The sequence below is a fragment of the Rana temporaria genome, chromosome 8, assembly GCF_905171775.1.
Source record: "Rana temporaria chromosome 8, aRanTem1.1, whole genome shotgun sequence".
In the NCBI taxonomy this organism is placed as follows: Eukaryota; Metazoa; Chordata; class Amphibia; order Anura; family Ranidae; genus Rana; species Rana temporaria.
The window spans coordinates 153,036,488-153,180,666 of NC_053496.1; the positions used below are offsets into that span (position 1 = coordinate 153,036,488).

The window sequence follows — 144,179 nt, forward strand, 5'->3', positions numbered from 1 at the left end:
GTCAGATTTTCTGCCTAACTTTGGAAAAAGCCTTTTGAGAATCGTTTCCAAAGTTAGGCACAGGGATACGCAGGCTGAACAGCAGTTAAGTCTGCGTATCTCTTTTGAGAATTTGGCCCTTAGTTTTTTACAACCCGAAAAATGATCATGTGTACGCGGCATTAGAATGGGCCAGTCATTTAATTTTATTTATTTCTTATTTTATATATTTTCTTTTTATTATATAATTGTTATTTTCTTTCTGATAGAAATTTTATATAGACTTGAACTACTTTGGTTCTTTGTAATAATATGTTGATTGCATTTATCTGTATACTATTTGTATGCTATATTTCTCTTGTATCTTACCTTGTGGTGGTATTTGAATGTACCTTTTTCTTTCAATAAAAACATATTAAACAAAAAAAAAAGAATGGGCCAGTCAAAAGTCCAGACCTAAATCCAATTGAGAATCTGTGGCATGACTTAAAATTGCTGTTCACAGACACTCTCCATCCAATCTGACAGAGCTTGAGCTCTAAATGTACAAAGCTGGTAAAGACATCCCCAAAAAGATTTGCAACTGTAATTTTTGAAAACCATTTATTATTTTCCTTCCACTTTACAATCATGTGCGGTTTTGTGTTCGTCTATCACATAAAATCCCCAAAAAAATACATTTACGTTTTTGGTTGTAACATGACAAAATGTGGAAAATTTCAAGGGTATATGAATACTTTTTCAAGGCACTGTACAGCAGTGCGTCCATAGAGGGCGCAGGAGCGCCCCCCCTCTCTCTCCTGCACTGCCACTGAAAAACAATACATAAATTCATGCATTGCATAAATCTATGTATTGTCGCCGCTGCCGCCCACTATTCAGATGGCCGTCCCCTGGCGAGCGCCGGCCATCTGAATAACGGTGGCTGGTTGGCTGTGGAAGTGTCTATCAGAGCCAGCGGCTTCCAAATAGTTAACCAGGGGACGCACGGGGTGTGCGTTCCTTGGTTAAAACTGACACGCATCTCAGCCAATCAGGTTCACCGGATTTGGTTACCGGTAACCTGATTGGCTGAAGCGACATCGATGGCGGGACTACATCGAGGGATCGTGGAGGAGGATCCGAGGATGGCTGACCGAGAAAGGTAAGTGCCAGACGGGGGGGGGGGGGGGGCAATCTGGTGTCATTTTAGGGGCAAACTGGTGGCAATTGATGGGCACAGTGTCGACAATGGCATGGCACAGTGGCTGCGTTTGGCATGGCACAGTGGCGACACTTGATGGGCACAGTGGCGACAATGGCATGGCACAGTGGCGACAATTGATGGGCACAGTGGTAACAATTGATGGGCACCATGGCTGCGTTTAATGGCATGGCACAGTGGCGACAATTGATGGGCTGTAATTGATGGGTTTTTTTTTTCGTTTGTTTCCACCCCCCAAAAAACTTTGAGCACCAGCCGCTACTGCTGTACAGTGTATTTGTGGCGGTGGGGTGGGGAACGCCTCAAACGATTATGATTGGCAGCGTGCAGCGGCAGCTTCCTGGTTAGATAGCTCAAATTGGTTCTGGCTAGGATCCAAACACACCCGAGCTCAGCTCTACTCACTAGTTCCAAAGAGGTAAGTATTCAGAGTCCTCTATTGAAGTAATCATTCTTTAGATTTCTATTTTGGGGTGGGGGGACGATCTAATCCAATAGGCAGCAAAGAAAGTGTGATACTGCAATGTACACTAGTGTCATTTTATAGCGAAAGAATCCATCCAAACTTTGACAAAGCAGAAAACAGCCCACTGAAAATGTATTACATTGCAAACTTGATAAGGTCACCATTGTGAAAGCAGTGTAGGAAGTCAGAGAGAAAGGAAAACAGTGGTGGGTGAGGGACAAAAAAAAAAAAAACACCAAATACATTATATAAACATATTTAACGATAGCAGCACTAGAGTTAGGGTCACACCTATGTGTTTTTCAGTGCGTTTGCAAAAACGCACAACAGCCCATTTAAGATTAGTTCCTATTAGTCACATACACATCTTTGCAGTTTCCATTTTTTGGACAGGTGCAGGAACTTTTTTTCACCCAGCACGGTGCATTTTTGGCTTCATAGACTTCAATGAAATCACATCAAAAACATATGCAATTTCTGCATGACAACAGACACCTCCTTTAAGTAACATCAACACTTCCCCAAAAAATCTATATAAAACTTCCAAAAAGAAAAAACCCCTGCAAAACATGCTGGAAAACGAGCCCCAAAAAAAGCATCAACTGCACATTCTTTGTTGGTTGAACTGGATGGACTTGTGTCTTTTTTTTTTAACCAGATTAACTATGTAATATGCACAGCTGTGAACCTAGCCTAATGGCCCGTACACACGATCCAAATATCGTACGACAGATCGCATCACATTACATTTTTCGCTTAATAGTCGCAAGTAGAAATAGAATAGGGTAAAAAAAGTCACAAAAATTCTCGTACGACAGAAAAAAATAAAAATAAAAATCGGAAGTGGTGTAATGTATTTGTATTGTATTTTTGGACGACAACTGTACTGACTAAACGAAAATCGTACGATTTGTTATCGTACGAGGAAAATTTCCATGCTGGTCCGATGGAATAATAATCGGATGAACTGTCATGATCGGCTCTCGAAAGTAGTGTACACACGGTCTTAAAATCATACGATGCTTCCTCGGACGACCATTTACTTCCGATATTCGGATCGTGTGTACGGGCCTGGGCGTTCTGGATCACGGGAGCAGAATCGCTGCAATTTTGCCCACGATTCCAGAATTGTGGCAAAAACGCTGAATGCGTTTGCAATGCCATTTTTTTAAATGGCACCCCAAACGCGGTGCGATTTTGCCACGATTGTCAAACGACAAGTCCCAGTACAGTCACAGCAACACTGTACTTGTGTTATCGGGAGCGCTGGCGTATACACCAGCAGAGCGGCATACAACCATTCATGGTGATAAGGGGCTGTCTGGGTGGAGGAAATAGGGCTCCAGTTATGCCGAAAGAGCTCAGATGGCTCGCGTACAGGACCTTCATTCACCGAATGATCTCCCTCTGGTGCATACTTACAAATGATTTGCATGACTATAGTATAACAGATGTACTTACTTAACCACTTCCATACAGGGCACTTATACACCTTCCCACCCAGACCAATTTTTAGCTTTTAGCACTGTTGCAATTTGAATGACAATTGCGCGGTCATACAACACTGTACCCAAACTAAATTTTTATCATTTTGTACCCACACATAGAGCTTTCTTTTGGTGGTATTCGATCACCTCTGGGATATTTATTTTCTGCAAAAAAATGAAAATGACAGAAAATTTTGAAAAAAATTCTGTTATAAAACATTGTAAATAAGTACGTTTTCTCCTTCACTGATGGGCACTGATAAGGCGGCACTAATGGGCACCGATGAGGTGGCACTGATGTGGTGGCATTGATGGGCACTAATATGCGGCACTGATAGGCGGCATGGATGGGCACGGATAGGTGGCACAGATGAGCACAGATAGGCGGCACGGATAGGCGGCACGGATGGGCGGCACGGATGGGCACGGATAGGCGGCACGGATGGGCACGGATAGGCGGCACGGATGGGCGGCAAGGATGGGCACTGATAGGCGGCATGGATGGGCACTGATAGGCGGCATGGATGGGCACTGATAGGTGGCACGGATGGGCATAGATGGGCACTATCGTATGTGTTGTACTAATGGATGCCAATCAGTGCTAAACAATGCCTGCCAATCAGTGATGCCCATTGTGGGCACTGATTGGCATCCATTGTGGCACCGATTGGCATCCATTTTTTGTGTCCGTCTCATCCCCGGTGGTCTAGGGTGGCATACCTTTTTTTTTTGCATCCCTGGTGGTCTAGTGGGCATCCCTGGTGGTCCAGTGGGCATCCTCGGGGGGGGGGGGCTGTGCTGATAATCGATCAGCACAAACCCCCCCTGTCACAGGAGCAGCCGATCGGCTCTCCTCTACTCGCGTCTGACAGACGCGAGTGAAGAAAAGCCGATTACCGGCTTTTCCTGTTTACATCGTGATCAGCCATGATTGGACACGGCTGATCACGTGGTCAAGAGTCTCCGTGAGAGACTCTTTACCTTGATCGGTGTTGCAGGGTGTCAGACTGACACCCTGCAACAACGATCGCCGCAAAGCGCGCCCCCGGGGGCGCGCAGCAGCTCAAAATCCTGAGGACGTCATATGACGTCCCCTCAGGATTCTACAACCACTTTGCCGATGTCAATATGTCATTGGCGGGCGGCAAGTGGTTAAAATAACCCTTTTCTTAATATTACCCGCACCCCCCAACCTTTACCTCATTAAATGGAGACCACACCAGTTGTTGGGGAAAATATAGGCCGTAGCAGCCTTATTTATTAAACCATAATAAATTAACATTAACATAATAACAAACATCTGTTATAACCTGACACTACCTAAAGTTGGTCTCCGCAGGAAAGGCCTCTATCCATCCACATCCACATCCCATATATATATATATATATATATATAAACATATATATATATCACCATCTATTGCACTGCGGTCTCTCGTATTCCGCTGACAGGATCAAGCCGACCGGCTGGCTCAAAGACAACTCACAACCGCAGTGCTCCATAATCAGTCCCTCCAGCTAACCTCCGTTATCTGGAATCACCATAACCTGACCCCTATCACCGACAGGTCGTTGATTCGGCTTTTCTAAGTATCCTCCTTCACCCGCGGAGACCAACAAACGCTAACACGACAATCCATTGCTGACCCTATTAAAGAAATAAAGCAGAACACGCAACGCAACATCAAGTACAAACAAACACGGACAACATTAAGGGGAGCGTGGGCAGGAACTTTCCTCCGCGCTGTGTTTCCCGGGGGCAGGAACCCTTTCCATTTATGACCTCCCTTCCCCGCCCCCCAGTGCTGGCTAGCCAATCCCCGTGTCTCTATGTCTCCTGTTACGCTAGTCATGCCAGCCCTCCGCACAGTACATTACATTACATTCCCCTGCTCTGAGCTTTTCTTTCCTGAGCCAACATTGCATTCTTACACTAATACATTGTTTTCTTTCACTTACTGGCCAATGCAGAGTTTCCAATTGTTATTTTCTACATTCCTAAAATATCAAATGCCTGTACCAGGAAATAAAAGCATTTTTTTTATTGAATTGACTTTAACCCCTTTCCAATGAGAGTATGTAAGCTCTAATGAGCAGGGCCCTCTAATTCCTCCTGTATTGAATTGTATTGTAACTGTATTGCTTACCGTAAAGTTGTAAAGCACTGTGCAAACTGTTGGCGCTATATAAATCATGTATAATAATAATATCGATAATAATATACCCGGCCATAGAGAAGTTCTTGCAATGGGGCTGCAGATGTGCGCGAATGTGTTTGTGCTGCACTGCTGTTTGTGCTGCACTTCCAACACAGAGACCAAGCTGTCAGTGATATCGCTGTGACTATCAATCAGGAACCAGAAGGACCGTTTCCCAATCACTTGATCTCTGTGGTAGCTTCTAAATGGCTATCACAGTCACCAGTTACCCCTTGTTTTCTCTCCTTGAATGGAGAAAGATAAATTGTATTTTTTTCTCCTTGCTAGCCACTTCTGGACCAAGCCTATTTCTGACACTTGTTGCATACAAGTTAAAATAAGTATTTTCTGGTATAAATGTACTTAGAACCCCCAAACAATATATTATATATATTTAATATAGATTTTTTTTTTTTTTATCAGAGACCTTAGAGCAGTGGTTTTCAACCTGGGGGTCGGGCCCCCCTCTAGGGTCCAATAATAATGAATTCTGGGCTGTTCCTGAAGCCCACACCGCTCTTTCAGCCTTTTTATGGCTGCCCAGCAAGGCTGTCCCTGGAGCCTGTGGCCGCCCTACTGGGCTGTTCCTTGAGCCCATGGCCGCCCACTCAGCCTCTTCGCAGCCGCCCATTCAGTTAACGGCATGGCAGAGACTAGAGGTCAGCTGACTGGTGAGGAATGTGAAGTGGGAGGGGCTGGAGGAGACCCTATCTCCTGATTTCAGCATAAGTGTGACTGCTACGAGACACCACAAAGTTGGAGACACAGTGAGTAACACTACCTGTGAATATAGTTGCCAATAAAAGTCCACACTACAGTTGTCAGATCAGCAGATGACCTTAATCAAGAGCATTCAAAGAGAAAAGGGAAAAAAGGGTTAAACCCTGCGACTTTAACGGTGTCTAATCAAAAATGTAGAAATACAGTAACAGTATTAGAGATTTTCTAATTTTATTTATAAAAGTAGAAAAAAACAGGCATAAATAAAAAAAAACATCCATTTGAAATACATGACAATGAGTCATACGCATATAGGACTGCAGTAAAATCGATCTACAAGTTTCGCTCGGATGAGCTTCTCCAGGAGCTTTTTGATGTTAAAGCAAGTTATGCTGGAGATTATAAAAAAACATACAACAAATGGAACAGCCAGTTAGTTGATTTAAAAAAAATACAACATTCTAGCAAAGAATCAAAGTACTGGTATTATTGATTGTGTAACCAACAGAGAATATCATTAAGTTTTTTTTGATAATAATGAATAAAAATCACATAATTGTCAGAGTGTGAGCTAAGCAAAATCTCACCAAGGTGGCTGATCATGACCAGTATAGAGATGGTTAAGAGTAATCTGCAGGATCCCTTTAAAAAATTCAAAACCGAAACCGCCAGTCCTCTCCACCCATTTCTGTTGGCCACAAAAGATCTCGCTCGCTCCGAGACAATCTTGTTCAGTCATCACATTTCTCTAGTAATTCCCTCAGGGGAACCAAAAGGTACTAGGAGCTTGTCACAAATGTCAATTCTGTAGATACATCTATTCTGCAATAACTGTTGCTCTTCCGAATGGGTGCATCCACATACCACAATTTTCTGTAACTTGCCAATCTGTTGGTATAGTCTCTACATCATGCAATGTGAATGCAAAGCATTCTACATTGGTAAGACAAAGCAACCCTTTTACCACCGTATTAGAGACCATGTACGACTGATCTCCAAAGAAAAGATGGAGACTCCAATCAGTCGCCATATGGGTTTATACCATCAGTTCGATAGTCTCAAAATGCATTTCTCAGCTTTGGAGCATGTCCCTCCAGGGGATAGAGGAGGCAACTATGATAAAATACTCCTTCAAAAAGAAGCCAAATGGATACACAATGTATCCGCCTTAAAACATCCAGGCAAAACAATGCTTTCAGTTTTTTTTAATAGAGACGTGAATTACGTCCATCCCGATTCACGGACGACTTACGCAAAAAAAAATTCAAATTAAACGTGGGAACGACCGCCATACTTAACATGGCAAGTCTAACTATACGCGACGAAATTCCAGCTTTAACTATACGCCGGAAAAAGCCGACTTGAGACGACGTAAAGGAATGCGCCGGCCGCTCGTACGTTCGTGGATCGTCGGAAATAGCTAATTTGCATACCCGACGCGGAAAACGACGTGAACGCCACCCAGCGGACGCCGAAGTATTGCGTCTTAGATCCGAAGGCGTACGAAGACGTACACCTGTCGGATCTAACCCAGAAGCCGTCGTATCTTGTTTTGAGGATTAAAAACAACGTTGCGACGCAGAAAATTTGAAGATACGCCGGCGTACTCGCTCTGTGGATCTGCCCCCATGTATGTTTTTTCCTATGGATTTCTTTATTTGTATTTTGGATCAAAGTGCGAGAAGTGGTACTACCTCAGGGCTTCTCTAGGACCCACGTTCACTTAGTTGATCTGGGTTCCACTACCCAAACTACTAATAAGTGATTGACGAATTGAATAATAAAATTTCATTTAAAGCGGGAGTTCACCCGAAAAACAATTTTTAACATTAGATTGAGGCTAATTTTGTCAAGGGGAATCGGGTGTTTTTTTTTAAAATCGAAACAGTACTCACCGTTTTAGAGATAGATCTTCTCCACCGCTTCCGGGTATGGTCTTCGGGACATTGCGTCACGAGTAGCCGAAAGAAGCCGAACGTCAGTGCGGCTCTATACGGCGCCTGCGCACCGACGTTCGGCTACTTTCGGAAAATCGTGACGCGATGTATGCGACCGTCGGAAGCCTGTCAATCAAATAGGAACGCCCAGTCCCGCAGCCCATACCCGGAAGCGGCGGAGAAGATCTCTCTCTAAAACGGTAAGTACTGCTTTGATTTTAAAAAAAAAACACCCAATTCCCCTTGACAAAATGAGCCTCAATCTAATGTTAAAAATTAAGTTTTTGGGTGAACCTCCACTTTAATCAATGTTTTGATTAACAAAAAACATATGTATTCTTTGCAAGTGTTCCCGATTCGATACTGTTTCTCTGCCCATTCTAGGCCACACGGACGCCCCGGGCACCCTATGGACCCGATGTTTTGTCAATTGTCTGGTCCACAGTGAGCTCTAGGATATTCACATTGGTGCGCATTTACGTTTACCCTACCTTAAATTGACCATGGAAAAAAGAAATGTTCCTGGACTGCCGCACTCTGATAGGCGATTTATTGAAACAAAATGAACAAAGGATAAAATCCAAAGCTGTATAACATCCAAAAATTCATGCAACACTGCAATCAATGGTAGAAAGTGGACATAGGGGACAAAAAAGCTAACATGTTTCACATCATGGATAGATGCTTAGTCATAACTTAGCATCTATCCATGATGTGAAACATGTTAGCTTTTTTGTCCCCTATGTCCACTTTCTACCATTGATTGCAGTGTTGCATGAATTTTTGGATGTTATACAGCTTTGGATTTTACCCTTTGTTCATTTTGTTTCAATAAATCGCCTATCAGAGTGCGGCAGTCCAGGAACATTTCTTTTTTCCACGGATCAGCGCAGAGTCTGCACCTGTCAGTACTACAGGGCGGGAGCACAGCATAGGTCGCAGGGCTTGGAGCGGTACTCTTTTCCTTAAATTGACCATCTTGCCAGAATTTGTATTATTGCGGCATATTCATCAATCCGGCACCTTTTTCCCTCACTTAATCATTCTATCAGAGGGACTTTCCCTTAGTCAACATGGTGCCTTGCACCGCTGCATAACCTCTGTGGCTCCATGTTCATCACTGGGCATGTGCTGCATCCGCAGGTGTCGTAGTGTCGCTACATGCGCAACTCCATTTTATTGTTGTGTGGGTCATGCATGCACACCCTGTGTTTTCACGCTATGTCCGCATCCCGGCGGTGACATCAGACGCCGCCGGGATGGGGGGTATAAAAGTGCGTGGCGAAAAAGGGATTTTTATTAACAGCTTACCTGTAAAATCCTTTTCTTGTAGTACATCACGGGACACAGAGCAGCATAGCCATTACATATGGGTTATATAGTGTACCTTCAGGTGATGGACACTGGCACTCTCCGACAGGAAGTTCCCTCCCTATATAACCCCCACCCATAGTGGGAGTACCTCAGTTTTGTAGCAAGCAATATGCATCCCAAATTCCCCATAAGAGGGGTGGGAGCTCTGTGTCCCGTGATGTACTACAAGAAAAGGATTTTACAGGTAAGCTGTTAATAAAAATCCCTTTTTCTTTATCGTACATCACGGGACACAGAGCAGCATAGCCATTACATATGGGATGTCCCCAAGCAATGCTCCATGAGGGGAGGGAGACAACCAGAAAAAAACAAACAAGAGGTGCCACCGGACAAGAGGAGATTAAACTGCGGCCCGCAGTACCGCCTGCCCAAAGGCTGAATCAGCGTTCCTCCTAACGTCCATTTGATAAAATTTTGCAAATGTGTGGACAGATGACCAGGTTGCTGCCCTGCAGACCTGAGCCATAGGGACCTGGTGATACGCTGCCCAAGAGGCACTTATAGCTCTAGTGGAATGAGCCTTAACCGATAAGGGTGGACTCTTCCCCTTCAGGCCATAGGCCTGAATAATCGTCTGTCTAATCCACTTAGCAATAGTGGCCTTAGACGCTGCCTGGCCCTTCTTGGGCCCTTCCGGCAGAATGAATAAGACGTCCGTCTTACGAATCTGGGCTGTAGCTTCCAAGTAAATCTTTACAGCTCTAACTACATCCAAGGAATGTAGTAACCTCTCTTCCTTAGAAGAAGGCTTTGGAAAAAATGATGGAAGAATCACATCTTGATTAAGATGAAAATTTGATACCACCTTAGGCAGGAAGGACGGAAGCGGCCGCAAAACGACCCTGTCCTTATGCAATAATAAATAAGGTGCCTTACATGACAAGGCTGCCAACTCCGACACCCTTCTGGCGGATGCCATGGCCACCAGAAACACTAGTTTCCTAGTCAAAAGGACCAAAGGAATCACGGACAAGGGCTCAAAGGGCTGCCTTTGCAAGGCCGATAGAACCAAATTTAGATCCCAAGGATACAGGGGAGCTTTAATCGGGGGATTCACCCGAATAACACCTTGTAAAAAGGATTTCATTAAGGAATGGGCAGCCAACGATCTCTGGAAGAAGACCGACAAGGCAGACACCTGCCCCTTGATTGTGCCGACCGCCAAACCTTTTTCCACTCCCAACTGTAAAAACTCCAGGATTCTCCCAATAGTATATTTGCGGGGATCCCATTTCCTGGTTTCACACCAGGTAATATAGGCCTTCCACACCCTATAGTATATTAACCTGGAAACTGGTTTTCTTGCGTTTATAAGGGTAGAAACGACCTGCCCTGAAAGGCCTCTGTTTCTGAGAATCAGGGACTCAGCCGCCAGGCCGTTAAATTTAGGGCCTGTAAGGCAGGGTGGTAGAATGGCCCTTGTGAGAGGAGGTCCGGACGTAGAGGGAGGACCCAAGGCTCCTCTACGGTCATCCTTTTTATCAAGGAGTACCAAGGTCTTCGGGGCCACGCTGGGGCCACTAGAATCGCTGGCTTGCGTTCCCTTTGAATTCTGTGAAGAAGACGGGGTAGCATCCGTATTGGAGGGAAGGCATAGATTAGCGCAAACTGATGCCAAGGACACACCAAGGCATCTGTCCTGCAGGCCAATGGATCCCTCGTTCGAGAGACAAAGTTTGCTACTTTGGCATTGAATCTGGACGCCATAATGTCCACCTCCGGAGTACCCCACTTCCGGCAAATGACCTGGAACACTTCGGGATGGAGGGACCACTCCCCTGGGGACATCTGTTGGCGGCTGAGGAAGTCCGCTTGCCAATTGTCCACCCCGGGGATAAAGATAGCTGAGATGCAGGGGACATGGGCTTCTGCCCATGAAAAGATCCGATCTACCTCCCTTTGGGCTGCCTGACTCCTGGTGCCACCCTGGTGGTTTATATAAGCTACGGCAGTGGCATTGTCGGATTGTACCCTTACTGGGGAGCCCTGCAGAACCTCCGTCCAGCCCAAAAGAGCCAACCGAGCTGCTCGGATCTCTAAGACATTTATGGGTAGGGCTGATTCTGCCCTTGACCATTTCTCCTGAAGGGTTAAATCGTCTAGGACTGCACCCCAACCTGATAGGCTGGCGTCCGTGGTTACTATCCTCCATGAGGGGGGATTGAACGATCTTCCTTTCAGAAGATTTTTTGTGACTAGCCACCAACACAGGCTCTGCCTTACCGCATAGGGAAGGGAAATGGGAAGATCCAAGGCCTGGAGTCTTTTGTCCCAGGCCGCGAGAATTGCTCTCTGTAGTCTCCGAGAATGGATCTGGGCATAGGGCACTGCCTCGAAGGTGGCCACTAGCTTTCCCAACAGGCGCATGCAGAGGCGTATAGATGGCCTTGTGCTGCTTAGGACTATGTGGATTAACTCCCTTATCGAGTCCACTCTGGACTGGGGCAGGAAGATCCGTTGTTGTCTTGTATCTAAAATCAGACCTAGATACTCCAACCTTCTTGTGGGCTGTAAAGCCGATTTGTCCCGGTTTAGAACCCAACCCAGGGACTCTAGGCAGTTTACTGCTAGCAACACTGCCCGATTTAGACCGGCCGCTGAGTGGTCGACTACCAGAAGATCGTCTAGGTAGGCCATGATCAGAATGCCCTGTTCCCTTAGGATGGCTAATACGGGGGCCAGGATCTTCGTAAAAACCCGAGGGGCCGTGGCTAGTCCGAACGGAAGAGCCACGAACTGATAATGCCGATAGTTTAGGGCAAAACGCAGATACCTGTAATGGCCTGGGAAAATCGGAACGTGCAGGTATGCGTCCTTTATATCGATGGAGGCCAAGAACTCCTTTCCTTGGAGGGCGGCCACCACCGAACGAATGGACTCCATTCGAAAAGACCGGACTCTTAAAAAGCGGTTTAATAACTTTAGGTCCAGAATAGGCCTGACGTCGCCGTTTGGCTTCGGGACAACGAAGAGGTTTGAGTAAAACCCTTGTCCTTGCTCCCCTGCTGGTACTTCCATAATCACTCCTTGAGATAGGAGTCGCTCTAGGGCGGACAGAAGCGATGCCTGTCTCTGAGGGTCGCCTGGAAGTCTTGACATTTGAAAGTGAGGAGGGGGGAACTCCCGAAACTCCAGCTTGTACCCCTGAGTTACTGAGGACAGAACCCATTGGTCGGTAACTTGGGCCCCCCACAACTCCGAGAACAACCGGAGTCTTCCCCCCACTCGAGAGAGTGGGGGCGCCCCTTCACAAGGCTGCCTTAGGGGCAGCCTTAACCGGCTTACGGTTCCACGGTCTCTTGTTCCCTGCAGCTTGCCCCTGGGGCCTGTTTGCAGCTGCGCGTCCAGGAGGCCGTCGATACTGCCTAGAGAATGAGGGCCCTGGAACTGGAGAGGTTGGGCGCTTAAAAGAGGGACCTCGGAACCTTTTCTTAACCGGTAAAAGGGTGCTCTTACCACTAGAGATCTTTTGAATATATTTGTCAAGATCTTCTCCAAACAATCTCTCTCCTTGAAAGGAGAATCCTGTAAGGAGTTTTTTGCAGGGGGTTTCTGCAGACCAGTTCTTTAACCAAAGTAATCTTCTCATGTGGACCAAATACAGGGATAGGCGGGACGCCTGTTGGATTGAATCCTTGATAGCGTCTACCGCGAAACATAAGGCTCTAGGTAGATCGGCTAAGTCCTGAGCCTGTTGAGCCGGGAGGTCCTTTAGGGCCTGCTTGGCCTGGTCTTTTAAAGCCTGGCAGACGCCAATGGCAGCTACAGCTGGCTGGACCACTGCCCCCGCTGTGGAAAAGGATGCCTTTAGTAAGGTCTCAAGCCTTTTATCCACAGGATCTTTGAACATGTGAATATTGTCCACTGGACATGTTAAAGCTTTATTGACACATGATATGGCTGCGTCAACAGTGGGGACAGCCCATTTTTTTGAAAACTCCTCCTCTAAAGGGTACATAACTGCGAACCTTTTAGGAGGCAGAAAAATCCTGTCTGGCTTAACCCAGTCCTGAAATATCAGGTCCTTTAACAAAGGATGGACCGGGAACACCAGGTTGGCTTGGGGCGCTTTTAGGGAGCCCAATGAGGACACAGCGGAGGCCAGAGGCTGAGGCAAAGGCATTTTAAAAGCTGACCGCACCATATCCGTTAAGGACTGAACCCACAATTTTTCTGCGTGAGAAGCTGAAAAAGGTTCTTCTATAGTAGAATCTTCAGAACCCAAATGGTCCAGATGATCCTCAGCCTGGTCTCCTGTATCTTCCAATTCCTCAGTGGAAAGGACATCTTCCTCAGGAGATTCAAACCTGGGAGACGGGGACCTAGCCCGCTTCTTCCCGGATAAAGAGGCCGTAATAAGAGCGGCCATCCTCTTTTCAAATCCACCCAAGGTGGAGGCTAACATCTCTTCCGTGACATAGGAAGGAGTTGGTTGAATAGGGCCCGCCATAGCACCTAGCAACCCCGATGGCTCACCCAGGGCAGCAACCTCCGGATCCTCCGGGGAGGTAGGGGCAGGTGGATTCTGGGAAATATCCTCCGAGCCCGATGGGGAACCCTTCGGCTTTTTAACACCTTTAGCATTTTTAGCGTTCCCTGCACCCTTAGGAGCCATAATAACAAATCTGAGATACTCCGCTAATATACAACTAACTGTAATAGCTGGAGAAAAACACACATTTAAATAAATGAGGAAAAAAATTTAGGCTAGGGTAATGTTAGACAGAAACTAAACTTCCCAAAACCTAACAAGAGATAGCAATATTGAGCCCCAAGGGCTTAATCATATCCTAATATTGCTTCCCTTAATGCTGGGCTAAGAGAGTACCAAATACTAAGTACTCTGACTGCTACTTAGTACACCGGCTTTTTAGAGAAAATATGAGCTTAAACAGCTCTTTAGCAAGGTGTGTACAAAAAAACGGCCACTAGGTGTCACTGTGTCAGCATAACATAGGCAAACCTATCCTGCTCAGCTCAGCATCGCTGCTCCGTGTCCCTTCACAGCCTTCAGCAAACTGACAGGCTAAATAGAGTTTTTCCCTCTGATGTACAGAGGGGAGGGAACTCCCTGGGCGTCCCCCGCCCCTCCACGCAGCGTCGGCGCCTATAACAGTGCGCGCGCACGCGCGCGCGCGCTCCCGACGCCGCTTTCAGGAAGCAGGAAGCAGAATCCATGTGGGGAGAGGAGCCCGGGAGCTGCTGGAGATACACAGACATCAGGAAGTAAGTAATTTAAACCTGACATGCTCCCTTTTACATTTCATGGAGCAAAACACCTTGTAGCAGCAGCAGCAGTCTATTAGCCCAGCCAGAGGAACAGTATACCTGGGTGTTTGAGCCATCCAGTCATGCAGACTTTGTGGTTTCTCTTTTAGCCCATGCACAGAGGCATAAAAAAGGCTTTTCCCCAGAGTCCCCTGTGGGGAGCCCACTGACAAACCAAGTTCCGTAGGCCCCCCGCTTACCTTTCCACGCCGCAGGGTATTGCTCATGCAAGAGGCCCAATCTTCCCCCTTCACCGTGGGTATGGTCATAGACCTTCAGGGACCGGGGTCCAAGTCAGGAACACCACACACCTGGACCTATACAGCACTACTGGCAGCAGGTATTCATAGGTTAAAAAACCCAGTCCTGGAACCCAGAGTCCAGCCCTCCAAGGAGAGGCATTATAGGCAAAACCCCATCCACGAATTGGGGCCCGGGTACCGTCCACTTTGGCTATGAAGCACCTTGGACGGATCCGGTCGGCTGGCCCTGGTCCCAAGGACAAACTGCAGGCACAACCTTCAACGTGCACCAACACCTAAGACACTGGCGAAAAAACTGAGGTACTCCCACTATGGGTGGGGGTTATATAGGGAGGGAACTTCCTGTCGGAGAGTGCCAGTGTCCATCACCTGAAGGTACACTATATAACCCATATGTAATGGCTATGCTGCTCTGTGTCCCGTGATGTACGATAAAGAAAGTCTTCTGTTCCTAAACTGAAATCTGATTTATACAGTGTCAACATCATGGCCCCCCTCTTCCCTCCCCTTTTTTTCATTTGATTTTATTTAATCTAATCTTCTCTACAGCATGCCAGTTCATCTTTTCTGATGAGGTCACTGAACTAATTGAGACCTATTGCCTTTGGATCTCAATGTTCCCTGATTAATCCGCTTATGGTCTTTAAAGCGGGAGTTCACCCGAAATTTTTTTTTTAACATTAGATTGATGCTCATTTTGTCAAGGGGAATCGGGTAGTTTTTTTTAAAATCGAAGCAGTACTTACCGTTGTATGCTTCCGACAGTCGCATACATCGTGTCACGAGTAGCCGAAAGAAGCCGAACGTCGGTGCGGCTCTATACGGCGCCTGCGCACCGACGTTCGGCTACTTTCGGAAAATCGTGACGCGATGTATTCGACCGTCGGAAGCCTGTCAATCAAATAGGAACGCCCAGTCCTGCAGCCTATACCCGGAAGCGGCGGAGAAGATCGCTCTCTAAAACGGTAAGTACTTCTTCGATTTAAAAAAACCCACCCGATTCCCCTTGACAAAATGAGCATCAATCTAATGTTAAAAATTTAGTTTTCGGGTGAACCTCCACTTTAAAGGAAGGAAATCCATTTTCCAAACCAGCGGTAAATTACATTGACTCTACTTCTGTCCAAATTCTGCTGAGGTACCTTTTCAGTTAATTATGCCCATTTTATGTACCTTTTTGGTTTCCATCTAGTTCCCTATACATGGTTTTTCAATTTAATTCTATTTACAGTTGTGTTCAAAATTATTCAACCCCCCAATGCTGTAAAGGGTTTTAGAGAATTTAGTGTACATTTGTAATTGTATTCAGAATGAAATCCTACAAGGACTTCTTAAAGAACCATATGCAACTAAAATTACATCAATTGGTTTTGTAATACAGTAGTAAATGTTTATTTTGTGAATTCTTCATTTACACAATTATTCAAGCCCTTAAAGACTACTTCTCTGAAGAACAGAGGTTCATTGAAGTGTTTTCAATCAGGTCTTGAAAACACCTGTGGATGTCAGGGAGCTGCAATAAAGCCTAATAAGCACCAATCAAGCAGCTTTCAAATGACTTTGATACTCGGCTCCTTCTAGACATTTACTAGTGTGGTTACAAACAAGGTGAAGTCAAGGGAATGGTCCGGGAAGACAAGAGAAGAGGTGATTACTCTTTACAGGAAGGGCAATGGCTATAAGAAGATTGCAAAGATGTTAAACATACCAAGAGACACCATAGGAAGCATCATTCGCAAATTAAAGGCAAAGGGCACTGTTGAAACGCTACCTGGTCGTGGCAGAAAGAAGATGCTGACTTCGACTGCTGTGCGCTACCTGAAGCGCAGAGTGGAGAAAAGTCCCCGTGTGACTGCTGAGGAACTGAGAAAAGATTTGTAAGATGTGGGTACTGAAGTTTCTGCTCAGACAATACGGCGCACACTGCGTAATGAAGGCCTCCATGCCAGAACTCCCAGGCGCACCCCCTTGCTGTCTCCAAAGAATAAGAAGAGTCGACTGCAGTATGCAAAAATCATGTGGACAAACCACAGAAGTTTTGGGATTGTGTTCTGTGGACTGATGAAACAAAATTAGAACTATTTGGGCCCATGGATCAACGCTATGTTTGGAGGAGGAAGAACAAGGCCTATGATGAAAAGAACACCTTGCCTACTGTGAAGCATGGTGGGGTGTCAATCATGCTTTGGGGCTGTTTTGCTTCTGCAGGTACAGGGAAGCTTCAGCGTGTGCAAGGTACCATGAATTCTCTTCAGTACCAGGAGATAGTGGATAACAATGTGATGCAGTCCGTCACAAACCTGAGGCTTGGGAGACGTTGGACCTTTCAACAGGACAATGATCCCAAGCATACCTCCAAGTCCACTAGAGCATGGTTGCAGATTAAAGGCTGGAACATTTTGGAGTGGCCATCGCAGTCACCAGACTTAAATCCGATTGAGAACCTCTGGTGGGACTTAAAGAAAACAGTTTCAGTGCGCAAGCCTAAGAATGTAACTGAACTGGAGGCTTTTGCCCATGACGAATGGGCCAAGATACCCGTAGATCGCTGCAAGACACTTGTGTCAAGCTATGCTTCACGTTTAAAAGCTGTTATAACTGTAAAAGGATGTTGTACTAAGTACTAAGATTGAATGTCACTTGGGGGTTGAATAAAACTGATAATGATTGAGCACAGAAAAGACATTTGTGGGTTATTTCATTTAAATGTTATGTTATATTTGTCTGCCTACACGTGCCTCTTTGATTTAATTGTAAGCAGGATGACTGAATGATCAAAATCAATGTCAAACTGGCCAAAACAATCAATTTCAGTGGGGGTTGAATAATTTTTAATACAACTGTATATATTAGAGACTACATATGCTCTCTTCCCCCTGTGGCCAACAGAAATGGGTGGAGAGAACTGACGGTTTCGGTTTTGAATTTTTTAAAGGGATCCTGCAGATTTTGCTCAGCTCACACTCTGACAATTATGTGATTTTTATTCATTATTATCAAAAAATACTTAATGATATTCTCTGTTGGTTACACAATCAACAATACGAGTACTTTGATTCTTTGCTAGAATGTTGTATTTTTTCAAATCAACTAACTGGCTGTTCCATCCGTTGTATGTTTTCTTATAATCTCCAGCATAACCTGCTTCTGAAGAAGCTCATCCAAGCGAAGCTTGTAGGGCGATTTTACTGCAGTCCTATATGCGTATGGCTCATTGTCATGTATTTCAAATGGATGTTTTTTTTATTTATGCCTGTTTTTTCTACTTTTATAAATAAAATTAGAAAAATTTCTAATACTGTTACTGTATTTCTGCATTTTTGATTAGACAAAACCGTTAAAGTCCCAGGGTTTGTAACCCTTTCTCTTGAATGTACATTTAAGGATGTGGTGTCCTAGATTTGAGTGTCTATGCCATGGGTCTTCAAACTATGGCCCTCCAGTTGTTCAGGAACTCCAATTCCCATCATGCCTAGTAGGGTTGTCCCGATACCGATCTAGTATCGGTACCGATACCGAGCATTTGTGCGAGTACTTGTACTCGCACAAATGCTCCCGATGCCCGAGCCGATACCCGGAAGTCGGCGGACCGAGAGGGGGCGGAGCCAGTGGGGTAGCGTGGGAAGCGCCATCGCACCGGGTGCAACATTCAGGGGGGACGCCAGTCAGTGTGTGTCACTGCCGGATCCGTTCCCCTGTTTACTTTCTGTGTCCCTGGCTGGTGCCCTGTCAATGGTCATGTACGGCGGCAGGGCGGGGCTATTACAGCGTTGCTGGCCTATCCGTGATCACGGCGGGGCTGGCCAATCCGTGATCATGGCGGGGCGAGGATGACCTATCCACGATCACGGCGGGGCTGGTCCCGCCTCCGCCAAGCCTCCAGACCAACGTGCTGAGTGCTCTCTTCCCCTACATTTTTAACACAGCACTTGTTACCACGGAAATCGCACAGTGCATTTTATATATTTTAGCTTCATAACAGCTCAGCACTACCTCTTCCCCCCTCCTCCGGATACCCTCTCCACCTCCTCCAGGCTGATGGAAGACATAAGCTGCACTGCAGGTGAGACTAAGTCAGCCAGAGAGAGAGAGAGAGATTAGAGAGTTTAGACAAGTCAGTATTGGTCAGTATAGTCAGTATATAGTATAGTGTAGTGGACAGAGCAGTGGTCAGTTGTGCCATCCATCCGTCAGTGCCATCCATCCGTCAGTGTCCCCCGTCAGTGCCATCCATCCGTCAGTGCCATCCATCCGTCAGTGGTCCCTGTCGGTGCCATCCATCCGTCAGTGGTCCCTGTCGGTGCCAACCATCTGTCAGTGGTCCCTGTCAGTGCCATCCATCCGTCAGTGCCCATTATCCAAATTGTCACATGACATTAAAAAAAAGTATCGGTATTCGGTATCGGCGAGTACTTAAAAAAAAGTATCGGTACTTGTACTCAGTCCTAAAAAAGTGGTATCGGGACAACCCAAATGCCTAGTCATGTCTGTGAATGTCAGAGTTTTACAATGCCTCATGGGATGTGTAGTTCCGCAAAAGCTGGAGGGCCGTAGTTTGAGGATCCCTGGTCTATGCCCTAACTTTACAACTTGATCAAGAGCACCTAAGTTGGCTAAGCAGAACTTCCCCCAGCACTGTCACTGATCCCATCCCTCCCACCAATGAGTAAGAGAAGTAATAAAAATAGAGAATAGACAGAAGGGTGAGGAACAAAGAAAAAGGGGGAGAAAGAATAAGAGAAAGAACAATAAATATGGCTAGAGAGAGAGATGGGGGAGACAAGAAATTAGGATAGAGAGGGATAAAAGGGAAAGAAAGGAGAACATCCTACCATTATGCCTCGTACACGCGGACGGATTTTCAGAGAAAAAAAGTCAGACAGGCTTTTTTTCTAGGAAAGTCCGGCCGTATGTAGCCTCCATCTGACTTTTTTTTTTCTGAATTCCGACTGATCTTAGATAGAGAACCTGTTCTCTTTGGTGTAGAGTTGTTTTTCAGGGGTTGGGCTTGGCCCTTTAGTTTATTTGTGTGTCTATGGGAATGTTTGACCATCTTTCCAGAAGCGCATTTGGGAGATCAGGCACCGATGTTGGACAAGACGACCTGTCTCACAGTCTTCGCTCTAATTTCATCCCAAAGGTTTTTCATTGGTTGAGGTCAAGACTCTGTGCAGGCCAGTCATGTTCCTCCACCCCAAACTCGCTCAGCTCTGTCTTTATGGACCTTGCTTTGTGTACTGGTCCAAAAACATTTGGTGGAGGGTGGATTATGGTGTAGAGTTGTTTTTCAGGGGTTGGGCTTGGCCCTTTAGTTCCAGTGAAGGGAACTCTTAAAGGGGTTATAAAGGCAGAAGATTTTTTTATCTTAATGCATTCTATGCATTAAGATAAAAAGCCTTCTGTGTGCAGCAGCCTCCCCAGCACCCCCCAATTACTTACCTAAACTTCATCTCTCTCCAGCGATGTCAACGAGTGTCTAAACCATCCAGGACACTCCTCCTAATTATGAAATATGGAAAAACTAAAAGGAGTTGGGACTATAAGTGAGGCGCCGGTATCAGCCAAGTACCTCCATCCCCGATAATTTGCACAAAAAGGCAAGGGTGGGACTTTAAATGAAGCATGTATCTGCAGTGAGTACTACTACTCTCTCCGGTTTAGCTGGTCCCCCTGTAATGGACACATCCATGGATTTGTTTGCAACACTTACTTTTATAGCCCTACTTATTTAGGTATCTTTTTGATCTTTGTCACCACCTTATACTGCCACCCTTCTCTCCTCCTTCCTTACTATTGATCACTACTCTTCTTATTGTCTATGGTATATCACCTTAGCTTTGGGGTTCGTTTACTATTTACATTGTTACCACAATGTATCATACTTCACACTACTCTATATACTACACCAGGGATCCTCAAACTACAGCCCTCCAGTTGTTGTGGAACTACACATCCCATGAGGCATTGTAAAACTCTGACATTCACAGACATGACTAGGCATGATGGGAATTGTAGTTCTGCAAGAGCTGGAGGGCCGTAGTTTGAGGATCCCTGTACTACACTGTCCTCACTTTATTGGTCCCTACCAAATTTAGGTATCTTTTTGATCTTTGTTACCACTTTATCCTGCTACCCTTCTCTCCCCCTTCCCTACTACTGATCACTACTCTTCTTATTGTCTATGGTATATCACCTCAGCTTTGGGGCTTGTCTACTATTTACATTGTTACCACAATGTATCATACTTCACACTACTCTATATACCACACTATCTTCACTTTATTGGTCCCTACCATATTTTACCTTTTTCCCTATTAAATTTGTTTTATATATACACCTTTTGGACACGTTTTTTATCATTACACATTTCTGTTCCTCTATAGATGGTTGCACCTATGGAAGACTTACCCACAATCTTTATCCCAACTTTTTACCGGATTTCCAGCCTGCTTGTTGGGGCAAATCCACCTGAGCTCCCGTGGGCTGCTGTTCCTCCGGCTGGGCCTCCCCGGCCTCCTGCCCTCCACGCCTATACCCATAGTCATAGTCATACCTGTAAGTTACCTCAGGAACTGTTATTGCTCTATATTTTCTCCCTCCTTCCCTGGCATCCAGATTCAGTATACCAACCTATCTTAAATCTTACTGCTTTGTTATTTTTAGACTCCTACTTCATACCTGCTCCTGAAGAGTGGCAATAGCCACGAAACGCGTTGAGCCAATAAGATGTCTGCATCACCTATTACTTCATACACTGATTGGAATTTACCAATCACGATTATAACTACTACGGAGATATATTCTAAGGAAACTGATTTTGTTTAATAATTTCTACATAATGTACTAAATATGCCTATTGGGAGCCAATTAGATGCCCCTTTTGTATACTTACTGTAATATCATTACTACCAATCAGTCCCTATACCTAGTGGATTGTGCCAGCATATGAAAGTTCTACTTTTTTACCATGGAGACATGCTTCAATTGAATTGGCTTTCCCCCCTTTTTTCTACCGTTTTTATATATGAACCCAATATGTTATTGTAACAGTCACCACCGTTTACGATTTCCCTTCCATCAGTCACGACAGCTTATCTGACACTCCACAATCTAGCAGACATCAGACATCCAATTTCCCCAGAAATAACGAGACAAGCTCCGTTCTCTGAGTCAAAATGTATGAACACTTTTAATGGTTAGCCTTCAGGTTTATATACAGTTTACAAAGCATGTTTCAGTAATCACAGGAACAATCAAACTCTCCACCCACACATCACACACTGGGGGGCTTCAATACACCTTCAGATGGGCCAATTACTAAACATTCCAGACAGCCCGTCTCCGCATTAGAGGAGGTAATTACCACAGCTTGACAAGTCATATTCCACACACAAAACAGTATTTAGCATACATAATGAGAGATCCAGAAGCCAGGCTGTCTACCAAGCTCAAATCCACCTCACCCCAGTCCAGACTTAAAGCGGGAAGGAAAGTGAATACCCTGCGCTGCCGGTTGTGTGTAAATGGTAGCTGCTAACACGGCTCATTCAAAAAAGCAAAAGACAAAAGGATATATGTGTGGAAATATTGTGCATAAATCATATACGAGTCCCTCTAGTGCAGGGATAAGCAATTAGCGGACCTCCAGCTGTTGCAAAACTACAAGTCCCATCATGCCTCTGCCTCTGGGTTCATGCTTGTGGCTGTCAGAGAGTCTTGCTATGCCTCATGGGAATTGTAGTTCTGCAACATCTGGAGGTCCGCTAATTGCATATCCCTGCTCTAGTGGGAGGAACAAGGAAATGTGCCTGGATGGCACGTGAAGCAAGTGATCTGATACACCTGCTGACTGATAGCAAAACAAAAGTCAACTGTGATGACAAAATGTGTATAAAAGAAAGTTCATCAGCATCAAAAAGTCATTCAAGTGAGTGAGTGAATAGATGAAAATTCCGTGACTTCTTTAGCGTGACTATCCCACCACAGGAAAAAGTGCAGGCTTACCAGAACTAGTTGACCAATGATGACATATGCCAACAGAGGTCAATTAAGGCTTTGTATGACAGATGTTAAAAACGATCATTGGCAGGAATCATACGCCAGACTGGTTGAAGTGTCTTTCAGTAGGATAGGTCCCCAGGAGTGAGCTGGAAGTTGTACTTATAATGGGATCCCCAAACTGATTGGCTCAGTATATGTTAGAGATACATGTAGAAAAGAGAGAAGGGTGGCCACATAGCGTAACTCCGTATGGTAAATAAATACGTTTTTATTCACAGCTAGCAAACTTACATTTAGCTGGAAATTTAAAAGCTCTTGCATGCAAATAGGGCGACAGTGGAGTCCTCCCGACGCGTTTCGTGGTCAAAAGCACATCATCTGGGGTATCTCTCCACTGTAGCCCACTCCAATTTGTATACAATCCATATGTTTACAACCAATCAATGAAGATCTGACTCACCGCAAACAATCAGCAATCACAAACAGTATTGCAGCTCATCCAAGATGGCGCTGTGGCTTGCACTCCAAGCCTCCATGTGAGAAATTAACCTCATATGTGAAAACAGGAAATGGATGGAGCACTTGCCAAGGATAGCCAATAAAGTTTAAAGGAGTCTTTACAAATGAAACATAATTTAAAATAGCTGACTAGGTCCATGAAGCTAGTTACAAACATGCTTCTTAGTACAGAATGCATCTTTTTAAAAATCGCTGTCGAAAAATACAATCGCCGCGCGTGTATAATAGCCAAGCCTCGTTGTGGCAGAAAGCACAACTGAACAAGCTAGCCAAGCCTCATTATAGTATCAAAGATGGCGTTGCCGATGTGTTAACGCGCCTGCGCCTTAGCCAAACCTCACTATGAAATGGTAGAGGCTTCCTTATAGTGTAGTCACGGGTTACTGGATGATCACAGCGCATGCGTGCGCGGACCAGGCCTCGTTCCAAGCAGGGCCACTCACGATTGGTCAGAACGGCACCTAGAGGAGGCGCATGACCAATCGTAATTGGTCAAATCGGTTGCTAGGTAAACAAGCGACGAAAATGTGTTGCGGCTTTCTAAATGGACAAAATAACTATTCGTGTCGCTGCCAACGCACGGAATATGTGGACCAGTCAGAAAAAAATTCTAAAATATTGTATACATATTAAAAGGAAAAAAGGATTGTCACATCTGTTCAGAAAAATACAGTAAAATCTCAGTCAAATAAAAGGCAATCCGCAGAAATGAAAATGTGCGGAATGAAAGTAAGTTTATTACTTTAAAATGAACTCATGATCTGTGACACGCGCCTCCTTGTATGAATAAGTGAGCACATATAAAATAACAAATCTCATCAGCTAAGATACTGACTATATTAAATATGCAATATGTTGCAAATATAAAATTAGATTAAATATAATACCAAAACACTGCCTCCTGTTGGTTGTGAGTCAGATCACCACGTACATTGACAAATAGAACATGTACAATCGTGGAAAGAAGCAAAAATAAGTATTCAGAAACAAGGAAATTGCCGCGTGTGAGATCTTCACACGGTGCAAATTGAATATAAAATTAAATATAAAGTTCCCAAGGACCCAGAATGTGCAAAATGCAAAACAGCAATACACTCATGACATATTAATAAAGGAATTTATATCCCATTCGACGTTCATTCCGAACGGGGTATAAGTCTGAAGTTCGTATATCCAGAAAGTCTCTAAGCGAGAAACCCCCCGGAGTCATGGCTCCGCCCCTCCACGGGGGAGTATATTTATCGATAACGACACATTGTGTCCCCTTAGGGTTTCTTTGGTGATGTTGTTTATAGTGTCGGGGGACAGGATGTTTAGTATCTCCCCCTATTATAAGTGCAATATGTTCGCCCACTCTGATTGAGAAAGTGCGGATGGTGCGACCAACATATTGCATGCCACAGGGACATGTTAATAAATATACAATGTACTTAGTCGCGCACGTACAGAATGTCTTTATGGTGTACTGCTTGTTGGTAACAGTGGAGGAAAATTCCGAAATTTTTCTTGTGGTCAAAGCATTGTGTTGACATACTTTACATTTCCTGCAGGGGTAAAAGCCAACTAAGTTGTGAAAAAAGGAGCTTTTAACAGGAGGGTTAATTATGTTCAGAGCGATTTTACTCTGTAAAGAGGGTACACCTCTGAACACCACTCTAGCCTGTTCAGGCAACAAAGAACCCAAAACCTTGTCCCCTCTAAGAATATTCCAGTGTTTGTTGAAAATGTTCTTGATTTGTTTATGCTGAGAAGAATAAGTAGAGATTTTTAATTTTGGAGGAATAATGGACTTTATAGGCACCAATGGTCAACATAAGATATAAAAAAGTTTTTTATTGATACAAGCCCAGAAATCTGGGTAATTGAATCAACAATTACAGTACAGAAAAACAATATATAAAAAAAAACCATATATTTAGCTACATTAAAAACATTAGTAAGCATAGAGTATCTCTAAATGCTAATAACCTAGGGGGGTTGTACAAAAACCACAAATAATCCACAAGGGACAACAACAACAGTTGGTGAACAAATGTAGACTTCAATTGGTGTATTTTTGATAAATAGGCTCTACATGTTTCGCATGTTACTGCTTCTTCAGGAGCTTAAAAAGAAAACTTTCTGGAAGGAAAAACATAGACTATTATTGGTTTCAGATTTTAATTTATCATTGTATGTTTTGTGAATAGAAATAGATAGTGTTTCTTGTGCGTGAAAGCACCATAAAAAATGACTCAGGCTACCACAGACTGCCAAACCAACGGTGCAAAAAGGAATTCAGGTGAGGGAAGTGTAGGGACATGCCACATACCCATATAGATAGATCAAATGTGTTTAGAGGTGGCCCGTCTTCGCCAATGTAGAGAAATGGCGAGTGGTTACGGGTGTGCCTAAATAGTAAGGCAGGAAAAAGAAAAAAGTATATAAATATCTATATTGCCAGTGATAATAGAGTCAGGAGAAGATAATAGCGAAGCTCCACACGTCACCAGTAAGGAAGTAAAAGTAAACTACTTGGTGTATAGAAAGAGGCAAGATTATATCATAGAGAGTGTAGTAAACCTACCATCCGCAATGATGGGTAAGGAAAAATATATATATGAGAATTCCAAAGGTAATTCTGGATCACTGTGGTAACAAGTTTCAGGTAGCGAAATGGATAAAGGTGTATGTTTTCGGACAGATATGGACTGGAGTGTAAATCTGGTGAAGTAAAGGGTAAAAAGTACTGATAAGGAAATAGGGCTTTTGCAACGCATAAGTGCAGATAGCAACCCCAATCCAAAGATCCATATATACATACCCAGATGTACAGGGTACAGCAAATGTAGGGCTGGTTCAAAATTTAGGAAGGAGTGCAGGATCGTATGTATATACTGCACATTTGTAAATACGCTGGAAATATACCCATAAGGGTTAGGACAGAATCCCAAAATTGTAGGGACCAGACCAGACCGTTAGAACAAAGCTGTGATGGTATGAGATGGTATCTGTATAGAAAGAGATGGATAAACAGAAGAGACAATCTAAGTAAGGGCTGGTATAATACAGAAAGTAATGCCAGTCACCGCTGCCAGAAGAAAAAGTCCTGTAGAGAAGTACTCACCATGTCCGGATACACCTACTGTCTCGCACGCCACTGTGTATGGGAGCAAACGTGTAGCTTCCTGGGGATCCTGCTCCGTTATAAGCGTGCATGTCTCCGATCACGTGTGCGGATGGGACTTCCGCATCACGTGTTCCGGCCAGAGACCACGAGAACCAATCACCTGTCGGCAAAAACTCCATGGGCGTCAGATGACGCCTGCCAGAGCAGTCGCAATTACAGGGCCGTTCTTCGTGGAGGGGGAGGAGTGTAAGAAAACGCTCCGCCAATGGGAACAGGCGGGGCGTGTCGAACCAGCACTGCACGCATTCGATGGCAGAGCCATCAGCACGAGTGCAGGTCAGGCCGAAATTCTTCATCCATCCCCTGACAACCCGCAGCATAGAACACGCTGCGGTTATCTGGCCGTACACATCCCCCCCATAGAACCCCAAAGGGATGCACCAATCCTAGCAACTGTGGCAGCCTGAGTCATAGATAAACTTTTAGTACTAATTCCTAAAAGAGGGGAATAATAAACAAACAAAAATGCATTATACATAGTAGCACGCCACAATCCAATACATGGTAAAAGTGGCCATGAATTATTTCTGCCATATAAAGCAGGACATGTATTAGGTAATACAAGCATCTTCAATATTTTTAAATACAATTATGTCTAAACATTTCTAAATGCCTGTAAGGAGGTGGAGGGACATGAAAAACGACAGAGCAAAAATAGCAGAAAAGCAAGAGGGAAGGGAACAAAGTAAAAAAATATCTAACGGAATATATTGTATATCAACAAATATAGGGTGCACTGCGGAGGGGGGGGGAGCAGAGTCATAGTGTAATATCTATTAAGGAGACCTGGAAAGAATCAATGTCTACCATAAAGATGCCACCATAATAGACTATAAAAATGACTTGTATGTTTGGAGTTCATTGATTCCTGGGGGTTGGGTGGCATTTAATCTTTCAATCCACTTTGTTTCACTTTGTAGGATCTTCTTATCCCAGTCGCCTCCTCTTGGATCCCGTGTAATCACAGCTAGGACCAAGAAAGAGGCGGGGGATGTGTCAAAGCAGTGGTAAAGGTCCAAATGCCGGCTGACAGGTGTTAGAATTTTTCCGCTAGCGGAATAATATACATGGTCTCTTATTCGTTGACGTAGTGGTCGGATAGTTTTCCCGACATAATACACGCCGCATAAACACGACATAAGGTACACTACACCCATGGTGTTACAGTCGGCCTTGAACTTAGGTAAAAATCTTTCACCATTAGGTAGAGTGAATTCTCTGCCTGTCATCACATATTTACAAAATGCACAGTGTCCGCACCTCGACATGCCCCTGCCTGTTGATGATTCTTGTTTGTTGGGGGCATAATGGCTGCATGTAAGCTGATCTCTAAGCGATGCAGATCGTCTAAATACCATTTCTGGGCGTTCACCCACGTATTTGCTGAGGATAGAATCCTCACGTAGGATGTGCCAGTGTTTGGCAAGTGCCTCTCTTAGTTGGGCCTGTTGGTCGGAGTATTTAGTAATGAACTTAACAGAAATGAAAGGGTCCTGTATAGTTCGAGCTTTATGCAAAAGGGTGTTTCTAGGTTGTTGGATTGTTTAATTGAAGGCCTTACGTAAAAGCGTTTTTGAGTATCCCCGTGCCAAGAGGCGGTCCCTAAGTTGGTTGGCATGATATTTGAAATCTGCGTCATGTGTGCAGTTCCGTCTCAACCTGAGATATTGTGCGTAGGGTATACTTCTTTTGAGTGGGGTTGCGTGTGCACTGGCTGAATGTAAAATGGTGTTGCCCGCAGTTTCCTTACGGTATAAAGTGGATGCAAGACAATTATCATTGTCAATGAAGACTTCCACATCCAAAAAAGATATTTTGCGGGGATGACTGTTCACCGTAAACTTCAAGTTGTAATTATTGGAGTTCAGACCATCGATGAAGTCTGTCAGGGATGCAAGGTCGCCCGTCCAAACCAGAAAGACATCGTCGATGTATCTAAGCCATACTGCCGTCTGATTGGTAAAGATAGAGAGCTGTTCATCTGAAAAAATGTCTCGTTCCCACCCCCCCAGGTACAGGTTGGCGTAGGCCGGTGCGCAACAAGTGCCCATGGCCACGCCCTGTACCTGGAGGTAGTGGGAACCATTAAAAGTAAACCAATTGTGGGTCAAAATAAATAAAAGTAATTTCAAGATGAACTCATTAAATGGCCAGGAGTGATGGTCTTGTTCCATGAGGAACGTGCGTGCCATCCTGACGCCCTGCTCGTGAGGGATGCTGGAGTAAAGAGCCTCCACATCCAAAGTCACGAGAAGGGCGTCGGGAGGGACAGGCACGCCCTCAATTTGTTTAAGGAAATCCAATGTGTCTTTGACAAAAGACGGTAGGCGAGTGACATGTGGTGTTAGGAAGAAGTCAATGAACCTGCTAGCATTTTCAGTGATTGATCCAATGCCCGAAACAATGGGTCTACCTGGAGGCACCTTAAGGTTCTTATGTACCTTAGGTAGGGCATAAAAAGTGGGAGCCCGTGGAAATTTGATGTTAAGATAGTCATATGTATCCTGGTCTATCAAGCCCTTCATGAACGCTTCACCTATCAATGTCTTATAGTCGTTGGCATATTGTGCCACTGACATCTCTGCAATTTTTTGGTACCATGACCGATTAGATAAGATGTTCATACACATTTTCACATATTGTATGTTGGTCATTAGTACAATGTTGCCTCCCTTATCCGAGGGCTTAATGGTAAGGTCTGGGTGATTTTTTAATTTCCTAATTGAGAGGGTTTGTTGTTTCTTCAAATTAGACTGTATAGGGTTGACATCAAGTGATTTGATTTCACTCACAGTGGCTACTAGAAATGACCAAACATATGAGTTGGTAGTTAGATCTGGAAATTTGGTGGATTTAGGTTTGAACTTGTGACTAGGTAACACCAGCTTAGGGGGTGTAGGAGCCTCCAAAACACTAGGGTCGGAGGTTATGGATGCAGCTTCACTCTCTTCTAATAATAAAACCAGATCCCTAAAAGCTCGAAACTCGGCCATAGTAAAATCTTTCATCTTTTCCGCTAGATCTTTATCTTTCTTGGATAGCAAACGATCCTGATCGAATAGATATTTATAGGTTAGTTTCCTAGCGAAAAGATATAGATCTTTTATTGTATCATATTTATCGAGCTGTGACGTAGGGCAGAAGCTAAGACCAAAGTGTAGGACTTCCAATTCTGTCTCAGAAAATTCATAGGGAGTCAAATTGATGATGTTACATCCTACGTTAGGGGGGTTAGAAGCGGAGTCAAGGGAAAATTCAGTTGTGAGGGTCCAGGGAGAGCTAGATGGGAATCTAGAGTGCTTTGTTTGGTGCTTGTGTTGCCAGCATTCAGTAAGCTAGGTGACAAAAGTGATCCATTTGAGTTTGCCCGTCCCGGTTGGTGACCTGTGTTAGGTTGAGTGGATCGTGGGGCTTGTGGCATCAATTCTCCAGATCCACTAGGCTGGAGCATCTGAAGTGCCTGAGACGCCTTAGGGCCCAAATAGCTCAACTGTTGTCCGGGAATGACATTGATTCCCATCATGTTCGTGTGTGGTGTTCCTTGTTGTAAGTGCCCAGTACGTACTGTGTGACTCATGTCATTCTCTGGACGTTTTTTTGGGTGTGGGGTGGCATGAGTGCCATTGTAGCCCCTCTTACGGGTACCACCATGAGTGAAGGGACGTGTTCCCTGTGATGGAAGAGTGGTAGAAAGGTGAGAAAGTGAAGAGGGTATTGAAGAGTCAGACTCAGAGTCCTCCTCTCTGGAACTGTAAGTCTGGTTAGAGTTGGATTTGCGGCCTGGTCTGCCCTTCCTGGGATTCGGAGCCGATGAATTCCAGTGATAGGCGAACCCCTCCGCAAAAGCCAACTTGTCCTTGTAAATTTTTATCTGTTTCTTGGAAATAATGTCTCTATTGAGTTTGTTTAGGTACTCCTTAAGTTCTTGCCATTTTTTATCAAATAGTTTGTGATTTTTAACATAGTCATATTGTGTTTGCAAAATGACTAGGTCCTGATCGAGCACCTGAAGGTCAGACTTGTACTGGGTAACCAACAATTTGATCAACTCGATACTACATCTGGTAAGTTCAGATTCCCAATTCCGTCTGAACTCTGGTGTTGAGTCTCCAAAGGATGGAAAAAGTTGAACTCTAAGTCCTACCGGGCACACCCTGTCCTGTATATACTGTTGGAAGAATTACCGCAATACCTTAGGACACCCATAGTCCATCCTATGGTTGGTGTTCCTTCATTTCTTTCATTCGAGAAGAATAAGTAGTCAGCATAGCAAATTTGAAACCATCATCTGCAGGACGTTTAGGTTTGACAGGTATTAGTGACTTCCTATTTAATGAAAGGACTCGCTGTAATTCAAAATCAACATCGCTGGTGGAGTAACCCTTTTCCACGAACCTAGATTTTAAAATCTCAGCCTGTGTAAGATAGGTGTTATCATCCGTCCAGTTCCGCCGAAGTCTAAGGAATTGACTGAATTGATGTATGAAGGAGTCTGTTTCACCAAGGGCTGATCTTAAGATTCTCAACAAGAAGGAAAAATTATATCTAGTTCCCAAGGTACCCAGAATTCCGACAATATACTATTTGCCTAAAATACACAAACACCCTACACAACCACCAGGCCGGCCTATCGTGAGTGGCATCGACTCCGTCACCTCACGTATAGGCCGATATATAGATTTCTATCTTCAGCCCTTGGTGAAACAGACTCCTTCATACATCAAGGACACAGGTGATACCATCCGCCTTTTAGAGGGTTTGGAAGTACGGGAAGGTTGCATCATGGTTACTGCAGATGTGGCCTCCCTGTACACCTGTATTCCTCATCATCTAGGCATAGAAGCGGTAGAGCACTTTTTAAGGGGTGAGGATTCCCTCGCTTCTTTTCAAAGTGACTACTTAATCGAACTTTTAGATTTCGCTACTAAACATAGCTATTTCTGGTTCGACCAACGCTATTTTTTGCAATTAAGGGGTGTAGCCATGGGTGCTAAATTTGCACCGAGCCTCGCAAATCTTTTCATGGCCAAGTGGGAGGAGGATGTCGTCTATGCCCAGACAGTCCCATCCCTGAGCCTATGGGCCAGGTACATAGACGACATCCTCCTCCTATGGAACGGTACACTTATAATAGGGGGAGACACTATAAACAACATCACCAAAGAAACCCTAAGGGGACACAATTTGTCGTTATCAATAAATATACTCCCCCGTGGAGGGGCGGAGCCATGACTCGGGGGGGTTTCTCGCTTAGAGACTTTCTGGATATACGAACTTCAGACTTATACCCTGTTCGGAATGAACGTCGAATGGGATATAAATTCCTTTATTAATATGTCATGAGTGTATTGCTGTTTTGCATTTTGCACATTCTGGGTCCTTGGGAACTTTATATCTAATTTTATATTCAATTTGCACCGTGTGAAGATCTCACACGCGGCAATTTCCTTGTTTCTGAATACTTATTTTTGCTTCTTTCCACGATTGTACATGTTCTATTTGTCAATGTACGTGGTGATCTGACTCACAACCAACAGGAGGCAGTGTTTTGGTATTATATTTTATATTTGCAACATATTGCATATTGAATATAGTCAATATCTTAGCTGATGACATTTGTTATTTTATATGTGCTCACTTATTCATACAAGGAGGCGCATGTCACAGATCATGAGTTCATTTTAAAGTAATAAACTTACTTTCATTCCGCACATTTTCATTTCTGCGGATTGCCTTTTATTTGACTGAGATTTTACTGTATTTTTCTGAACAGATGTGACAATCCTTTTTTCCTTTTAATATGTATACAATATTTTAGAATTTTTTTCTGACTGGTCCACATATTCCGTGCGTTGGCAGCGACACGAATAGTTATTTTGTCCATTTAGAAAGCCGCAACACATTTTCGTCGCTTGTTTACCTAGCAACCGATTTGACCAATTACGATTGGTCATGCGCCTCCTCTGGGTGCCGTTCTGACCAACCGTGAGTGGCCCTGCTTGGAACGAGGCCTGGTCCGCGCGCGCATGCGCTGTGATCATCCAGTAACCCGTGACTACACTATAATGAAGCCTCTACCATTTCATAGTGAGGTTTGGCTAACGCGCAGGCGCGTTAACACATCGGCAACGCCATCTTTGATACTATAACGAGGCTTGGCCAGCTGTGCTTTCTGCCACAACGAGGCTTGGCTATTATACACGCGCGGCGATTGTATTTTTCGACAGCGATGTTTACAAAGATGCATTCTGTACTAAGAAGCATCTTTGTAACTAGCTTCATGGACCTAGTCAGCTATTTTAAATTATGTTTCATTTGTAAAGACTCCTTTAAACTTTATTGGCTATCCTTGGCAAGTGCTCCATCCATTTCCTGTTTTCACATATGAGGTTAATTTCTCACATGGAGGCTTGGAGTGCAAACCACAGTGTCATCTTGGATGAGCTGCAATACTGTTTGTGATTGCTGATTGTTTGCGGTGAGTTAGATCTTCATTGATTGGTTGTAAACATATGGATTGTATACAAATTGGAGTGGGCTACAGTGGAGAGATACCCCAGATGATGTGCTTTTGACCACGAAACGCGTTGGGAGGACTCCACTGTCACCCTATTTGCATGCAAGGGCTTTTAAATTTCCAGCTAAATATAAGTTTGCTAGCTGTGAATAAAAACATATTTGTTTACCATACGGAGTTACGCTATGTGGCCACCCTTCTCTCTTTTCTACATGTATCTCTAACATATACTGAGCCAATCAGTTTGGGGATCCCATTATAAGTACAACTTCCAGCTCACTCCTGGGGACCTATCCTACTGAAAGACACTTCAACCAGTCTGGCGTATGATTCCTCAACTAGTTCTGGTAAGCCTGCACTTTTTCCGGTGGTGGGATAGTCACGCTAAAGAGGTCACGGAATTTTCATCTATTCACTCACTCACTTGAATGACTTTTTGATGCTGATGAACTTTCTTTTAGCCTAGGTTCACACTGCTGCGAATTCAAAATCGCGGTAAAATGCGCGATTTTACTGCGATTTCGCGGCCGCGATTTTGGCCGCAATTTAATGTAAATCGCGGCCCGAAATCGCAAAAAGTAGTACAGGAACTACTTTTTGAAATCGCAGATGCGGCGTCGCACTGATTAGGACAGTGCCATTGCCGACAATTGCCGGCAAATGCCGCCGATTTGAGATGCGATTTGACATGTCAAATCGCATCTCAAATCGTTCCAAATCGTACCCAGTGTGAACCAGGGCTCATACACATTTTGTCATCACAGTTGACTTTTGTTTTGCTATCAGTCAGCAGGTGTATCAGATCACTTGCTTCACGTGCCATCCAGGCACATTTCCTTGTTCCTCCCACTAGAGGGACTCATATATGAATTATGCACAATATTTATTATTGTTATATGTGTTTTAAATTTTTATTTCACAAAGTATGGTATTTTGATTTTCACTTAGTCAAGTTTTAGCACTACACACATATATCCTTCAGACTTAAAGCGGGAGTTCACCCCCAAATCAACTTTCTGACATTAGTTGCAGCATACTGCTAACATCTGCAGTATGCTGGGGTGTTTTTTTTTTTTCCCTTATCGTTTTATGAGCCCTTGTTACCCGGCTCCGAGCGGGGATCGCTTCCGGGTATAGGCGTTCCTAAGCGAAGAGGAGTTGATTGACGGTCGGCTAAAGCGCGTCACGGCTTCCGAAAATACCCAAGAGTGACACTCGGGTGTTCACGGCGCCTGCGCAGTCAGCTCTACACGGCAGGCGCAGGCCCCGTTTAGCGCCGTAAACACCAGAGTGTAATTTTGGGTATTTTCGGAAGCCGTGACGCGCTTTAGCAGCCCGTCAATCAACTCCTCTTCGCTTAGGAACGCCTATACCCGGAAGCGATCCCCGCTCGGAGCCGGGTAACAAGGGCTCATAAAACGATAAGGGAAAAAAAAAAAATGCCTACTCCCCGCAGGATTCCCCGCTCGGAGCCGGATAACAAGGGCTCATAAAACGATAAGTAGCGGAAAAAACCCCCAGCATACTGCAGATGTTAGCATGTCAGAAAGTTGATTTGGGGGTGAACTCCCGCTTTAATTACCATATCAACAGCCTGTGTTACACAGAGGAATGAGTCATTATTGACCGGTTGTGGGTCAGCATGAAATCACTTGAATATCTCAAGATATCCTGCAATATGAATTATCAGTTATGTCCCAGCTCATGTAATTTCTAATTAATATTTCTTAGTCACCCTATGCTCAAAAGGGACACAGGGTGACCTTAGACCCAAGAGTTATTAGTGATGCTGGCACAGGAGTACCCCTCATCCTGCAAAAGTCTCGGTTTGTCACGGGTCATTCCGTTACAGTTATTATACTTTATTACCATGTATTGTTTTAGAATTATGTACTATTCAATTTTTGACTACTACACTACGTATACTATGTTATCATTGTCTCTGTTATATTTTCTATACGATTAAAACATTGGATTGCCAATTGTTGTTATGCAATGCTCTCATGTTAATGTTTTTGGGTCTATTGGACTAGATACCTGCCATATTCATTTGTTTTGTGTTTTCTCTTGGGATACATGCTTCATTTAAAGTCCCACTCTTGCCTTTTTGTGCAAACTCCTCCTAATTAGCTGAGACACAGCAGCGGCATCATTGGCTCCCACGGCTGTCAAAGTCAGTCAGCCAATTAGGTGAGGGGCTCCATGTCTGAATGGATACACGGAGCTCTGACTTGGCTTGGGTGCCCCCATAGAGAGCTGCTGGCTGAGGGGGCACTCGATAGGAGGGAGGGGCCAGGAGCAGAAAAGAGGGACTCGAGAAGAGGAAGATCGGGCTGCTCTGTGCAAATCAAACTACACAGAGGAGGCAAGTATAACATGTTTGTTATTTTTTTATTTATTTAAAAAAACTAGACTCACAAAACACTAGACTTTACAATCACTTCAAAGCAGATTTCCACACGTTTTTTACTTTCTTAAAGTCAGCAGCTACAAAAAGCATAGCTGCTGACTATTAATAAACAGACATTTACCTGCTCCACTGTCCAGCGATGTGGCCGCACAGAGCCCTGCTCCTCTCCCCCTCCTCGGTGCCGTCATATCTACTGTGGGCACCCGTCCATGACAGCTTACGGCCAGACCCGCACTGCGCATTTGTGAGTCGTGCTGCACTCTGCCATTGGCCAGCCAGTGTTGTATCCCAGAAAATTGCTGGCAGGGAGGGGCCACCTAGGGCCGAGAGGAGGAGTTGCCTAGACGGCCGAGGATAGGAAGGAGGAAGTGGGACAGGGAGTCCCACTAAAAAGAGGACACCCCCCCCCAAAAAAAAATTACATGCCAAATGTGGCATGTCAGGGGGCGAGGAGTGCTTAAAGCGGAAGTTCCACTTTCAGGTGTAACTCCACTTTAATGCATCAGCATACCAAGACATTTTGGACAATTTTATGCTCCCAACTTTGTAGGAACACTTTGGGGATAGCCCCTTCCTGACAGGGCCAGGTTAAGAACATCATGGGCCTGGTGCTGAGGATTTTGGTGGGCCTTTTATAAATAATAAATATACAAACAATTTTTTGTTATACAGGGGGGGTTTAAAAAATATATATATTTTATTGTTCACTTTACTTTACTTTATTTTAGTTTGACACGTTTTTCCGCAAAAAATAATGAATAAAAACGGGTATTGCAGAGTATTGCGGGGTGTTGCAGAGTATTGCGGGGTGTTGCAGAGTATTGCGGGGCGTTGCAGAGTATTGCGGGGCGTTGCAGAGTATTGCGGGGCGTTGCAGAGTATTGCGGGGCGTTGCAGAGTATTGCGGGGCGTTGCAGAGTATTGCGGGGCGTTGCAGAGTATTGCGGGGCGTTGCAGAGTATTGCACAGTATGGGGCAGGGATGGCTGAGCAGGGATGGATGGATGGCTGGATATGTGACTGCATTTGTCACAGATCCAACCCACAGCACTGCTGCTGCCTCCACTCTCTCCCCTCTCCTCTCACACTGTACCGTTTGGTACAGAGAGGGGAGGGAGGAACAGGCGTCATCACATGACGCCGGTTTGTTTACAAGTGATCGCTCCATCATTGGACGGAGCGATTATGTAGTAAACTGCCGCTATCAGCGGCAAATTACAGTGATCCGTGATGCGCCGGATCCTCTGGACCGGGCAGTCGCGGACACTCCCACCAGGGGGCGCGCGGGAGCGCGATTCTGGGAGGAAGTCCTCCCAGAGTTAAGGAACCCCCTTGTATACGTATTTTGTCTATGAGGCGGTGATTAACTGGTTAAAGAGAGAGGGAGGATGATAAGGAGAGAGAGAGAGTGTGGATAAGAGAGGGGTGAGGAGTAAGGGAGGGAGGATGAGAGAGAGAGGGGATGCGCATGAGCATGTATGGAAATGACATCAACGCAGCCCAGTCAAGGCAAGTGACTGAAGACACAGAGCCCAGAAGGAAGACCGGGTGAAGATGGAAGCGCCCGGGACCCGCGGGACAGATCACAGATCGAAGCACTGGAGGGCTCAGTTTGACAATTTAAGTGTACCCTAATGTGCTAATATGCTGTGCATATTTGTACACTATGGCATAACCTACCTCAGGGCCTCTAAAAAGTAGTATCGTTAGAAAAGTTTACTACCGCTTTATTATCACAGGATCCCAGGAGCCTCTCATGGGGCCCCCTACTGACCCTGTGGCCCTTGGGCAGTGCCTAAGTGCATAGTTGCCAACATTTCAAAAATATTTTTAAGGGACACTTTTTTTTTTTTTTTACAAGTGCTATATTTAGAGTAGCCAAGATCCCCTATGTTCCTCTATACATCACAGTAGAAATCACAAAATTAAATAAGTACTAATAATGGGCAGAACAAATATGAGGACTGAGAAGATTTCTTTTAGTTGAACTAACAAAAGTGTGCCCATTCTAAAGCAGGAGAGGAGTGTGGAGGGTATGACAGTGGGCAGTATGCACAGCAGAGGAGTGTGAAGGGTATGACAGAGGGTGTTTTGTACCAGAGAGGAGTGTAGATGGTATGAAAGTGGGCAGTATGTACAGGAGAGGAGTGTGGATGGTATGATGGGAGGCAGTATGTACAGGAGAGGAATGTGGATAGAAAGATAGTTGGCAGTATGTAGAGTGTGAAGGGTAAGGTTGGGTTACAGGATGTATAGGAAAGGAGTGTGCAGGGTATGACAGTGAGCAGTATGTACAGCAGAGGAGAGTGGAGGGTATCACAGTGGAGATGAGTGTGGATGGTATGATAGTGGGCAGTATGTACATGAGAGGAGTGTAGAGGGTATGATGGGGGCAGTATCTACAGGAGAGGAGTGTGGAGAGTATGATAGTGGGTAGTATGCACAGGAGAGGAGTGTGGAGGGTATGGTAGTGGGCTGTATACACAGGAGAGGTGTGTGGAGGGTATGACAGTGGGCACTATGTATAGGAGAGGAGTGTGGAGGGTATGACAGTGAGCATTATGTACAGGAGAGGAATGTGGAGAGTGTGATAGCGGGCACTATGTACAGGAGAGAAGTGTATGACAGCAGACACTATGTACAGGAGAGGAGTGTGTAGAGTATGTACAGGTGAGGAGGATGAAGGAATCTGGGAAGGAAAACTTTAAAGGTTTGTAGAAGGATGTTTAGGAAATGCATAGTGGTTAAGCGGTACATACATTGAAATCTATATCTATATTGAAATTACGCCAATTAAGCAGAGACCAGCCATAGTCGATCTATGTATGGGCTAGCTGGTTTTACACAAGTCAATCTATTATCTGACTTCAGCACAACCAGCCTGTCAGGTTTTACCCAAAACAATCAGTGCTGCCAGCTATAGTTAGCAACACTGATCATTGTTTTCACAGGCAGAACACAATAACACTGCAGGAGTGATTCCCCCATCCACAGGTCAGCAGGTGAGAGGGTGTGTGGGGGACAGGCTGGGGAGAGATACTAGTCAGTCCCTGGGAAGGCCCTGGCTAGTATCAGAGCCAGATACACACAGGTTACATACGCCACGATCGTTAGAGCAAGAGCAATAATTCTAGCACTAGACCTTCTCTGTAACTCTAAACATGTAACCTGTAAAAAAAGTTAAAGCATCGCTTAGGACAGTGGTCATCAACCCTGTCCTCAGGGCCCACTAACAGGCCAGGTGATATCATTTGCTGCTCAGTGATTGCAGTATTCTAGTCTGCATCTCCCCAAACTAATAAATAAAACCTGGCCTGTTAGTGGACCCTGAGGACAGGGTTGATGACCGCTGGCTTAGTATACAAAAAAAAATTAAAAATCGTGCTAACTATATATATTAGGGTTGTCCCGATACCACTTTTTTGAGACCGAGTACAAGTACCGATACTTTTTTTCAAGTACTCGCCGATACCGATTACCGATACTTTTTTTAAATGTCATGTGACAGTATTTTATTTTTTTTCACTATTTTTTTTTTTTACAGTGATTTATTTATTTATTTTTTAGGGGGGGGGGGGTGAATTGTCAGTGTGTTTTTTTATTATTTATTTTTTTACATTTTATTTTTATTTATTTTTTAATATTTATTGCAATTTTTTTTTTTTTTAATCAGCCCTGTTGGGGGGCTTTGGTGAGATTTCAGGGGTCTTAACAGACCTCTGGCATCTCCCCTTTAAGACAGAGAAAGGGACTAGGGAAACAGATTCCCCAGTCCCTTTCTCAGCAGCTTCAGCTGAAATGAATGGAGGGAAGCTCCTCCATTCATAAACTGAAGCATCGTAAACACAGGAGGTTATGATGCTCAGTTATATGAATGGACAGAGTCAGTGACCACCGACTCTGTTCATTCAGAAATGGTAGGAGCCAGGCTTAGCGGCTCCTACCTCCGCTCTCCCCCCTGACAGATTGAGGGGGGAGAGCGGCACTGCAAAAAAAACTGCACGGACTGACGGAGAGATGCACGGACGGACGGGGGGGGGGGGGGGGGGGAAGGAGGAAAGAACTGCACGGACGGACGGGGGGGGGAAGGAGGAAAGAACTGCAAGGACGGACGGACGGGGGGGAAGGAGCAAAGAACTGCACGGACGGACGGACGGGGGGGGGGGGGAAGGAGGAAAGAACTGCACGGACGGACGGGGGGGCGGAGAGAGAACGACACGGACGGGGGAAGGGAAGGAGAGAGAGCGGCACGGACGGACGGGGGGAGGAGAGAGAACGGCACTAACGGACAGGGGGAGGTGAGAGAGCAGCACGGACAGGGGAAGTTAACAGCACGGGGGGAGAGAAGATTTGCAACTCCCCTGCCTGCCCGCCCAAGTATCGGGTGAAGCATCGGGAGCATTTCCCCGAGTACAAGTACTCGGGAAATGCTCGGTATCGGTCCCGATACTAGTATCGGTATCGGGACATCCCTAATATATATATATATATAAAATATGTTTGAGGGTTCCGAGTAATTTTCTAGCAAAAAACAAATGATGATTTTTACATGTAGGAGAGAATTGTCAGAATCGGCCTGGGTGGCAAGGGGTCAATTACCATAAGTAATATACAAAATAATTATTATACGCTCTGTGAGCTCATCCTCTCAGTCTGCTGCTGCAGAGTGTGTCAGCTTGTATTTAAACTGGTCGCTCTGTATGTAGCTTCTGACAGGCTGCGCAAGCAGCCCCGTATCTCCAGAACCATAAATTATAGAAGCCCCATATTTTGACCAGTTCTGGGGTGGGTCTTCAGCTAGATACCCCCCAAAGGTGTAGTCTCTGTGACCCCTGGTCGCCGAGCTACAATCCCCGAAGTCAATCTTTTTTTTTTTGGGGAAAATGGGCCTATATTGAGGAAGGGACCTGGAGTTGCAGCTCCAATAGCTATGTTAATCTGGCCCTGCAGTTCCTGAGCCAACATGACTGCACACCAGTGCACAAAGCAAGGTCCATAAAGACATGGATGAATGAGTTTGGGGTTTAGGAACTTGACTGGCCTGCACAGAGTCCTGACCTCAACCGGATAGAACACTTTATGGATGAATTAGAGCGAAGACTGCGAGCCAGGCCTTCTTGTCCAACATCAGTACCTGACCTCACAAATGCGCATCCGGAAGAATGGTCAAACTTTCCCATAGACACACTCCTAAACCTTATGGACAGCCTTCCCAGAAGAGTTGAAGCTGTTTTAGCTGCAAAGGGTGGGCCAACTCAATATTGAACCCCACTGGATTAGGCTGGCCATACATTATACAATTTTCTTGTCCAACTTTCTTTTAGATTTACCAAAACCATATAATATGAGGTCAAACCTTGCACTATATTGTTGAAGGTAAATCTAAAGGGAAATTGAATAAGAAAATTGTATAGTGTATGGCCAGCTATTAAAGTTCATGTGCGTGTAAAGGCAGGTGTCCCAATACTTTTGGCAATATTGTGTATGTTCAGATGACGTGGTATGCTGCAGCTGTGTTATCCTAGTACTGTTACCACAGCACAGTATACATTTATTACTTACATGACTGCATGTGACCCGCACTTAGAGCCCAATAAGGAGGGGCACATGGAGGACACAACGATCACCCGGTCACCTTGACCTGCCCTACATGTACACACAGGTGTGCAAACTATTGCAGTGTACAGATCAGTTAAAAACAATAAAAATCTGTGCCACTGGACGGTATTTTACATGTATAATACATGTGTACTCTGCCTTCAATACAAAAACAAAAAAATTCCGGGAACTGGAATAATGTTATGCATGTGTGCGGGTACACACTTAACACACGCATGACACATGCAGGGAATTTCTGCCAGGAACACTGATATTCAGACTTCAATGCAGGTACATATGACAATGATGACCTGTATGTTCTATATGCACATGGCTACTGTCTGCATTTGAACTGTCACTGTCCCCTATATCAATGTGCCACACAATATGAATAAATACAATCCCCACACAGAAGACAATGACACTGACTGACTGTAGTATAACACTGCAGCTGATGCATACTGACAGTCTGACACCCAGCCTGCACTGTCACCCCATTGGCGCAGAGCTCTCCTGTCCACATGCAATCACCATGCAACACTCACTATTGCTACAATGACTACTGGCAGCGCTGACGTCACCTGCTCAGCGGTCAGGGCACCACGTGAAGACCTCTAGGTTCTTTTCCCGCACAAGTCCTGACAGCGACACACCCTCCTATGCTCACGTCACAGGTTGGGCGGAAGCACCGCCCACTTTAGGCTTCCAGTCTTCGGCGCGCCCTGATGATGTAAGGGGAAGCTGGACTGGAGCTGGCTGGATAGGAAGGTAAATAAAAGAGCGAGGTAATGTGAAAAGAACGTGTGGTTTGCTATGTGGTTGATATGAACTGTTCTCCTGGTTGACCTCATAGCTCTTTTTTTTGTTGCTGTTTCTGGGCTAGGCTGGTGTTTTGTATTGGCGTGTGCAAGGCATGCTGGGAATAGGGTGACCATGTGTCCCGGATTGCCCGGGACAGTCCTGCATTTTGCAGTGGCGTCACTAGGGTTGGTGTCACCTGGTGCGGTAAAATATGGTGTCACCCCCCCCAATAAAAATGTTCAAATATTTTTTACCCTACTGTTTGCTCTCTGTTCTCCTTTCTTCCCCTTTTCTCTCTCTCCCTATCCATCTTTCTTGTGCGTTCTATCCCTTCTTCTTTCTCTCCATTTTTTGTCCCCTCCCCCACCTCTCTTTCTCCAGAACCGCAATTCACATCTCAGGATCCTATAGGCCAGGGGCGTACCTAGAGCATTTGGCACCCGGGGCGGATCCAATATCTGGCATCCCCCCCCCCCCCCCCACACGTTAAAATGTAAAAACACCCCACTGTGCCCCCTGCATACCTCTGCATCCTTCAATATCTTTTTGTTACTACTGTGTACCCCTCTCCACAACTGCACCTCTGGACCACTTTACATTGCACAGTACCCTGCATCACTGGACCCCTTTACATTACACAGCACCCTGCATCACTGCACCCCTTTTACATTACACAGCCGCCTGCACCTCTGCACCCCTTTACATCACATAGCCCCCTGCACCTCTGGACCCTTTTACACTACACAGCCCTCTGCACCCCTTTACATTACACAGCACCCTGCACCTCTGGACCCTTTTACATTACAAAGCCACCTGCACCTCTGGACCCCTTTACATTACACAGCACCCTGCATCACTGCACCCCTTTTACATTACACAACACCCTGCATCACTGCACCCCTTTTACATTACACAGCCACCTGCACCTCTGGTCATGTCAGCTAAAAAAAAAAAAAAAATTTATTTATTTTTTTTTAAATCGGGATGGTGTCACCCCTCTAGTGGGTGTCACCCGGTGCGGCCCGCACCCCCCTAGCAACGCCACTGGTCCCGGGCACCTTCATTCCAGGACAATACAGTGTCCCGGAATGAAACTGACACAGCTACCCCCCAGGCAAATCTGATACCCCCAAAAAAGACCTCCACATCCCTACTTTACTCACTGACAGTACTTGCCCTGGCCGGGAATGCCTGGAGGAGCACAATCCCTGCTTGTGATTGGAGAAATCATAAATCCCATCTCTTGTGTCCAATCACTGTGCTGTGATTCGTTACAGCACAAGCTGATTTTTGGGAAGGTAGGGTGTCCCTGAATGGTAGTTTGGAAATGTGGTCACCCTACTGGGGAATGGGAGGTGGTAATGAACTTTCCTGGTGCCAACATAAGAGCATACATATGGTAGGTGCCGTAGGTTGGCACCAGGATAGGAAAACTGGTAAATATTTGATACCATTTGCCACCTTTTCTTTAAGCCAAACCCAAATACTTTAGCGGCCTGGGACAACATTTGGGTGTCCCCAAAGAGAACAGTAATGCGGTGCGCGCAGCAGCGAACAGTGGGTGTGGCCAAATAGATTTTGCCCTGCCACCCAGTAATGCTAAACCTGCCCCCAGACAGCCGCCATAGCCCCTGGACAGCAACAGATTTGTGTGTGACTATCTTGTTTACTTGGAGAGTCGCAGATAGGTATGAGTAATGTGTCCGGGTTTCAGTCTGCCTGAAACCCGGACACATAGTTCAAAACACGGACTGTCCAGGTGAATCTCGGACAGGTGGCAACCCTACATATACCACCACATGTCCACCAATCAGCCATAATATGGTGACCCACTGACAGGTAGTGAATAACATTACAGTGGCATCTGAAAGTGGATATTAGGAAAGTGAACATGTTAACCCTGAAGTTAATTGGAAAGCAGAAAAATATTTGGCAAGGATTTGAGTGACTTTGCAAGAGCCGAACACTGGGTCAGAGCAACTCCAAAACTGCATCTCTTGTAGGATGTTCCCGGTCTGCAGTGATCCTAAGGATGAGCTCAGGCGTGTTTGCAAACCGCACGTGCAGAGCCCGCCAGGAAGTCGGCACTGCACAGCGCTAATCACAAGCAGTGAGACATTGTCCCGATGCGCAGCTGCAGAGATCGGGAAATGTCCCACTGCTTGTGATTAGCACTGTGCCGACTTTCTGGTGGGCTCTGGACATGTGGTTTGAGAACAAGCCTGAGCTCATCCTTAGTTCCGGACCGACCAAGAGGGGTCCAAGGAAGGAAAACTAAAGACAAGGTGATGTGTGGTCAAGGCTCATTGATGTATGTGGGGAGGGAAGGTTGGGCTGTGTAGTCCAATCCAATAGAAGAGTTACTGTAGTTCAATTTTCTGAAAAAAGTGAATGCCGGTTCTGTTGGAAAGGTGTCAAAACTAGAGGTCGACCGATATGGGTTTTTCTCTGGCCGATGACGATATTTAGAAAACACGGCGGCCGATGGCCAATATATGATGCCGATTTTTTTTTTTTTCCTGCCCTTCATCTCATAAAATATAACAGTTGGACCCCTTTCACACTGGGGCATTTTTCAGGTGCTTTTGGGCTAAAAATAGCACTTGTAAAGTGTCTGCAAAATGGGCTCCCCTGCAGTCTCAATGTAAAAAGGCCGAGTGCTTTCACACTAAGGTGGTGCGCTGGCAGGACGTTAAAAAAAAAAAAAGCCCTGCAAGCGGCATCTTTGGAACGGTGTATACCGCTCCTCCACCACTCCTGCCCATTAAAATGAACGAGCACCGCTGCCGAAGAGCCTGCAAAGCGCTTCTGCAGTGGCGCTACACGGGAGCATTTAACCCCTTCATCGGCCGCTAGCTGGGATATAAGCCCCCCGCTAGCCAAATGGCGCCACTAGAATGACGGTCCAGTGTGAAAGCAGCGGAGTTCCGCAGATTTTTTTTTTAAAGTCAGCAGCTACAACTACTGCAGCTATTGACTTTTAATATATGGACACTTGCCTGTCCTGGGCGCACACGATGTCGGCACCCGATCCCGATCTCTCCCTCGGGTGCTGCTGCCGCCATCTTCGGTAAGGGAATCAGGAAGTGAAGCCTTGCATCTTCACTTCCTGGTTACCTACTGTGCATGCGCGAGTCGCGCTGCGCGATCCCACTGATCCCTGCTGTCTTTTGGGACCTGTGCGTCTCCCAGAAGACAGCGGTGGGGGGGGGGGGGGGAGTAGGCGCCAGATGTGGCGTAGGTCACCACAGTCGCCGCTGTGATCTATACCCGGAAGAAGGAACAAATACCTGGATTACACAGGTATCTGCTCGCTCGTCCCCCCCTGAAAGCTGCCAAATGTGACACCGGAGGGGAGGGGGGATTCCAAGAAGCGGAAGTTCCATTATTACTCCGCTAAGTAATAAGTGATGCAGAAAATTTCTTAAATTTAAACATTTATTTTAAACGCAACAAGCCTCCAATCAGTGCACTTGTATGTATAATTTAGATTAAAAAAATATATATATATCTTAACCACTTCCATACAGGGCACTTACGCACCTTCCCGCCCAAGCCAATTTTCAGCTTTCAGCACTGTCGCACTTTGAATGGCAATTGCGCGGTCATGCTACACTGTACCCAAACAAAATTGGTGTCCTTTTTTCCCCACAAATAGAGCTTTCTTTTGGTGGTATTTGATCACCTCTGCGATTTTTTTTTTTTTTTTTTTTGCGCAACAACTAAAAAAAGACTGAAAATTTTGAAAAAAAAATGTTTTTATTTTTTTTCTGTACATTTTTTTGTAAATAAGTAAGTTTTCTCTTTCAATTACGGGCACTGATGGGCACCGATGAAATGGCACTGATGGACATCGATGAGGTAGTACTGATGGGCACAGATGAGGTGGCACTGATTGGCGGCGCTGGTATGCGGCACTGATGGGCACACATACAGTGAGGAAAATAAGTATTTGAACACCCTGCTATTTTGCAAGTTCTCCCACTTGGAAATCATGGAGGGGTCTGAAATTGTCATCGTAGGTGCATGTCCACTGTGAGAGACATAATCAAAAAAAAAAATTCCAGAAATCACAATTTATGATTTTTTAACTATTTATTTGTATGATACAGCTGCAAATAAGTATTTGAATACCTGTCTATCAGCTAGAATTCTGACCCTCAAAGACCTGTTAGTCTGCCTTTAAAATGTCCACCTCCACTCCATTTATTATCCTAAATTAGATGCACCTGTTTGAGGTCATTAGCTGCATAAAGACACCTGTCCACCCCATACAATCAGTTAGAATCCAACTACTAACATGGCCAAGACCAAAGACACTAGAGACAAATTTGTACACCTCCACAAGGCTGGAAAGGGCTACGGGGAAATTTCCAAGCAGCTTGGTGAAAAAAGGTCCACTGTTGGAGCAATCATTAGAAAATGGAAGAAGCTAAACATGACTGTCAATCTCCCTCGGACTGGGGCTCCATGCAAAATCTCACCTCGTGGGGTCTCAATGATCATAAGAAAGGTGAGAAATCGGCCCAGGACTACATGGGAGGAGCTGGTCAATGACCTGAAAAGAGCTGGGACCACCGTTTCCAAGGTTACTGTTGGTAATACACTAAGACGTCATGGTTTGAAATCATGCATGGCACGGAAGGTTCCCCTGCTTAAACCAGCACATGTCAAGGCCCGTCTTAAGTTTGCCAATGACCATTTGGATGATCCAGAGGAATCATGGGAGAAAGTCATGTGGTCAGATGAGACCAAAATAGAACTTTTTGGTCATAATTCCACTAACCAAGTTTGGAGGTAGAAGAATGATGAGTACCATCCCAAGAACACCATCCCTACTGTGAAGCATGGGGTGGTAGCATCATGCTTTGGGGGTGTTTTTCTGCACATGGGACAGGGGGCGACTGCACTGTATTAAGGAGAGGATGACCGGGGACATGTATTGCGAGATTTTGGGCAACAACCTCCTTCCCTCAGTTAGAGCTTTGAAGATGGGTCGAGGCTGGGTCTTCCAACATGACAATGACCTGAAGCACACAGCCAGGATAACCAAGGAGTGGCTCTGTAAGAAGCATATCAAGGTTCTGGCGTGGTCTAGCCAGTCTCCAGACCTAAACCCAATAGAGAATCTTTGGAGGGAGCTCAAACTCTGTGTTTCTCAGCGACAGCCCAGAAACCTGACTGATCTAGAGAAGATCTGTGTGGAGGAGTGGGCCAAAATCCCTCCTCCAGTGTGTGCAAACCTGGTGAAAAACTACAAGAAACGTTTGACCTCTGTAATTGCAAACAAAGGCTACTGTACCAAATATTAACATTGATTTTCTCAGGTGTTCAAATACTTATTTGCAGCTGTATCATACAAATAAATAGTTAAAAAAATCATACATTGTGATTTCTGGATTTTTTTTTTTTGATTATGTCTCTCACAGTGGACATGCACCTACGATAACTATTTCAGACCCCTCCATGATTTCCAAGTGGGAGAACTTGCAAAATAGCAGGGTGTTCAAATACTTATTTTCATCACTGTAGGCCGCACTGATGGGCACTCATGGGCGGCACTGATGGGCACTCAGGGGTGGCACTGATGGATACTTATGGGTGGCACAGATGGGCACTGATATGTGGGCACTGGGCATGGATGGGCACTGTGGGGTGGCACTGATGGACACTGTGGGGTGGCACTGATGGACACTGTGGGGCGGCACTGATTTACCCATGTTGCCAATCGGTGCCCATTTGTGGGCACTGATTGGCATCTTTTCTTTTTTTTAATGCTTTTTTTTTTTTTGCCCAGACTTTTTTTTTTTTTTTTTGCCCCCTTTTTTTTTTTGCCCTTCCCTGGCAAAGGGTGGTCCAGGGTGGGCTTTCCTGGTGGTCCAGTGTGGCGATCCGAGGGGGGGCTGCGCTGATAAACAATCAGCGCGAACCCCCCCCTGTCAGGAGAGCCGCCGATCGGCTCTCCTCTACTCGCGTCTGTCAGACGCGAGTGAGGAAGAGCCATCAACGGCTCTTCCTGTTTACATCGTGATCAGCCGTGGTTGGACACGGCTGATCACATGGTAAAGAGTCTCCGTGAGAGACTCTTTACCGAGATCGGTGTTGCGGGGTGTCAGACTGACACCCTGCAACAACGATCACCGCGATGCGCGCCCCCGGGGACGCGCATCGGCTCAGAATCCTGAGGACGTCATATGACGTCCAGTCAGGATTCTACAACCACTTTGCCGACATCAATTTGTCATTGGCGGGCGGCAAGTGGTTAAATACACAAAAACAGGTAATCCAAAACTTTTGGACGAAAAGAAAATATGGGCTAACATTACTGTTTATTATTATTTGTTAAAGTGTATTTTTTCCCCAAAAATTGCGTTTGAAAGACCGCTGCGCAAATACCGTGTGACATAAAATATTGCAACAATCGCCATTTAATTTCCTAGGGTCTCTGCTAAAAAAAATATATATAATGTTTGGGGGTTCTAAGTGATTTTCTAGCAGAAAATACAGGATTTTTACTTGTTGTAAGCAACAAGTGTCAAAAAATATTTAGTATTTAAATGGTTAAACTGAGAACTCTCCTACACAAGGAGTTCAGTCCTTTGAAGTTTAGCCCAGGTTCACACTGGGTACGATTTGAGATGCGATTTCACATGTCAAATCGCATCTCAAATCGGCGGCATTTGCCGGCAATGGCACCGTCCTAATCGGTGCGACGCCGCATCTGCAGCGCTGCACCGATTTCAAAAAGTAGTTCCTGTACTACTTTTTGCGATTTCGGGCCACGATTTACATTGAACCCTGCACAGATGTCTCCAAAATCGCGGCAAAACCACAGCCGCAAAATTGCGATTTTACCGCGATTTTGAATTCGCAGCAGTGTGAACCTAGCCTTAAACATTGTATCTTATCTCACACTTGGCAGGCTGCCCAGGAGGGAGAAGAGGCTTCCAGGGGAAACTTCTCAGGCAATTTGCATTGACTTCTATTACAGGCGCTAAATTGCAAGTCGCGCTGAAGTTTAATCTGCTTTTTTCCCAGCACAATCGGCCGATGCAGATTAATTAAAAACCGCGAAATATCGGCCGATATATCGGTCGACCTCTAGTCAAAACACACAGTGCATCGCAGTTTGTTGTGTATGGGGCTGTGTAGCCACAGACTGGTCAGGGTGCCCATACTGACCTGTGTCTACAGCCAAAAGTGCCTACAATGGGCACATGAGCATCAGAACTGGACCACAGAGTAATGGAAGAAGGTGGCCTGATCTCAAGAATGTCCTACAAATTCTCCAGGTCTCAATCCAATCGAGCATCTGTGGGAGGTGCTGGAAAAACAAGGAATTAAAGCGGACCTCCACCCTATTTTTAAACATTCGCTTAATCAAATAGCATACTCTAATGCAGTACAAAAGGGACGGTATTATTTTGTTTCTGTGACAGTACCTTTGACTACAGCATCTGTCACTCGGCTTCCTGTCTCCCTCTTCTGCGAGTAGTGCGTCATATCCTACACCTGCACTGTATCCTGGGATATTTTCTCATTGCTCCCAGGAGTCATTGCGGAGCCTCGCCGCCATCTTGCTACACCCCGCACTCCTGCACAGTAATGATAGAGTGAGAAGGGGGCAAGCGGACATCTTGTTAAACCCACCGGAGTTTTAGATCTCACAGTTATTTTCAACACAAAACTTCGCTTATATGCTTAAATACAGTATGCGTTTTGTGTTGAAAATAACTAAAGTCTAAAACTCCGGTGGGTGTAACAATATGTCCGCTTGCCCCCTTCTCACTCTATCATTACTGTGCAGGAGTGTGGGGTGTAGCAAGATGGCGGCGACGGAACTGAGCATGCGCAGGAACGAGCGGTGAATGCTGGGAATTCAGTATTCACCTCAACAAGGAAGTAAGTGCTTGTGGGCTTCTCATGCCCACAAGCAAAATGGAAACGCTGTTACAAAGACAATATAAGTGATAATTACAGACGAAAGCAGATCACTAAAAACAGCAGATGTGTGAGTACTCTTTTGATACTACTTCAATAATTTAATGCCAAAAAAAAAAAAAAAAAAAAAGGAATTGCCATGGGAGATCAGCTTTAAAGGATCTGCTACTGATGGCTTGTGCCAGGACCACAGCACACCTTCAGAGGTCTAGTGGAGTCCATGGCTCAATGGGTAATGGTTGGTGGTCATAATGTTATAGCTGATTGGGGTATGCTGCCATAGATTGGTGCCAGGAAAGGAGAAATATGGTTAGTATTTGATACCATATTCCATTTTGGGAATGTAGTTGGCAACGTTCCTGGGAAAATTGGTTGGGCACTTTTATTGCAGTAGAAAAATATGACATGCTTTATAGTGACAACCAGTGTGCTGTCCTTTTACCTGACAACACATTAAACCAGGGGGGAGGAGGGTTGGATGATTTGAAAAAAGGGGGAGTGGTCTTGCTAAAAGAAGGACCGTTGACTGTTTATTGATCACCTTTTTGTTTGGTTTCTTTTTTTTCAAATTTTTTTATTTATGACAGAGGAAACGGCCCACATGGACCACGGTACAAACATATCAAAGAAAATCACATCCTGTAACTGAAACAATCACTTAAGAAGGCTCCTGAGAGCGTGAGGGGGCGGTTCAGCCCCCCGCACGCCCTACAGGTGAACCGCGGACCCATGGGACCCAACCTCCCCTTTTTCCGTTTACAACCAGAGAAGTTAGCATTAAGAAGAAAGAGAGTAAGGGACTAGTGGATAGATATCCTGGTTTTAGCGGGGGAGTGAGGGGGGGGGGGTCAGCACGGGGAGAGGGGGAGGCAGATTGGGGAGGGGGGTGGAGAGGACAACCCACGGACACGGGTTAATACGCAGCAGTTACAGTGGGCCGCTAACTCTGAAAGAGTGCGGCTGAGGCTTAGTTTGGAGCAGTTGCGGTAGGGTGTGGGGCAGGCAGGTCTAACCCCGGTGCCCCCCGTAGTAGTTGCCCTTCGTTGGAGTACTTAAAAATATTCCAGTGTTGCCAGGTCGTTTTGTACTGTTCTTGTCTGTTTTGGCTGGTTAGGACCAAGTCCTCCAGTCTGCTCACCTCGTCCACCCGTCTAATCCATTCAGCTATGGTTGGCTGGGTCGTGGGCTTCCACAGAATTGGAATGCAGGACTTCGCTGCGTCCAGCAAGTGGCGCACAACTGAAGCCCCGTATATGCGGGCTGGTGTGTTATTAGCGTGGAGGAGGAAGCAAGCCGGGTCAAACGGGATAGGGCGGTCCGTAAATTGCTGTGTTATCCTGTGGACCTCTCTCCAGAAGCTCTGGAGTCTAGGGCAGGACCAGAAGATGTGCAGGATAGTTCCCCTTTCCTCGTGGCAACGCCAGCAAAGCTCCGTTGTCTCCGGGAAGAATTTATGTAAAAGGTCCGGCGTTCTATACCACCGTGTGAGGAGCTTGTAATTCGTCTCCTGGGTTTTGGCACAGAGGGAGGACTTATGTGTGAATCTAAGTATTTTCTGTCTTTGGGTGATGGGGAACTGGCGGGCCAGGTCTCTCTCCCACTTAAGAAGGGGCGGGAGCTGGAAGCCCTCTGGTGGGGCGATAAGCATGCCGTAGGCCAGGGATAGCGTATGTGGTAACGTTCCCCTCTCCTCGCAGAGCTCCTCAAACTCCGACCGGGTCCGGTCCGCCTCTCCGGGGGGAGGCAGTCCGGCCAGAAAGTGGCTCAGTTGTAGCGCTCTCATGAAATCCAGGCGGTATGCGCCTCCCGGGTCCGTGAGCTCCGCCTGTGTACGCCATCTACCGCCAGTGCTGAAATGCGAGGCCCGGTGTAGACCCGCCTCCCTCAAGTCTCGGAAGGGCCTGTCAGTTAAGCCCGGGCCAAAGCGAGGATCACCCAATATGGGCCTCAGCAATGAGCCTCGAGACGAGAGGGAAGAGCGCTCCAGCAGACGCGCGCAGGTCTTGATCGTGTTACCGATCAATGGGTGGTTCCTGAGGCTGGGCGGAAGGAATGCCGAACACCAGGGAGTCCCAGTCAGGGGAACATTACTCTGTGCCTGCTCAAGTCGAGCCCACAGCTTGGTGTCGAAGTGACGGCACCAATCTAAAAGCCTACCAAGGTGTGCTGCGTGGTAGTAAGTCTGGATGTCGGGCAGCGCCAGTCCCCCCGCCGTCTTCGGAAGAGTAAGTATCCTCCTATGTATGCGAGGCCTCTTCCCCGCCCACAGGAATTTGGCAAAGACGGCCTGCACTTGTTTAAAGAAAGTCACTGGAACGCGGATCGGTATGGCCTGTAGGAGGTAAAGGAACTTGAAGGATAGACATTTTTAGAATACTGCAACGGCCAAACCATGAGTGGAGGCCACCTGTCCACTGCTCCAGAAGTGTCCTCACTGTCTTCAGGAGGGGGGGGAAGTTAAGTTTGAATAGGCTTGATATGTTAGATGGTATAAGGGTGCCTAGGTATTTTAGGGCCAAGTCCGTCCACTTAAAGTGGAAGAGTGTCTTAAGGCGTGCCAACAGGGGCTGGGGCATTCCCAGTCCCATTGCCTCTGATTTAGAGAAATTGATCTTCAGATTAGATATCTGTCCGTAGGTATCGAACTCACGCATCAGGGCAGGGAGGGAGTCAGCTGGTTTCGACAGGGAAAACATCAGGTCGTCTGCGTAAGCCGATACCTTGCAGTGTATGCCGCCGACCTCTATCCCAGAGATGGTGGAGTTCAACCTGACGTGACAGAGAAAGGGTTCCAGGGACAGGGCGAACAGCAGGGGCGACAACGGGCATCCCTGTCTTGTACCATTAGTTATTGGGAGGGGCTCAGAAAGGACCCCGTTCGCCCTGACCCTGGCTGTCGGCTCCGCATACACTGCCGATATCCAATTTCTCATCTTGACTCCCAGTCCAATATGGTCAAGCGTTGTAAACATAAAATCCCAGTTAACCCTGTCGAAAGCTTTTTCCGCGTCAGTTCCTAAGAACAGGCACGGAGTTCTGGTGGCGTTCGCAATGTGTAGGAGATTCAAGACCTTAGTCGTATTATCTCTGGCTTCTCTAGTTGGCACGAAGCCTACCTGGTCTAAGTGGATAAGTCGTGGGAGGTGTCGTTGTAGTCTGTTGGCAAGAAGCTTAGTGAAAAGTTTGAGGTCCGTGTTCAGAAGGGAAATTGGACGATAGCTACCGCATTGCGTCGGGTCTTTACCCTCTTTATGTATAACTGAGATCTGCGCTTTCAGCGTGTCTCTGTGGAACGTCTTCCCCGAACCAAGGTCATTGTAAAGTTTCACCATGTGCTGGCCCAGGGCTGGCAACAGGGTTTTATAGTATGATGTCGTGAGGCCGTCCGGGCCAGGGGCCTTACCCGACTTGGTGGTTTTAAGGGCTGCCTGTAACTCCAGCACGGTGAAGGGTTCTTCTAGTAAGTCTCTGTCTTCGGTCGGTAGGGATGGCATGGCGGAGTCGGATATGTACTTAGCTGTCGCGGATTGGGTGTGGGGCATCCTGGGTAAGTTATAGAGGGATTCGTAGAAAGTTTTGAATTCGCCTGTAATGTGGAGGGGGAGTGTGACCTTCTGTCCCCTCGCTGACGTAATGTGTGGAATGTAAGACAGTTGCTTTTGTGATCTCAGTGTCTGGGCCAAGAGCCTTCCGCACTTATTCCCAGACTCGTAGATCTTTTTCCTACAGATCTGTAGGGCTGCTTTAGCTTTAAAGCTCAGGAGGTCTGTGATTTTCGCGCGGACGCTATCCAGCTCAGCGCCCAGTTGCCTGGTAGGTGTTTGTTTATGTTTAGACTCTCGGTCCTGCAGTTCTAACATTAGTGAGTTTAGTTGGGCCGTGCGTTGTCGTTTCAGGCGTGCTCCATGTTTAATAAGAACACCCCTGATTACTGCCTTGTGCGCCTCCCAGACCACTCCCGCATCGCTGTCAGGTGTAACGTTGGACTCAAAATAGAGGCCGATTTCCTTTACCACATCTGCTAGGATCTCAGGATCTTGGAGCAGGCCCTCATTTAACCTCCATGGCGGCCTCTGAGCCGCGTAGATGTCTGAGATGGTGTAGCGGAGACTTATCGGCGCATGGTCCGACCATGTTAGGGAGCCTATGGTGGCTTCACTAATCGCCTGCAGGTGTTCATGGGGGATTAAAAAAATAGTCAATGCGGGAGTATGACTGGTGGGGTCGCGAGTGGAAGGTGTAGTCTTTTTCCCCAGGGTGGAGGAGGCGCCATGCATCTATCAGTTGGGCGGAGTGGAGGGCGGCTCCGATGCGCTTGCGTGTTTCTCTCGAGATTGACGATCCGCCGGAGGAGGTATCCTCCGATGGCGTCAGGGGCACGTTAAGGTCTCCGCCTACTATCAACTGTCCCTCCCTGAATCTCGCAAGTCTCTCTATATGGCGTTTAATAAACATGTCTTGGTGGACATTTGGCGCATAGAGGTTTCCAAAGGTAATCTTTGTCTCACCCACTCGACCCTTCAGGAATAAAAAGCGGCCCTGTGTGTCGGTCTCTGTGTCTGTGCAGGTCCATGGCACCTTGGCCGATATGAGGATCGACACTCCCCTCGACTTTGCCTCGGCGAATGCGGAGTGATATACATGTGGGTAGTAGCGGTTCTTGAGCACAGGGAGGGACCCGTCCCTGAAATGTGTCTCCTGCAAGAATACGATGTCCGCTCTCGCCTGACGCATATCATGAAGAAGCATCCGGCGCTTCTCCGGGGTGTTTAGGCCCTTGGCATTAAGAGAGATCACGTGTATTTCGTCCATGTCCGCGGGTGAGGGAGGGTGGGAGGGGTGGGGGGTCTCACAGGAGATAGGGAGATAAGGCGGGGGGAGAGGTGAGGGGGGGGGGGAAAGGGGGTTTGGGGGGGGGTGGAAGATCAGAGGGAGTTAGAAAGAGGGGAAGAGAGTGGCCCGCTGTAAGACAGGCAGGAAGTTAGGAAGCTGTCCTGAGTGTAGGCAGCTGTAAAAGTTTCTAAATGAGCCTAAGCGGCTAATACGCTCTCCAGGAAGGACCCGGAAATTGAGCGAGGTCCTAAGTGGGGTGTCGGGCGAACAGAGTCGGGAAGCAAGCTCCCGAATCCCTTGCCCCACCCCCGGCTGTTCCTGCAAACATAAACTGTAACGGCAAAACAAATACAAAATAAGAACAGTAACAATGTCTATCAGGTAGAAGTCACTTGTAAAAGGAGCAGTAGCATACAGCACATAAGGTAAATTCTATCTAGAGTGCAAATCTTAACGGAACTAGGTATTAGCCCAGCCCGGCATCACCCCCGCCCATCCCCCCCCTCGGTACCAACCACCACCCCCCGGCTGGGATGTCTTGTCATATCCTCTCCCCCAGTAAACGTGGTGGGAACCCAGCCGGGTCTCAGCCCTCCCCCAGCCCAGCAGAATCCACATTAGCACCTCCCCCTAGCACAGATCCCAGCCTCACAATCCACTCAACGTCCGTTTGTCCCGTTGGGATGAAGAACAGAGACAAAAAATAAAATGGGGGCTGAGAAGTCAGACAGGGGGGTGTTCCCGCTGCTGTAAGGGCCTTCTTCGGGCGGGGGGTAAAAACATCCAGCCAGTATTGCGGTTGTGATCCTAGGTTTCTGAGGTGCCTTCTGGAGTGCTCAAATATCGCCTCCTCCGGCTGCAGGGGCGGCTACCCGTGCGGGGCTCCAAATAGCAACCTCTTGTCTCCCGGGGCCAGATATAAACCAGTTCCGAAAACCCCCACCCCCCCACCCAGGGCAAGGCCGTGTACCGTAAAGGGGCTCCCTCTTCCAGGGTCGTCCTCCCGACATGTCATATCTCAACGGCAGGAAGATAGTCTGCCCAACACCAGAGCATCTCGCTCTACCCTGAGGTGCGGCTCCACGCAAGAGCCGCGGAGCGGTAACCAGGCCGACAGGGGGTGGGTATTTGCTCGGCGGGTTCCTCCGAATGAGATCCCAGGGGGGGAGGTAGCGGGGGAGAGGGCTGCGGTGCAGGCTCCATGTTCCGGGGGGGGCGAGGCGCCCCGGGGGGGGGAGCCGCACCGGGAAAGGCGGCCCAGGGCCTACTCACGTGCGCCTCCCGAAGCCTCTCTCTGGCGGCGTCTGCCTCTCTGCCGACGGGGGGGCATCGGACCGCGGATGTTGGAGATCCCCGATCGGCCCGTCATCCGCGGAAGCAGCTGCAGCCAGTCCGGGACTGGTATCGGGTCCGCCTCCAGGAATTGGAAGAGCGCTGGGAGCTCTGCTGGCGATCGGAGGGTGAATGCTCTTGCCTCTCGTCGGAATGTCACCGCCAAAGGGTATCCCCATCTGTATGTGCAATCCTTCTGCCGGGCAAGTTCCAGCAGGGGCCTCAGGAGGGCTCTCCGTTTCAAAGTTGACCCGGAGAGATCCGGGAGTATCTTTACCCGGGAGCCCGACACTTCTAGATCGCCAAAATCCCAGGCCCGGCGCAGGATGTCTTCTTTTTGTGCGTACCTGTGTAGGCGGCACACCACGTCACGTGGCCTGGCTGGGTCCGGGGATCTAGGGCCCAGGGCCCTGTGCGCCCTGTCGAGTATGATGTCTGCCTCCGGGTCTTCCAGGATCGCGCGGAAGAGGTCTCTCACCAGCACGCCGAGGTCTTCAGCTTCTGTGTCCTCCGGGATGCCGCGGATCCGTAAGTTGGAGCGGCGGCTTCTGTCTTCCATATCCTCTAGGTGGAGCTGGAGCGACACCGCCGCCTCACGATGTTGGTCCCGGGAGCGTTCCAGGGCGAGGACCCGATTCTCCAGCGATGTCACTGCTGTCTCTCCCGACGTCACCCGGTCACCGATGGAGGACAGTTCTCCCCTCACCTCCTGGATATCGCGGCGGTGGGTCTCCTCCAGGCGGAGGATCAGGGCTTCAATGTCCGATCGAGTGGGTAAGGCCCTCAGCAGTACCCTGATGTCCTGTTCAGGTATGATCTCTTCCTGTGGCATCTGTAGGGCCATAATTTCACCCGGTTGCCCCCGGGAGGGAGAGGAAGGATCCGAGGGTGTAGCGGGACCTCCGATGCGAGAGGGGTCCGGCCCAGGCAGTTGGGGTTGGTGTTGAATTGCGGCTCCACGTGGTGGGCTTCCCTGTGCCGCAGCCCCGGCTCCGGAGGGGGTCTCCTGTAGCGGGTGGAAATAGCGGTGGATTTCTCCCGTTGTTTTGCCTGCGGGTGTCCCCTTCGTAACTGCTCTCGTCTTATACTTCTTACTTGAGTTCATGCCGAATTATTCTCTGTTTTAGCCAATGAGCGGGGTTCGGGCCCGGGAGCTCTGCAAAAGCACAACCTCACTCGGCCATGTCCAGGCCACGCCCCTTTGTTTGGTTTCTAAAGCCCCATACACATTGGCAGAATGTCAGTAAACATTTGCCGGAATAACAATTACTGGCTGACATTCTTCTGTGTGTATGTCGGTCTGTCCGACCGAAGCTGGCCATTTGGCTTCTGTTGGCCATGCATGCTGGAAAACCAGCGGCTGACCGACTCCTGATCAGCGTTTTCAGTCAATGGCAGAGAGTTCTGATTTGTGTGTTCTAGCGGAGGTCAATCCCTATGTCGGAACACAACGGCTCAGCAGGGGAGTTTGCTGGACTAATCTAGCATGGTTAGTACAGCCGCTTCAAACCGGAGTTGTCCGTTTTTTCATGCCACCAAAAAAAAATAGTGTGTACCCGGCTTTACACCGGTTATGGTATCCACTGTGAACTGTTCACACTTATTGCTATAGAACAGTAGTGGTTAACTTTCTTGATAGGGGGGCCCTCATATGTGGCCCTTGACACCAATGGGCCACACATTTGGTGAATATTTACTGTCAGAGACAATAGACACACAATAGGATATTATCAAAGACTAATGGTGTGATACAGGAGATGGTCAGAGACTGCGGACATGATACAATAGATGGTCAGAGACTGCAGACATGATACAGGGGATGGTCAGAGACTGCAGACATGATACAGGGGATGGTCAGAGACTGCAGACATGATACAGGGGATGGTCAGAGACTGCAGACATGATACAGGGGATGGTCAGAGACTGCAGACATGATACAGGGGATGGTCAGAGACTGCAGACATGATACAGGGGATGGTCGGAGACTGCAGACATGATACAGGGGATGGTCAGAGACTGTAGACATGATACAGGGGATTGTCAGAGACTGCAGACATGATACAGGGGATGGTCAGAGACTGCAGACATGATACAGGGGATGGTCAGAGACTGCAGACATGATACAGGGGATGGTCAGAGACTGCAGACATGATACAGGGGATGGTCGGAGACTGCAGACATGATACAGGGGATGGTCAGAGACTGTAGACATGATACAGGGGATTGTCAGAGACTGCAGACATGATATAGGGGATGGTCAGAGACTGCAGACATGATACAGGGGATGGTCAGAGACTGCAGACATGATACAGGGGATGGTCAGAGACTGCAGACATGATACAGGGGATGGTCAGAGACTGCAGACATGATACAGGGGATGGTCAGAGACTGCAGACATGATACAGGGGATGGTCAGAGACTGCAGACATGATACAGGGGATGGTCAGAGACTGCAGACATGATACAGGGGATGGTCAGAGACTGCAGACATGATACAGGGGATGGTCAGAGACTGCGGGCATGGTACAAGAGGTGGTCAGAGACTGCGGACGTCATATAAGAGATGGTCAGAGACTGCAGACGTCATATAAGAGATGGTCAGAGACTGCGGACGTCATATAAGAGATGGTCAGAGACTGCGGACGTCATAGAAGAGATGGTCAGAGACTGCGGACGTCATATAAGAGATGGCCGGAGACTGCAGACATGCTGTAGAAGTTGTTGGAGATTGGGGAAATGCTTCAGGAGACAATCATAGACTAAAGGCCTGAGACTACTAAAAAGTACTGCTATAACAGGTCAAAAGGGAAACACAGATTAGTGTCTGCAGAAGCCCTGAGGGCTGCACAAAAAATGCCAAAGGGCTGCAGGCTGGGCACCAGTGCCACAGAGGAACTGAAGCCACACGTTGGGTTATGTGCTTTGCCGGAGTTCAGCTTTAAAACGGGGGTTCACCTGAATTTTTTTTTTAAAAGCCAGCAGCTGAAAATACAGCAGCTGCTGGCTTTTAAAAAATGGACACTTACCTGTCCAGGTCGCCTGCGACATTGGCAGCCGAAGCCAAGCGGTAGCTCGGCTTTCGGCTTCCCCCCGCCGCCATCCTCGGTGAGGGAATCCGGAAGTGAAGCGCTGCGGCTTCACTGCTCGGTTGCCTACTGCGCATGCGCGAGTTGCGCTGCACCGTTCCCACTGGTCCCGTTGTGTTCTGGGAGCCGAGTGTTTCCCAGAACACAACAGGGGGGTGACGCGGAGGGGCCAGGAAGTTGTGCAAGTACCTTTTTTTTTATACAGGTATCTGCACCCCCTCCCCCTTGAAAGATGTCAAATGTGACACCGGAGGGGGGGAGGGTTCCAAAAAGCGGAGGTTCACTTTTGGGTGAACCTCCGCTTTAAGTGTTCTGGATTATCATGACAGCTTGGCCACTAGCATTTTTTGAGACATATCAGCAATGTCTGCCTATTTTAACCAAACATGATTGCTGTAGCAGGTTCTGTGTGCCTGCATACATGTTTAACATATATGTGAACCCTCACCTTGTGAAACAACTCTTTCAGTTTAAAATGGAAATGAAGGACAAAAAGTTTGTGTACACATATAAAAAACATAAATATTTTTTTTTTATATAAGTGATCACATACATACACTCTGTTCTCAGCTGCAAAAGGACCTTAGGGAGCTGGGGGAGGAGCAGGAGCAGCAGCAGAACGCTGGTCTTCCCAATAAATGGTTGTGCAGGGAGCGGAGGAGTATCGGGACAAGTCTGATCATAAGAGGAGAGTAGTACCAGCACAGCCAGAAAACTGACCACAGTGAACTTTCGTGCCTAGTGTGGTCAGTTTTTAATAGGAAAGCAGAGAGACTGTAATAGTTTTGCACAGAGCAGCCCCGATTCTTCTCTTGTCGGGTCCCCTGCCGGCACTCCTGACCTCTCTCTCCTGTCCCGACAGTAAGCAGCTTGCTATGGGGGCACACAAGCTGAGCCGCTGCTCTGTGTCCGTTCAGACATTGAGCTGCAGCTCGGTCCCATCCCCTCTCGCTCTCATTGGCTCACTGACTTTGGCAGCAGCGGGAGCCAATAGCACCCGCTGCTGTCTCAGCCAATGAGGAGGGAGAGTCCCGGACAGCCGAGTCTCTTGTGCAACATTGCTGGATCAAGATGGGGCTCAGGTAAGTATTAGTGGGACTGCTGCACACAGAAGATTTTTTTTTTATCTTAATTTTTATGCATTAGGATAAAAAACCTTCTGCCATTATAACCTCTTAAAGTGGTTGTAAACCCACTTTTGAAAAAAAAAACTAACACCTGCAAGACAAAGGCATAATGAGCTAGCATACATCGCATACTAGCTCATTATGTAATACATACCTGGGATCGAAGCCCCCCTGCAATGCACGACACAGCACCGGCTGGCGACACGTCGTCCCCGGAGTTACTTCCCAGGTATCGCATCTCCGGCGCTGTGATTGGCCAGAGACGTGATGACCTCCTTTAGAAACAGCACGATCAGCGTTTCTAAAGTGTGCCATAGACATCGGCGCTCGTCTCTATTGTAAATATCTCCTAAACTGTGGAGGTTTAGGAGATTTTTTCATTACCTACAGGTAAGCCTTAAAGAGGAAGTAAACCCTCTCTAAAAAAAAAAAAAAACACCCTGCAAGACAAAGGCATAATGAGCTAGAATGCATAGCATACTAGCTCATTATGAATTACTTACGTGAGATCGAAGCCCCCGCAGCGGTCCTCGGTCACCTCCTCCGTCACCGCCATGATATCCGGAGTGACTTCTGGATATCGCTGCTCCGGCACTTTGACTGGCCGGAGCAGCAATGACGTCACTCCCGCGGATGCGCGCGGGTGCCGCCACTAACGACATGATTGCCGCTAGAAGTGGCACGCTCAGTGGGCTTGCGCCCATTGTCTACGTAGACATGCACCGTAGACATCGTTGACGCTTTTTCTGCAAATATCTCCTTAACCTCATAGGTTTGGGAGATATTTGTTGCACCTACAGGTAACCACTTTAATCTAGGCTTACCTGTAGGAAAAAGTGGTTGTACAGTGTGTACAGAATGAATAGATGGATGAGGTAGGTCTTCACATTACATGGTTTGGCGAAGTATGATGGACAAGTTTAGACTCTCATTTTGTGGATCCACCAATTCTTTCAATCCTATAACCCCCCCCAAGTTAATGAAGAAGCTTCCTAGCTCAATGGAAGAGCACTGCATTGCATTGTGGGTGGCTGTTGAGGCATGCCAGCATATAGAGGTGAAGTCGTATGCCTGTGCTGCTCAGGATGGGAATACAGGATTAGCTCGCTCGACATCTGAAGGTCTGTACAGGATCCTTTTTGGCTTTGTTCACCCTTCAGACCTAAAACATACTGCACATTTCTAATGATAACAAATAGGACCAATGGACAAAAGGGTCAGGGAAGGATTCTTCAGTGCTAATTGCTCCTACTTACTTTACATCACGTCCCTATGGCTTCTGAAGACGTTGAATATCTTCTCGGGAATGCAAGATGTGGATTGAGGCTTGCAGACAGTCAGGCGAAAAGTAATTTGATTTCGGCAGGGTCACCAGTGGGGGCTGGACTCCGTCAGACAACACCACCCCCCCCCCCCCCATACATCTGGTGTGTTATTGATAACCAACCATTATCGGGCCAGCTATTGCTTAACCCATTCTGTGCCGAAGCCAATCATTTAAGATGGCACAGATAATAGGACAGTTTTGAGACAATGTCACATTTTGACTTTGTTGTCTTTGTGATAATAAGGTGGTTTATGCATCAAAAGATAACAAAAGCCATGGAATGATGGTGTCCATTACAAAATTGGAGTTTAAAATGTTACAAGTGGATGATGGTAAGCTTTGGAAACACTTGTCAAATTAATTCCCAGATTCAGTCACCTGCTCTAGTCTTTTATAGGTTTTGGGGAGAGGAGCGAGATTCACATCTTTGGCTTCAAAATTGCTGCTACAGGAAATGCTGGACACTGGATTGCTAAGGAGATAAGCCAGCAAGCTATTCATACCACCAGTAATCGGTTTTGGGTGGAATGCCCCTTTAGCGCTCATTCACACGGTGCAGACATAACTGTACACTGGTGGAGGGCCATGTATACCAGCACAGCGATGCACAGTTGTTCCATGCATCCCCACACAGGCAGTCCCATTGCTGTCAGTTGAAATGCAGGGGCTGCATGGACTTGTGGTTACATACACACCTGACTGATGCCTAAATTGCAAGTTCAACCATGTGTTGCGCTTCAGTGGGGCAGATTTCTAATTCCAGATATCTATGGGGCTTATTTTGAATTCCAGGGATTGTTTTATATTTCTCCCCTCACCTTCCAGGACAGCTACTTGAGAGATGATTGGCTCCGCCCTCTACAGGAAACACAAATCAGATACAATTTAAAAGGCCCCTCCCTTTCCTCTGACCCACAGTTGTTTTGTGTTTCCAGACCCTCCAGGAGCACCAACATGTTTTTTGTTTTTCCTAGGTCTGGTAACTGTGGTTGGCGGACCCCCCTTCTCTGGCATCATTCAGTACTGGTTGTGGCCAAGTCCTGGGTGTATTAGTCCCTGTACTTTCTACCAGAAGGGTTCCCTATTTTGGAGGTACTTGCTTACCTGGTGTAAGTGGTGGCAACTTCTTTCAGGTATTTCCCCAGTTCTGCCTGGTAGAAGCCTTGTCTTCCTCGGCTTCACAAGGTGTACCAAAATGGCGTCGGAAGAGTTCCGGCGACGCCTGCGGCAGCAGCCTATTTATCTGGCCAATCTCCACTCACCGCATGGAGCTTGAGGACAGGCCTGAGGATGGAGCACCTGCTCGGATTGAACCAGCGGCAGCCTCCAGGTCCCATACTGCCCCCAAGGTAAGCCCTTGTCTGTGATTATACAGCAGGGGACCTTTTTTTGTATGGATCTTCTTTTCTTATGGTTCTTGTTTCTGCTTTTTTTCTAGGACAGACCGGTGAAAAATAAATGTGGAAACTGTAGGGCCCCAGGCTATCTGATGGATATAAAAAACTATGCTCTTGTGTTGATGGATGGACACAGCAGTATAGTCTTGACAATAGGGTCCTCTTCTATCAGGAGAGGACTAGACAGAAACATTGTAATGTGTTAATACAACTGTAAACTGTACAGTACCGCCCACGGGGTACAACCCCTCTCCCTGCATTCAGCAGCTCAGTTTTTTTTCTGCCTAGCATAGGAGTAGGACCTGGCTCTTTGGTCTTGGAGATTTTTATATTTTTTTTTGCTGAGTTCTGTTATCAACTTCCGACTGGGCGACAGGCTGGATGTCATAGATCCTTGTAATCTCCACAGTTTTGGCCAGCGAGCGTGTGCAGGCCTTTAGCTACGCGCTGGGTAGGTCACGACATGCCCCGTTTGCTTCTGGGGTGGCCGGTGAGCTACGCGCTCCGGGGCACACATATGACCGGGCTAATTGCTGTCTCTGTCACAGTGTGCTGGGCCGACAGCTACCTCCGTACTGCTCGGGTGGTGGATCTGTCTGGGATGCTTCCAGCAAGCCACGCAGGACTGGTAAGTAGCATTTCCCCCCTGCCTCGGCGGGTTGGAACAAGCTGGACATTCCCAGGGAGGTCGATCAGGGGTTCTTTTCCACCCTTCCTTCTTCCCTCCCTCCCCTCCCTCCTCCCTATGCTCTCTAGCTGGGCCTGCTGCATTAACCAAGGGTCCGCCTGGGGGGGGGGGCTCCGCTCTCTACGTGGGGGGGCTGCGCTGCCTTTCCGCTCTCCTGGGGGTACTGTATAGTTGTGGGGGAGCCTTGTCGGGAGCCCCGGGGTGTTTGCTGCCATGTGTGCTTTTCTGCTTGATGCCTTACTCATCCGCCATTCTGACGGTGTCCACCGCCTATTACTGTGGGGGTTTTTTTGCGGACATTTTCTTGTAGCCCGCACGCCCTGTGGTGTTCTTCACAGCGGTGGACATTTTGTTGTAGCCCGCACGCTTTTTCTACAGGGCGGCCGTTCGCCGGCCATTTTCTTGTAGGTTTTTTGGCCTCTAGCTGCGGTTTCTGGTATCTGGACGGCACGAACAGCCGGCTTCACTTTGCTGGATCACAGTGACACGTGCGGTAGCATACGGAGAGATCCTCTGTCAGGACAGGGTGGACGGTGGCGGTACAACACCTACTGGAGTGGTGAGTCCTCTGGGGGGACCCCTCGGTGTTGCAAGGATCTAGGAGGATGGGCTGTGTGCCTTGACTTGCGTCCCTAAGGGGGGCAGGCGTGTGGGTTAACATGGCGTCTGAAGCGGATGCTTCTTCCCCAGACATGTGATTGCGACAGGTGCCCCTGCACCTGCTGTCTCTGTATAGGCGACGTCGGCAGTCCCGGAGGCCTTTGTTGCCAGGGTGGCTGCGGTGTGTGGGAAAAAAAGGGGGGTAAAAATGCCCCCTCCCCCGCCATCTTCCGGGGATGTCTCTAACTCGGGCCCAGCTACGGCCCCTGGCCCGGGTTCTGATGTCTCAGACGATGTGGACCACGACCTTTCGGACATTGAGGATGATTTTGTGTCCGGGTCAGCACATGATAGGGCACTTGTTGGAGCACTTATCACCGCGGTGCGACATACTCTAAAATTGGAGGAAAAGTCAGGTGCATCTCTGTAGATGTCGGTCCCTTTCGGGTTCCGCAAGCCTGCTCGCACTGAAAAGGTGTTTCCTTGTGTGCCTTACTTGGATAAGCTTTTGTACAAGGAATGGGAACGCCCGCAGAGGACTTTTTCAGTCCCCAACTGTATAGTGGTGCGTTATCCCTTTGAGGAAGATTTCCTGAAAAAATTGACTTCTTCCCCCGATTGTGGACGCTCCGGTGTCCAGGTTAAACAAGGTAACCATGCTTCCGGTGGAATGAGCTCCTGCTTTCAAAGACCCTGCGGACAGGAGGGCTGAGACAGTGGCCCGCTCTCTGTTCACGGTGGTGGGGTCAGCAGTGTGTCTGGCTGTTGCCGGGGCCTTGGTGGCTCAGACGCTTACTAAGTGGGCAAAGATGCTGCACCACGAGTTAAAAAAACATCAGGCTTCACCGACCAGTTGTTGCTGGCCGACCAGTTGGTGCAGGGCCTTAAGTTTGTGTGCGAATCGGCTTTGGATATGATTCCGTTGCTGTCCAGGGCCTTGGTCTCTGCAGTGGTACTGCGTCGCCTGATTTGGCTAAAATGTTGGTCTGCGGACCAGGCTTCTAAGAAGGCCTTGCTTGATTTACCTTTTAAAGGGGAGAGGCTCTTTGGGGCCTCGCTGGAAGATGACATGAAAGATGCCACGGGAGGTAAGAGTACTCTGCTCCCGCAATCTAGGAAGGGTAAGGAGCCACGCCGTAGGCATGGGCCCTCCTTCTCCGCTCATAAGTGGCATTTTCGTCCGCCAGGAGCTGCAGGTAAGAGCTCCCAGACTGATAAGGCACCTGCTGAGGGACAAAAACGCCCCTGGTTTCGCAAGCCCAATACACCTGCGCACAAACCTGCAACCACATGAAGGCTTGCCCCCGCCCGACACTTGGGTGGGGGGTCGCCTTGGCACATTCGCCGCACATTTGCGGCTCGGTGGTCTTCTCTACTTTCCGACCGGTGGGTTTGCAAAGTAGTTTCCTCAGGGTACAGGGTACAAGATAGAGTTTCTCTCTTGCCCTCCAGGCTGATTTTTTACCTCAAACCTTCAGCTTCCTCCGCCCCTATGGGTGGCCCTGTTTGGGGCAGTAAAGGATCTGCTGGCGCGCGTTTCTGCGTTTTGTGGTCGGGGACGACCACTACCAGTTTGTGGCTCTTCCTTTTGGCCTGGTATCAGCACCAAGGGTTTTTACCAAGGTGCTCGCCCCGATTTTGGCTTTGCTGAGACAGTGAGGTATTGCTATAGTGGATTACCTGGACAACCTTTTTCTGAGAGCTGCTTCAAGCTCAGAATTAGAGGTGGATGTGGCTATTGCCACCCGGACCCTTCCAGAAGTCGGTGTTGGTGCCGACTCAGCATCTGGGGTACCTGGGCTTGGTTCTGGATTTCTTGGAGGCAAGAGTTTTTCTCCCCTCGGACAAATTACTCTTCAGGCGGCGGTGAAGCTACTGGTTTCCCGCAGACGGTCGTCGCTGCGTTTTTGCATGCGAGTCCTGGGCCTCATGGTAGCCTCCTTTTGAGGCAGTACTGTATGCTCAATTCTACACTCGTGCCTTACAGAGGGAGATCCTGTCCAAATGGGACAAGTGGGACAAGTCTCAGTCTCAATTGTCCCTGTATTGTCAGATCCGGGTGAGCCATCTGGTCAATATCTCCTTGGTCTGGTGGCTGAGAACACCGGCCGGAAAGTCGTTCCTTCCCCTTCAGTGGACGGTAATCGCAACGGACGCCAGCCTGACCGGTTGGAGGGGGGGGGGGTTTGGGGTGTCTAGTCGGCACTGGGTTGCTGGACACAGGAAGAATCCTGCCTACCGATCAACGTGCTGGATCTTCGGGCAATAAGGTATTGCCCGAAGACTTCAGGGGTGTCCAGTCAGGATCCAGTGGGACAACACCACGGCAGTGGCGTATTTCAACCTTCAAGGGGGGACAAGAAGCTCGGTGGCGGCCTCAGAGGTTGCTTACATTCTGAGGTGGGAAGGACGGACCGTGCCGGCGCTATCAGCCGTATACTTTCTGGGCGTAGAAAACTGGCAGGTGGACTACCTAAGTCGCCAGATGCTGGACCAAGGAGAGTTTTTCGCTACACCCGGGTGTGTTTCAACTCATTTTCATAAGATGGGGCACGCCAGATGTGGACCTCCTGGCTTCACGACTCAATCAGAAGGTGTTGAGGTTTGTGGCCCGGTCAAAAGACCCCCGGGCAGATGCGTTGGTGGCTCCGCGGGGACAGTATCGGCTACTATATGCCTTTCCTCTGCTGAAGCTTCTCCCTCGTCTGCTTCGCAGGGTGCAGACCGAGGAGATCCCAATTAATTCTAATTGCTCCGGATTGGCCTCGCCGTGCCTGGTACGCCGATCTAGTGCGTCTGGTGGTGAATGTTCTTGGCGACTACCGCTACAAGAGGACCTTCTGTCGCAAGGTCCCATACTTTATCCTGCTTTACAGTCGCTGGCTTTGACGTGGCTATTGAAAGCCAGGTGCTGAGGGACTGTGGCCTGTCAAATTTGGTTATTTCTACCATGCTGAGAGCACAGAAGTCTTCCTCTAGGAAGATTTATCATCGTACCTGGAGGGCTTACATCTCTATGTGTAAGGAGCTGAAGTGGTGTCCAAGTGCATACTCGGTTTTCAGGATCCTGCTGTTTCTGCAATGGGAAGCGGACCAAAAACTTGCCTTAAGTACCATTTAAGGGGCAGATTTCAACAGCCCTTGGTGACGCACTCACTGTTGAGTACATTTGTACAGGGGGTTCGACATGTGGCTCCCCAGTTGCGACCACCAATGCCTCCGTGGGACTTGAATCTGGTTTTCTCGGTACTTCAGAAACCGCTGTTTGAAAACATTAGGGAGATTCCTTTATTGACGCTCTCTCAGAAGGTTGCCTTTTTGGTGGCTATTACATCAGTCAGATGGGTTTCTGAGCTGGCGGCCTTGTCCTGCAAGGCTCCTTATCTGATCCTCCACAAGGATAAGGCGGTGCTATGCCCGCAGCCTTTGTTTCTTCCTAAGGTCGTGTCGGCTTTTCATCTTAATGAGGACATCGTACTTCCGTCCTTGTGTCCTCGGCCGTCGCATCCAAAAGAGGCTGCTTTACATTCCTTGGACGTTGTCCAAGCTCTGCGGGTGTACCTGTCTGCTACTGCTCTGTTCCGGAAGTTGGACTCACTGTTTGTGTCACGCTGGTACTGTTGTAAAACCCACAGGCGAGCAGGTGACACGGGATCCCCCAGGGCGTGGAATCTAAGGGCCAGCCGGTATTCTGCCAGGGACCCCCTCACGAGGGTTACGGCTTATCTGTGTGCTGACCCCAGGTCACGACCCCTAGGTTCACCCTGCTTGTGAGGAGAGTACCAGAAGACACGGATGGATGAATGAAGCAAAAGGAAAGCCGGATAGCGATCCAAGATCGGGGCGGGCAGCAGACAACGTAATTTAGGAGAACTAGCCGATTCGGTACACAAGAGATCAGTCCACGAGAAGTCAGGTAATCGGGTTACCAGGAGGGGTGCTCAGAAACAAGTGTTGCTCAAGCAACCAGTAGCTGGTCTGAGTGGAATTTAAATAGAGAGGCACATGAGGGGCTGGACAGAAAGTAGCAGGAAGGAAGGATATATTAAGCAACAGGTGAAGCCGGCGACACCCATAGCTGCTGATGCCATACCTATGCCATACAAGGGCGAACGCCTCCTTTTCCTGTCACAGAGCATTCTACTCGGTCGATAGGTGCCTCCTGGGCTTTCCGAAATCAGGCGTCTGTTTCCCAGGTGTGTAATGCGGGACTTGGTCGTCCGTTCACACCTTCACGAAATTCTACAAGGTTGATGCGAGTACATCTTTGGATGCTTGCTTCGGCTGCAAGGTTCTGCAGGCGGCTGTTTGAGGTTGCATTTCCTCTGTTAAGGAGCTCTGGTTATGTTTGGGGTGAAGTTTGTTTTTGGTTGCTGTTTCCCACCCCTCCTTTTTTTTTTTTTTTTTTTTACACTGCTAGGGGACGTCCCTATTAGGGATGAGCTTCGAGTTTTAGTCTGTTCGCCTGTTCGGTGAACAATGAACAATTTGAGGTGTTCGCGGCAAATTCGAAAAGCCGCAGAACACCCTGTAAAAGTCTATGGGAGAAATATAAAGTACTCATTTTAAAGGCTAATATGCAAGCTATTGTCCTAAAAAGTGTTTGGGGACCGGAGTCCTGCCCCAGGGGACATGTATCAATGCAAAAAAAAAGTTTTAAAACTGCAGTTTTTTCGGGGAGCAGTGAATTTAATAATGCTTAGAGTGAAACAATAAAAGTGAAATATTCCTTTAAATTTCGTACCTGGGGTGGGGGGGGGGGGTGTAAAGTTAGCATGTGAAAAATCGCATGTTTCCAGTACTTAGAACTGTCCCTGCACAAAGTGTAATTTCTGAAAGAAAAAAAGTCATTTTAAAACCGGACTTGCGGCTATAATGAATTGTCGGCTCCCTGGCAATTCAGAGAGGGTTCATTCATAAAAAATAACGTGGGGGTCCCCCCAAATTCAATTACTAGGCCCTTCAGGTCTGGTATGGATATTAAGGGGAACCCCGCCGTCAATTTAAAAAAAAATGACGTGGGGTTCCCCCCAAATATCCATTCCAGACCCGTCGCTGGATACAGACAACGTTGGAGCGGGGACCGAGTGGATTACTATCGCTGGATTTTTTCTCTTTTTTTTTTTTTTTTTAATTAATAAATAACTTTTTTCTATGGTGTGTGTGTGTGTGTGTGTGTGTGTTTTACAATTATTTACACTTCCTTCGTGAAATGGTAGAGGTACAATGTACCCCATTACCAATTCACATAGGGGGGGCATGATCTGGGGGTCCCCTTTGTTAAAGGGGTCTTCCAGATTCTGATAAGCCCCCCGCCCACAGACCCCCACAACCACCGGCAAGGGTTGTGGGGATGAGGCCCTTGTCCCCATCAACACGGTTCAGGAGAGGGGGGGCCGCAATCTGTCCCCCCTCTTTTCTGCGGCCGGCCAAGGTTAACGTGCTGGGATAAGGGGTCTGGTGTGGATTTTTGGGGGGAAAAAATTGGGGTGGAGTTCCCCTTAAAATCCACACCAGACCTAAAGGGCCTGGTAATTGAATTTTGGGGGACCCCCACGCTATTTTTTTTTTTTAAATGAATGAATCCTCTCTGAATTGCCGGGAGCCGACAATTCATTATAGCCGTAAGTCCGGTTTTAAATGACTTTTTTTCTTTCAGAAATTACACTTTGTGCAGGGACAGTTCTAAGTACTGTGCACATGCGCTATTTCACATGCTTACTTTACACCCCCCCAGGTACGAAATTTAAAGGAATATTTCACTTTTATTGTTTCACTTTTAGCATAATTAAATCCACTGCTCCCGAAAAAACTGCAGTTTTTAAAACTTTTTTTGCATTGATACATGTCCCCTGGGGCAGGACCCAGGTCCCCAAACACTTTTTAGGAAAATAACTTGCATTCTAGCCTTTAAAATTAGCACTTTAGATTTCAAACGTTCGAGTCCCATAGACTTTAACGGGGTTCTAAAGTTCACACGAACGTTTGGTGTGTTCGCAAGTTCAGGTGCGAACCGAATAATAAGACAACAGTAAAGTTATCTCAATTTTTTTTATATTGTGAAAGATAATGTTACACAGAGTAAATTGATACCCAACATGTCGCGCTTAAAAAATTGCGTTCGCTCGTGGAATGCCGACAAACTTTTACCCTTTAAAATCTCTATAGGCGACGTTTAAAAAATTCTACAGGTTGCATGTTATGAGTTACAGAGGAGGTCTAGAGCTAGAATTATTGCCCTCGCTCTAACGATCGCGGCGATACCTCACATGTGTGGTTTGAATACCGTTTACACATGCGGGCGCTACTCGCGTATGTATTCACTTCTGCGCGCGAGCTTGGCGGGACGGCGCGTTTTCTGGCTCCTAACTTTTTTTTAAGCTGGCTCCTAGATTCCAAGCAAATTTGTCAAACCCTGGAGTAAAGGGTTCCCTTCTTCTAAAAAGAATAAGCCACAAAATAAGAAGCCTTTTCCCGGTTTCCAGAACAAGGTTCATTTTAAAACCAACAGGCGAAGAAAAAGTGGTCTTTTAACAAAGATAAGCAAAAGAGGGGGACTCTCTTAGCGCCTTCAGCCCCTTCCAAAAATCCCCAGTGATGCCAGAATAGGGGTAGGGGGAAGGTTGTCCCATTTCGTCAAAGAATGGGCAGAGATTTCCGACAATTCCTTTATTCTTCAAACATTAAAAAGGGGTTTCAGGCTGAAATTCAAGAGTCTTTCCCCCCCAGAGATTTTTTCTTACCCATCTGCCGAGAGACCAAGAGAGACAGCAAGCCATGTTGAATCTAGTTTTCGTGTGGGAAACAGAGGGGGTCTTATCTCCTGTTCCGGAAAACCAGAAATCCCGGGGATTTTATTCCCACGTCTTTTTGGTTCAAATAGCCTCCGACAGCTTCCGTATGGTCATCAATTTAATTATCCTGAACAAATAAATTCTCTACAGACGTTTCCGGATGGAAAACATTTATTCTGTGAGGAATCTATTGTGGCCAGAGGTTTTCATGGTTACCCTGGATCTTCAGGATGCTTATCTTCATGTTCCAATCTGCCAGAGCCACCGAAGGTTCCTCAGATTTGAGATTCTCATGGACTACGGGCCGAGTCATTGGCAGTTCAATGCCCTTCCTTTCAGTCTCTCGGCAGCACCCAGAATTTTTACAAAGAACATGGCAGAAATCATGGCCTTTTTTCGGATACAAAGTGCATTGATCGTCCCATATCTGGACGATTTTCTGATCTTTGCCCGAGACAGAGTGCCTTATCCGTGATCTGCAGTTAGTCTTGCGGACCTTTCAGAATCTGGGGTGGAAAGTCAACCAACAGAAGTCTTGTCTGGTGCCCTCCCAGAGCATACTTTTTCTGGGTTATCTAATAGACTCTGTTGCTCAGAAGATTTTTCTTCAGAGGAGAACATTTTGAAACTTCTTCTCTCCGTGCAGGTCTTCAAATTGCTCCCACAGACCTCTCATCGGCGGATCATGCAGTTATTGGGATTAATGACTGCAGCCATCCCAGGGATTCCCTGGGCCCAATTACACTCAACCCCTTCAGACGTTTCTCTTGCACCATTGGGATCGCAGGAAGGATTCTCTAGATCAGCTGGTACAGCTTTCTAGAGAGGATTTTCTCAATGTCTCCTGGTGGGAGCAGCGGAATTACCTGCAGGGAGGGAAGAACTGGGCGCAACATGCTCCAGTAAAAGTTACTACAGACTCTGTGGGGCTGAGTTGCGCACTCTCAGGGCTGGGAGGCCCAGGGAGCCTGGTTGCCAGAGGAGGCAGGCCGCTCCTCAAATTTCTGGAAACTACTAGCTATAGGGAAAGCTCTCTTGACCCTGCAAGAGAGGGTCTGTTCAAGAGACCTATTGGTTTTCTCAGACAATACCACTACGGTGGCGTACCTGAACAAGCAGGGGGGAACTTGTTCGGAGTCACCCCTAACACAGTCACAGCAGATTCTGCAATGGATCTTTTTGCCTCCAGTCTCAACAGAAATCTGCCGGCGTTCTTCTCACTGTAGAGAGAGACAGGGTCCTTGGGGACGGATGCTCTCTCCTTCCCACTCTGGCCTACGCCTTCCCTCCTTTTCCCCTCTTACCTCTGGTAGTTCGGAAAATTATTTAGGATCGGGCAGAAGTGGTTCTGATTGCCCCCTGGTGGCCCAGGAGGAGTTGGTTTTTCTCTCTGAAGACCCTCTCTGTGGATCTTCCCTGGCCCCTACGAGATCGGAAGTATCTACCCCATCCAAGCCCTCAGACCTTTCATTTGACGGCCTGGAGGCTGAGCGGCGCATCTTACAGTTGAGAGGGTGTTCAGAGAAGGTTATTTAAAACTATCCTGGACAGCCACAAGTTGGTCACAAGGAGTATCTATAGGTAGGTTTGGAAAACTTTTATTTCCTGGCAAAGGAAATCCGGTTTAGATTCTTTTTCCACTCCCTGTATATTGGATTTTTTGTTCAAAGGAGTAGAGAAAGGTCTATCTGTCAGCACCCTTATAGTTCAGGTTGTGACCCTGTCTGTGTTTTCAGACAAGAGGCTAGCGGAAGATCCTTTAGTCAGAAGGACCCGTTCAGCCAGATCTAGACATACTCCCAGGATTGTCAAACATGTGCCTCCTTGGGATCTGTCATTAGTGTTAAATGCTCTAACAAGGCTCCTTTTGAGCCTTTGCATGAAGCTTCCCTGAAATGTTTTTTTCTTAACCTTTTGAGCCTTTGCATGAAGCTTCCCTGAAATGTATTTCCTTAAAGATTTCCTTCCTTTTAGCTAGAGGGGGTCCAAAATGTCTAAAAGCTCTATTGCTAGATGGATTAGGGAAGCTATTTGTAAAGCGTCAGGTCGTATCCCTCCTTCTAGAATTAGGGCTCATTTAATGAGATCCATGGCTACATCATGGTCCTCCTCTCATGCATTTGTCAAACATAGAGTTCAGATGCTTTCCAGCCAGGACCTCTCCTTTGGTAGGAAAGTGCTTCAGGCTGTTGTCCCTCCCTAAGGTATAGAATCTTGCTTATCCTTTCAAGTAGCTGTACTGGAAGGTGAGGGGGGGAAAACCCCTGTTAGACTTACCGGTAAAGGTATTTCCAGGAACCTTCCAGGACAGCGTCTATATTCCCACCCTATTCTAGTTTTACCTGGTGGTGGTGTTTTGTTATATGTTTCTATGTTTTTTCCTCTGCCGAGTGCACTTTGGTGGAGGTTTTGCTTGATCTTCTAAACAACTGAGGGTCAGAGAAAAGGGAGGGGCCTTTTAAATTGTATCTGATTTGTGTTTCCTGTAGAGGGTGGAGCCAATCATCTCTCAAGTAACTGTCCTGGAAATACTGTTACCGGTAACAGGGGTTTTCCCCTACATCCAAATCCTGCATCCTCATCGCATTCGCCTTACCTGCCCCCTTCCTTCCTTACCCTTCCCTCCGTCATTCATCTACCATCGCACCAAAAGTCCACATTCACTATGTTATTGTCACTGTAGAATTTACAACACAATCTCAAGCCCTTTCCCACAATATTAAGCGCTTAGGAATAAGTGAAATAAATAATCGGAAATTCCAATCGTGTGTACACGGCATTAGGAGTAGCAGATGTAAATGGACTTGTGTCCATTTACAGACGCCTACCTCCAATCCGATCCGCAAAAAGTGGGCTCTATAGAGTAGAGTTGGCTGCCTTCCACACGTGCCACTCATTGTGGCCCGCGACCGGTTACCAAGTCGCTTATGTGGCCCTCGCTCTTCAAAAGGTTGGGCACCCCTGTATTAAAACATATTTAAACACAAAACATCAAGCAGCGCTACAAAACACACAGGCCCGGATTCAGAAAGTGTTTACGTCGGCGTATCTATTGATACGCCGCGTAAATTCTAGGATCCGCCGGCGTATCTTCTTTCTGTATTCAGAAAGCAAGATACGCCGAAATTTGGCTAAGATACGACTGACGTAAGTCTCTTACGCCGTCGTATCTTAGTTGCATATTTACGCTGGCCGCTAGGTGGCGCTTCCGGAGATTTACACGTAGAATATGTAAATAAGGTAGATACGCCGATTCAGAAACGTACGTCCGCCCGGCGCATTTTTTTACGTCGTTTACGTAAGGCTTTTTCCGGCGTAAAGTTACCCCTGCTATATGAGGCGTAGCCAATGTTAAGTATGGAAGTCGGGCCAGCGTCGAATTTTGCGTCGTTTGCGTAAGTCGTTCGCGAATAGGGCTTTGCGTAAGTTACGTTCACAAAAGCATTGACTATTTGCGGCGTAATTAGGAGCATGCGCACTGGGATACGTTCACGGACGGCGCATGCGCCGTTCGTTAGAAACGTAATTTAGGTGGGGTCACACTTAATTTACATAAAACACGCCCACATCTTCCATATTTGAATTAGGCGGGCTTACGCCAGCCCTTATACGCTACGCCACCGTAACTTCGGACGCATAATCTTTATGAATACCATACTCGCTTCTCAAAGTTACGGTGGCGTAGCGTATAGGAGATACGCTACGCCCGCCTAAAGATACACAATTGTATCTGAATCTGGCCCGTAATGTTTTTTTTTTTTTTTTACTAAAGCTGGAGAGTGCAAGATCAGGCTCACTTCTGCATAGAAACCAATTAGCTTCCAGGTTTTAGATTTCTATGCAGAAGTGAGCCTGATTTTGCACTCTCCAGCTTTAGTAAATAAACCTCATCATCAAATAGCTGGTCTGCATACTAAAAAGTGTGTGTGTGTGTGTGTGTATGTATGTATGTATGTATGTGTGTGTGTGTGTATATGTATATATATATATATATATATTATATATATATAATATTATATGGAAAGGTGCAATTAGAATAATAAAGTCCAAAAGTGCTGCAGTCCTGCACTGTATAGCAGGATCAATAGGTGAGATCAGTCCACACCGTGTTTAATTGCCTGCCTGAACAATGCAGGTTCTTTAAACACATTTTTTTCATAAGACTTTTTTTTTTAAATATAATGGGAAGGAGAGTTGATAACTACTCTCTTTAACCTGCAGAGTTCGCCTTGTTACGGGATTCAGCCAGCAACCGGTCCATGTAAGCCATGAACTCCACTTCATCGTCTCTGGGACTCCTGTCAGGATACAATTCCTCCAGCTCAGATGAGGAGGACGGAGCGAAGGATGGCTCAGGGTAAATAATCTTTGCATGCCTTAAAACTGAACCCCAGACAGATATAAAGAAACAAATGAATGAAGCTTATTGCTTAAAGCGGTTGTATTTTTGCACATGTCAAAAAAAAAAACCCTGTAAAGGCAAAGGCATAATAAGCTAGTATGTACCGCCTACTAGCTCATTATGAAATACTTACCTTAGAACAAGGTCCATGTTGAGGGAGCTGACATTTTGCCCTCTGCGTTTCTTCCGGATTTGCGGCTCCGGCGCTGTGAGTGGAGACGTCTTTTTTCCCCATTACCAGTGTAAAATGATTGCTTATACAGTGATCATCACTGTAATAAGCAATAATAGTGTGAAAAAAATCCTGATCACCTCCCAAGGGATTTTTTTTTTAATCCTTTGTTTTTCAAAAAATTTGGACAAAAAAATGACAACTTCAAAAAACTCACCATGCCTCTTACCATGCCTCTTGGGCCCCATGCACACGAGAAGCAAATGCAAACTCATCTAAACACAAGTTTTCAAACGCAAAAACCGGCGTTTAAAACGCCCGTTTTTGCCGCGAATTTCGCTGCGTTTTATCGCATTTGCGTTTATAAGCATTTGGTTAAGAAACATCATAAGACCCTCCCTAAGCTCAAAAAACAGTATTATTTAACCATTTCAGCCATTTTGTGACACCAGAGCAGCTGAGAGAGCAGCAGTGTACGTGTATTTAGCGTGTCACTTGCCACGTCACCTGCCTCAAGTTGTGAATTGTCCAATTGCCACGTCATCTGCCACGTCACCTGGCCACGCCACCTGCCACAAGTTGTGGATTGTCCACTGGCCACGTCACCTGCCATGTCACCTGGCCACGTCACCTGCCACAAGTTGTGGATTGTCCACTTGCCACGCCACCTAGCCATATCACCTGCCACGTAACCTGCCACATCACCTGCCACAAGTTGTGGATTGTCCACTGGCCACGTCAACTGGCCACGTCACCTGCCACAAGTTGTGGATTGTCCACTTGCCACGTCACCTGACCACGACACCTGCCACAAGTTGTGGATTGTGTCATGTCACCTGCCACAAGTGGATTATCCACTTGCCAAATCACCTGGCCACATCACCTGCCACAAGTTGTGGATTGTCCACTGGCCACGTCACCTGCCATGTCACCTGGCCACATTACCTGCCACCAGTTGTGGATTGTCCACTTGCCACGTCACCTGCCACGTCACCTGGCCACATCACCTGCCATGTCACCTGTCACGTCACCTGCCACAAGTTGTGGATTGTCCACTGGCCACTTCAACTGGCCACGTCACCTACCACAAGTTGTGGATTGTCCACTTGCCACGTCACCTGCCTCAAGTTGTGTATTGTCCACTTGCCACGTCATCTGCCATGTCACCTGGCCACGCCACCTGCCACAAGTTGTGGATTGTCCACTGACCATGTCACCTGGCCACGTCACCTGATAAAAAGTTGTGGATTGTCCACTTGCCATGTCACCTGGCCACGTCACCTGCCACGTGACCTGGCCACGTCACCTGCCACAAGTTGTGGATTGTCCACTGGCCACGTCGCCTGCCATGTCAACTGGCCACGCCACCTGCCACAAGTTGTGGATTGTCCACTTGCCACGTCACCTGGCCACATCACCTGCCACGTCACCTGGCCACACCACCTGCCACAAGTTGTGGATTGTCCACTGGCCATGTCACCTGGCCACGTCACCTGCCACAAGTTGTGGATTGTCCACTTGCCATGTCACCTGGCCACGTGACCTGGCCACATCACCTGGCCACGTCACCTACCACAAGTTGTGGATTGTCCACTGGCCACGTCACCTGCCATGTCACCTGGCCACGTTACCTGCCACAAGTTGTTGATTGTCCACTTGCCATGTCACCTGGCCACGTCACCTGGCCACATCACCTGCCACGTCACCTGGCCACGTCACCTGCCACAAGTTGTGGATTGTCCACTGGCCACGTGACCTGGCCATGTCACCTGCCACATCACCTGGCCACGTCACCTACCACAAGTTGTGGATTGTCCACTTGCCACGTCACCTGCCTCAAGTTGTGTATTGTCCACTTGCCACGTCATCTGCCATGTCACCTGGCCACGCCACCTGCCACAAGTTGTGGATTGTCCACTGGCCATGTCACCCGGCCACGTCACCTGCCACAAGTTGTGGATTGTCCACTTGCCATGTCACCTGGCCACGTCACCTGCCACGTGACCTGGCCACGTCACCTGTCACATCACCTGGCCACGTCACCTGCCACAAGTTGTGGATTGTCCACTTGCCACGTCACCTGGCCACGTCACCTGCCACGTCACCTGGCCACATCACCTGCCACGTCACCTGGCCACGTCACCTGCCACAAGTTGTGGATTGTCCACTGGCCACGTCACCTGCCACAAGTTGTGGATTGTCCACTTGCCACGTCACCTGGCCACGTCACCTGCCACAAGTTGTGGATTGTCCACTGGCCACGTCACCTGGCCACGTCACCTGCCACAAGTTGTGGATTGTCCACTGGCCACGTCACCTGCCACATCACCTGGCCACGTCACCTACCACAAGTTGTGGATTGTCCACTTGCCACGTCACCTGCCTCAAGTTGTGTATTGTCCACTTGCCACGTCATCTGCCATGTCACCCGGCCACGTCACCTGCCACAAGTTGTGAATTGTCCACTTGCCATGTCACCTGGCCACGTCACCTGCCACGTGACCTGGCCACGTCACCTGTCACATCACTTGGCCACGTCACCTGCCACAAGTTGTGGATTGTCCACTTGCCATGTCACCTGGCCACGTCACCTGCCACGTCACCTGGCCACGTCACCTGCCACAAGTTTTGGATTGTCCACTGGCCACGTCAACTGGCCACGTGACCTGCCACAAGTTTTGGATTGTCCACTGGCCACGTGACCTGGCCACGTCACCTGCCACATCACCTGGCCACGTCACCTACCACAAGTTGTGGATTGTCCACTTGCCACGTCACCTGCCTCAAGTTGTGTATTGTCCACTTGCCACGTCATCTGCCATGTCACCTGGCCACGCCACCTGCCACAAGTTGTGGATTGTCCACTGGCCATGTCACCTGGCCACGTCACCTGCCACAAGTTGTGGATTGTCCACTTGCCACGTCACCTGGCCACGTCACCTGCCACAAGTTGTGGATTGTCCACTGGCCACGTCACCTGCCACAAGTTGTGGGTTGTCCACTGGCCACGTCACCTGCCATGTCACCTGGCCACGTCACCAGCCACAAGTTGTGGATTGTCCACTTGCCACATCACCTGGCCACATCACCTGCCACATCACAGGCCACAAGTTGTGGATTGTCCACTGGCCACGTCACCTGCCACGTCACCTGCCACGTCAACTGGCCAAGTCACCTGGCCACGTCACCTGCCACAAGTTGTGGATTGTCCACTGGCCACGTCAACTGGCCACGTCACCTGCCACAAGTTGTGGATTGTCCACTTGTCACGTCACCTGCCACAAGTGGATTATCCACTTGCCAAATCACCTGGCCACGTCACCTGCCACAAGTTGTGGATTGTCCACTGGCCACGTCACCTGCCACATCACCTGGCCACGTCACCTACCACAAGTTGTGGATTGTCCACTTGCCACGTCACCTGCCTCAAGTTGTGTATTGTCCACTTGCCACGTCATCTGCCATGTCACCTGGCCACGCCACCTGCCACAAGTTGTGGATTGTCCACTGGCCATGTCACCCGGCCACGTCACCTGCCACAAGTTGTGAATTGTCCACTTGCCATGTCACCTGGCCACGTGACCTGCCACGTGACCTGGCCACGTCACCTGTCACATTTCCTGGCCATGTCACCTGCCACAAGTTGTGGATTGTCCACTTGCCATGTCACCTGGCCACGTCACCTGCCACGTCACCTGGCCACGTCACCTGCCACAAGTTGTGGATTGTCCACTGGCCACGTCAACTGGCCACGTGACCTGCCACAAGTTTTGGATTGTCACCTGGCCACGTCACCTACCACAAGTTGTGGATTGTCCACTTGCCACGTCATCTGCCATGTCACCTGGCCACGCCACCTGCCACAAGTTGTGGATTGTCCACTGGCCATGTCACCTGGCCACGTCACCTGCCACAAGTTGTGGATTGTCCACTTGCCACGTCACCTGGCCACGTCACCTGGCCACGTCACCTGGCACAAGTTGTGGATTGTCCACTGGCCACGTCAACTGGCCACGTCACCTGCCACAAGTTGTGGATTGTCCACTTGCCACGTCACCTGGCCACGTCACCTGCCACAAGTTGTGGATTGTCCACTGGCCACGTCACCTGCCACAAGTTGTGGATTGTCCACTGGCCACGTCAACTGGCCACGTCACCTGCCACAAGTTGTGGATTGTCCACTTGTCACGGCACTTGTCACGTCACCTGCCACAAGTGGATTATCCACTTGCCAAATCACCTGGCCACGTCACCTGCCACAAGTTGTGGATTGTCCACTGGCCACATCACCTGCCCTGTCACCTGGCCACAAGTTGTGGATTGTCCACTTGCCACATCACCTGGCCACGTCACCTGGCCACATCACCTGCCACATCACAGGCCACAAGTTGTGGATTGTCCACTGGCCACGTCACCTGCCACGTCAACTGGCCACGTCACCTGCCACAAGTTGTGAATTGTCCACTTGCCACGTCACCAGGCCATGTCACCTGGCCACATCACCTGCCACATCACCTGGCCATGTCACCTGCCACAAGTTGTGGATTGTCCACTTGCCACATGACCTGGCCACGTCACCTGCCACATCACCTGGCCACGTCACCTACCACAAGTTGTGGATTGTACACTTGCCACGTCACCTGGCCATGTTACCTGCCACAAGTTGTGGATTGTCCACTGGCCACGTGACCTGGCCACGTCACCTGCCACATCACCTGGCCACGTCACCTACCACAAGTTGTGGATTGTCCACTTGCCACGTCACTTGGCCATGTCACCTGCCACAAGTTACGGATTGTCCACTGGCCACGTCACCTGCCACAAGTTGTGGATTGTCCACAATGCAATGCAAGCAATTACATGTTTTTATGTTTTTTTTATGGTTTTTCATCATTTGCCATCATTTTTGAGATTTGTAATGTAAAAAAAAGGTCACCTTTAAAAACGCCTATAAACGAAATCGCGGCAAAACGCCGGTACCGCATTTTGCCGCGATTAGCTGCGTTTTACCGCGATTTGCGTCTGAAACGCGAAAACTGAACGCTTCTGAACCCAAATTTTTGCGTTTGAAAAAACGGACATAAACCCAACTGCTTTAAAACGCCAAAAAACGTGATTGTGTGCATGGACACATATGATAACATTAAATGTGTTCAGGGGCAGTTGAAAATAATGCCCAAATGCCTCTGAACTCGAGTTTAGCAGCGTCTCGTGTGCATGGGGCCTTGGGGTTTCTACTTTCCAAAACAATAGAGTTTTCTTTTTTTAAGAAGTAAATGTTTTTTTAAGTTACCATCAATAGTATTTTTATTATATCTGTTCAACAACTGCAAGAAAATACCAGTAGACTCCCAAATTTACTGCACTATTATCAGCTAGCATTGTTCCAAGTTCTGTCTGTGACCCACGAACACCTCCCACCTATGTTATGAGGTGAGGAGAGATGGAAGCGTTCTTTAGTCCTTACACATTTTCTGTTCTAGACCGAAAATGCTGTTCCTTTAAAGAAACAGTATAGTAAGTGAGCATTGAAAACGAAAAGTATAAGGTATAAAGGTATACTGCGCTGCTTATAAAAAGGTGAGACCAGCTGCTAACACAGCTAATAAAGACAAATCAGCTAGGCAAAAATGGAAAACAAAAATGTGTAGCGCTACGGTCAAATGCATATATGGTAATATGAATAGTGATATTTCCTATAAACAAATAGATCACATAGAAATTCCTGTGTGGAATTTCATAACTGAAACAAGTGGAAAGAAAAAGTCCAATATGTGCAATAAAGTCCACAAAAACAATTCACCACGTGCAAAATGGAGCGAGTCTTGATGATACTCCAAGTATAAATATTCAAGTGTAAGTGATCACCGCCACCAATAGGGATAAATGGAGGCTTACCAGAGCTGATGGACTTGAGATGACATATGTCACTACAAGTCTATATAGGGATCAGATGGTACAATCATCCAGGGCCTTTGTTAGAAGTCAGATGCTGTCACTTTATGTGTAGCGAGAAAGCCTTTGATCCATTAAGCTCCGCAATAGGCCGGGTAGTTTAGAAATGGCAAGGGAAGAAAGATAGCCACATAGTGTAATCCAGTAAAAAACTATGGATTTATTAAAATAATCAAGTACACTCACATGTATCCTGAATTAAAATCGCATGGTAAAAATGGTTTGAGGCGGCAGTGGAGACGACCCAACGCGTTTGGTGTTAGTAACACATCATCTGTGGTGTCTCTCCACTGAAGCCCCCTAGAATTTATAGCTAAACAGTATCCCTACCTCCAATCAGACAGTAGCATCTTGTCTCCCCATGTGCAGCATTACGGCTGTCAGGTACTTCCTGATCTAAACAACATGGCCGAACGGCGTGCGTTTCACACCTCGTTCTGAAGCCGTGATATACAGATATTCAATAGTGTGCTACGGAGCAATGCGTTCCTAGCCTCACAAACGAAAATCGCTTGTGATTGGACTAATTCCATTCTCACGTGCAGCGCTGTGTTTTACGCGGCGTGCGTTCCAAGGCTCATCGCGTGTGACCAATTCACTCCCTTGTGTGACGCCGTGTTTAGGCGACGTGCGTTCCAGGTATTGTAACCAGGCCAGCGGAAGCGTGTCGTATGACGCCGCTCTTCCGAGAGCAGATCCATAATATGGACACTGCCCATAGAGATGCCACGGAACATAACACAGAATATTGACAAAAAAGGGGTGAATCGAAAAATATAAATATTAATACCACATAGTTTGTTGAATATTAGAAGGAAAAAAAAGGGGGGAATTGGAAGCAAATAAAAAGCCAAGTGGATACTTCTAAATTGTGTCATTTCTGACTGTAAAAAATATAAATAAAATTGATGAAACAGCAATCTCAAAACTGTTCCAATACACGGCTAGAAAAAACGGCTAACCCGCATGTCATGTATATATTCATATGTAGATATATATACACGGATACATATATTGTAACTTATTATCCGTGAAAAGTTTATTTATATCAACATGTCATATGTAAAAGAATATATAAGAATTTGAAAAATATATAAAATCATTGTTGTGCTGAGCAACAAATGATATTATATGAACAAAGAACCATATAGTAAAAAATATGACGGTGAATGTTGCATATAGGTAGGACAAGATGCCACTCACAATATAGTTATAAGACATGTCATATATTTACCATTAGTATATTGGTGCATATTCATTGGGAAAAAAAGAAAAAATGAAAAAGAAAAAAGTGAATAAAACACAAATAAAAATAAAAATAAAATAAAATTAATAATAAAATAAAATGAAAATAAAATAAAAATAATAATACTAAAAATAAATAAATAAAAATAAATAATAAGTATGAAAAATATAAAAATGAAAGATAAATAAAAATAACGGGGAAGGGAAAAGGGGGAGAATTCCTACGATTGATTAATAAAAGCATTGATGTCCCACTCGACATTCATGCCGAGAGGGACATAGGTTTGGAGTTCGTAGATCCAATAAGTTTCTAAGCGTGATACCCCTCTTGTCATAGCACCGCCTCTCCACGGGGGCGTGTACTTGTCAATGATGGTAAATTGTGTACCACTTGGATCTCTGTGATGGAACTGTTTATAGTTCCTGGGTGTCAAGTTTGCCACCATAATGCGCTGGGAAAGCGCAAAATCGCCCAATTTACATCCACGGTTACATCTAAACAATATGACATTAGATCTTTTTGCACTTGCGAAACTAAATATATTGTTTATTTAATTACTTGCCCTTGTGGCAAGCAATACGTGGGGCGTACTATACGTACATTCACAATCAGGGTAGGAGAGCATATTGCCTTAATTAAAGGAGGTGATACCAAACACCCTGTACCCAGGCACTATAAACGGTTCCATCACAGAGATCCGAGTGGTACACAATTTACCATAATTGACAAGTACACGCCCCCATGGAGAGGCGGTGCTATGACAAGAGGGGTATCATGCTTAGAAACATATTGGATCTACGAACTCCAAACCTATGTCCCTCTCGCCATGAATGTCGAGTGGGACATCAATGCTTTTATTAATCAATCGTAGGAATTCTCCCCCTTTTCCCTTCCCCGTTATTTTTATTTATCTTTCATTTTTATATTTTTCATACTTATTATTTATTTATTTTTATTATTATTTTTTTTATTTTATTTTATTATTAATTTTATTTTATTTTTATTTGTGTTTTATTCACTTTTTTCATTTTTCATTTTTTTCCCAATGAATATGCACCAATATACTAATGGTAAATATATGACATGTCTTATAACTATATTGCGAGTGGCATCTTGTCCTACCTATATGCAACATTCACCGTCATATTTTTTACTATATGGTTCTTTGTTCATATAATATCATTTGTTGCTCAGCACAACAATGATTTTATATATTTTTCAAATTCTTATATATTCTTTTACATATGACATGTTGATATAAATAAACTTTTCACGGATAATAAGTTACAATATATGTATCCGTGTATATATATCTACATATGAATATATACATGACATGCGGGTTAGCTGTTTTTTCTAGCCGTGTATTGGAACAGTTTTGAGATTGCTGTTTCTTTAATTTTATTTATATATTTTACAGTCAGAAATGACACAATTTAGAAGTATCCACTTGGCTTTTTATTTGCCTTCAATTCCCCCCTTTTTTTTCCTTCTAATATTCAACAAACTATGTGGTACTAATATTTATATTTTTCGATTCACCCCTTTTTTGTCAATATTCTGTGTTATGTTCCGTGGCATCTCTATGGGCAGTGTCCATATTATGGATCTGCTCTCGGAAGAGCGGCGTCACGCTTCCGCTGGCCTGGTTACAATACCTGGAACGCACGTCGCCTAAACACGGCGTCACACCAGGAAGTGAATTGTTCAATCACACGCGATTACCGCGGATGAGCCTTGGAACGCATATTTGGAACGCACGCCGCGTAAAACACGGCACTGCACGTGAGAAGGGAATTAGTCCAATCACAAGCGATTTTCGTTTGTGAGGCTAGGAACGCATTGCTCCGTAGCACACTATTGAATATCTGTATATCACGGCTTCAGAACGAGGTGTAAAAAGGCACGCCGTTCGGCCATGTTGTTTAGATCAGGAAGTACCTGACAGGCGTAATGCTGCACATGGGGAGACAAGATGCTACCGTCTGATTGGAGGTAGGGATACTGTTTAGCTATAAATTCTAGGGGGCTTCAGTCGAGAGACACCCCAGATGATGTGTTACTAACACGAAACGCGTTGGGTCGTCTCCACTGCCGCCTCAAACCCTTTTTACCATGCGATTTTAACTCAGGATACATGTGAGTGTACTTGACTATTTTAATAAATACATCGTTTTTTACTGGATTACACTATGTGGCTATCTTTCTTCCCTTGCCATTTCTAAACTACCCGGCCTATTGCGGAGCTTAATGGATCAAAGGCTTTCTCGCTACACATAAAGTGACAGCATCTGACTTCTAACAAAGGCCCTGGATGATTGTACCATCTGATCCCGTGTACTCTGCCTAGTACCATAAGCCTATATAGACTTGTAGTGACGTATGTCAGCTCAAGTCCATCAGCTCTGGTAAGCCTCCATTTGTCCCTATTGGTGGCGGTGATCACTTACACTTGAATATTTATACTTGGAGTATCATCAAGACTCGCTCCATTTTGCACGTGGTGAATTGTTTTTGTGGACTTTATTGCACATATTGGACTTTTTCTTTCCACTTGTTTCATTTATGAAATTCCACACAGGAATTTCCATGTGATATATTTGTTTATAGGAAATATCACTATTCATATTACCATATATGCATTTGACCGTAGCGCTACACATTTTTGTTTTCCATAGTAAGTGAGCATTGTCACCCTAGGAGAGGATCACTAGTTGAAAATTAGGGGAAATGAAAAAAAAGCCTAAAGGGGCTTGACATCTGCTTCTTACAGTTTTCAGACTGGGACAGAGAGAATCAGTGAAAGGAGCCAGTCAGTTGTGTTGCAATGCTCTTATGCTAACTGGAGACATGCTGATAAGAGGGAAAAAGCAGAATGACGGAGGAAAAAGCAGAATGACAGAGTTGAGCCTATCAGTCTGCTGCTTCTCATTTCACTGGCCAGTCACAGGGCGGGGGTGAACAAGCAGATCAAAGTTCAGGTCTCCTACCCTGCCAGACAGGACTATGAAAATCTCAGAATAGAATGGACAGAAATACAAATCATTTGGCAGGTAAAACTGTTCATATGTATGTATTACATCCGTGTAGTTAGCTGCTTGAAGTTCACCTTAAAAGTGTATCTAAACTGAAGAAAATTATGTATTTTATTAAAACCTGACAGTCTTTACCAGATATGGTGACAAAGATACATCAAGTGATCCTGCCAGTAACACACTTTCTGTTCTAGACAACATTCACTCACTATACTATAGCTATGGAGGAGCAGCATTGTCACCATGTTGTCCACAGAGAGAACTGGGCATGGCAGATAAGACTGCTTGAAATAACATTTCTGGCATTGTCAGTAGATCATTTTTGCACTTATGGAACATATGTACCAAAATACTTTCAATGGTATATTTAACATACGAAACAGGGGCAAATGAAAAGTTAATTGTTGGGGTCTGGATAAAATTTTAAAGAAAAAAATATCACCAGAACTCAAAAATTGATGTTGAATACCCCAGTGTACCAAGTGTATGTAGCACTTGGTCCTTTTGTTATCTGTTGCTGCATTATGCAAAAAAAAGCTAATTTTATGTCTGTTTATTCTGGCTGTAGCTCCACCCCACCCCAATTTATGGGCCTTCCCATGGAGGGAGTTACAGCACAGAAATTTAGCACAGGTTTTGACAAAATTCGGCCGCCAGGTTGCAATTGCGACAAGAAATTGCGACCTGGCGCCCACCGGTAGTTGAGGCCGCGGCCTACAAGGCCGCAAAGCCGTGGCCTCAATTACAGGCCGCCGCGGGCCCACCGCGATCGCACAGCAGGGGAGGTGGGGGCGCACGGAGGCAAAGGATCCTGTGTCTCCGTGCGCCCCCATCTCCCCCACCGCGCGATCGCGGCGGGCCCGCGACGGCCGGTAATTGAGGCCGCGGCTTTGCGGCCTTGTGAAGTCCCAAGCTTCCTTCTGTGACCTGGCGCCATCTGGTGGTGGCTGTTGGCATTACAAGTAAAACAGCAGTTCTAATGTGTAATTTTTCACTCTTTTCACTGCCATCTCCTTCCCTCTAATTAGAACCCCCAAACATTATATATATTTTTTATTCTAACACCCTAGAGAATAAAATGGCGATCGTTGCAATACTTTCTGTCACACCGTATTTGCGCAGCAGTCTTACAAGCGCTAAAAATGGGGGGAACTAATGCGCAAAACCAACCTAACCACAGAATAGAGAGCTAAAAAATAATATAATAAATAGATATACTGAATAAAAAGCTAATAAGCAGCAGCCACAACTAATAGTGCTCACACACTGGCAGAATATGAAAAGTGGGGGGTGTAGTGGCGCTTGCTAGTAAGAGTAAAATATAAAAATTGCTGGTAGGGAAAAATGTTCAAAACAATAATAAAGGACAATCCCTATTAAGCCAATCACTCATATAAGTGAAATTCCAAATGTGTATCACTCCAAATGAGACCCACACAACATAATTCAAATGTGGAGGGTGATAAGAGTGAAAAAATAATAAATTATTACCTGTAGAGGTAAACAGACGTACCACCAGGGGCACAGTATTGATCAATGAATGAGCAATATCTATATATAGTACATAGACATGACCATTGTGACAAAATATTCATAAGAGAAATAAAGATAATGAATAAGCAATAATATAAAGTGCTGCATCAATAAAGTGCACTGTGCAATAATTAGTAAACAATGTACAAAATCCAGTGAAGAGCAGTCTTTGCAAAATACAAAAAACTGTCCAATATTCGTGCATAAGTGCAAAAAATATTCATATGCAGTGAAAAAGTAATGTAAAATAAATCCACAAGAGGGATCAAATAAAATGAAGTGACATAAATAAAACCATGCCAAAGTGTCCAGTGCACAAATGTGCAAAATATAACAAATCCAAACAGACTTCAGAAAAAAGATGAAGATAAAAGTTTCAATCACTGATTTTCAGAGTGTATAAGTGATCAAGCAATAGTCCACAATTGATTCTTCAGTGTGTGATGATAAGCACATGTGCTTGTAGATAAAAATGCCAAAGGATCCCGCAGTGCAGATATAAAGTGATTGTTTTCACAAGCCTCTTACCTCACAGAGGCTTAATATAAGCCTATAATAACGCTGATTAAACAAGGAGCATGTCTCCCACAGGAAATCTGCTGATCCAATCGTGCACTTCAAACGTTTCACAGGTCCCAACGATGGCACTCAGATAAAACACAGGGAAGCCTCCATAGCATAAAATCATTGACAATTTATTGGTATAGAAACAAAAATTCACTCACAAACATCGGATGTGTCATCAGCATGAAGCAGCATGAAGTGCATCTTACACAGGATGTCTCCGCTCTGCGGCCGTGAGCGGATGATGTCACCACCAGCTCTCCTAGGTCCTCACGCGTATCGTGACACCACACGTCACTTAATCGTAGGATAGAGAGCTGCTGGTGTAGGGGTGATTCTTATAGTGCCGCGCTGGCGAGTCCGCAATGGCAACAAGACAGCGGGTGAAGAATATAATACTTTAAAACAGTAGAATAAATAAATACAACTGCTTTAAACAATAAAGGACGAATAGTTTAAAATTTCAAATTAAAACAATATAATGGCTCCCTCCAGTGGTAAAATAATGTATAGCCCTGAATATAATGAGAATCCACATACAGGCTTACAGTTATGCAAATGCCTGAACGCCCCCTACTGGACGCTGGAAAGACATATATGGGAGCAATTGTACAGAATGGTAATAAAGTATATAATTTTAGATAAGATTGAACGTCATTAAATTAAAACATCATGGATAATAGACTATACCCCGTAATGGATATAGAAATAAAATATTCCAAAAGGAAATGGCAAGAACCGTAAAAACTATAAGATGAGGAATACATACAATACTCAATGATCATGAGGGATGTAATGATATAAAAATAAGTGGTATAGAGCAAAATGGATATCATCAATACCCAGAACCAGGATGATACTAATATCCTAAGATTACTAAAATATAAAATATTTTTAAAATATTTATAAAAATATTATTAAAAATATTATTAAAAACCGGAAGGGGTGAGATATAAGATTATTAAAAGTTGGATATAAAACAGTTAAGATCAAATTCAACATTGTGCCCCTGAGGCGTCAGAGTGCATAATTCGTGTATCCAGCGGGATTCTGCCTGACTGATCTTCTGTACCTTATTATCTCCCCTCCAATGAGGTTTATATTTCTCTATAGCCCATACCATCAGTGAGGAGGGGTCTCGGTTATGGCATTGGTCATAGTGGCGGGATAGGCTATGCTTGCGGAACCAATTTTTTATGTTTTGAGTGTGCTCCCGAAGTCTTTTCCGAAGTTTCCTTTTAGTTCTTCCAACGTACTGAATTTTACATGGACATTCTAAGAGGTAAACAACCCCTTCCGTCTCACAAGAAATAAAATCTTTGATCTTATATTCTTTACCGGTAAAACTGGATTTAAAAGTTTCTTTTTTCTTTTTACTTTCCTTGGTATGTTTGCATGTAAAGCATCTTTTGCATGGGTAATAACCCTTTTCGTTAAAAAATTAGAAACTTTTTTTCTCCGGAGGGTCAAGTACATTTTTTGCAATCCTATTCCTAAGAGTAGGGGCTCTTCTGTATGTAAATATTGGTTTTTCAGGGAGTATCGATGCCAGATGTCGATCAGCTTTTACAATGTGCCAGTATTTCTTACAGATGGTTTCAATCTGTTTATGTTGCACACTGTAGTCCATTATTAAGGGTACTCCCCCAATAAAAGAATTTGTTCTTGTAGAGTCTTGAATTAGCGTGTTTCTTTCAAGAGCAGCAACATCTTGTATTTTCTTTTCAATGAAGTCCTGTTTGTAGCCCTTTTCTACAAATCTCTTACCGATGAAGTCGGCCTGTTTCAGAAAAACATCTGTCTTAGTGCAGTTTCTTCTTAGTCTCAGAAGCTGTCCCTTTGGTATGTTATCTAACCAGGGAGTGTGGTGACAGCTGTCCAGCGGTAGGTAACTATTTCTGTCAACAGTTTTGAAGTGCGTTTGTGTCATCAATTTGGCTCCTTCTTTAACAATTTCCAAATCAAGAAAATTGATGTTTTCATCACTTATTTCCCAAGTTAATTTTATGTTTTTTTCATTGGAATTTAAATAAAAACCGAAGTCAATAAGACTCTCCCTGTCTCCTGACCAAATAATTAAAATATCATCAATAAATCTTTTGTATAAGAGTAGCTGATGCGGTTTCCTGTTATATAAAACATCAGCTTCCCACTCAGCCATATATAAATTTGCCACGCTGGGCGCATATTTTGCGCCCATAGCAATACCACAAATTTGCTTAAAGTAATCATTTCCATACCAGAAGTAATTGTGATCTAAGCTATATTCAAGACAGTTGCAAATAAACTTTTTTTGTGCATTATTTAGGTCACTAAGACCATTCAGTGCCCAATTGGTGGCTTGTATAGCTTCCTTGTGATTAATAATAGTATATAACGATGATACATCTGCTGTGGCTAAGTAAATCGGGCTCCCATCCAGTGCAATGGTATCCAGTAACTGAATCAGATGTTTAGTGTCTCTAAGGTAAGATTCGGTTTTTTTCACAAGGGGCTGCAGGAACCAATCGATATATTCTCCTATTCTTGCCCCTACGGAATTTATGCCATTAACAATTGGCCTTCCCGGGGGCTCTTCTCTCGATTTGTGAATTTTCGGGAGAGTGTATAAGACTGGAATCTTACATCCCACAGGTTGTAGATATTTCCCTTCTTTTTTATTCAGAAGGCCTTTCTTAGTTCCTCTTTTTATGAGACTTGCTAAGTCATCCTTGTAGCGGACTATAGGGTTCCCTGGTAATTTCAAATACGTAGTGTTGTCACCCAATTGGCGCTCAATCTCCCTCTTGTAGGCCACTTTCGATTGGATGACAATGGCTCCACCCTTATCTGCTTGTCTCACCACTACATCTTTTCTTTCTTCAAGTTTTCTTATACCGTTTTTGATGTCCCCTGGATCAGATATCTTCTTAATTTTCATGTCCTGCAGGTCCTTTAGCACCATTCGTCTGAATACTTCAATGTGCCCCTCATTGCTTATTGGCGGATTGAATACAGATTTATTCCTTAGGTTGCTAAACACGACATTATTTTCTACAGTGATATTTCTTGTTGTACCTTCGCCTGGTTTGTTCATCATGTACTTTTTTATGTGGAGGCTTCTAGCAAATTTGTTGATGTCCACATATGCATCAAACTTATTAAAGTTTTTCTTAGGGGCAAATTTGAGGCCTTTATCAAGCACTTTGATTTCCTCTTTTGTAAGTTCAACTCCGCTGATGTTGATAACCCCTTCTCCTATCGGTTTCATCTTCTTCTGTTTCTTTGCTCCCGCCCTGCATCCTCTCCTTGATTTCCGTGTCTTCCAGATTGATTTTCATGAGTCCTTCCTGGAGTTCTTCTCGTTTTCTCCTCTCTGTCCTGATTCCTCTGAGTATCTCGGATCCTGGGATCTCCTTTCCTCGTCTCCACTGGTCTGGGTTCCGGGCTCCAATTCCTTGATCTCTGCACCCCATTCTCCTGATGACGCCTCTGGGATTCTTGGATTCTAAGGAGATCCCAGGAACCGAGATACTCAGAGGAATCAGGACAGAGAGGAGAAAACGAGAAGAACTCCAGGATCACTTATACACTCTGAAAATCAGTGATTGAAACTTTTATCTTCATCTTTTTTCTAAAGTCTGTTTGGATTTGTTATATTTTGCACATTGGAATTTCACTTATATGAGTGATTGGCTTAATAGGGATTGTCCTTTATTATTGTTTTGAACATTTTTCCCTACCAGCAATTTTTATATTTTACTCTTACTAGCAAGCGCCACTACACCCCCCACTTTTCATAGTCTTACAAGCGCACTTTTTTGGGGAAAAAATACACTTTTTTAAATTAAAAAATAAGACCGTAAACAGTAAAGTTATCCCAATTTTTTTTTATATTGTGAAAGATAATGTTACGCCGAGTAAATTGATGCCCAACATGTCACGCTTCAAAATTGCGTCCGCTCGTGGAATGCCGACAAACTTTTACCCTTTAAAATCTCCATAGGCGACGTTTAAAAAATTCTACAGGTTGCATGTTTTGAGTTACAGAGAAGGTCTAGAGCTAGAATTATTGCTCTCGCTCTAATGATCGCGGCGATACCTCACATGTGTGGTTTGAATACTGTTTACATATGTGGGCGCTACTCACGTATGTGTTCGCTTCTGCGTGCGAGCTCGTCGGGACGGGGTGGGTTTTCTGGCTCCTAACTTTTTTAGCTGGCTCCTAGATTCCAAGCAAATTTGTCAAACCCTGCTTTAGCCATTGCCCTCTCTTTATTCTCATTCATTTTTATATATTGTATTTTGTGTGTGTGCCTCTCCCCTCCTGTCATCCATTAGCCAGACATGATTTAGGCAGCTGTCATGTCATGTTACTTTATCAGTAGTCAGCCACTGCTTCCTTTCCGAGCCCCACAGCTCTTCCATCACCACCACTATATCCACTGTGACACCAGTGCTCTCCTAATAGAAGCAGTGTTGAATGTTCCTCAATATTACATCTCACCTGATCTGCAACTCCCTTTTCATTTGCTATTCAGCCCTACTCTTTCTCTGCTTAGTGTACGCTCACCTGAACCCCAGTCCCACCTGATCTGCAGATCTCTTCTCACTATCTGGTCAGCCTCACGCATTGCTTCAGTGTACTCTCAACCACACTCTGATATTGTCTAATACCATCCTGACAGCAGCACACGTTACATGGATGGTGTCTTCCCAATGAATGTTGCAGATCTTGCACCTATGTCTTTGAATATAGTGATAGGCTTGTTAAACTCATTTGTTTGCGAGTGCAACACTTTGAAACATTAATAAAAAGTTGTATTAAGGCATGGGTGGCCAAACGCTTACCCTCTGATGTGGCCCGCCACCTCCTGCTCTTGAATAGCGGGTGGGCAAACCCAGATTGCTAGTTCCTGACCTGCCATCCCCGAGCATCAGTGTGAAGAACGGAGCCAGCGTTAGAGAAAGCCGAGTCAATGCTTCCTGTATAGCGCCGTCTCCTGTCACAGACAGAGTGATACCAAATGTACTCCCCCTGTAACAGTTCCCGACGCGATACAGGAAGCATTTGCTCTGCTCTCTACTGCAGCCGCATGCTCCTATCACACTGATGCTCGGTGTGGAGCCCGTGATCTGGGACAACAGCCACCAGGGATACCACAATTAGTACCCACCAATAGTACCAGCCAGCAGTACTCACCAGCAGTACCAGCCCTGGAGGACAGCCAGCAGGAGCCACCAGCATATCCGCCTGGGGAACAGCAACAGCCAGCGATACCTGCAGAAATCCTGAGGAAGAAGTGAAGATTGAGGTCAGTTGAGGTGCAGGTACCGCACTGCATCAGTGTGAAAGCAGCCTTAGGCCCCTTTCACATGATTGGTCCAGTCGGGTCAGCATGTCTGTTTTTCATGCAGACCCAAACGGACTCTCCATTCACCTCAATAAAGCAGCAGATGTAAACAGACTTGTGTCCGTTTACACCTGCCTAGCTCCAATACGATCTGTTTAAAAAAAAAAACGTCCCCTTCTGTCTGGGTGGATAAGACTGGAGGGCCCAGAGAATAGAGCTGGCTGTGTCCATGTCTGCTCTGCATTTGCAGAGTGGACACAGACCTGTCATCCGACCGCACTGCCCTCGCTCTTCAAAAGGTTGGGCACCCCTGTGATAAGGTGATGTGCTAGGCTGAGACTGAAGTGTGGGCGAGAGTACACTCAAGCTAGGAAAGAGCAAGGCTGACCAGGGGGTGAGAAACTCAAAAAGCAATAGGAACACAATACAGCCCCTGTCACTGCCCCTCCTATGCAACCCTAAGACCCCTTTCACACTGAGGGCGTATTGCAGGCGCTATAGTGTTAAAAATACAGTCAGGTCCATAAATATTGGGACATCAACACAATTCTTTTCCAAATAACAATTTTTTTATTTTTTTTGTAAAAGGTCAGTACAAAATATAGTAACGTATCAGGTGTAAAGGCAAAAGTTCAGCTTAAAGTGCTTACACAGTGGTTACACAGTCATTTGTATATTCAGTAACCTTTAAAACAAATGGAGATCAAAGAAGAAGGAAAGAAGAAAAAGAGGAGGGGGGAAGAGGAGCGAGGGAAGAGAGAGAAAGAAAAGAAAGGAAAAAGAGAGAAAGAAGGGAGGGGGTAGGCAGGCTAGAAGAGCGGGGATGGTGATGTACCTCGGTGAACTGGTCGTCGGCTCATGGCGGGTCCTCCTTAACATGCCACCTCTCCCAGACAAGGTCGTGATCGTCCAACCTGTCCCGGATCCTAGCCGTCATCTTTTCCATGAGTTCTACATCCTTGACCCTAGCATAGAGGGCCTCTTGGGATGGGGGCAGCGTTTTTTTCCATTGGAGTGCTATCAAGCACCTCGCGGCTGTGATAATGTGTCTAAGCAACTTCTTGTAGGGTTTGACTATGTGGGGTTGGGAGAGGCCCAGAAGGAACAGCTTCGAGGAGAGGGGTATGGGCACCTCAAAGAGGCGGGACAGGAGCTCTCGTGTCAGGGTCCAAAACGGGACGATCAGGGGGCAAGTCCAATATATATGGAACAGTGTGCCCCTAGCCTGGTTACACTGCCAGCATCGGTCAGAGGTGGACGGGTAAATCCTGTGGAGAACATCCGGGGTCAGGTACCAAAAGAACAGCACTTTGTACGTGTTTTCCTTGTAAAGGGTACATATTGAGCTTTTGGCCGCCTGCCTCCACACAGCTCCCCACTCCTCCTCCGAGAGCTCCTCCCCCAGCTCCCTCTCCCATCGGAGCATATAGGCATGTTTACCTTTGTTTTGTAAGGAATACTCATCAACACAATTCTAATCTTTTTGGCTCTATACACCACCACAATGGATTTGAAATGAAACAAACACGATGTGCTTTAACTGCAGACTTTCAGCTTTAATTTGAGGGTATTTACATCCAAATCAGGTGAGCGGTGTAGGAATTACAACAGTTTGTATATGTGCCTCCCAAATTTTAAGGGACCAAAAGTAATGGGACAGATTAACAACCATAAATCAAACTTTTACTTTTTAATACTTGGTTGCAAATCCTTTGCAGTAAATTACAGCCTGAAGTCTGAAACGCATAGACATCACCAGATGCTGGGTTTCATCCCTAGTGATGCTCTGCCCGGCCTCTACTGCAACTGTCTTCAGTTCCTGCTTGTTCTTGGGGCATTTTCCCTTCAGTTTTGTCTTCAGCAAGTGAAATGCATGCTCAATCGGATTCAGGTCAGGTGATTGATTTGGCCATTGCATAATATTCCACTTCTTTCCCTTAAACTCTTTGGTTGCTTTTGCAGTATGCTTCGGGTTATTGTGCATCTGCACTGTGAAGTGCCTTCCAATGAGTTCTGAAGCATTTGGCTGAATATGAGCAAATAATATTGCCCGAAACACTTCAGAATTCATCCTGCTGCTTTTGTCAGCAGTCACATCATCAATACATTCAAGAGAACCAGTTCCATTGGCAGCCATACATGCCCACGCCATGACACTACCACCACCATGCTTCACTAATGAGGTGGTATGCTTTTGGATCATGACCAGTTCTTTTTGTTCTTCATACTCTTCTCTTCCCATCACTCTGGTACAAGTTGATCTTGGTCTCATCTGTCAATAGGATGTTGTTCCAGAACTGTGAAGGCTTTTTTTAGATGTTGATTGGCAAACTCTAATCTGGCCTTCCTGTTTTTTAGGCTGACCAATGGTTTACATCTTGTGGTGAACCCTCTGTATTCACTCTGGTGAAGTCTTCTCTTGATTGTTGACTTTGACACACATACACCTACCTCCTGGAGAGTGTTATTGATCTGGCCAACTGTTGTGAAGGGTGTTTTCTTCACCAGGGAAAGAATTCTTCGGTCATCCACCACAGTTGTTTCCTGTGGTCTTCCGGGTCTTTTGGTGTTGCTGAGCTCACCGGTGCTCTTATTGAGAGTTGACAGCAACAGATTCCAAATGCAAATAGCACACTTGAAATGAACTCTGGACCTTTTATCTACTCCTTGTAAATGGAATAATGAGGGAATAACACACACAGAACAGCTAAGCAGCCAATTGTCCCATTACTTTTGGTCCCTTAAAAAGTGGGAGGCACATATACAAACTGTTGTAATTCCTGACTGTAGCGCCTGCAAACCGCCCTAAAAGTGCTGCTTTATTGTCTCCAGTGTGAAAGCCCGAGGGCTTTCACACTGAAACGCTGCGCTAGCAGGATGGTAAAAAAAAGTCCTGCTTGTTGCATCTTTGGAGCGGCGAAGGAGCGGTGTGTATACCGCTCCTCCACCACTGCTGGCCATTGAAATCAATTGGACAGCCCGGCTATACTGCCTGCAATGCCCCGCTAGCGTCCGAAATGCGCCACAAATCCGGCTATAGAATCGGCTGTAAAAATGGCTTCCTAAAACCCTAACATTGTCCACAACCTTGCAGTTAACTCGCATGAGAACCTTTTCTGCAACCCTAAAATTAACACTTAAACCCTCCTTGTTTATTTTACACTAACTGGCATACTAACCTTTCCTACAACACTGACACTCCTCTTCCTCCCACTATTCCTAACACTGCCCCTCACTCTACATAACACAAACCCTTAATTTGGTAAACTTAGGGGCATGGGACACTTTCAAATGTTTTTGTTCTTTTAGTTAGGTGTTTGCGTTAATATGATCCCTGTGTTGTTTGCCTTGTAATGATGAGCTCACCTGTTGTGGTTGCAGTTGTGCCATCATGGCTGATTCCCTTATGACCATGTTTTGCTTTAGTTAGCTGGTCCATATTTACCAAGGAGACAGGACAGCTTTCTGTTCCAGGTCACACAGTGTCCAATGCATGCCTCATCACCTCTGTGTTGCATCACTAATGTGGGAGTTCTATTGTGATTAAACACATCTAGTTGCATGAATGTGCTCTTAGTGCTGACTGCTTGTGCCAACATCAGATAGAATTACTGTTTAGCTCTCATCCGCATAAGTGCTAAACTGAGAGACCCAGGGATTGTGGGATATATGGTTTACTCACAGGAAGTGTCAGGTCTCAGACTAAAGAAAGAGGTCATACATTAACCTGTGTAGTGCCATGTCTCATGTTTCAACATTAATAGAAACTGCTGACACAGAATTGTAAATATTTACTACAGGCAGTAAGTACAGGGCAACAAATGACACCATGAAGCTACATGGTCAATTCACATCTTATGCAAGTGATAAAATGCAGGATGACTGTAGGAATATAAATCATGCCTTTATACCATTGTTTGCATATTCACATCTCCTGCTGGTAAAGACTGTTTTTTTTCTCTAAAATACATAAGTGTTAAAGTCTCTGTGCTGATATCTCCTACTTTTTAATCTTCTACTACTACCTACTAGGGTTGTCCTGATACCACTTTTTTAAGACAGAGTACAAGTACTGATACTTTTCTTTATCGTACACCACGGGACACAGAGCCAGTCACTACATAATGGGTTAAGGGTCACCAGCGGTGATTGGACACTGGCACAACCAATCGAATACAGTTCCCCTCCACATAACCCCTCCCATCCGGACCTCAGTTTTTTCACCAGTGCCTAAGGTGTTTGATGTGATTAGGATGTGCTAAAGGAAGCTCTGCCAAAGAAACCCTTAGGGGATAAAAGAGCTACACTTTCGGGTCCATCCAAGACGCCTAAAATGTTACACCAAAACTGGATGGTATCCAGGCTTCATGGACGAGGTGTCCCTGTAATATGTCTCTTCGGAGGACTGGGCTCTAGGGTCCAGCACTTTCACTATCACACTAAAAGTCCTGGCAGTGTCTTTTACAAGGCCCAGGGAAGAGGCCTCCTTTAAGTAGGAACCTATATCCCTGAAGGTTGGCTTGCACGCCCCGACATGATGGGGGGAAGATTGGTTCTCCTTGGCAGAAAACCTGCGGCGGGGGAAAAGGTAAGCCAGGACAGAGTCCTAAGTTTTAGGACTCAGTTCCTTCAGACAGCACACTCCTTCCGCTGCAGAAGCTCTGCCATGAACGGGCTGCCTTCCTCCTCCTCCTCTTAGGCAGGTATCAGGGGGATCTTCCTCATGTTCTAAGTACCGCCATTGCCCCTAGGTCGCGCGCGCTTTATGATTTCAGCAATGCGAGGAGGGTGAGCGTTCCCGTGCGCGGGCACGAGGTTCAGATGGCAAACACAGGCAGGAAGTGATAAGAAAAGCCTCACATGCCAGGAGCTTTCCTTGAAGGGACACAGCAGCATAAGGGCACGTAAGGTCTCCATGTGGTTGGCTGAGCACTCCCAAGATAAGACACCTACTCTAGCACGAAACTGTGTGTTATTAGTTGCATACTTGTATGTAGATTGCTAAGCTAGCACAGTAGTATATGCATTTGTTGGCACCTTAGCTTTGCTTGGTAATATGTCTTCCCAAAGAAGAAATTCTGGGACTAAAATCAAATAAGCATTGCCGCCTAAGACAGGGGGCTCTAGCCATGCCTGCTCAGTACCTTCCTCTCCTGTAATATCTGATGCACCTGTACATGATGAACCATTACATCTATATGGAGTAGCAGCCTCTCCTGTGGTGCCTGCATAGGTCACTGAGGACTCTCTGGCGACAGCCCTGGACGACTTAGGAGAATCGCTGCATTAATCGCAAAGTCCTCAGAAAAGGACAAAAAGCAAAGCAGATCTCCTTCTGTTGTTTTGAATCTCCTTTCAGAGAAATCTGAGGAGAATGAGGCCCCATCAGGGGATGAGGACCCGGAGAGATCAGTAATATCAGAGGAACCTTTTTCTGCTTCCCAGGTTCTGAAGTTGCAGGTGCAATGTTATACTAAAGCGGTACACTCTACATCCAGATTACCCTCTGCTGAGTTAACTGAATCACCTGTCTCCTCTCTGGGTTAATTAAAATCCCCACAGGGCTGCTTGTGCCTTTCCGATTCATCCTTTATTGGAGAATCTGATTTACCCAGACTAGAAACACCCAGATAAGCGTTTTTCTCCTCCTAGGAAGTTTGAAGTTCTTTATCCTATGGAGGAGAAGTTTACCAAGAAGTGGAGTCTGCCTGATGCAGCTATTTCTTGTGTAAATAAAAGCCTAACTTGCCTGGTGGACAATGCCCAGGTATGTAAAGATCCTTCTGAGAAGAAGTTGAAATCTTTATTAAGGTCTTCCTTGCTCCTGGTGGGCGCAGTAATCCAACCTGCTGTGGCGGCGGTTGGTATGTGTCAGGCCTTAAAAGGACCAGGTGAAACGGGATGAAAGATCTGCCTTTGGAGCAGATCAAATTTTGGGAGAATATGCCTAGAGCATTATGTTTCACAGTGGATGCCATTAGAGATTCTATCCAACAGGCAATCTCGCCTTACGCTCCAGTTGGTGCATATGCGCAGGATTCTTTGGCTAAAGCATTGGTCAGCAGAACCCCCATGCAAAAGACTTTTGGCCAGTTTCCCCTTCCATGGCGAATGCCTCTTTGGGGATGATTTGGAAAAATATATCCAAAAGATATTGAGTGGTAAGACCACTCTGTTGCCAGAGAAGAAGAAAAATAAGCGTCCTTGTTTTAAACGTTATCTTTCCCCGGCTCCAGCCAGTGGCCATGGCATTTTCAGCCAGCCACAAATGCTAAAGAAAACCAGGCCCAGAAGAATAAGAAGCCATGGGGTTCAAAAGCTAACAAGCAAGACCCCAAAGCCTCTTTATGAAGAGGGGGGCGGCTCAGTCTGTTTTCAGCGGCATGGCAGACAGAAATGCAGGACCAGAGGGTAGTATCCACAGTATCCCTAGGGTAAAAACTGGAATTTTGAGAGATCCCATCTTCTCAGTTCCGAAGTTCAAGGCTCTCCAAAGATCCACTAAAAAGAGGATCATTCTTCAAAGGATTGGATCACTTGCTTTCTCAAGGGGTGATCACAGAAGTACCCCTAATAGAGCAAGGTTCAGGTTTTTATTCAAGTCTCTAAAGGATCTGATCCACAAGGTCAAGGCAAAGAAGGGGCCGTCAATTTGCCTTTGCATGAGGCTATTAGGGAAGATGGTGGCCATTTTCGATGCTGTCCCCTACGCCCAATTTCATTCAAGACTACTTCAAGGCAGTATTTTAGCTGCCTGGAACAGAAAGATCCAAGCTCTGGATTTACCCATGCGCCTGTCTCCACAAGTGCGCCAAAGCTTCAGTTGGTGGTTACAAACCAAGAACTTGCGGAAAGGAAGATCCTTTTCTCCCAGTCACCTGAAAGGTGGCGTCTACGGATGCTAGCCTAATGGGCTGAGGAGCAGTGTTAGAAGAAGCTTCAGCCCAGGGAACCTGGGCCAAGACCGAAGAGAACCTACCCATCAACATACTAGAGATTCGGACAGTAGCTTACATCAATCACCGCAGTCAGGGTGCTCAGAAGGAGGTGAATCAGATTTTGGAATGGACAGAATATCATGTTCCTTGTGTCTCTGCAATCTTCATTCCAGGGGTAGAGAACTGGCAAGCGGACTATCTGAGTCGCCAGCAGCTGTCACCAGGAGAGTGGTCTCTCCACCTCGATGTCTTTCAGGCAATATGCCAGAGATGGGGGACCCCAGATGTAGACCTGCTGGCTTTCAGGTTCAACAGGAAGTTGGACAACTTTGTATCCAGGACGAGAGATCATCTGGCCTACGAATCGGATGCTCTATTAATTTCCTGGTATCAGTTCTCACTGATCTATGCATTTCCTCTGATCACTCTCTTACAAAGGCTACTTTGCAGGATCAAGAAGAAGGGAATTCCAGTAATTCTAGTGGCCCAGAAGGCCCTGGTACGCAGAGATCATAAAAATGGCGGTAGGAAGACCTTGAAAGGTTCCGCTTCATCACGACCTGCTGTCGCATGGTCCAGTGTTCCATCCTGCCTTACAGAAGCTAAATTTGACGGTCTAGCTACTGAGACCCACATTTTGAAGAAACGAGGGATCTCGGGTCCAGTGCTTTCTACACTCATTAATGCTAGAAAGCCAGCCTCCAGGCTTATGTACTATAGAGTCTGGAAGGCATATGTTTCCTGGTGTGAAACCAAGAAATTGAATTCTCAGTAGTATGACACAAGTAGGATTCTCGCCTTTTGCCAATTAAGAGTGGATATGAAATTAGCCTTTAGTACCATCAAGGGTCAAATATCGGCTCTATCCGTCTTTTTTCAAAGACTGCTGGCATCTCATTCCCTAGTTCGGGCTTTCATTCAGGTGGTACTGCGGATCAATCTGCCAGTCAAGTCTCCCTTGTGCCCATGGGATTTGAATTTGGTATTATCAGTGTTGCAAAGGCAACCTTTTGAACCTATTCGCCATATTCCTTTGATCCTTTTGAGCAGGAGATTGGCCTTTTTAATTGCTATCTCTTCTGCTAGAAAAGTATCAGAATTAGCAGCTCTTTCTTGTAAAGAGCCTTATTTAATTTGCCACAAGGACAAGATTGTTCTACGACCTCCATCCTACCTTTTTACCAAATGTGGTGTTGGCATTTCATTTGAATCAAGATATTGTTCTGCCTTCCTTTTTTCCTGATCCACGGAAAGCAAATGAAAAGTTATAGCACTCCTCTAGATGTAGTGAGAGCAGTAAAGGTGTATCTGCAGGCAACCGCTCAGATACGTAAAACAGATGTTTTGTTTATTTTGCCAGATGGTCCCAAGAAGGCACAAGTGGCATCAAGATCCACCATTTCTCTGTGAATTCGACAAGTAATTGTTCAAGCTTATGGTTTAAAGAACATGACTCCTCCTTTTTATTGTAAGGTGCACTCTACCAGGGAGATAAGTGCTTCATGGGCAGTGCATCACCAGGCTTCGATGGCTCAGATCTGTAAAGCTGCAACTTGGTCTTCAGTCCATACATTTTCCAAATTCTATCAAGTAGATGTGAAAGGACAGCAGTATAGGGCTTCTTGTCCATAAGCGGTCTGTGTACTGCGTAGTGTGCTGCAGGCAGCAGTATAGGGCTTCTTGTCCATAAGCGGTCTGCTTGATCTGTGTCTCCCACCCTTCATTGAGCATTGCCCTGGGACGTCCCATTATGTAATGACTGGTTCTGTGTCCCGTGGTGTACGATAAAGAAAACCAGGATTTCTCTTTCGTTCATGGATGGACACAGCCTTAATCTTGACATAGTAGGATTAGCCTATCTATCTTTAGGAGTGACTAGGCAGAAGTGTTAACTCCAAAGCAGAACCGCACCCGCCCAGGGTGCGGTCCCACTGACTATATCCCCTCAGCCTGCACCAAGCAATTCAGTTTTTTCTGCCTAGTCTAAGGAGAAGACATTGCTCCCTTCAGGCCCATGGTTTGGAGGCTTTTAGTTTGGATTAATTTTTTGGATTTTTTATTCATTTATTTATTTAAGTTTTTCCTGCAATCTTCAATCAACTGCCGACTGGGCAACAGGCTGGATCCCAGATCCTTGTATTCTTCCCAGTTTCGGCCATCGAGCGTGCGCCGACCATAGCTGCACGCTGGGTCGTCCACGACATGCCCGTCGCTCTACAGGTGGCCGGTGAGCTAAACGCTCCAGGGCTTGCATAAGGATTGGTCTACAGGGCCGAGTCACAGCAGCCTGGCCGACAGCCACCTCGGTCATGATGCAGGAAATGTGCTTCGATCAACTGCCGACTGGGCAACAGGCTGGATCCCAGATCCTTGTATTCTTCCCAGTTTCGGCCATCGAGCGTGTGCCGACCATAGCTGCGCGCTGGGTCGTCCACGACATACCAGTCGCTCTACGGGTGGCCGGGGAGCTATACGCTCCAGGGCTTGCATCGGACCGGTCTACAGGGCCGAGTCGCAGTAGCCTGGCCGACAGCCACCTCTGTTACGATGCGGAAAATGTGCTTCGATCAACTGCCAACTGGGGGACAGGCTGGATCCCAGAACCTTTGTATTCTTCCCAGTTTCGGCCATCGAGCGTGCGCCGACCATAGCTGCACGCTGGGTCGTCCACGACATGCCCGTCGCTCTACAGGTGGCCGGTGAGCTATACGCTCCAGGGCTTGCATAAGGATTGGTCTACAGGGCCGAGTCACAGCAGCCTGGCCGACAGCCACCTCCGTCATGATGCAGGAAATGTGCTTCGATCAACTGCCGACTGGGCGACAGGCTGGATCTCAGATCCTTGTATTCTTCCCAGTTTCGGCCATCGAGCGTGTGCCGACTATAGCTGTGCACTGGGTCGTCCACAACATGCCCGTCACTCTACGGGTGGCCGGTGAGCTATACGCTCCAGGGCTTGCATCGGACCGGTCTACGGGACAGAGTCGCAGTAGCCTGGCCGACAGCCACCTCCGTTACGATGCGGGAAGGAAATGTGCTTCGATCAACTGCCGACTGGGCAACAGGCTGGATCCCAGATCCTTGTATTCTTCCCAGTTTCAGCCATCGAGCGTGTGCCGATCATAGCTGCGCGCTGGGTCGTCCACGACATGCCCGTCACTCTACGGGTGGCCGGTGAGCTATACGCTTCAGGGCTTGCATAGGGACCGGTCTACAGGGCCGAGTCGCAGTAGCCTGGCCGCCAGTCATCTCTGTTACCATGCGGAAGATGCACTGTCCAGGATGCTTCCAGCATAAACCCACAGGAAGGGTAAGTAGCTACTACCTTGCTTTAGCAAGAAGACAAAGCTGGGCATCCTTGGAGAGGTGAGTAAAGGGCCTTATCCCCCTTCTCCCCTCCCCCTTCCTCCTAGGCTCTCTAAGCTAGCTGCTGGGCAGGGGTTCCTCTGGGGAGATTCACTTGGGGAACCATAAGTCACTAAATCAGTGTTTAACCTTCTGTTTACCTGTGTGTCCTGCTCCATGCTGTCGGCGGCCATGTTTGGTGTATCCATGCTGTATTTCTTTACTTGCACGATCTATAAAGCTGCATAAGAGATTCTGCTTTCCTGTGTGTCTTGCTCCATGCTGTCGACGCCCAGGTTGGTGTCCATGCTGTATTTCTTTTCTCACTGGCGGCCATCTTCTGTAAGCCGCATTTTTCTGGCAAATTCTGCTGAGGTGTACTGACTGCTGCATTACTCTGCTGCACCGTGGTTTTCTGCCCTGTTGGCCTCTAGTGTCAGATTAGCGGCCAATGTACCAATGGTCAAACCATTTAAAAAATAAAAATAAAACATCAGATGAACAGATACACTGACTGACAAAAATCGCAGCCCCACAAACAGCCATCGATCCCAGCTTTGGAGAGCACAGATCGACAGACACACTCTTCAGCCAGCAGCTCTGCTAGCTAAACCATCTATTACGGTTCCTGGGTGGTGAGTCCTCTGGGAACCCCTCGTCTCTGCTGCAGCCAGGAGTGGTGGGTTACTTGTTTGGGGGTCCCTGTGTCAGGTGTGTGGACAGCATGGCGTCAGAAGCAGACGCTTTTTCCCCCGAGACACCTGAGCAGGCAATTGATGCCCCTGCACCCGATTTATCGGTGGACGCTAGGCGGCAATACTAGATGCCTTCGTAGCCAAGGTGGAAGCAGCGCGTGGCTAGAAATCGCCCCCTCCCTCCACCATTTGCTGGGGACAACTCAGATGCGTTGCCGGGTCCAGCTAGCACTCATGACCCTGGCCCTGAGGTATCTGAAGATGCGGACCAAGAACCCTCTTGAAGAGAGTTTCTTGAAAAGATGGACCTCGCCCCCGATATTGGACCCTCCTGTGTCCAAATTAAACAAGCTCCACCATACCAGTGGAGGGGGCTCCCACCTTCAAAGACCCTGCGGATGAGAAGGCTGAGGCAATCACCCCTAACCTGTACATGGTAGTGTGTTGACGGTATGCCCAACCATAGTTGGGGCCCTGGTGTCTCAGACATGCACGGAAGGGGCAAAGATGCTGCTCAATGGGTTACAAGCGTCAGGCTTTCTCGAACAAGGTAGCCCTAGCTGACCTACTAGTACAAGGCCAAAAATGTATTTCTGAATCAGCCTTGGTCACTATTCCTCTGCTGGCCAGAGCTCAGGTCAGGCGGTGGCGTTACGCAGTCCACTTTGGTTAAGATTTGGTCCACCAACCAATCTCCCAAGACAGCCCTGATGGACTTGCCCTTTGAGGGCGACAGACTTTTTGGAACTCCCCTGGATGACATAATTAAAGATGCTACAGGAGGTAGAGCACACTGCTCCCAAAGTCCAAAAAGGGGAAGGAGCCACGCCGTAGGCAAGGGCCCTTCTTTACCGCACACAAGCGTTTTTTTTGTCCGCCCAGTACGGTGGGTAAAAGACCACAGGCCGATAAAGCGCTTGCTCAGGGACTGAGACTTCTCTGGTTTCGCAAACTCAACAAACCTGCAGACAAAGCTACGTCCGCATGAAGGTTTGCCCCCACCCATCTCTCAGGTGGGGTGACGTCTTTGCGAATTCGCGACCCGGTGGACATCTCAGGTCCCCGACCGGTGGGTTTGCAAAGTAGTGTCTTCAGTGTACAAGATAGAGCTTCTATCCTGCCCACCAAACAGATTGTTTTTTTTCCCTCCAACCGCCAGCTACAACCGACTCGTCAGGAAGCCCTATTTGGGGCAGTTCAAGAGCTGCTGAAACACGGGGTGGTTATTCCTGTCCCAGTACAGCATCGGTTTCAGGGGTTTTACTCCAATCTGTGCATAGTACCAAAGAAGGAGGGCGTTCGTCCAATTCTGGACCTCAGGGCCCTCAATTGCTTCATGAAGGTACACGATTCCGGATGGAATCGGTTTGCGCTGTCGTCACTGCCCTCCAGCCTTTCTGGCATCCTTGGACATCAGGGATGCCTATTTACATGTCCCCATATGCACAAAGCATCAGAGATTTCTGCGATTTGCGGTCAGGGAAGACCACTATCAAGTTGTGGCTCTCCCCTTTGGCCTGGCATCGGCACCAAGGGTGTTCACCAAGGTGATTGCCCCAATTCTCGCCCTACTAAGACAACGTGGCATCGCTGTCGTGGGCTACTTGGACGACCTGCTTCTGAGGGCCACTTCAGCCTCAGAATTAGAGGTGAGCGTGTCTATAACATCAGACCCTCAGACACTTGGGTGGCTACTGAACATTCAGAAGTCAGTAATGGTAATGACTCAATGCCTAGTATATCTGGGATTGATTCTGCACTCCTCAGAGGCAAAGGTTTGCTTCCCTGTGGAAAAGTTGCAGACCCTTCAGGCTGCGGTGCGGTAGTTGACATCCCAGAAGGGTCGTCACTCCGCTTTGCATGTGAGTCCCGGGCCTCATGGTGGCCTCCTTCGAGGCGGTACCATAGGCGCAATCTCACACGCGAGTGGTATAGAAGGAAATTATGTCCAGTAGGGACAAGCGCCCATCATCCTTGGATTATCTACTCAGGGTGAGCCACTTGGTCAGGGCCTCCCTTATTGGTGGCTGACCTCACCGGCACTTCTGTCCGGGAAGTCGTTCCTTCCTTTCACTGGATAGTCATCACGACGGACGCCAGCCTTACCGGTGGGGAAGTCTGGGGGGTTCAGACGATCCAGGGTCGCTGGTCTCCAGAGGATTTCCATTTGCCGATCAAGGTCCTGGAACTTCGGGCGATCAGGCTGTGCCTCTCCACATGGTCTCGGAGGCTACGAGGGCGTCCAGTCAGGATCCAGTCAGACAACGCCACAGCGGTGGCATATGTCAACCATCAAGGAGGAATAAGTAGCTCGGCTGCAGCGTCAGAAGTCGCTCACATCCTAAGGTGGGCAGAAAGGAGCATACCGGCACTGTCGGCCATATACATTCCGGGTGAGGAAAACTGGCAAGTGGACTACCTGTGTCGCCAGATGCTGGACCAAGGAGAATGGTCTCTGCACCTGGAGGTGTTTCAGCTCCTTTTTCCAAGATGGGGCATGCTAGACGTAGATCTCCTAGCGTCTCGACTCAATCGGAAGGTATTGAGGTTTGTAACCAGGTCAAGAGACCCATGGGCAGACGCGATGGATGCGTTAGTGGAGTCAGTACCGGCTAATCTCTGCCTTCCTGCCTCTTCTGCTTCGCAGAGTGGAGGCAGAGGGGATTCATATGATCCTAATTGCTCCGGATTGGCTTTGGCGTCCTTGGTACGCCAATCTAGTGTGGCTAGTAGTGGACGTCCCCTGGGTGTCTACCGCTGAGAGAGGACTGGCTGTCACAAGGTCCCATGCTGCATCCTGCTTTACAGTCACTGGCTTAACGGCATGGCTATTGAAAGCCAGGTACTAAGAGACCGGGGCCTGTCGGATTCTGTGATTTCTACCTTGAGGAAGGCTAGGAAGTTATCCTCTAGGAGCATTTATTATCGCACTTGGGTGGACCAAAGAGCTTGCTTAAGAACGATTTAAGGGGCAGATATCTGCCCTGGCTGTTTTTTCTTTCAGCGACCCCTGGCAACTCACTCTCTAGTTAGAACATTTGTACAGGGGGTTCGGCATGTGGCCCCTCCAGTCCATCCTCCACTACCTCCGTGGGGATTTGAATAGCAGACGCACCTTGGCGTCTACCACTACGAGAGGACCTGCTGTCGCAAGGTCCCATAGGTCATCCTGCTTTACAGTCAATGGCTTGAACGCCATGACCTCCTAGGTGCCTCAGAACCACTGTTTGAGAACATTAGGGAAGTTCCCTTGTTGACACTTTCTCAGAAAGTGGTCCCTTACTGTTATGTCAGTTAAGACGGGTTCTGAGCTGGCAGCCTTATCATGAAAGGCTCCCTATTGATCTTCCACAAGGATAAGGTGGTGCTGCATCCACATCCTTTTTTCTTCCTAAGGTATTTCCACCTTCCATCTCAAGGAAGACATTGTACTGCCATACTTGCGTCCTCATCCGTCGAATCCTAAGGAGACGACATGGCATTCCTTGGACGCTGTCCGAGCTCCGAGAAGATACTTGTCTGTTACTGCTCCGTTCCGGAGTTCAGACTCGCTGGCCCGCATTCAGGTAGATTTGCCCCTTAGTTACGGAGGCGCAAGGCAGCGTTTTTGCCCTGCGCCCCCGCAAATTTCCTGCGCTACCCGCGATTCACGGAGCAGTAGCTCCGTAAATTGTGTGTGCGCTGTGTAAACTTGCCCTGCGTAAGGGCGCCTAATGTAAATGATCCCGTAGGGGGCGGGAATCATTTAAATTAGGCGCGCTCCCGCGCCGAGCGTAGAGCGCATGCTCCGTCGGGAAACTTTCCCGACGTGCATTGCGGCAAATGACGTCACAAGGGCGTCATTTGCTTCAAAGTGAACGTGAATGGCATCCAGCGCCATTCACGAATCACTTACGCAAATTACGTAAAAATCGAACGTCGCGACGCGGGAACGACGGGTATACTTTAGCATTGGCTGCCCCTGCTATTAGAAGGGGCAGCCTTACGCTAAACACGCCGTACGGAAACGACGTAAATTGCGTACGCAGGGCTCGCGCAACATTGTGAATCGGTGTTAGTATGCAATTTGCATACTATACACTGAGCACAATGGGAGCGCCCCCTAGCGGCCATCACAAGAATGCAGCCTAAGATATGCGTGGCATAAGAGCCTTATGCCACGCAGATTTTAGGCTGCAGTCAGCGTTACGATGTTCCTGAATCAGGAGCATTCGTAACGCCAGGGCAAGTAAGCAATTGCGCTGTGTAACCTATGGTTACACAGGCGCAATTGCTTCTTGAATCCGGGCCACTGTTTGTTTCTGTGGCTGGTCCCAAGAAGGGCCCATCGGTCTCATCGGCCATTTCGAGGTGGACCCGACAGATCCTGATCAGGCTTACGCTATAAAGGGTCGGGCGCCTCCATATTACGATGCATTCGACCAGGGCAATAGTGCCTCTTGGGATTTCTGACATCAAATGTCTGTTTCCCAGGTGTGTAAGGCGGCGACCTGGTCGCCCGGTCACACTTTTCACTAAACTTTACAAGTTAATGTGAGTGCATCTTCGGATGCTTCTACGGCCGCAAAGTTTTGCAGGCGGCTGTTTAAAGTTACAACTCCTCAGTTGAGGAGCTCTGTTTTGTTTTGGGGTGAAGTTTAATGTTATGCTTCCCACCCCTCATTTTGACACTGCTTTGGGACATCCCACTATGTCAAGATTAAGGCTGTGTCCATCCATGAACGAAAGAGAAAATAGGATTTTATGCTCACCATAAAATCTCTTTCTGAGTTCATGGATGGACACCCATCCCTCTTTGTCTGTACTGCTTGCTACGAACTGAATTGCTTGGTGCAGGATGAGGGGATATAGTCAGTGGGACCGCACCTTGGGGGGGGGGGGGGGGGGGCGATTCTGCTTTGAAGTTAAAGTGGTTGTAAACCCACTTTTTTTACTTTTACCTACAGCAAGGCTTACCTGTAGGTAAGGAGAATATCTCCTAAACCTGCACGGTTTAGGAGATATTCCCCTCGCAATGCGCCGCTGATTGCAGCGGCGCATGTGCAGGGGGGATCTACGGCAAAAGGACCGGCAGCCGGACCTTGCCGAATTTAAATCTCCCGTGCGCATGCGCGGGAGTGACGTCATCGCCGCTCCAGCCACTCACCGCTCTGAAACGGCGATCCCCGGAAGACACGCCGAGTCAAGATGCTATCTCGCTCGGCGTGGACCAGGTAAGTTCTACACACCTCGTTCCGAGGTAAGTATTTCATAATGAGCTAATATGCGGTGTATATTAGCTCATTATGACTTTTGCCTTGCAGGAGAAAAAAAAATAAAAAATTTTGATGCGGGTTTACAACCGCTTTAACACTTCTGCCTAGTCACTTCTAAAGATAGGCTAATTCCACTATGTCAAGATTAAGGCTGTGTCCATCCACGAACTCAGAGGAAGAGATTTTACGGTGAGCATAAAATCCTATTTTTTATAACAGCTTACCTGTAAAATCCTTTTCTTGGAGTAAACCACGGGATACAGAGGTCCCCCCCCCCCTTCTTTGGGAACCTTACTGCTTTGCTACAAAACTGAGGTACTTCCCTGATGGGAGGGGTTATATGGAGGGGAACTGTCTTCGATTTATTGTGCCAGTGTCCAATCACCGCTGGTGATCCTTAACCCATTATGTAATGATTGGCTCTGTTTCCCGTGGTGTACTCAAAGAAAATAATTTTACAGGTAAGCTGTTATAAAAATCATTTTTTTTTTTTTCAAATACTCGCTGATACTACTAACCGATACTTTTTTTTTATCATGTCTCAGTGGCACATGTGTCAGTATTTTTTTTTTTTTTTACAATGCTTTCTTTTAAGGGGGGGGGGCCTTTGGTGAGATATTAGGGGTCTTAACAGAGGAGTGCAGCGCTAATAATGAAATAATATAAAAAATCAATGATGATCCTAAATACGATAAAACAAACACAGTGATGATATTAGACTAATGTGAATAGCTAATAATAAACTCTGCAAGATAAAAAAAGAAAAAACACACTTCAAAAAGAAAAAATTGGAAAATAAAAAATGTGAGTGTTTAAGAGGGAAAAACTAAAGCAGTGTCCCATTCATAAAACGTCCATGTGAGGAGTTAACTTCAAAGGTGGAGTGATTCCAAAGAAGAAACAATGAATGTACACCAATCTTCCCAAAAAGAACCAAGGAACTTGTCTTCAAACACCGGTGAATGTGGTTGTCTGCTTACCAGAAAAAGCGACTGTAACTAGTCTCATCAAACACAGGGATATGGGTCTCCCAAAAACCGATCAGGTCAGCAACTAATAGATCCAGGGATGGCTCAAAGGATAAAAAACAACAAGATCTCTCATAGCGCAGTATGTTGATATAAAAACGTTTAAAGGATCACTAAAGGAATTTTTTTTTTTTTGCTAAATAGCTTACTGCAGTACTGGTTTCATGTCCTCATTGTTCGTTTTTGCTTTGAAGTTGCTGTAATTCTGCTGTGATCTCCACACTTCCTGGTTGCCTGTTTCCTTATAACCACAGTACTGGGAGCTTTTCACGATGGTCTAAGCTGTCATTACTGTGTGTCTAAAACTTAACAGAACCAATCATATTCATTTTAAAAACAAAACACTGCCCTGGATTTGTTTGTTTTTGTTCTGTGTGTCTCTCTAGTTCACAGGAACATGAAACCAGTTTAAAAGTGAAACTAACCTGCAGGCACATTATAGGATTGATTTTTATCTATTTGTAATCATTTTTAAAAGGAATCAGTTAACTTTTATGTCTCTATACCCTGTAAACAGTCATTTCAGCAAAAAAAAAATGTTTTCCTTTAGTGACCCTTTAATGAAATTAAACTTACATCAGCAATGTGTAATCCAGCATGTCAATAAATATAAATCCGCGGGTTTTGGTATCCCCGCTCTTCTCCATGCAGTACTTCTGGGACAGATGAGATTGATTCTGATTGGACAGAGCCGTCACAGTGAATCGATTATGTCCATCCCGGATGCATTGCTTTGAGAAGCGGGAAAAGAGCAGGGATTTAAAATCCCTTGACCGCTTGACAAGCTGTGGGGGTGCTGACAGCACCCCCAGAGGTAGGTAGAGTGGGGACCAGGGGGGTGGGGAGGGTGTCTTGTGTTAGTTTACCTTTACATTTCTTCTGTAAAGGTGAACTAACCCTTTAAACATTTATTTCACTGTTTTTTTGTTCTCTAATTCCTATTTCCTTTTTAGTCTTCTGCTCTCGCTTTTTTTTTTTTTTAGGCCCTCTCGATCCAAAATGAACTTCTTTGCAGATGCAGCCTCCAGCAGTGAAGATGAAGGTGACAGTAAAAGAGAATTGGAGAAATCCACAGAACCTCTTCCTTCTCCTCTACTCTCTGCTCGCCTCCCTGCACCACGGCTTGGGACTCAGAGCAAAGTGATCCCCAGTGGTGTGTTTTCAAATCCCTTTCGGGATGAGGAACGGGCACAGCTGAGTATCTTGGAACGTCATGTCAAACTAAGCGACGCCAACTGGGCAAAGGGTGGAAAAGGAGTCTGTTTGTCTTTCCAGAGAGACGGACGGTGCCGATTTGGAAAGAAATGCAAATACAGTCATGGAACTGATTTGCCACCAGGGGGTACAGTGTTGAGCCAAGGAGAACTTTCTAGCAGCGGAGGTGATGCTCCAGAGATGGTCAGAGACAGTTTAAAACTGGGGGATGTACAAAGTGTAGAGGAAGTGGGGCAAGAGACACAAGCTGAGAGGGGGAAGAGGAAAAAGCCAGGACTTAGTAACACTCTTATCCCTCCAAAAAAATCACTGAAGAATTACCAAAAGCAAGTGTCGGCTGAAAGACCCTGGGCTTTGTAAATGTTTTTTAACAGCCTCTAATACTTGGGATGTGCTCAACCACTGTCATTGAATGGGGCTTTCTAAAGAGCAATCGGAAGCTTTTCCCAATTCCACCCCAGTGAACTAATATCTATAGGAGAGTGTCATTTGTATTTTCTGCTCTTTAGACTGTCATATTAAAACATCAGTTCAACCAAATCTGGTCTTGCATTTATTAGCAAATGCTGGAGAGAATTGTCACCTACTGGAGTTCTTGGCTCTCCGTTCACCAACATAAAACCAGAAGGTTGAGTGAGACTTCCTTGAGAAAAATGTAGGAGTTGGATTGAGCTGCTAATTCAGCTGTAAAAGATCTAACTATCACAGGTTTTCCACAGACAAAACTAAGACATATATTTGTGGGTGGACTGACACTTAAGGCATTTTTTTTAATTCATGACTGTCACATTTGATGGAATTTAGGTTCTTACCAGTCTTTTCTTTCCCCAAAGACTTTGAACAACCGACTTTCCTCCTCAACTTCAACCATGCAAATGTGACGTTCTAGGTTAGGGGTCTGAAGTAGCAATGTTGGGATAAAGTAACTTGTCACCAATAGGTCTGATAATATTGTAATCTGAAGAAATTATTTGAAAGGTAACCTGTAAAAAGAGCATTTCTCTTCCGTTCATGGACGGACACAACAGCAATCTTGACAGTAGGGTATTAGCCTTCTGTTAGGAGAGGACTAGGCAGAAAAAGATGTTAAAGTGTTAAACACACATCAAAACTGTACAGTACCGCCCAGGGGGCGGTCCCTCTAGGTACAACCCCTCTCCCTGCATGTAGCAGCTCAGTTTCTGCCTAGCATGGGAGAAGGACCTGGCTCCCTGTGGGCCCATTGTCTTGGAGATTTTTCTACCTTTCTGCACCTGAGATCTACTATTAACTGCCGACTGGGTGATAGCCTAGATGTCAGATCCTTGTAGAACCCCCAGTTTTGGCCATCGAGCGTGTTCAGGCCTCTAGCTACGCGCTGGGTCGGCCGCGACATGCCCCGTTGCTCCAGGGGTGGCCGGCGAGCTACATGCTCAGGGGCACACATATGACCGGGCTATATGTCCGTGTCACAGTGTGCCAGGGCCAACAGCCACACCGTAACCGCACGGGGGTGGGTCTGTCAGGGATGCTCCCAGCGAGTCCTCAGTGCATCTGGTAGCAGATGTTCCTTGGCATCTGTCGATGCGAGAGGACCTTCTGTCGTAATGTCCCATATTCCATCCTGCTTTACAGTCGCTGGCTTTAACGGCATGGCTGTTTGAAAGCCAGGTACTAAGGGACTATGGCCTGTCGGATTCTGTAATATCTACCATGCTGAGGGCACGGAAGTCGCTCTTTCTGAAAATGTACCATCGCACGTGGCAGGCCTACATCTCTATGTGTTAGGAGATGAAGTGGCGTCCGCGTACATATTTAGTTTCCAGGATCCTGCTGTTTCTACAGCGTGGGGTGGACCAAATACTTGCCTTAAGTACAATTAAGGGCGGATTTCAGTCTTGGCTGTTTTCCTTCAACGACCCTTGGCGGCTCACTCTCTGGTGAGTATGTTTGTACAGGGGGTTTGACATGTGGCTCCTCCGGTAGGTCCTCCACTACCTCCGTGGGACTTGAATCTGGTCCTCTGTACTACAGAAACCGCCGTTTGAGAACATTAGAGATTCCCTTACTGACTCTCTCTCAGAAGGTGGCCTTTTTGGTGGCTATTACATCCGTCAGACGGGTTTCTGAGCTGGCGGGCTTGTCATGCAAGGCTCCCTATTTGATTCTCCACAAGGATAAGGTGGTGCTGCGTCCGCAGCCTTCGTTTCTTCCTAAGGTCGTTTTCGACTTTTCACCTTAATGAGGACATTGTACTCCCGTCTTTGTGTCCTCGTCCGTCGCATCCCAAAGAGGCTGTGTTCCCTGGACGTTGTCTGTGCTCTGCGCATGTACCTGTCTGCTACTGCTCAGTTTCGGAGGCTGGACTCACTGTTTGTTTCAGTGGTTGGTCCTAAGAAGGGTCTGGCGGTCTCGGCCACCATCTCTAGGTGGATCAGACAGGTCGTGATTCAGGCCTATGCTCCGAAAGGGCGGGCGCCTCCCTTTCCTGTCACGACGCATTCGACCAGGCGCCTCTTGGGCTTTCCGAAATCAATCGTCTGTTTCTCAGGTGTGTAAGACGGCGACCTGGTGGTCCGTTCACACCTTCATTAAATTTTACAAGGTTGATGTGAGTGCATCTTCGGATGCTTGCTTCGGCCGCAAGGAGCTCTGGTTGTTTGTGGTGAAGTTGTTTTTAATGCTGTTTCCACCACTCCTTTTTTTTTATTTTATTTTTTATAAATTCTTTATTTTCTTAACTGCATTAGTATTATACAGCAACACACATGTATACATTAACAATTCCCTTCTACCTATACAATAAGATCTCCTTTCAACATTTATCAGAAAATACCTTCTTACCTCGGCTCAATTACATTATTCTAACATAGCATATTTTCTGTTCATCCTACTCTTTTATTTTCCTCATATTCTAGTACACTTATGTTATTATTTCCTAACACCAATGCAATATCTTTTCCTTACCTAGGGTAATACCCCAGTAACCTCCGCACCAAGTCTACATAAATTAATTAACCAACCAAAATATAACAAACTAAAAAAAAAAAAAACACCACTAAATGAATAACATTTTGAACATTGGGCTCCCCCTTACCCACCCAGTCCCCAACATATCCGCCTACACGCTTTGTTCCCTATATTTAATATATGGTGTCCATACCTCGCGATATTTTTCTTCTTGCTATCTCAATATCATAGTTAAACTTTCCATTTGCTGGATCTCCGCTATTCTCCCAATCCATTGTATTTTAGTTGGCGCTATCGTACTTTTCCAAAGGACCGGGATACATGCTTTTGCTGCCGTAATCAAGTGCCTTACAAGAGAGTTTTTATATTTTTCGTTAGATAAAGGGATATCGTGAAGCAAAAAAGCTGATGGATTTTCTCCCAGAGATACATCTGTGATTTCTAAAACCGTTTCTGACACCATTGTCCAAAATTCTTTTAGTCTGGGACATTCCCAAAAAATATGAAATATAGTGCCCTCTGCGTTCTGACAGCGCCAGCATTGATTGGATATTTGCGGATATATCCTATTCAATACTACCGGAGTTCTGTACCACCTAGTCAAAATTTTATACCCTCCTTCCTGATACTTGGTTGCCATAGATGCTTTATGTGCAAATAACAATATCTTCTTTTTCTGTATCTCTGTGAAGATAATACCCAGATCTATTTCCCAAGCTTGCAAAAAAGCCAATTCTTGAGGGGCTTCTAAATCTATCAACAGTGCATATATAACTGAAAGTGAGTGTCTAAGTGGCTCTCTTTTTTTTTTTTTTTCTGTTAAATTTCCCCTACCCCCCCCCCCCCCCTCACCAAATATAGCCACTTTATAGAATTTCCTCAGGGACTCCTATGTCAGCCCTCAGGTTTTCAGCATAGCTCCATGACCTCTTAAATACCCTCCAATCATCCCATTTCTTACTTTTACCCATATCATTCCCCTCTAGCCCTTCCCTTAGATCTTCCATCGTGTATGTCTCTTCGACGGCGTCGATCCACTCCCATGTCATGGGGCATTCTGTCTCTTGCCATTTTCTGGGGATTAGCCTCTTGGCTGCGTTCAGTAAGTGTGGAACCATTGATTCCTTATATCTTCTTAACCCTACTTCGCCTCCGTGGAATAACACCGTCCATGGGTCTTTTTTTATTTTATTTTTTGTTATCTTTTCTATAAAACCCAAGATCTTCTCCCAGAATATCTTAACTTTGGGGCACTCCCACCATAAGTGTGCCATGGTTCCTGGGGTCTCGCAGCCCCTCCAGCAATTTTCTGATTGACCCTCTTTGAATTTACTTAGTTTGTTCGGGGTTATATACCATCTGGCGATGCATTTGTAATTTATTTCCGCCGTTCGGCTATCTACTGCTGAGGAGTGTGTCAGTTTCAACATTTTCTTTAGTTGGGTCTTGTCCTGCTGTATTTTGAGTTACTTTTCCCATTTTTCAAAAAAATGGTGGTATCTCCCTCTCGTCGATCTCCAATAACATTCTATATACCTTTGATATGGTACCTTTGCCGCTTTCCATTGAGCATATTTTTTCCAATTCTGTTAGCTGTTCCCCTGACCTCAATGGGGGTGGTAATTTCTGGACAAACCGACTGAGTTGTTGATATCTCCACTTATTGATTTCCATCAAACTTTCTTTTTGTTTTAGCTCCGCATATGTTACCAAGTGTCCATCTTTAATTATATCTCTTAATTGTGCTGATTCTTTCTTTATCCAATTTCCTCCCACTTGTATTTTCCCTGGTGCAAAATATTCGTTGTTTTTAAGTGCTATAAGGAGTGAATTAAAATTTCTCTCCATTTTTTTATTTACTGTGTCCCAGATTCTAAGTGCATTTTTTGTCATCGCGTGTATTTTCGTGCTTAATTTTCTATATTGAGGGGGGGTTCCATATTATTGTGTCTAATCTCACCTTAGAAAGTGCATTCTCCAGACTAACCCACCTTTTTTCTTTGTTGACTCTGGCCCACTCCACTACCCGGGAAATGACAACTGCTTCATAGTATTTTTTTATGTCCGTTACGGCGAGTCCCCCCTTATTTTTTGGTTGTTTTAGAGTCTGTAGGGAGATTCTATGTTTCTTGTAGTTCCATACGTAATTCATGGTCAGTTTTTTCAGCATATTAAGCAGGGGCTTTGGAAGGGCTATGGGAATCATTTGAAATTTATATACAATTTTAGGCAGTAGGACCATTTTACAAAAATGTTTTCTCCCGATCCATGAGATTGGTCGATTCTTTACCCTTTTGATTTCCTCCTTTATTTCATCCAGTAGGGGTAGGTAATTGATCTCGTAGATTTTCTTAGTAGTATTTGCCAGCCGGATCCCTAGGTATTTAAGTTCTTTCACCCATGGGAGTCGGAAAACTGTTCTTAGAAGTCTTTCCTCTGTTCTGTTGATATTTACATTTAAGATTTCTGTTTTAGAGAGATTTAATTTAAAGTTTGAGATTTCCCCATATTGTTCACATAGATTCATCAACTTTGGTATTGATGTTATGGGGTTCACCACATAAAAGAGGACATCGTCCGCAAATACAGATAACTTATGTTCCTCTTGTTCGACTTTTACTCCTTCTATGCTCGGATTTTTGCGGGCCCTGGCCAATAGAGGTTCGAGAGATAATACGAACAGGAGGGGGGATAAGGGACATCCCTGCCTTGTACCGTTCTTCATCACGAATGATTTAGAAAGGCTGCCATTTACTTTTATCTTTGCCGTTGGGGACCTATAGAGGGCTCTGATCCATTCTAACATTCTCTGGCCGAAGCCCATGTTTTCCATGTTGAGTCCCCAGTCTACCCTGTCGAATGCCTTCTCGGCGTCAATCGACAGGAATAGACCTGGGGACCTATTTTCCCTCATTTTTTGAAGGATCAGCAAGGCTCTAAGTCCGTTGTCCCTTCCCTCTCTCCCTTTAATGAACCCTGTCTGATCTGGGTGGATCAGTTTACCCATCTCTATTTTAATTCTTTCTGCCAGTACTTTCGAGAACAATTTAATATCTGCATTTAGCAGAGAGGTCTATAGCCTGAGCAGCTTTTTATGTCTTTGCCTTCCTTGGGGATTACTGTGATAGTTGCCTCCGAGGCTTCTCTGCTCAGGTTATAATCTTTCCCAATGCCATTAAAGTATCTGCAAAGTACCGGAAGAAGGATCTCCTTACATTTTTTGTAGTATAGGGCGGTAAAGCCGTCCGGTCCTGGGCTTTTACCTGACGTGCTGCCTGTCAAAGCCGTTTGAATTCCTTTGACTGTAATAGGTCGGTCCATCAGTCTCCTGTCATTTTGATTCATTCTTGTCAATCCTGCTTTTTCTAGGAATTTTGAAATCTTGTCTCTTTTCTCTTCTCCTAGTCGGGTCGCCTGCTCCACTGCATACAGTTTTTCATAGTATGTTCTGAAAGTTTCCGCGATGTCTTTTGTTGTGTGTACCTCCTTCCCTTTCTCATTTTTGATCTTCTCGATGTAGTTCCTTGATTTCTTTTTCTGTACCATCCTGGCAAGGTGTTTGTTTGTTTTGTTTCCCCACTTGTATCTTTCTTAAGCAATAAGGTTAAACTCTCTTCTCGTTTCCTGGTCCATAAGTTCTTTAAGTTCGTTTCTTTTTATCACCAAGTCCTGGTATAGTTCTCGATTTGATTCCGCTGCTTTATGTTTTTGCTCCAGCCCGTGTATCTCCGTTATTAATTTTTCCCTTTTGCGTTTTTTTTCTTTTTTTTTCCTGGCTCCTTCTGATATTAGGGTCCCTCTAATTACCGCATTGTGGGCATCCCAAAGGGTTGCTGTTGATATTCCATCTGTGTCATTTATCCTGAAATATTCTTCTAGGTCTTTTTTTACCCTTTTTAGGCTGGTTTCCTCCGTCAGTAACCCCTCGTTGAGTCTCCATATCAGGTTCGGCTTCTGGTTTCCTGCAATTCTCAGGGAGACACTAATTGGTGCGTGGTCAGATATTGTAATCGCTTTAATTCTTGTTTCGACTACCATCTCCAATATACTGTGGTCTAAGAGAAAATAGTCGATCCGTGAGTAACTTCCATGAACCGGTGAATAGAAAGTATAGTCTCTATGTCCAGGATTTGAAATTCTCCATACATCTATCAGTTGGCTTCTATATAAGCTGTTTTTTATCTTTCTGATCTGTGTGTTCCTGATTTCCTGTATCTGTGAGGTCTTATCCATCTTTGGGTCCATGCAGAAATTTAAATCTCCTCCCAAGATCACCTTTCCTGCCCTGAAGTCTCTTAGCTTTCCCAGAATCTCTGCTATGTATTTTATTGGGCGGTCATTTGGCGCATATATGTTCACGAGGGTACATTCCATTTCTTCTATTTTCCCTTTTAAGAAGAGAAACCTCCCTTCTGGGTCTGTCAATCTGTCAAATAGTTTAAAGCGTGTCCCCTTGGCTATCCCTATTGCCACTCCTCTGGCTCTTTTTGAGATTGTATCTCCATAATACCAGGTTGAGTAACCTTGAGAGTATAGCCTAATATTGGATTCCATTGTGAGGTGGGTCTCTTGTAGAAATGCTATGTCTGTTCTGTAACTTTTCAATTCCTTTAATATTTTATGCCTCTTCGCCGGGCTATTGAGGCCTTTTACATTATAAGATATGCATTTAACTACTGGCATTTATTTCTTTCTCGTACATCACGGGACACAGAGTGGCATATTCATTACTATGTGGGTTATATGGAGTACCTTCAGGTGATGGACACTGGCAATCTCAAACAGGAAGTGCCCCTCCCTATATAACCCCCTCCCATAGGAGGAGTACCTCAGTTTTTTCGCCAGTGTCTTAGGTGTTGGTCATGGTTTAGCTTTGCCTCCACATCCTTGGGATCAAGGCAGGCTAACCGGATCTGTCCAACGGCCTCAGTGCTAAAGTGGACAGTATCCGGACCCCAAAGCCATGGGGTTTGCCCATAACGCTTCTCTTTTTAGAGAGCTGGACCCTGGGCCCAGGACTTAGAACCTTGGGCATCTAAAGCTCCTGTTTGCCAGGGTGCTATATGGGCCCAGGACAGTGGCTCCTTCATAGGAACCCAGGGCCTGAAGGTCTAGACGCCACCCACGGAGATGGGGGAAGATTGGACCTCTTGCTGTGCAAAAGTCCTGCGGCATGGAGCAGGTAAGTATTGGGGAGCCTGCGGAACTTGGTTCTTAGCAGATTCCCTGGAGGGAGGTGCACAGGGGGTCATGCCTGGGTATGCTCTGCATTGGCAAGGAATCACTATGTCTATGGTAAGAGACAGGATGATTCAAATCTTTTTCCCCCAGTGATAGGTGTCCTCCCTGGTAAGTGTTGTTTAGCTGGGTCTGCTGCGCTAGGTGTGGGATCTCTGTGAAATACAGGAGCCGTGTTTCCCATGCTAAGAGGAGGTCTGTGACCTACCTGAGGGCTTACCTGCCTGGGTGCTGCGCCGCTCCGTCCTCCTCCATGTGCGATGGCCCCCGCCGACGGGCGTGCGCGCGCGTGCCCGAGATATGAACGTTTTTTCGCGCCATTGGCTGGGGTGGGGGCGCATCCCTGTGGGCGGCGATTTACATATAGGAAGGGGAGGCCCTTCCAGTAGCTGCCAAAAGCTCAGTGTCTTCCTGAGTTACAGAGGAGGAGGACGCAGAGCGGAGCTCGCTGAGGACACCCAGTGGCGGAAGGAAAGATTACAGTCTTTTTCTAAAGAATAGACTGTCAAACCTACAGATAGGTTTCCTTTTCCTTTTTTTCAGCAGATGGCTATTGGCAATACTTATTAGGATACAGAGTATTTTTCTTTTCCTCTTCAAAAAAAAAAAAAGATATATAAAAAAAAAAAAGAAAAAAGAAGAAAAAGGTAAAGTACTTCTGATCTCCCTTCTCAGTTTGGGCGTTAGTCTCTATCGTTCCCAAACCGGCAGATCCCCTTAGCTACGTCTGTGGCTGGGTGATAGCAGGTGTACCTCGGTATTGTACCATGGCTTCTGGGTCAGAGGGTACAAAGGGTGGGGATTCCCCCGCAAAATCCGAGGGCTCAGACACGGCTATGCCGCTGCTCTCCCCACAGGACCTATCAGGGCACGCCCTGATGGGACCTGGGGGATCTGGTGCTGGGGCTGGTCCAGTTCAGTCCAACCCCGGGTTTGTCACTGAGAGGGTGCTTGCTGTTTCTTTAGGAGAACTAGAGAAAAGAATGGCAAAAAGAATAGCTAAGGCTATATCGGGTAGAAAGCGGACTAGGTCTCCGTCACCCGAGCAGGAACCCTCAGACTCAGAGATCCTTTCCCTAGGGGAATTGGATAATCCTGACGTTTTGGACCAGGGTGGTTCAGAGATCGAGGATCCGGATACTGAGGAGTCTGGTTCAACCTCCCAAGGGGAAAGTTTGTGGGTTCAAGCTTTAACGGACATGGTCCATGAGGCATTTAAGTTACCCATACCAGAACCTCAAGTATCGGCGGTTTCAGCTTTAGGCTCATTAAGAGCGCCTCAAAGCAACGCAGTTTTTCCGGTCCATCCTCTACTCGAGGATGTCATATTTCAGGATTGGATCAAGCCAGATAGAGTCTTTTTACCACCTAAAAAATTCTCTGTTTTATATCCTATGGAGGAGAAATTCTCCAAAAGGTGGGCGCCCCCGGCGGTGGACGCAGCCATCTCCTGTGTGAACAGATCTTTAACTTGCCCTGTAGAAAACTTACAGGTGTTTAAGGATCCGGTTGATAAATGCTTGGAAACATTACTTAAGGCCTCCTTTACTTCAGCAGGGGCGATAGTTCAGCCCGCTGTGGCTGCTATTGGAGTTGCCCAAGCATTATCAGATAAGACTAAGCAAATGCTTAAACTGATCCCTGCCCAACAGGCAGAGGAATTTTCGGATATACCCAGGGCTATACGCTTTACGGTGGATGCTATCAAGGACTCCATCCAGCAGGCGTCACGTTTATCCTTATTTCTAATCCATATGAGAAGGCTCTTATGGTTGAAGAATTGGGAGGCTGAGCCCCCGTGCAAAAAACTCCTGGTAGGGTTTCCCTTCCATGGAGGACGTCTCTTCGGAGAAGATCTGGATAGATATATTCAGACTATATCAAGCGGCAAAAGCACTCTCTTGCCAGTCAAGAAGAAGGCCCGAGGGCCCGCGTTTAAGCGCCAGCCCTCCCCGGGGCAGGGGCCCTCTAATACCAAACAGTATCGACGGCCTCCTGCAAGATCAGGATTTAACAATAAGCCGCAGGGCCAAGCCACAAGGGGCAAGAAGCAGTGGTACCGCAAGCCTGCGAAGCCAGCCCCCAAGTCGGCCTTATGAAGGGGCGCCCCACCCACGATGGTGGGGGGAAGGCTGCGTCTCTTTGCAGAGGTTTGGGAGGCCAGCATTCCCGACTGCTGGGTACGGTCTTCCGTGACCACGGGCTACAAACTAGAATTTCTAAAATTCCCTCCTCCTCATTACCAGGAGTCAAGAGTACCAGGCGACCCTGTGAAAAGAGCCGCATTGATGGCGGCATTGAATCATCTGCTATGCCAGAAGGTGATAGTAGAAGTACCAGTCCGGGAACAGGGATTGGGGTTCTACTCCAACCTGTTTATCATCCCAAAGCCCAACGGCTATGTCAGGCCAATCTTGGACTTAAAGGGAGTAAATGCGTACCTAAAGGTCCGCTCATTCCGGATGGAAACTATTCGGTCAGCTGTCGCCGTGCTCCAGAAGGACGACTTCATGGCATCCATAGACATAAAGGATGCTTACCTTCATGTGCCAATTTTTCAGCCACATCAAGTATTTCTACGCTTCGCGTGGCTCAGCGTCATTTCCAATTTGTGGCGCTCCCCTTCGGGTTGGCTACGGCCCCCCGGGTATTCACGAAGGTCCTAGCCCCAATTCTAGCCAATCTAAGGACCCAAGGGGTCACGGTACTGGCTTACCTGGACGACCTCTTGTCTCCTGGCCTGGAACGAGCAGTGGCCCTCACGGTTCAGTACCTCGAGAGGTTCGGCTGGGTCCTAAATCGAGACAAGTCGGCATTCCTGCCCACAAGGCAGCTGGAATATCTCGGCATGAGATTGGATACAGAACTACAAAAGGTGTTCCTACCCCTATTAAAGGTCAAGGCCATCAAGGAGCTAATACAAATAGTTCTAAGAAAGAAAAGGCCAACTGTTCGCCTATGTATGCGACTACTAGGCAAGATGGTGGCCACATTCGAGGCGGTTCCGTACGCTCAGAGCCACACTCGCATCCTGCAGGCAGCCATCCTGTCAGCATGGAGCAAGAGGCCTCAGGCCTTAGAAATTCCTTTGCCACTCTCACCAAGAGTGCGGCAAAGTCTATCTTGGTGGTTAAACCCTCAGAATCTCCTGAAGGGAAAGACTTTCAGTCCTGTGACCTGGAAGATAGTAACCACAGACGCCAGCCTGATGGGCTGGGGAGCAATTTTGGATGGTTGCACTCGCCAGGGCACTTGGGCAGCGGCAGAGAAGCAGTTGCCCATCAATATCTTGGAGCTCAGAGCTGCTCGACTAGCCCTCAGGGCTTGGACGTCCAAACTACAGGGGTTCCCGGTGAGAATACAATCGGACAATGCCACGGCGGTGGCATATATAAATCACCAAGGGGGAACCAAGAGTCAAGCCGCTCAGAAAGAAGTGAGCTTGATTTTCTTGTGGGCAGAAGCCCATGTGCTTTGCATATCGGCTATATTCATTCCCGGAGTGGACAACCTACAGGCGGACTTCTTAAGTCGCCAGACTCTGTTGCCGGGGGAGTGGTCTCTGCATCCACAGGTCTTTCAGACACTCTGCCAGAAATGGGGAGTGCCGGACGTGGATATCATGGCATCGAGACTGAACAAGAAGCTAGACAGGTTCATGTCCCGCACAAGGGATCCCAGGGCCTGCGGAACCGATGCGTTAGTTTGCCCTTGGCATCAGTTCAAACTTCTTTATGCATTTCCCCCGCTCCAGTTACTACCCCGCCTGCTGCGCAGGATCAGGGTGGAGCACATACCAGTTATCCTGGTAGCTCCAGCATGGCCCAGAAGGGCATGGTATTCACTAATCCTGAAGATGGTAGTGGGAGACCCTTGGACTCTTCCTCTACGGCCAGACCTGCTATCGCAAGGTCCGATCCTCCACCCTGCCTTACGGCATCTAAATTTGACGGCCTGGAAGCTGAATCCCTGATTCTCAGGGGTAGAGGTCTGTCTCAGAAAGTAATCTCTACCCTAATCAGAGCCAGGAAACCGTTTTCTAGGGTGATTTATTACAGGGTCTGGAAGGCCTATGTAGGCTGGTGTGAGTCCAAGCGATGGCTTTCTCGCAAATTTACCATCGATAGAGTATTAAAGCGGTCCTCCACCCTAAAGTGGAGTCCCGCTGATCGGAACCCTCCCCCCCTCCGGTGTCACATTTGACACCTTTCAGGGGGGAGGGGGGTGCAGACACCTGTCTAAAGACAGGTATTTGCACCCACTTCCGGCCACACGATACGGGCGAAAGACGGGCATTCCGTCACATCCCGTCTGTCGCCCGTTGTGTGCTGGGAACACTCGGCTCCCAGCACACAGCGTGTGAGCCAATCGGCGGGCGCAGCGCGACTCGCGCATGCGCCGTAGGGAACCGGGCAGTGAAGCCGCAGCGCTTCACTTCCTGGTTCCCTCAGCGTGGATGGCGGGGGGAGCAGCAGAGTGACGAGCGATCGCTCGTGCTCTGCTGCGATCGGCGCTGGACTCCAGGACAGGTAAGTGTCCTAATATTAAAAGTCAGCAGCTGCAGTATTTGTAGCTGCTGACTTTTAATATTTTGTTCCCATGGCACATCCGCTTTAAGTTTTCTCCAGCTAGGAGTGGATAAAGGACTGGCATTAAGCACAATCAAGGGACAGATTTCAGCTTTGTCAGTGTGGTTTCAGCGGCCGCTGGCCACCCACTCGCTAGTTAAGACCTTCATTCAAGGGGTCTTACGTATTAATCCTCCAGTTAAATCCCCACTTTGTCCGTGGGATTTAAATCTTGTTCTGTCAAGTTTACAGAAACAACCTTTTGAGCCATTGGCTGAAATTCCTTTGGTTTTACTGACAAGGAAGTTAGTATTTTTGGTTGCCATGGTTTCCGCCAGGAGAGTATCGGAACTGGCAGCCTTATCCTGTAAGGAACCATATCTTATTTTACATAAGGACAAGGTCGTTCTCCGCCCTCATCCTTCCTTCCTACCAAAGGTTATTTCCAGTTTTCATCTAAACCAGGATTTGGTATTACCATCCTTCTTTCCTAAACCTACTTCCAAAAAGGAAGGGTTGCTGCATACCTTGGATATTGTCAGGGCCATGAAGGCCTATCTTAAAGCTACAGAGAAGATCCGGAAAACAGATGTGTTGTTCATTTTACCGGATGGGCCCAAAAAGGGGCAGGCAGCTGCAAAATCCACCATCTCGAGGTGGATTAAACAGTTAATCACTCAGGCCTACGGCTTGAAGGGGTTGCCTCCTCCGTTATCATTAAAGGCTCATTCTACTAGGGCCATGGGCGCCTCCTGGGCAGCACACCACCAGATATCTATGGCTCAAGTTTGCAAGGCGGCAACCTGGTCTTCGGTCCACACGTTTACAAAGTTCTACCAGTTGGACATAAGAAGGAATACTGATACAGCCTTTGGGCAGGCAGTGCTGCGGGCTGCAGTTTGAGACCCTCGGATTCCGGGGGCTCCCCTTTGAGTAAAATTTAAAATTATTTTTTTCTCAACTAAGTTGGATTTATTATGATTTAAGTATATCTCTAAATTAAATCCTTTTGTCTTGGGAAGATGTCTCCCTCCCCTCATTGTAAGCATTGCTTTGGGACATCCCACATAGTAATGAATATGCCGCTCTGTGTCCCGTGATGTACGAGAAAGAAAAAGGGATTTTTAATACAGCTTACCTGTAAAATCCTTTTCTTGGAGTACATCACGGGACACAGAGCTCCCACCCCTCTTATGGGGACCATTTTGGGAGGCATACTGCTTGCTACAAAACTGAGGTACTCCTCCTATGGGAGGGGGTTATATAGGGAGGGGCACTTCCTGTTTGAGTAATAGTAATGAATATGCCGCTCTGTGTCCCGTGATGTACTCCAAGAAAAGGATTTTACAGGTAAGCTGTATTAAAAATCCCTTTTTTTCTTCCTTGCCTTCCTCCCTGTGGCTAACATTTCGTTTTCCCTGGGCTTTCTCCTGTTGGGCAATCTGGTGAGGTCCCTCCCCCCCCATTCCCATCTCCCCTCACCCCCCCTCCCCCCACCCCATTCCCATCTCCCCTCACCCCCCCTCCCTCTCCCCCTTTTTGGCCACCTATTGACCTCTGGACCGGCTTCCATATCCTGGTCCAGATCTCTCTAGGTGGGGTCTGGGATTGCCTCCTCCCACTCATTTATTTCGAATGGGATAGAGGGGATCGAACTTTCCCCTCCTAATGGGGTACGGACCTCCCTTCCCCTCCCACCCCCCCTCCCTCCCAAGAAGACAGAGAGAAAAGGAGAAGGTGGTGAGGAAGGGAGAAAAGAGAAGAAAGAGAAAAGAAAAGAAAAAGAAAACAAAGAAAAAAAGAAAAGGAAGGATTATGAAAGAGAGTCTGAGACCTCCCCACTCTGGGGTCTACTCCCAGCCGGGTAAATCGGGGAGCTGAATTTCTAGTCTATTACAGAAATCCTTCAAATCTTCGGGAAATCTTAGAGTTGCGGACCTCCCTTCTTTTGTTGCTATTAGGCAAGCGGGGAACCCCCAGTTATATTTAATTTTCTGAGCAACCAACTGATTTAGGAGTGGTTTTAAGAGTCGCCGTCTTGCCAGTGTATCTGGGGCTAGGTCCGCGAATATCTGTAGTTCTAGTCCTTGAAACACTATCGGGGGGGATCCCCTCAGTTTTTTCCAGATCATTTCTTTATCTTCATATAGCTGGAACCTTACAATCACGTCTCTAGTTCGATCGGTCTCAGCTCTTCTAGGGTTTCCCACTCTATGTACTCTTTCAATCTTAATTAGTTCTTCTGGTGCACGTCCTAATAAGACGTTAAAAATCTTCTGTATAGTTATCTTAAGCTCTTCTCCTTTCTCCTCTGGTATGGATCTTATTCTCAGGTTCTGTCTTCGGTGTCTGTTCTCTTGGTCCTCCAGTCGGTACATGGTCTGTCTCTGCTGGTGTTGTACCTGCTCGAGTTGGACCTTTAAGGTGTTAAGTTCCAGCTCTTGCTTATCCGTCTTCTCTTCGACTGACTCTACTCTTGAGAGTAAGTGTCCAAAATCTGTCCGTAGGGTCTGAATCTCCCCTTTGATTGCGTTTTCTAGTCTCAACAACATCTCTTCCATTTCTTCCTTGGATAGGGTATGTGTGGCTGGCCGGTGTTCATCCATCCTACTAGTTTCTGAGTCGCTCTCAGTGCCCCCTTCTCTTGTTTCCACTGATGTTTCTCTTGAGTTACCGTTTTGAGGCTTCTTGTTTACAGTCTTTTTTTCCTTATCCTTTTTTACCTGTTGTTGTTTTGCTCCTTGTGATCTTGGGGTGTCGTCTTTAATCATGAACGATCTGATGGACCTTGTAGTTTTTTTGTCGCTTGGTGTCTTCGGGGGTCCCCCTTTTGTAGATCTGCTTGCCATCCTGTGCATTCCCCCCCCCTCTTTCTGATTCTCTTACCCAGCTCGGCCTCCTCTCTTATCCTTTCTTTTCGAATTTACTCTCTTCTCCTGGGGTCTGTCCCTGAGCTATTGCCTCCCAATGGCTGCGTTTCTGGGAAGGGGGAGTTATAGAGCTAATCGAGTCAGTTTTCTAAGCGGGGTCTTATCCCCATTAAAGGTCTCTGTTATCTTTCTCAGGCACACTTCATGTATTAATGTTCCTATGTATGCTACTACAATCATACAATCATATGATCATACAAATCGAGTGTTTAACCGATCTCTGGAGTATCGGAAGTGTCGACAGAAAATAGCAAAAATTAAGAGGACCAAAAAAAAATATGCCGCAAAGAGAAGGAAAGAAAGGAAAAAAAAGAAAAAAAAGTAGGGGGCAAAAAGAGAGAGCGGCTGGGCCCGCCGAACAGTATTCAGGATTCAAGGTTTATAGGAATTTTTAAATTTGCTGAGTTGGGAGCCGTGTCCTATACAGAGGATGAGACTTTATCCTTCATTTAGTGAGTTAATTTGCTTAGTCTCCCCTGTCCTTTAGATCTCGCTGCTCTCTTAATGGCCTCTTAGTCTCTCCCTCTGTGTATGTATAACTATACTTCCATCTATGAAGATATATACCGGTGTCCGAGGTGTCACAGTTATTTACCAAGAGCTGAGTTCAATGGTGCCCAGACGCTAGCTTAGGTGTCCCGCGGTTCCACTGTCTATTTTCTTTCAGATGTCAGTGATATTATATGAACTTTCAGCGGGCATAGTGTTGCGTCCTTTTCTTTTTTTTTTCCCTCTCCTCCTCTCTTTTTTCTTTTCCCTTACAGGGACTTGTTTAATTCAGGGGTTTACTTTTTAACCCCTTCTTGTCCCTCAGCTGCAGACCAGCTCTTCACTTACAGCTCATGCAGTGCTTAACAGAACTATATGCAAACAAACACCTTTTTTTTTCCATATTCAATTACTTTCAATCATGTCATTTATACTTTAAAGTTTCAGGGTTTGCTGTGTCATATTAGCAATCATTTATCTTCCCTTTCTAATATATACTTCTTGCTTTCAATGATAGTACAATAGGTAGCAAATATCCAACCTTTCTCAGCTCTCCTTAGCAGCTTGTTCGTGTATACAGCTCCTCCTCTGCTTCTCTCAGAGGGAGTTTCCCCTACCTTACCTCAGTGCTTCCCTCTGGCGTGTATGATACCGGAGATGTGAGGGTCTGTGTACTCGGCAAATTCAATCTCTCCCCAGCGTGTCCTGCTTCCTTCCTCCGTCCCCACTCCTCACCAACTGTTTTTGCTGTGCCGCGGGGTTAATGTGCCCTCCGTTGCTGCGGTGTTAGGATGTCTGTGGCGCGGTGTTCAGCATATGTCCCGCCGGCGTGGAAGCAGCTCGCTCTTCCCTTCATTCCACTATGGTGATCCGTCCTCGCATCCGTGCAATCCCATGATGTTCTCTCCTCCCCACCTACGAGCACGCGCGCGTCCTCACGTGCACAGTGGCTCTCTTTTTAAGCATATCTGCTCAAACCCAGAAGGTATACATTTTCCTTCAATGCGTTGCCTAAATGACTGTAAAAAAGCATTGAGCTGTATTCTCCTAAAAGGATCTAGGACCTCCGAAAATGCTCTTTCTATCTCTTCCCTAGTCATTACCCGGTTTTCTCTAGAAAAATGCGTTAGTCTACTAATTCCCTGCCGCCTTAATTCTCTAAAGTTCTGATCTATCACCCCCGGCTCAAAACTTGGATTCCCCAGGATTGGGATCATGGGACTTAGATGTGTCGACATCTTTGTTTTCTTAAATATTTTTTTTGTCGTCTGGATTGTAGCCCCAATCGTGGGGTGTCTCTTCACCTCCTGTGGTATCTCAGCTTCTGAGAGCCACACTATTCCTTCTAAAGGTATAACAGTTGTAGTTTGTTCCAACTGTATCCATGGCTTTGCCTCTTGTACTGTGCACCAGTCCACTACCCGTGTTAAGTGCGATGCTTCATAATAGCTCACCGGGTCCGGGAGGCCTACCCCTCCTCGTTCTTTAGGTAGAGTCAGAATAGCTCTACGTACCCTCGGGGGTTTTCCTGCCCAAATAAATCTTACAAATCTTGCCCTTAGATCTTTCAAAAAGCCAGCCGATAACGGGTAGGGCCTGGAACAAATACAATATTCTCAGCATTATGTTCATTTTAATGATATTTATTTTTCCAAACCAGGTAAAAATTTATTTCTCCCACCTCTGGAAGTCCATTTTAATTTGCCTAATCAGTGGTGCATAATTAAGGTCAAATATACGATTAAGGTTATTTGGTATTTTAGTCCCCAAATAGCTTAAATGTGATTCTGTCCATTTAAATCTAAAGTTGTCTGCCAGTTGTTGCTTTAACATTCCATTCATTTCCACTCCCATTGCTTCGGACTTACTGTAATTTACTTTAAAATTGGACATCTCCCCATACCTCCGTAACTCCGACAACAATGGCGGCAGAGATATCACCGGTGAAGTTATAAAAAACAGTAAGTCGTCGGCATAAGCTGCCACCTTATGTTCCCTCCCTTTTGTTCTAATTCCCCTGATATCTGTATTAGCCCGTATTGTTTTTAAAAATGGTTCTACTGTGAGAATAAATATGATGGGTGAGAGTGGACATCCCTGACGCGTTCCATTACCTATCGGAAAGGATTCAGACATAACATCGTTCACCTTCACTCTAGCTCTTGGGCATGAGTATAAGCTTGTAATCCAATTTAACATCCCCTTTTTTAATCCTATATGTTGTAAAACTGCTCTCAGGAATGTCCACTCTACCCGATCAAATGCCTTCTCCGCATCCGCAGATACGATCACTAACGGTTTCTGCTGGGAGTGTGATAGTTGAATGGCACTAAGGACCCTTTGTGTATTTTCCCTCCCCTCTCTACCCGGGGTAAATCCCACCTGATCTGGATGTATGAGGTCCGGGATAAATCCCAATAACCTATTTGCAAGTATCTTCGTTAAAATCTTAAGATCAACATTCAACAATGAAATTGGGCGGTAACTGGCACACTGGGTTGGGTCTTTGCCTGCTTTCGGAATTAAAGTTATATGAGCCATCAATGTCTCTCCTCTCATCTCCTGTCCTTCTCGTATAGAATTAAAGGCGACAAGGAATTTCGGTGCCAACCTTTCAGAGAAAGTTTTATAGTATAACAGCGTATAGCCATCTGGACCTGGTGATCTTCTGGGTTTTAATGCTTTCAACGCTTCTAAGAATTCTTCTAATTTAATTGGACCGTCCATATTTTCTGCCTCCTCTTCTGACACCCCCGGCATCCCTGATGTTACTATATAATCATTTACCTGTTGTTCCCTGCTTGAAGCAGGATGTTGGCTTTTTATGTTGTACAGCTTCAAATAATAGTCCCTAAACGTCTTTGCGATTTCCTGTGACGATTTAACTAGGGTATCACCCTGCGTTTTTATATGCTCAATATGATTCCTCGCCCTTGTCTCTCTCAGCGCATTTGCCAACATTCTACCCGGTTTATTTCCGAATTCATAATATGCACGCTTACATCTAGTTAGTTTTGCCCTCGCTCTCTCTGTTAGTAAAACATTTAGTTCCTCCCGTAATCTCGTAAGTTTGTCCTCATTCCCTATAGTTTGGAGTTTCTTATGCGACCGCTCCACTACTTTAAAGTGACAAGTGCTTTTGCGCTAATACGGATCCTTAATAAATAATAATCCTAAACAAAATTACAGTGCAGCAAAACCTAAAAGTGTTTACAGGACACAAAATGTGGAAATGAATAAAATGGGGTTCTGCGCAACATCTCACACAGTCATGGTAAGTGAAAAAATGTGTAAATAAATTAATAAAATAATTAAAATAAAACAACAAGAGAGCTCGCAAGCTCAATAATAATGAGTGAGTGGAATGATTAAATATAATATGAGAGCTACCAAGCTCAATGTGTAGATGAATCAAATAAATATATTGATGAATCAAACAAATATATAAATCACAAAGTCCCAAAATAAGTGAATAAATAAGTGATAATATCACAAAAAATAGGTGATAATATCACAAAAGGAGTAATAAAGTGATAAGTGCCAAATAGTCCTATATTCAGTGTAATCAAGAGACTGCCCAAATGGAACTGCTGATGTTGCCGAATTTCCACTTAATGAGATAGGGGTTGTTGACCGATGCATGCACACATCCCTCCCTAGGCTCACAGGACTCTTACCTCAAAGTCAGTAGTAAGGGGCATTCACTATGAGCCTCAGTGGCAATCTTCTATGGATAATCTCAGCCAGTCCTCCTGAACCACAGATACACGTCCCTCAGCTAATCCAGGCAATGCTCGGACCAAAATAAAAATAAAAAAGAGGGAACAGAAGGAGGCTCCAATCGTGAAATACTGTAAGGCTCAGGGGTATTTTAATGTATGGAAAAACCTGTGCTTACATCAAAACAATAATAAAAGAACGTGCAGCAAATTTAAAAACGAGCGGCGTCCACGGCGCCAGCTTACGTCACTCCAGGTGTACGTCCGTCCAATCCCTACGCGTTACGACACGGAATCACGTGTCTTCATCTGGGGCTAGCATTGCCTGGATTAGCTGAGGGACGTGTATCTGTGGTTCAGGAGGACTGGCTGAGATTATCCATAGAAGATTGCCACTGAGGCTCATAGTGAATGCCCCTTACTACTGACTTTGAGGTAAGAGTCCTGTGAGCCTAGGGAGGGATGTGTGCATGCATCGGTCAACAACCCCTATCTCATTAAGTGGAAATTCGGCAACATCAGCAGTTCCATTTGGGCAGTCTCTTGATTACACTGAATATAGGACTATTTGGCACTTATCACTTTATTACTCCTTTTGTGATATTATCACCTATTTTTTGTGATATTATCACTTATTTATTCACTTATTTTGGGACTTTGTGATTTATATATTTGTTTGATTCATCAATATATTTATTTGATTCATCTACACATTGAGCTTGGTAGCTCTCATATTATATTTAATCATTCCACTCACTCATTATTATTGAGCTTGCGAGCTCTCTTGTTGTTTTATTTTAATTATTTTATTAATTTATTTACACATTTTTTCACTTACCATGACTGTGTGAGATGTTGCGCAGAACCCCATTTTATTCGCTCCACTACTTTGATCTCCTCAATCAGCGCATCTAACTTTGCCCCAAAAATGTGTTTCCTACGTGCGCCGAGTGAGATAAGGATTCCCCTTAGATAACACTTAAGCGCTTCCCATACACACAAAGGACTTATTTCTTCTGAAATGTTAACTTCAAAGTAAGATTCGATTTCCTCTGCTATTTGATTTTCATACTCTGGATCCTTCAGGTGCATCTCATTTATTCTCCAGTGCCATTCACGGGGAATTAGCTCTTCCAATTCCAAGATGCAGTTGGTGGGCGAGTGATCTGATATCATAAATGAACCTATAGAAGCCCCCACTACACACGACAGGACATTCTGTGACACAAAAACATAGTCAATTCTGGTATACGTCTTATGTCTCGATGAGAAAAAAGTATAATCTCTGTCGTGTGCATGGAGGACCCTCCATGTGTCCATCAACTGCAGGTCCTGTAACAGTTCCTTTACTCTTCGTATTTTTCTATATGATAAATGAGATACTCCCTTAGAAACATCCAGAGCTGGATCCAATACCAAGTTCAGATCCCCACCCATTATCACCATCCCCTCCTTATTCTGATGGACCATATTCAAATATATTTCCAGTGCACTAACTTGATTTTCATTTGGCAAATACAGGTTTACCAGTGTGACCTTTTGATCGCATAGTAGTCCTATCACAATAAGGAGGCGACCCGTCTCATCTTTCACTGTCTTACACTCTTTCCATGGCACTTGAATTGACACCAAGATAGATACCCCATTTGTCTTTGTAGACTGGGATGCGCTATGATATACCGTAGGGAATTTACGATTTCCCAACTTCGGAATTTTATCATTTTTAAAATGTGTCTCCTGTAAGAATATTATTTGGGATTTCAATCTACTTAGTTCCGCTAGGAGTTTTGAGCGTTTCTCGGGGTTATTTAGCCCCTTTACATTATATGAGGTAACGTTTAACTTGGTCATCTTACTATTTTACTTCTGGCTAGTCCTGTTGGGGACTGAGTAGGTTACCAACAGGAGAGCCAAATATACAAAACAAACAACAACAAAACAAAAAAGAAAAGAAAAATAAATTAAAAAATTAAAATTAAATAAATAAAAACCGCACACTCCGGGTCTGGCAAAAATTCCAACCCCACGGATATTGTATTTTCTAAATAGTCACAGGTCTTATGCCACCGCAAATTGGCCTGCAACCCGCAGTATCTCAAAAAATAAATAAAAAAAATCAACACACAAAATTTAAACGTCTCTGACTTCCCCCCCCCCCCACTTGGAGGTGAGACGTTAAGATTGGGAGAGGTGAAAAAGCACAGCCATGATCTGAGCCTTTTTGTCTATACCCCCGTGCACCCCACAATTAATTCTGTATTTCTACCACATCACCTTTCAATACCCATCTCTCAGCACTCCTATATTACACATTGCTCATCTAGTGGTATACCCTTTCTTCATACCTTTCCTAGGTTCCCCTTCCCCCCCCATCCCTTTGCCCCCCTCCCCCCCCCCCTCGCTTCCTCATTCATTTTATAGTTGGTCTATAATCTGTCTGCTGCGATAGGTGAGAGAGACTAAAAAAAAAAGGGGTGCAGGCAAAAGAACTCTGCTTCTTCCACCTTCGTTCCGGGGGCCTATCCTCTTATGTCCCCCATCCTCCCTCCCTCCCTGAAAAAAAAAAAAAAAAGGAACCCCCCCCCCCATGTGACTTCCCAAAATGTTGTATTGAATAGTGATCTATTAATTAGTGACTAAATAAATAGATTAATAAGTATTGTCAGTGATTATTAAATAGGTAAATACATATCCTCCCCGTGCATTATTTAGTGTCCATTACTTGCATATTATATTGCATCTGAGGTGTCATTCCCCTGATGACTTCCCCCCACTCATATATCTAAACTACTCCAGTGGTGGAAAAAAAAAAGAAGTGTTATACCTTTATTCTGTGATTCTTGTGATTCCCCCTATTCCTCCACCCCCCTACCCACCTCTAATTTTAAAGAATTTTAGAGTAACCAAACACACAAAAAAAAAACACATAAAACCATAATGTTGATAAGCCCCCTTTTATCTTAACCTACCCTCCCCCTCCCACTCCTTCCACGCTTTATATATGGGTGCTCAGAAGGTCCACGCTCATGCCCCTCCTATTAACCCCACAGCCTCCCTGGATCTTTGATTTGGAGAGAGAGAAAAAGAATGTCCACAGATATACATTTGCCCCCCCCCCCCAAAAAAAGGGGGAGATATCCAGTATATCGCCGGGTTCCAGCCTTTACATAACCATTTTATATATACATACATATTATACCAAGTGACTGGCAAAAGCACAGTGTGACATAAACCACCACCACAGAACACACTGGTCCTTACCAGATCCTTAATTAAGAAAGGCAAAAAGCAAGCGTGAGAAGTGTGTGTGCAGCCAACACAGGGGTCTTCAAAATGGAGCAATCCTCAATCAGGTCAGCGATCCAATAATAAGGAGAAGAGAGCCATATGGTGTAATAACGTTTGTATAGGGTTTAATAAAAAAATATAGCACTTACAGCATAAAATCTGGAAATACAGCAAAAACGAAAACTCCGACCGGTAACGGAGCTAGTTCCTCACAAGCGGTGACGTCACTACGCCTCCTCCCAACATTTCATCCAATAGGACTTGGTCACGGGGTGTGAGGAGGCGTCTTGCGTCACCGCTTAAATAACATAGCAGCAGGCGGGGCCAGCGTGGACACACGTCCCGAGCGACAAGCGATTCGCCATTTTAGCTAAGGGCAAAGTTAAGGGAAAAACGACAAACCATAAAGCAATGACCAGAAGGTCATAAACAATAATGGTGACAAGATGCAAAGAAAACCAGTACCTCATAGAACTACCGAGGATATTAGTCCAAGGGAGCAGAAGAAAAAGAATCACTTTACAGCTTGAACAGATTAAAATGAACAACGTTTATGCACACTCGTTTTTTAATTGAGTGATGCAAAAGTGCATCATGGGAGATTTTCCACATCATATGGCTACTGAGGCTATTATGCATCATCATATCACTCATACAACATAGCCATTAGAGTGAACTATCAAGTTATTTACATTTCCTACTCATATATAAAAAATATATCAGCGATAGAAATGCAAATATATAGAAGGCTTTTAAAAACCAACGATAGCAACAACCACTATCACCGTTTATGTGAGTGGAAAGTTGGTGACCGATAATACCAACAATGCAAAAAATTAAAAAGACAATTTTATAAAAAATATGTCTATATATTAAAAATTAATATAAAAATATATAAAATATTATTTAAATAACGAAACAAATTTATTGAAAAAATAAATAAAATAAACGGGACTTGACGTCACACGTATAGAGAGTCACCAGAGACGTATGTCCACACTGCTCGTACAGAATCCATCATCTTTATAACTAAAATAAGCAATGAATTATTAGAAGATTATTGACCATCAATATGGATGACGTATGTCATCAACACCAAAGGGGTACAAATATAATACAGACCTCAACAATGAAGACAGTGCCCATTTAAAAACTACAGTAAATGGATCAATAAACGAAAAAGGAAAAGGGAACAAATGAAGGGGAAGGGGAGATAAACTCTATATATGCGGAAAATCGAAAGCAAGCACCCATGGTCAATATCGGTTATTTAAGAATTGTCGATAAAGCAATTTACGTCAACCTCTATGTTTAGGCCATGGGGCTCATAGCACTTAAGAGTGTAAACCCACTGCATTTCTGTTCTCGAAATAGTCCTAACTAGATCACTTCCCCTCCAGTGTGCTTGGAATTTATCTATGCCTATACATTTAATGCCAGTAGGGTCCTTCCCATGACACATCAGAAAATGTTTTGACACTGAATGGTTAGGGAAGCCGCTAACAATGTTGGTTACATGTTCATTGAGGCGGATATGTAGGGCACGTTTGGTCCTGCCCACATGGGCATTGTAGCAGATAAATAACCCCAACACTAGAACAGGTAATGAAAGATTCTATATTAAATATTTTGGATGAGTGTCTTGAATGAAAATTCAAAAGTCTTTTTTGAAATTGTAGTGTTGACAGCACAGACTTGACACTTCCCACATTTGAAAAAACCGACCAGGCCTGACAAAAACATTGAGGCAATTTTGGGAGGGTCTAAAACATTGGGAGACAATTTGTCTCTAAGTGATGTAGAGCCCCTAAATACCACTCTCGGTTTGTCAGGGAGAATGGCACTGAGGGTCTTGTCACTCCTAAGAACATGCCAGTGTCTAGACACAATATGTCTGACACTGGCATGTTGGCACGAATAATCCGTTATGAACGGGGCTGAATAATTGACCAACTGATCTACCTTTGGTTTGGTCTGGAGCAGATCCTCACGCTTGGTTTGGTTAACCAAACCCAGTGTATTCACAAGGGAATCATGGTTGTAACCCTTGTCCAGAAAGCGTTCAGTTAAGACACCTGCCTGTTCAACAAAGATGATATGTTCGCTACAGTTCCTCTTTAGACGGAGGAACTGACCTTTCGGTACAGCCCGAAGCCAGGCTGAATGGTGGCAGCTATCACTGGGTATGAACGAATTTCTGTCCGTAGTCTTGAAGTAAGTGGAGGTAGCAAACTTCCCTCTATCAATTGAAATGGTGAGGTCTAGAAAGTTAATACTTTCTTTGCTTGCCTCATATTTTAGGACAATGCCTCTATCATTACAATTGAGAAATGACATAAAGGTGGATAGCTCCTCCTCGGAACCCTTCCATAGGAGGAGGATGTCGTCAATATACCTGGCCCACAGCATAATCTGGGGCCTAGAGGTAACATCGACGACATCCTCCTCCCACTTGGCCATAAATAAATTTGCCAAGCTGGGGGCATACTTAGCCCCCATGGCAACTCCCCTATCTTGACGATAGAATTGCCCATTGTGCCAAAAGAAATTATGGGAGGCTGCAAACTGCAGCAATTCCATAATGTATGCAATTTGGACGTCAGAAAGTGCTGAATCTCTGTCCAAAAAATGTCCTACTGCTTCAAGGCCTAAGTTATGAGGAATTACCGTATATAGAGACGTGACATCGGCAGTCATGAGCCACAGACCTGAGGTTGGTTGTAGGTTTTCCAAAATATTGATAACCTGTCTAGTATCTTTTAAAAAAGACGGCATCTTGGCGCATGCGCGAGGCTCACGATGGAGGACGTGTCCCGTTAGAGCTCCGCACCCTCCGCCACATCATCGGGACTTAATAAGCGTTCTGGACCGATCTGCAACCCCGTTCTTTCGAACACTCCCCTCCGGAATAGGCACCGATCCATCCGGGATGGTTTTAACCGGTCACCGCGGCAAGATGAAGCCGAAACCTATCAAAGAAGCTCTGGCCCGCGCCTCCTCCAAAATGGCGGCGAAGGCCTTAGCCAGACAACAGGCCGCATCCCCGGACGAATCTGCACAGGCTGATAGTGGGGAAGAAGACTGCGCGGAATCTTACACCAGCGGTTCCCCTACCCATCCGGCACCAGGTATGTCTCAATCGGACTTTCTTAGACACATGGAATCTATGTTACAAAAGGCCCTTAAAGTCACATCAGACCAAATTACCAACAGACTATCCCGTGAAATCAGAGAATTAGGCCAGAGGACATCTGACCTAGAGACCAGGGTAGACGACTTGGAACTCACCTTGCAAGAACAGGCCCAGGAGCAGGCAGCCTTACGTGATGAAAATGCCACACTCCTCTCACGTTTAGAAGATGCAGAAAATCGCTCCTGCAGATCGAATCTACGCATCCGTGGTATCCCTGAGACTATTGACGATCTGCAATCCTTTTCTACGGCCTTATTCCAAGAACTCTCAGCATCCTCTATACCGATCGAACGGCTGGAATTCGATCGAATCCACAGGGCTCTTACCCGACGCCAACAGGACGGTCCCCCTCGGGACATCATAGTTAAACTGCACTTCTTCCGCACTAAAGAACAGCTACTTGCTGCTGCCCGCAATAAAGGCACTCTCTTATTCCAGGGCCATACGTACCAGCTCTTTTCTGACCTGGCTCCCCTTACCATCGCTAAACGACGCGCCATGAAGCCACAGCTACAGGTGCTAATGCAAAACCACTTGAAATACACCTGGCGCTTTCCTTTTGCTTTGCAATTCTCCTACCTGGGTCAACAACACTCATGTACAACTCCGGAATCCCTTCAACGCCTTTTGGAATCACTCCACCTGGTCGCTCCTGCACAATCCTCAGAGACTAACTTACCCCGTAAACCGGCTCGCGATGCTGCTCGTCAGTATGGATCCACCCCACAAAGACCTCACCCGGGTCCGTCTTCCGTGCGGAAAGGAACCCCGGCCCATACTCCAAAATCCGGTTTGCCTGGCCGACAACTACACTCACCTCGCTGAGTTTACTCATCTAAATTCTTCTTTTTGCAGATCTCTACAGTGCCCCCTTGGTGTCGCAGATGGCCTTCCCGGCAGAAACGATCGAATCACATGGAACTTTTGCTCCATCTAGCTTTACCTACGAGCGATCCCTCATCTGCGACACCCGGGGCCTGCCTGCTTTAGCTCCATCCCTCCACACTGGGGGACTGTTACAATCCATTGTCACCCCCGGAGGTTGCTAAAGTCCAGTTCTACACTTCTCTACTGTTTACTTTTTGTTTAAATCTCATTTTTTTTTGTTTATTTTGTTCCTTATATAACGGTGATATCACAGACAATCTGAGAGGATTTATTCCTCCCTGCTCTCCAACTCAACCAAAGTGATTGACATTTAGGATGTACCTGGGTTGATCTCCGCCCGTACTTCATTGGGTGCGGGCTGACATTGACCCATGACTGTTATATGACATAGATAACTTCAGATAATATCTGTAGTTTTGAGGGTGGGATGCTGTTGTTTTGCTGCTGCTATATGCACTTTAACCCCCCTCTCCCTTTAGAAGCCCTCTTTCCTTCCCCTTCCCTCCCCCCCCCCTTTCCCTGACCCTTTCCTCTTTACTCTCCTCCACTTCACCCCATACCCCTCCACTCTCCCTCTCTTCCCCCTCCCCCCCTTACCCAACCTCCCTTTCTATTTCCTCCCCTCCTTCCATCTCTCCTCACCATTCCCTAACTTTCCTTTTCGTTGTTCCTTCCCCTTCCCTCCCAGTCATCTTACTTTCCCTTTCCTTTCCTTCCCTGGTACACTCCCCCTCCCCCCCGTGATTTTTGCTTCTTATGTTGTTTACTGCACTCCTAGGGATTCCCCCTACTTGGGCTTCCTTTAAAAAAATTTGAACAAGTTGAGCGGCTATATTCAGCCCTGTTAGTTTTGTTGTTATCAACACTGAAATTCTAGTCCTATTTGCAGAAACGTGTTGCTGAATATAGAGTTTTTTATTTACTAGACTGTCTATTACAATCTGATATATGTAATGTACTATGCATCTCCCATTTGTGGCGGAGAGTCGTCACTGCTCCCCCCTTTCCACGGTTCACCCACCCACGGGCCAGCTGGCTTGCCCCTGTGTTGGTGTACTATTTAGTCGGGCTATAGAGTTATGCTCTTCCCCTACCCTATGTCTACTTACTTGCCCTACATGATTGCTCTTACTCTCTTCTCTCCCCTTTTTTGTTTCTCTTTCCCTCTCTTTCTTCTCTTTTCCTCAGATCGGCTGGGTCGCGTGGCCCTGATGGTCCCATCGAGCTATCCTACAACTGCTCCCAAATGGCCCCCTTGAAGGTGCTCTCACTAAACGTTAAAGGTCTCAACTCACCTAACAAGAGAGTCAAGGCCTTCCAGACTTTTGCTACCCTAAAAGCAGGTATAGTGGCTCTCCAAGAAACACATTTTTCAGCTCACACTACCCCCAAATTTTTTAGCTCACGATACCCTCAGGTGTATACTGCCTCAGCCTCCACGAAACACCGTGGTGTCTTAATTGCACTACACCACACTCTCCCTTTTATTGTAAACTCTGAAATCAAGGACCCAGAAGGCCGCTACATTATACTAGTGGGCCTTCTCCAAGATATTGAAACCACCCTGGTTTCTTATTATTCCCTCGAATACGAACCCAAATCCCTTCTTTTCTCATCTAATACAAGTGGTACGGACTCATTGTAGAGGGACACTGTTCCTTTGTGGAGACTCTAACTCAGTTCTACAACTGCACCTAGACAAATCACCCCATGCTCCTGATCATTATTCCCCCTCTCTACGTTTTCGGAAACTTTTACAACAAGCCTCTCTGCTTGACACCTGGCGTGAATGTAATCCCACCAAAAAAAATGACACCTTTTACTCATATCCGCACAAGTCATTTTCTAGAATTGACCATATTTTTATCTCGGTTGCCTCCTCCCCCATATTGCTCCAATCTGTAATCCAACCTATCTCTTGGTCCGACCATTGTGCAGTACTTACTACCGTATCCTCCCTAATTCCTTTGTCCAAAGACCGTACATGGTGTATTAATGAAGCCCACCTCATTAATCAATCTTATTGTTTTGACATCCAAATTGCTTTAGCTGACTACTTGAAACATAATGCCATCCCCGACATCTCCCCTGTCCTCCTATGGGAAGCCCATAAACCAGTTATCAGGGGAAAATGCATCTCAGTTTCCACCCATCTGAACCGTGACAAAAAAATTAGACTAGCTGAGCTAGAGTCTGACTTTCACCACTGTTCCCTCCAATTCCAATCCTCTCCTACTGAAACCCATAGAATCCGAATGGAAAAGTCCAGGACAGAACTTGATTTAGCTCTGGCTGAATCAGCTGACAAAGCCATTCGCAGATCAAATCACACCGCCTATACTAAGGCCAACAAACCAGATTAATTTCTGGCCCTTCGTCTTCGTCGTCCGGAACGGAACTATGCCCCGATTAGACTACGAATAGATAAACATGCTTATACTAGTAACCCTGTAAAAATTCTAGCTGAATTCCGAAAACGACTACATGATCTTTATAACACCCAATCCGCTTTCTCCCCCTCTACTGCAGATGCCCTGTTCCAAGATGTTCCCTTACCCACCTTATCAGATTCAAATCGTGAATGCCTAGAGAGACCCATCACAGTAGACGAGGTGCTAGCCGCTATCAAAACTCTTAAATCGCATAAACGACCTGGCCCTGATGGGCTCTCGGGCACTTACTTTAAGAAATTCGCCGGTACTCTTGCTCCTCTTCTTGCTAACTCCTTCAATGCTTTACTCCGACAACACTCCTTCGGACGGGACACATTGACAGCCATCATAGCCATGATTCCTAAACCCAATGTAGACAACTTCCTTTGGTCGAACTTCCGACCTATTTCACTCCTAAATCTTGACATTAAATTACTGGCAAAAGTCATGGCCCTGCGCCTTAACCCCTTGATTGGAAAACTGATCCATAAAGATCAGGTCGGTTTTATACCACGCAGACAGGCCAGTGATAACATCAGAAGAGTGGTTCTTCTGCAACATCTTGCTAGAACGCGCAAAATCCCTATGCACTTGCTATCCCTTGACATCAGGAAGGCCTTTGACACGGTCTCCTGGCCTTACCTGAATTATATTTTAACCCGTTGGGGCTTCGGACCACACTTTTTTACAGTGGGTAAACTCCCTATATAATCACCCCCAGGCCTATATTAAGTATTCCGGTTTCCGCTCAGAGGCCTTTCCGATAAGCAGGGATACTAGACAAGGGTGCCCCCTACCCCCCTTAATATTCGCTTTAGCTATTGAGCCCTTGGCGGCCTTGATTAGATCTAGCCCTGATGTCAAGGGATTAGAGGTGGCTTCTACCTCCCACAAAATTTGTCTGTTTACAGACGATGCCCTTTTATTTATCACATCTCCCCGCATTTCGCTTCCAAACCTCATACGGATTCTCGAACTATTCGCTAATGTCTCCGGTCTAGAGGTGAATCAATCTAAATCTATGGCTCTCAATGTGTCTCTCCCCCTCTCTGAAGTTACCCACCTACAAGAGTACTTTCCTTTCGCTTGGTCTACCAAATCCCTTCCATATTTAGGCATTAAGTTGACTTCTGACCCATGTTCCCTTTACAGTTCCAACTACCTTCCTATGTTGTCACATCTAACCTCTCTACTAGACTCTTGGAAACCGCTATGTGTTTCTTGGTTAGGTCGAGTGGCAGCTGTAAAGATGTCCCTGCTTCCAAAGCTGCTTTATTTGTATAGAGTCCTTCCTATTTCGGTCCCCTCATATTTCCACCGGGTCATTCTGTCTAGAGTCTTTAAATATATTTGGGGCCCTGTTAAACCCCGAGTTGCTAGGTCTGTTCTCTTGCGAGATAAACTTAGCGGAGGCCTGGGTATCCCAAATTTTTCTCGTTACTATCAAGCTGCGCAACTTGCCCAAATTACACTATACCACGCTACGTCGGAAACCCCTATATGGGTTAGCTTGGAAGCAATAGATATTTATCCCCTTTTAATTTCCAATCTTCTCTGGCTACCCCCGCTGGCCCGTAGTCCACTCCATAATCCGGTTACCCGCCATTCACTCAGACTCTGGGACAGTTTACGTAGTCGTTTTAGATTATTATCCACCCATGCTCCACTGCTATCCTTTTTTGGCCATCCACATTTTTATCCCGCCTACATAGAGCCTAATTCGTTTCATCTTTGGCTCCAGGCAGGCCTACACAGGATAAGCGACCTTGTTACTGATACATCTCTCAAATCATTCTCAGACCTACAGACTCTGGCTAAGTTCCCCCCTAGAGAATGTTTCCACTACCTACAAATAGCCCATTTTGTTCGCTCAATTATAGGTGACTGTTCCTCCTTGGGCAGTATGTCCTGTTTTGAAAACATCTGTCGGTCAGATCCTCATGCCCCTGGTATCATTTCCCGCCTATATGCCCATTTCACTGCTGACTCCATTGACCTTCCCCTGTACGCTGCACAATGGTCTAAAGACCTTCAGATATCATTGGACAAGGAGGATTGGATAGCTATATTGAACCGTACAAAAACCTCTTCCCAAAATATTGTGGCTCTTGAAGCCAACTATAAGGTTCTGATGCGGTGGTATTTGGTCCCTGCTAGGATTTCCAAATTTTTACCCTCCTACCCAGCTGTTTGTTTCCGTGGATGTGGAGGGAGGGGTACGCATGAGCATATCTGGTGGTCCTGTCCGATAGTACAACGGTTCTGGACTGTAATATTCCGGATGGCCTCAACCCTACAGAATGATACAATATTACCTAACCCATCTCTAGCTCTTTTAAACCACATTCAACCAGACTACACTAAGGCCCAGGTAAAACTTTTACTCCAACTGACCACGGCTGCCAAACAATCCATTGCAAGAGCTTGGAAGACCCCAACCATACATATTGCAGAAGTTAAAAACAGGGTAACCCAGGCAATGATTCATAGTAAAATAGAAGCTATGATTCTTGACCGAATGGTCCAACATGACAAGACCTGGACTCCCTGGGCGGAGCATTTTCTACCCCCGGAATTTGATATGACCCTGTTGACATTTTAAAAGTTTGAAACAGTTCTACCCATACTGTATTATGACACTCTGGGGCTCATGTGGCCCAGCCGACCCTTTCCCCATCCCATCCCATACTGACCTTCTTGGTCCCTTCCCTCCCTCCCATCTCTCTTGCTCTTC

The 144,179-nt window shown here is 46.2% G+C and overlaps 1 protein-coding gene across 2 annotated transcripts; it reads left to right on the plus strand.

Annotated features, from left to right (window-relative positions):
• The first annotated feature begins 41,748 nt into the window (after window positions 1–41,748).
• On the plus strand, window positions 41,749–112,291 carry LOC120909178. 2 transcript variants are annotated; one of them, XM_040320891.1, is made up of 3 exons: window positions 41,749–41,894; window positions 75,257–75,392; window positions 111,520–112,291. In XM_040320891.1, exons 2-3 carry the CDS (start codon window positions 75,304–75,306, stop codon window positions 112,109–112,111), a joined length of 681 nt encoding a protein of 226 aa, XP_040176825.1. In that variant the 5' UTR covers window positions 41,749–41,894; window positions 75,257–75,303; the 3' UTR covers window positions 112,112–112,291. The 2 variants fall into 2 exon arrangements, with proteins under 2 accessions (XP_040176825.1, XP_040176823.1); XM_040320889.1 differs by having other exon boundaries at window positions 41,749–41,877.
• The last annotated feature ends 31,888 nt before the right edge of the window (window positions 112,292–144,179 follow it).

What these genes read in the sequence shown, in the direction of transcription:
- LOC120909178 (XM_040320891.1), top strand. Translation starts at nt 75,304, where the DNA reads ATGAACTCCACTTCATCGTCTCTGGGACTCCTGTCAGGATACAATTCC. An exon ending in GGAGCGAAGGATGGCTCAGG is followed by an intron (nt 75,393 to 111,519) that starts GTAAATAATCTT and finishes TTTTTTTTTTAG; the next exon opens with GCCCTCTCGATCCAAAATGA.